Source organism: Oreochromis aureus, linkage group 3, assembly GCF_013358895.1.
Source record: "Oreochromis aureus strain Israel breed Guangdong linkage group 3, ZZ_aureus, whole genome shotgun sequence".
NCBI classification, from domain to species: Eukaryota; Metazoa; Chordata; class Actinopteri; order Cichliformes; family Cichlidae; genus Oreochromis; species Oreochromis aureus.
In genome coordinates, this window is record NC_052944.1 from 105294252 (window position 1) to 105438430 (window position 144179).

Below are 144179 nucleotides of genomic sequence, written 5' to 3' on the forward strand. Positions count from 1 at the left end.
CCAGCAGCAGCTGACAGATGGAGAGAATAGACAGACTGTTCCCTGTTTGTGAAGGACTGCTAGGAAAGTTTAAAATAACTAATTGTCTGTCCTGAATCAGTCTTATTAGGTAATGTTCAAATAATGTGATCATTCCAGTGTTTTCAGTGTGGGAAAAAGTACTCAGGGCCTTCTGTCAGGACTCAGTGTGTGGGCAGGCGGAGATGAGGATCCAAATGCAGGACTCAAACTCAGGATTGTAACGCAAAACCTCAGCTTTATTGCTGGAGGAAACAAACATAAACTGAGCCAAGAATACTGGTAACAGAACAGAAACACACTGGCATAATCCAATGGTACGACGTGACTGGGTTGAGGAAAACACAGGGCTTAAATACACAGGGTAGTAATGAGGGAATGGGCAACAGAAGGGAGACACAGCTGGGAGAGATCAGGACTAACGAGACAGGGGAGCGAAGCTAGACACACTAACATAAGACAAAGACTTTCACAATAAAACAGGAAACATGAATCACTACTCAGAGACACGGACTCAACACAGAGAGACAGACAGAAAATGACACATGGAACTGAACTACAGGGTGGGCCATTTATATGGATACAGCGTAATAAAATGGGAATGGTTGGTGATATTAAAGTCCTGTTTGTGGCACATTAGTATATGTGAGGGGGCAAACTCCTCAAGATGGGTGGTGACCATGGTGGCCATTTAGAAGTCGGCCATCTTGGATACAACTTTTGTTTTTTCAATAGGAAGAGGGCCATGTGACACATCAAACTTATTGGTAATGTCACAAGAAAAACAATGGTGTGCTTGGTTTCAACGTAACTTTATTCTTTCATGAGTTATTTACAAGTTTCTGACCACTTATAAAATGTGTTCAATGTGCTGCCCATTGTGTTGGATTGTCAATGCAACCCTCTTCTCCCACTCTTCACACACTGATAGCAACACCGCAGGAGAAATGCCAGCACAGGCATCCAGTATCTGTAGTTTCAGGTGCTGCACATCTCGTATCTTCACACCATAGACAATTGCCTTCAGATGACCCCAAAGATAAAAGTCTAAGGGGGTCAGTTTGGGAGACCTTGGGGGCCATTCAACTGGCCCACGACGACCAATCCACTTTCCAGGAAACTGTTCATCTAGGAATGCTCGGACCTGGCACCCATAATGTGGTGGTGCACCATCTTGCTGGAAAAACTCAGGGAACGTGCCAGCTTCAGTGCATAAAGAGGAAACACATCATCATGTAGCAATTTCAAATATCCAGTGACCTTGAGGTTTCCATTGATGAAGAATGGACCCACTATCGTTGTACCCCATATACCACACCAAACCGTCTTGGAGGGATCCATCCAATGTGGGTTAGTGTCAGACCAATAGCGGTGGTTTTGTTTGTTAACTTCACCATTCACATAAAAGTTTGCCTCATCACTGAACAAAATCTTCTGCGTGAACTGAGGGTCCTGTTCCAATTTTTGTTTTGCCCATTCTGCAAATTCTGTGCGCCGATCTGGGTCATCCTCGTTGAGATGCTGCAGTAGCTGGAGTTTGTAAGGGTGCCATTTGTGAGTAGCTAATATCCGCCGAAGGGATGTGCGACTAATGCCACTCTCCAGTGACATGCGGCGAGTGCTACGCTGTGGGCTCTTGCTGAATGAAGCTAGGACAGCCACTGATGTTTCTTCATTAGTGACAGTTTTCTTGCATCCACATTTTGGAAAATCCAACACTGAACCAGTTTCACGAAACTTAGCAAGCAGTTGAAATCTGCTGCAATGACCCGGTTACTGCGTTCACCAGATATCAACACAATTTCGATCCGCTCCTCACGTGTTAACCTCTTCGACATGTCAATGGCTGTGAACAAAGAGAAACTTGTAAATAACTCATGAAAGAATAAAGTTACGTTGAAACCAAGCACACCATTGTTTTTCTTGTGACATTACCAATAAGTTTGATGTGTCACATGGCCTCTTCCTATTGAAAAAACAAAAGTTGTATCCAAGATGGCCGACTTCTAAATGGCCACCATGGTCACCACCATCTTGAGGAGTTTGCCCCTCACATATACTAATGTGCCACAAACAGGACTTTAATATCACCAACCATTCCCGTTTTATTACAGTGTATCCATATAAATGGCCCACCCTGTATAAGTGAAACCACAATTCCTAAAACATGGATAACAGAAACATGAAACTCTAATAATAATCATCATCATCACCACAAGAGAATGAGAAAACAATCCAAAACACCCTGATAACTGAAACACAAAGTACCAGAGAAACACAGAATAATCCATGATGCAAAAGTAAACCAAAACATAATAAACTCAAAATACTGGGTCCAACGGACCCAGAACCGTGACACTTTCAAGTTACACACTATGAAAGGCAGAAACAAGTTTAATGTTCAGAAACCTAAAGTATGTATCAGCAGCAGAATGGAGCTAAAAATAAATGTTTGTTTCAGTTCTATGAAGCTTTGAGTATTTTGGATTAGTAGTACTGCTGTGTTTGTTGCATCATATTGCTGTAATTGTTTTAATGCTTTATATATTCTGAGCTAAGTTGATCTATAGTGTTACATCATATTCTATAAGGATGTTATGTGTTTGTAGACTTTCTGCCCAGTTTGACCCATTTAGCAGAAGTCGGCCTGTTTAAGGCTCTGATATCTATTCTGTGTGACTTAAAGCAGTTATGACATGGTCTGATTTTCTCACTCAATAAGGGAATATGTCACGGCGAATGAGATGAGCTGTGTGGAGATAATAAAGGAGGATCCAATTGCAGGCACTAGTAAAGGTGTGAAGGTGGTTTATTGAATAAACGGCAAAGGGGAAATGGCAAACGAAGACAAACTAAACTATACTGGACAACAACTAAACTACAGCGCAGGAACCAGAACACGAACATGAAAGAGGGCGAGCAGAGGCAGACAATGGTAGACAGCAGGGGAACACACAGATGAAGCAGGGTGGATACACAGACGGACCAGCAAGTGCAAAGACAGAAGATGCGACTTAAATACACTCAGAGAAACAGAGGGAGATTACACACAGGTGGGGAACACAGCTGGGAGTAATCAACAAGACGAGACAGAGGTAAAACTGAACACACCCACATGAGACGCAGACCTTCACAATAAAACAGGAAGCGAGAACCCAACACAAAGACGCAGACCTGACACTGAGAGACAGACAGAAAATGACACATGGAACTAAACCCACACAAAACATGAGAACACAAATCCTAACCACAAATAAACAGAAACATGGAACTCAAATAATAATCCATCATAATCATCACCACCACCAGTATACAGGAAGAATCCATCTTTCAAAACCAAAACATAACAACTCCAAAAAGCTGGGTCGAACCGACACAGAACCATGACAGAATATTTCATATATCAGTCTACTCTTCATTCTATCAGAAACAGTTTTCACAGCTCGTACATTTGGTTTTTATACATATATGTAAGCATTGAGCCAAATTTAGTAATGCCAACATATTAACAGAACAATATTTGTCTCTTATATATATAATACATTAACTAATTGTTATTTACTAGCAAATCTTAAATGACTGTTCAGTACAGAAATGAAGCCCAACAATCATGTTTTACAGTCCTGTGGTCTCAGCCTCAGATACTTATTAAATCACACAAAGCTCATGTGGAAACAAACAAACAAATGAACAAAATATGTTCTCCTTCTTTTCTGTCAATCAAAGCTGAATGAAACGTTTCCAGCTGTTAGTATCATGGTTGCTAGGCAACCTGGGCAGCACGACGATGGCTAGACCGTCCCATTTCACAAGCCTCGCACTTCCGCACTTCTCGTACTAATAGTACGCACCGTAATCTGGCGTAGTGCGCTGTATTTCAAGCATGCAGACCCTGAATTGGGACACAGCCTCAGTATGGCTGAGTTTGTTTCCTGTAGTTGGTCAGTCTGTGTCGTATTGTGGGTTTCTTGTGTTTCTTGTTTTACTCGGAAAGGCAATTGTATTGTGTGTCTTGTTCAGGTTTGCTACCCCCTGTCTCATCTCAGCTGTGTTTCCTCTTTGATCGATTCTCTCTTGTATATCTTGTCTCGTCTCTCTGTCCAGTGTCATGATCTCCTCTTGCTGTGTGTCCTGTGCCTGTAGTACTTCTCTGTTTGAACCTGTCTGTTAGTGTTTGTCAGTTAGCCTGTGAGTGTTGCTGGTGAAACCAGCATTAAACTTGTTTCTGAGCACCGTCCGGCTACACTTGACCTGTTGTTGGAGCTGGATATGTGACGAATTCTCAAAGTGTCTGAAATGTAACCTTCCAGCCTCCCCTTCAGTTTGATTATTGGGTGACTTAGATTGGTGGTTCTTGGTGTTTGGGGCTGGGTGCTCAGGTGTGTACTGGCTCACTCCAGGTTGCTTGACGGTGACTTTAAATCAAAGAAAATAAAGGAGCTCATCCTCAAAGGCATGTGCAGGGTTAAAGTTTAGATGATAATCAAATGTTTGAAGTTCAGACCTGATAACATTATTTCTTCACAGACTTTAATAAGATGAGCTAACAGTGGTTGATTGTCTCAGTGTCCTGTGATAATGTATGTTAGCAGACCGCAGTGCTCTGAACTACATCTCTCAGTCTGTCAGTGTCCGTGACAGTCTGACGGTGTCACAGCTGTGGTTCATGTTTCCACTACACAGTCAGAGATCTGAGTCTCTGTCTCTGCGGTCTCTTCTGCTGAGGCTGAAGCATCATTAACATGCACATTTAAACACACGTTATGAAAGCAGGTACACGCCTCAGTGGGCTGAGCTGTTGTCACACAGTTCATGACAGTTGTGTTCAGATCAGTTCAGCTCTGCATTGCTGTCTTTGTTCTTCTCTGTTTGCTCTTTAGATCATCTGCTACTGTCTTTGTCTTTAGTGAAACGCCCACGTTAAGCTGAACTGAACCATCGATCACATCCTGCAAACACATCATTACACGGCCTGATGAGAGAGGATCATCTCTGCATCTGTGTGTGGAGCTTCTTCGTTAGTTTGTAGTTTGGACAGTTTCACCTGTCTTTGTGACCTTCAAAGAAAAACTATTAAACTTCTGACACTGGTGCTTCAGAGAAATAGTATTTCATAAAGGTTAAAAAATGGTTCTGGGCCCATAAAAGAGGTCAAATGTGGGCTCTGGGGGTATCATATGAAGTGACTAGAGGTGAGTGAGAAGACATAAGATTAGAATTGAAAGATCATCTAAACCATGTGTTCAGGTGTAAAATGTAGAAAACTTTTGGAAAGAGCAGATAATGAGTTTAAAAAAAAAAAATTATTGTATTAAAGTGAAGTAAAGAGAGAGTTTGAAAGCAACATTATCGATCTGTCAGTCTGTGTCTCCACCTCCACCTGTGGTCATGAGCCAATGAGAGATGCTAAATAGCTGCACTCCAACTACAGCACCAGCGTTCAGCTGAACCAGGTCTATCTTAGAAATGAGACACTGAGTCTCAGCAGGACTACCTGTGGAAATAAAGGTTAAATAATAAAAGCCAATGGCTCTCCTTCGGTCTGCAAAGGTTCATGGGAGTTCTACCTCTGCTTCTTCTCTATAGCGCAGCTACATGCTAACCACACAGCTTGCTGAGAGATGACCTGTTTCCTGCACTGTAACTTGAGGTGAACCTCGTTGGGTTGTTGCAGTCTTTGAATATTGTGATCGGTCTGTTCCATACAGTCGACTCATTTTTCAAATGGATCAGTGAGAGAACTTCAAAGATGAAGAGTAATAATCAGAGTTTCAATATAAAGACTCACAGATGTGAGAAATCCTGGAGGCAGATTGATGAAAGTGTTGGAATGAATGCAACTGTACAGAGAAGTAGAAGAACCAGAGGGACGAGTATGTTTCAGGCTCTACAGAGACACAGAGTCCATCAGACACTGAAGTCTTTCTGAAGTATCGTCTCCAGGATCAGAGTGATCGCTATCATCAGCACCCTCATCACGAAAGCAAATAATGAACTTCCTGTGGTCAATGATACAACTACTCCTTCATCAGAGAATCCATCCTCACCTCCATCCTCACCACCTGCAGACTGAAAGCTGATCACCTGCAGTCTGCTCTTCCTCCACGTGGGCTTCAAGGACCCTGATACAGGTAGGACATATTACTGCTGACCTCCCCAAACTCCCTCAAAGAGAAACCTCCTGAGTTGCTCCCCTCAGGCAGGAGGCTGCAGTCCATCAGGGTCAGAACCTCTCAGCACCAGAGCAGTTTCTGTCCATGTGAAGTTGAACTACTGAACACGAGCTTTATTCCTCCAGCCCGTCCGCTGGTCACTTTACAGTTAATGAATTACAATAACACACTCTTACTATGAACACATAGTAAGAGCCGCCTCCTCCTTCTTTGGCTCTCGGAGGAGGCGGACGACTTTTTCTCTCTCCCTTATCTTCCCTGCTTATGTCCTTGTCTAGTCTCGTGTGTTTTTTCTTTGTATTTTCCTGGAACATTCTCTCACAGTCTGTTCTCTAAAACCTAAAAGAGGAATTATGGATTGGATCAACTGGTCCCTAAATGCAATTGACACCTCAACGAGAAGTTTGGGCTTGGGTGAGCCTGAGTGGTGAAGATATCTACCTATTCGGAACCATGATAACAGGGTTCTGGCTGATCGGAGCTGGCTTGGCCCTGACTTATCGAAGAATTAAGAAAGCGGAACCGGCTGTTCAAACCCCCACAAGGCTGCCCGCTGGGATTGGAGCGATGGGAGAGGCGTGAGTTTCTCAAAATGGGCTCATTGAGTCAGCATGGATAAGATCTTGAGAGGCTACGGCTGCTGTGAATACTCAGAATAAGATCTCTGACTGCAGACTGGATACATCTTGGAAGGGCTAGCCCGAATAACATCTCTGGGCGCAAAATTGGATGACATCTCGGGGAGGCACACTGCCGTGAGTTCTCAGACATTGGCTCCTTGAGCACAAGAAGTGACAACATCACAGAACGCAAGTATGGCGAAACTCGCGGCTCTCCAACGGGAGATTGAGAGACCAGTGGACTGTAGAACTGCTTTGAAATTCATATGAGCTGTTCGCACTAAAGTAAAAAAATAACATCACTTATGCGGATACCCCTTTGGCGCCAGCTGCAAGGCTGGAGCTGAACAAAACACCCTGATAACGACTGTGTTTAGTCTGTTCCTTCCCATTCCATGCAAGGCCACCTGGGTTGGCTGGAAGACTGTTTACTTAGCCTGGCAGGGCGAAGGACACTGTCTCAGCTGAACTCTGGACACACACACACACACACATACATATACTGATACTGATAAGCACTCACCGACGCATTACCCTCCCTACCCCGGATCCAACGCCACCTCCAACGCTTACCTCCCCTCTGATGTGGACATCGGGTCAGTTGGAGGCGCAGTCGAAGATTGCAGCGGTCCCAGATCAGATGTACACACTGGAACTCTTTCCCATGTTGCTTGTCTGTGTTTATTGTGCTATGGTGTGTTGATATCTGTGCATTCCTGTATTATCCTTTTGTGTTACACATTTCGATGTTTTTTTTCCTCGCTACCTAGCCTGACCTGTCTCCCCAATGTGATGTTTGTGTATTGTATGTATGGTCGGCATACATACATTGTATGTATTAGACAAATACAACCTGAGTAAATACACAATACAGTTTTAAATGAGGATTTCATTTATTAAGTAAAAATGTTGTTGGAACTTACCGGACACTGTGTGGGCGTGCTTCTCATCAGTGGAGCGTTTGCTCAGACAGGGAAAGTGTTAACAGGGAAGTGGTGAAGCTGAAGACGTCTACGCTGCTCAGACTTAAAGCATTCAGTCGCCATTCAGACACCATGAAGACCCGTCTGCCTCTCTGCTCCTCGGTGAGTCAAACGTTCATCTACTCATTTATCCATGATATCATCTGCCCAGTGTTGGGGAGTAACGGAATACATGTACCGGTGTTACGTATTTAAAATACAAAATATGGGTAACTGCAGTCCTTTACAGTTACAGTTGGTAATCAGAAGTTACTTTGTTGAAATAAATAGAACACACGGTGGTCATTTCCAGTTTCATATGTTAGTGTATCCCCTCTCTATACCTTCTCCAATTTTGGTACTTAATAACAGCCTGGGCAGGATTAGCTCTGTTGATGGTGTAGATACTGTATATATCGCATTGCTGAGAGCAGCTGGCCTGGGTTTGAGTAGTATTAATCAGTGAAATCTGGTGTTTTTAATCTCATGACCACAGGTGTATAAAATGCAGCAGCTGCCATGCAGACTGCTTTTAGAAACATTAGTCAAAGAATGGATCTTTCTAACGAGCTCAGTGAACGCGAGTCTAGAACTGTAACAGGATCATAACACGTCGGTTTGGAAAAATCTTTTTTATTCTATTTTATTCTAAATGTTGCCTCTTTCAAACCATCTGTCCTCTCTGTTCAAAATGTGAACATTGGCATCCTCAAAGAGTGACCTTTGACCTTTAGATGCAGAAGTGTTTTGGAGTTTTGTCTTTCGGGTGAAACAGTTTCTGTCTGAGTGTGTTGCTGGATGTCAATAAACTGGATGACTGAGAACCTTCACAGACAGATTATAAATTTTCCATAATCGGCTCTAAGTGAAATAATTTCACAGTGGAAACATTTAGTAACCACAGCCGCTCATCCCGGAAGTATAAGACCATATACGGTCACAGAGTACAGTCATCGAGTCTCGAGACAATTGGTGTGTAAAAGTCACGTAAAATGCGGAGCTCCAAACGTCCTCTCAAGATCAGCACAGACACTGTTCACCGCAAAATTCATCAGCATAAGGTTTTTTTTTTTTATGAAGAGACAAACTGCTGCAGTTTGAAAGCTAAATTATTCTCTTTCTAGCTTAATATAAAAAATACAAACTACACAATAAGATGACAGCCAACACTTCTGAGCTTGGAAGAAGAATGGCTCATGCAAATACTAAATTCCCTCTGATGACCCTTCCAGGGGTAACTTGTCCCTAGTAACTAATGACCTCTGACCTTTACTGACCTCTGTTCTCCTGTTGCAGGTGTGTGTGTGCTGCTTCTGTCTGCACCGACTGTTTCTGCAGGTGAGTTGATGGAAGTGAAAACAATCAGTGAGACTCCAACAAGAACACAAACACACTTACTCTGTGTGTGTGTGTGTGTGTCCTCCAGTGTCTCTGTCTGTCAGTCCAAACCTTCAGCAGTTCTTCAGAGGATCTTCTTCAGTGTCTCTGAGCTGTGATGATGATGGACAGACAGTTGATGGATGGACAGTGAAGAGGACCAGAGGAGGACTCACTGAGGACTGTGGAGCAGCTGCAGGCTTTGGGAGGGTTCATGGTTCCTCCTGTGTTCTGGATCGCTCCGTCTCCTCTGATGGAAGTTACTTCTGTGAGAACTCATCTGGACAGCAGAGCGATGAAGTGTCCATCATTGTTTCAGGTAGAGACAGGGAGATGTTCCAGTGTCTCTGTGCAGATGTTTCCAGATGTTGGCTACATGTCTGTAAGTGAGATAGTAAATGGTAAATGGACTGGTTCTTATATAGCGCTTTTCTACTCTTCTGAGCACTCAAAGCGCTGTACACAACTTGTGCATTCACCCATTCACACCCATTCGCACAAGCACATTTTTTCTAGTTGCTTTCTAAGCAACATTCACACTCATACTCCGATGGAGGCATCGGAGAGCAATTTAGGGTTAGTATCTTGCCCAAGGATATTTGGCATGCAGACTAGGGGAAGCCAAGAATCGAACTACCAACCTTTCGATCAGTAGATGACCTGCTCTACCACCTGAGCTACAGCCACCCCAGTCCCAATATTTTGGCAGTATATGTTCAGACTGATGGATGTTTTGAGGTGTGACCTGCTCAGATCGTCTCAGTGACAGGAAGTCAGCGAGGTGCTCGTTCAGACAGGAAGCAGCACATCTGAGAGGAGCTCTTGACTCTGCTCTGTTTGTGTTTCTGTTGTCAGATAAAGGTGCGATTCTAGAGATTCCTGCACTTCCTGTGATGACAGGAAGTGATCTCACTCTGCGTTGCAGAGAGAGGAGCGGTGACACAGCTGCTGCTTATTTCTCCTTTAATGGACGTCCTGTTGGATCTGGAACAGCAGCAGAGCTCGTCATCAGAAGGGTTAAACAGTCTGATGAAGGTCTCTACTCGTGTGCTACTGAAGCATTTGGATCGTCTCCTCAGAGCTTTCTGAGGGTCAGAGGTCAGAACAGTGACATCACTTCCTGTTTACAGACATGACTTGCTGATAAAATGACTGAACCGTCTTCATCATCTCTCCTGCAGGTCCTCCTCAGCACAGGAGCTCAGACTCCACTCCTCCTGTGAACTCTTCTGTTGACGGTGCTTCATCACCTCCTCAAGGTCTCACCTCCTTTCTCACTGCACTCATAGCAGGCCTGGTTCCTGTGGTTCTTCTGGTTCTGCTCTTGGTTCTAGTTCGACTTCTTTTCCACTGCAAAAAGCAAAATGAAGCAAATGGTACGACCTCTGTCACATTCACCTGAGATCTTTTATTTTTCATCACAACAAGGAGCCCAGCTGCTGCAGTCTGAGGCCAGATGTTTCCATTTTGGTTGATCTCAGCTGCTCCTTTAAGAGAACTTTTGGTTTTATGAAGCTTCAGATGTTTCAGTGAGTGAAACAGGTGGACTACAGGCAGGCTAGCTTAGCAACCAGACTTATTTCTGAAGTGTGATCACACTGAGGTTTGGAAACATCTGACTGAAATGATGAGATGAGGCTTGAGGTTTTGGGTTTCTGTTGTTTCCTCTGAGGGCTGTCTGCTTTGACCTCGGGGTCAGTTACCTTTGTCTGGAAATGGTTTCAAAAACCTTCCCACAATGTCAACAAACTTACCTGTAAAATCACTGTTGTCTTTATTGTTGGTGTTGTGTTAACACACAGCTGAATGCTCCAGACCACCAAACTGCCAAACGTCTGCTTCATTACAGGTGAATCAGTATCAGTCAGTGTGACTTAGTATGAGTCAGTATGTTTGAGGTTCTGTGCTGACTGCAGCTGATTACAGATTTTAAACATCATCTGTTTGTGTTTCCTCTGTTTGTAGTTGTAACATGACCTGAGTGTGTTTGTATTTTCCAGATACACATCAAGCTGATACACATGTTGTCTACTCTGACGTGAGGATTCTCACTGCAGATACAAACGAATAAAATGAATTTTGTTAATTTTATTAGATCAGGTTTTTTTTTTCATAACAATAAATGTGCAGCACACCGCAGAGAAAAACAGCAGATTAAGGAAGAAGGTAGGAAAAATAAAATGTAGTCAGATTAATGGGGGCTGAATACAGATTCACACCACACTTTACAGGATGAAGGGGTATAAATACTTTATTGATACACTGTACATAGAACACAAACATCTGGATGGGAGTCCAGCAACTGAGTCAAGACCTGAAGGGGGGTCGGTATGAGAAAGTGGACTGTTGGCAAGAGACGAGTCTCAGTTTAACAGGTTTAATATCACAGAATGAGCACCGATGAGAGACTAAAGGATTACGATGACTGGGAGAAAGAAACTGTTCTGATGGAGCTCGTGTCAGGGTGGTGTCACAAACACTTCACATCTGGGGTGGGAGGGGTTCCAGAGTCTGAGAGGCTGAAGTGGAAGGTGATTTCTGCTCTGGTGTCAGGGTTGCTGTGGGGTAAGACCACAGAGCTCTGAGTCAATCACTTCCTAAGTAACTGATGTGGAAGAACAGAAAGGAGGGTTGATCTGTTTGTGATCATTTACTGGAGGAAACTTCACAGACATGTGGGACAGGTGGCTGCTCAGAGCAGGTGGAGCAGATGTAAGGACTCCTCTTTGAATTTATATGCAGTGAGTGAGAAGTTAAAGCTTCATGTATGTGAGCTGCCTCTGGCAGTTGGCAGGTGAAGGCGTTTCCTGACTGTGACCCTGCAGCTGCGCCCATGTTTCTCTGCCTGTGTTTAGTTTTTAACCTACACATGACTGCAGGACACGTATGATGCTTCATACTCTTATGTTGTTTTCTGTGTGTGTTACAGAGCAGTCAGCTGATCCAGGTGTTGTTATTCATCACTGAGAGCAGGTAACATTTACACACAAATGTAAAGTTTTCAATTCAATTCAATTTTATTTATACAGCGCCAAAACACAACAATCACCTCAAGGTGCTTCATGCTGTAAGGTAGACCCTAGAGTAATACATACAGAGGAAACCCAACAATCACCAACGCAGAGAGGTTTGCTGCTGCTGTAGCAGGAGAGTGTTACGGGTCCGAAATTGAGGACGAGAGTAAAACAATGATGGTCCAGAAGAGGTCAATCAAACAATTGATTTTAATGAATACACGCAGCGTGGGGAGACGTACACTGGAAACCATCAGTTGTAAATCCCCGCCCAAAAATACACTTCAGATTGCTTTTATAACATCAGGGTATTATGACGCCCCCTCTTGCGTTTACAAGCACATAGTTTGCATCTTAGGAACATTCTTTGCCCCTTGTACAGACACTGATCTATTCTAAGAAATAAATGCAGACACAGAAGTTCCCCTTTCTGGCATCCTCTTTCAAATATGGTGATGATCTCAGGCCTTTGAGGTCACCATGGACTGGACCTCTCCTTCTGTCACCTGTAACTAGGCAAACTCAAATGCAACAAGAAGCTGAATACATTCAGGCCTTTGCTCAGCTACTATTTTACTGTAACAATATACTCAGCATATGAGTTTTGATATATATATTCAACTCAATCATTTTAAAGTGGTTATAACTGCACCTGTCATAAACATGTTAATATTTGATTATGATAACCCCTGTAATACAAATTATAACATAATGGCAACAGCTTCAATAAATGCTTTGATGAAATGATAATTAATGCAATGATAAGATGATGGTTATGTAAAATAATCCCTGTAATTCCACAAGAGATTCAGGAGCAGACTGATGAACACTGACTTCTTTTCTTTGTTTGCGTAACAACGATTGAGGTCCATTCTCTACACTGACACACCTGTGTTTGATAACCTACCTGCTGCTCATTAACCTGACTCCTCCAGACACTACTTAGAGCATCGGCTCAGTGTTTCTGTTTGTTGGATCATTGCTACTTGTGTCAGTCGGCTCTTTTCTACTCTCGTATTCTCTTGGCCTTTGTTGTTACTGATTCTAATCGCCTGTTTCTTTGTATGCAGATTTCCTTGGACCTGTCCCTGATTCTGCCCTGAATCCCTGAGTGTGAGTTTGCAGTGTGGCGTGTACCAAAGAGGAGTGTGGAGAATGTGCCCCTTTCCTTGGATTGTTGTAACGGTCTTTTTACTTGTTCCCACCAGTCAGCCTTGGATTGCCTTCAGATTATACAGAATGCTGATGCATTCTGGTCAAACATTACTCCAGTTTTGGCTTCTATTCAATTCAATTCAATTCAATTCAATTTTATTTATATAGCGCCAAATCACAACAAAAGTCGCCTCAAGGCGCTTTATATTGTACAGTAGATAGCACAATAATAAATACAGAGAAAAACCCAACAATCATATTTCTTCATTGGTTGCCAGTAAATTTTAGAGCTCTTCATGGTGAAGCTCCCCAGGACATCTCTGACCTGTTTAAACCTCACGCTTCATCCTGAGCACTTAGGCCTTCAGGTCAGAGGTTACTGTTGGTCCCACGTACTCGGTTCAAAACACGAGTGGATTGTGATTTTCAGGCAGCGGCACCAAGGTCATCTCCTCCACCGTGTTTACACTGAATCCACTGAGTGTCTTTAAAAAGCAGCTGAAGGCATTTCTGTACAAACAAGCTTATAATTAATTAATCGTTTCATATTATTATTTTATTTAAACTTCTGGTTTTATTGTGAAGCAGTTTGTGATTTTTATCTGTGAGTGTGTGATCTACTGTAAACACATTTTACTTATTGTACTATAAGGTCATTAAGATCAGATGGGCTGACTGTGGGGAGCTGACATCATGTTTGTCTCTGAACAGGAGGCTGAGGACACCCTGGGCCTGATGGACCTTCATCCTTCCCTCTGCTCCTCTTCTTCATGCTGTCTGTGCTTTAGTCTGTTTTAAATACAGCTGTTAGCTCTCACCTGTGCACACAGTAACATCTGCTCAGGAAGCAGGTTCAGTAACTCTGAGTTTCCTGTTGTCATCTGTGCAGGTTTCAGACTTGCTCACAGACGCTGTGCTGCACTCTAACACACTCTCACACTGATGGAGGCTGCAGACTGTTTAGCACAGAGGTCCTCTGACTGCCAATCCACAGTCTCTGATTGGTGGGGACCCGCTGTACCCCTGAACCACAGACAGAAGCAGTGGTGAGACCTGAGGACACAGGTGTGAATGAGGGTCTGTGACCTCCTCAGAGAGCTGAGTCTGTGTGACAGAGCGTGGATGTGAGCCTGAGTCGGCAGGTTTCTGTAGTCACACAGCAGGAAACACTCACTGTGAGCTCAGCAGCATTAACATGCACTGAGAGCGACACACACAACTACTGTCTGTCCCCTCTGATGTCCACACAGACACACTTAGGCTGCAGCAGGTGCAGCAGGTGCAGCAGGTGAGGTCAAACACAGAAGCACTGAGATGAGCCGACAGCGCCCTCTGCTGGTCCCAGTTTGAGCTGCTGCTGTTAGTCCACAGACCATATTTGTTCATTCCTTTTTCCTCCTACATGCTCTCCTTCACACTCTTACATGTTTGTACTAAAGATCAGGAGTTATGGCTTTCTAGATGCGTGTCATCTGTTGCCATGGTAACTGACCCTGTTCAAGTTATCCTTCTTACTGGGACCAAAAGCTGGAGTTTCCTTCATCTGAGGATTAACAAACTCAAACCATCAAACCTGCTTCCTGGAACAGAACCTGTGTGTGTGTGTGTGTGTGTAATCTGTTTTGCTTTTGTTTTTCAATGAAATTCTTTTTAATGTTTTCTAAACGTTTGATCGGATAAAACGAATAAAACTCTTTGTTTGTTTTGGGGAACTTTTGTGTCATCATTATCAGATCTGTCCTGTGTCAGTGGAAGAATCAGCATCCCTGTCTGTCTTTTCCCTCTGAGCTCTTTATTGTAAGACATTTACAGATCTGAGCTCCATCAGTGTACATGTGGGTCCGACCTGCTGGTGTGCTGAGCTGCCACAGCCCTGCTGAGGGAACAAGTCCTGGTGCTGAGCCAAAGTCCAGTCTGAGGTCTGAGAGACTCTGTGTTCTCTGAACTGTTCAAATATCTCTGTGTGTAGTCACACTGAGAATCTTTACAAATTATCATCAGACTGAATAAAATAATAATAAGACTGCAATAAAAACATTTCAGTCTCTAAAATCACACAATAATCATGATCAATACTGAAATACGTCCTGATTTAAATTCTGATTATAATAATCATGATGATCATTTTGGCAGTGCTGATGCATGCTGGACTCCTGCCTCACACAACCTCAGTGAGGAGTTAATAATAAACTTTAACTCCTGCAGGAAGAGAACGTGAGGATCATGGGTCAATCAGATGATCATGAAGGAGTCCACAGTTTTATTATTTAGCTGATGTCAGCACCGACAGCAGAACACAACATCATCATGAAGTGGATTCAAAGACTGTTTGAATTTACAGATACAGCTTTAAAATACTATCAATATCATATAACCATCAAACAAGCAAAACTGCAGAGTTCATCACGACTGAACATCAAAGCTCTGAAGCTTCTAAACACATTTACACATCAGTGTGTTCAGCTCCAACTACACACTGTTTTTCTTTGTTTTGAAGCTTCGGATTTATGGAAAAACATGTGTTGGGATCAGCATGTTAGCCTGCATGCAGTCAGCTCCCTGTTTGTTGGAGAAACACACAGTTTACACAGGCAGAGGGTCAAAGGTCACGGGACAAACTAAGATCAACAGCGAGTAGACACAAGACTTCAGCGAAGCAAAAAAAAAAAAAAAAAACCCTTTAATCCAGCGCGTAGACACAGCCCAGAAACAACAACATAACATTCAGTGCGTAGACACAGCCCAGAAACACCTCTAACAAGCTCCAAACCAGACCTACTCAATCAACAACACCGAGATCCAAAGTCCAGAAGAAGAAACCCAAAGATGGACACTAACAGAGCTCTGTGACCAAACCAAAGAAAAGAAGGAAGAGCGAATACTTATAAGTTTACACTTCCCAAACTGTTCATCAAATCTGATAATCTTTTGTTCTTTTAAGACATGAAACACATTTTATCCATTGACATGAAAGTAGGGCTGCTCGATTATGGCAAAAATGATAATCACGATTATTTGACGATATTTATTTAACAATAACAATGTATTGAATAATGGCTTTAAAGATGTCAAAAAATAATATAAAATAGTGTGCAAATACTGATAACAGTGCAAATGTTTGCAATATAAACAATAAATGAAAAATGTAAACATCTACGTTTAGTGAACTTCAAAATACTGCATAATACTGGTTGTTCACTGTGTTAATTGAGCAGTGGTCTTTGGCGAGGAAAACGTTACCGCGTTTGTTATCTCCTTGTGTCTCTGGGAGCTGGTGGGATATTTAGTCGCGTTGTACAGGGTAGCGTGAATGGAGGTCTGTGAGGATGAAGCAGGTGTTGTCAAGAGATTTTCTCTATGTTCCTTCATTGTTTGATCGTATGTCACTTTGTGAGCGGTCTTCAAATGATTGAATAAATTTGTAGTGTTGCTCTGTGGTGCAGCTACGACACCGTAGCAAAGTTTCCACACTATGTCTACTTGATCCACGTCTGACTCCGCGAACCCGTAATGTTTCCACACCACTGAAGTCGTTTTATCTCTCTTTTCAACCAACGGCATTCTTTCTTCAGCAGCCATTATCCTCTCCTCACCAAACAACTTCTGCTTAGCTTTCCGAGCTTTCCGAGCTTCCCTCGGGTCCTCTTAATTGTTGTGACGCGTGTTCGAAACGCAGAGAGGTGCGCTCGATTTGCCACACGGAGCAGGGCGAGAGGAGGAGCTAATAATCGGCTCAGTCATTTTTAATGATCGTTGAAAGCCCAGATCGTAATCACGATTAAAATTCGATCAATTGAGCATCCCTACATGAAAGTGACGATACTATAAACTGTACATGACATCATTTTCCAGGTAAAAGATGATATTTTTGTATGAGCTGAGCTGGAATAACCCTGCTCGACCTGCCATTGTAATATTTTATGTGAAATATTATCACCTGAAGCAACTGTAATTTTAGCATTTTTTAGGCAAGTGTTTTTGTGATTTTGGGATTTTTAAATAAAATAGAATTAAATCAAATAGACTGAGAAAACAGAAATTTGCAATCTATGAATAAACCTCATCTAAACCATGTGCACAAGTGTAAAAGGTCATTCAGCCAATGAACTGTTTTAACTGTCATATTTGGATTCAGCTCATAATGAACAAAGAGCACATTTAGAATAGAATAGAATAGAATAGAATTCAACTTTATTGTCATTGCACATGTCACAGGTACAGGGCAACGAAATGCAGTTTGCATCCATCCAGAAAGTGCTTTAGCCGTGATATAGATATATTACAATATATATTAGCAATAATATAGATGTGTAAGTATATTACAGAAATGGGTCTATTATGGTATGTTATCATGTACACGGTGTGAAGTATGTTATGAATATTCTATAACTATAAGTATGTACAGGCTATGAACAGGATATAAATATGAAATAAAAATTATACAGAAATCTGAGATATACAGTTATACAGAAATGTGAACTATGTAAGTTATAAACAGTTGTAGGATTAAAAATTATCGTATGTACAGAATGATATTTACACAGAACTATACAGTAGTGCAGTTAAGATAAGTGAGATATGTGGATAATTGTGATAGTGATAAAGTGCTAGTGGTTGTGGGTGTGTGTATGTTCAGTCCATGAGTTTAACGTGGGTCAGATGTCAGGAGGCAGAGTTCAGGAGTCTGACAGCTGTGGGGAAGAAGCTGTTCTGGTACCTGGTGGTCTTAGTCCGGAGGCTCCTGTAGCGCCTCCCAGAGGGCAGGAGGGTGAAGAGTCTATGTGATGGGTGACTGGGGTCTCTGATGATTTTCCCAGCCCTTTTCAGACACCGCTTCCTGTAGATGTCTTTTATGGCAGGAAGTGGTGCTCCGGCGATGCGCTGGGCAGTTTTCACGACCCTCTGCAACGCCTTCCGGTCCGAGGCAGAGCAGTTCCCGTACCAGACTGTTATACAGTTGGTCAGGATGCTCTCGATGGTGCAGCAATAGAAGTTCACCAGCGATATTTGATGCCAGAACAGACGGGATTAACCCGACACAGGCTCAATCCTGAAGAAACAAACTACTGTACGACAGAGAACATGCTGCTTATCAGGAACAATCTCAAAGAAAACTGATTAATATGAAGTCACTGCTAATGAGACCAGCTGAGGACCTGGTGGAAACAAACACAGACCAGTGACCAGTTAGGGAATGAGAGAACTGACAGCTGTTATTTTAATCAGCCTGTCTCAGTTGTTTTAACTCTTAAGTATCACAAAGTAATGTGGTAACATCTGGTCAGCATTTTAATCGCTAGTTTAAAGGCTGTAGGTTGCAGCCATTGCTCTAACACTGTATAAATGTAACAGGCCTCAGTGCTGGTTCTAACAGTCTGAGCTGCTTCCAGCTTTATTTGTGAAGAGCACAGCAGCTTACAAACACGTAGCGAGCTCGTACAGCTGCGACGTAAAACTTTCAGAAGCTAAGATGACCTTAAAATAACGGGGCTACGTGCGGTGATGCTAGCATTAGCCACGTTAGCACGTTACCTTCAACAGGTGGTCAGAGGTTGCACTCTCCGTTTCGCAGCAGGGTCCCTTCATTCTTCACATATCCGTGTCTAGCCGAGTGTAAATCCCGAGACTGAACGGCCTTTGTACAAGCACACACGCTTCTTAGCAGAGCGACAGTGTTGCCAACTCCTCAGTAAGGAAAATCGCTATTGGTTGTCCTAAAAGTCGCTAGAAGTCGCTAAATAACGTCATCGACTAATTTGCATAATTGGTCATGCCAATGTAATTGTAACCTATGCTGTTGGAGAGAGAAATAACATCGTGGAAGAGACATAAAGTGAGTAAAAAACGTCCTAAATGCATTTAGAATTTATTTAGAACTACAAATTAAATTTCTTTTAGCAATTATTGTTTTCTTAATGTCACAATTCCAACCCTGCTCCTTTATCCGGGCTTGGACCAGCAAAAGTGACCCGAAATAGGCACTCTGGTGGAGTTACTTTGTGTGTGTGTTTATAAGTAGTTTTAAACCTTGTGATCCACAAAACAGCATAAGAGTAAAAGAAGAACTGACTGCGTTACATTCAGTGCGGAGCAGCGGCTTCGCTCATGTGCGATTCATTTGCAGTTTGCACGCATAGGTGTGAACATCTCCTGCCCTGATAGCAGCGGGGGGAGGACTATCCTCCGCCTGTGAGCGCTTTGGAACAGGCGAGGTTCACCGTGCCAAAGCACCGCTGCTTGTTGAGAGTAAAAGCGATACGCGCTTTCACGTCAAAAAGTCGTCATAAATAAGTCTCCAATAACACCAGAAAAAGTCGCCAGATTTGTCGCTAATCGCTTTTTAGAAAAAAAGTCGCTAAGGGGTCTGAAAACTCGCTAAATATAGCGACAAAGTCGTTAAGTTGGCAACACTGCAGGGCGAAGCTATGAGCTAGAAAAATCCGGGCTGGCAGACAGCCTGACCAACCAATCAGAGAGCTCCTTACATCCCACGGTGTGGATAATTTGAATAGCAGCAGGATTTTTAAAATGAAGTTGTTAATCCAACTGCTAATCCACATGTTAACCCCTGAGCGAACAGGAAAGGGAAATGGATTTTGAAATGCAGTTTATTAAACTGGGTTTTGAAAATGTTTTTGAAATGAAGACTTAAAAAGCATTTGAAAAATCAGTTTATTAAATTGGAATTCAAAAATGAATTTACAAACGCAGATTTTATTCTACAATTCATTAATTAAGCAAAGAATTTTTTATTTTGATGCGCGTGGCTCTTGTGGTCCTCCATACAAAACACCAACAAATAGAAAAAAGACTAAAGGGAGGTGTGGACTTGATGAGACCGTGACGAGATGTGTGGACTTCACGGGACCACTAAGACCTTGTTGTACAGAGTCGTTTTGATGGGTTGCATATGGTAACAGGGATGTTAGCGTGACTCTGAGGGCATCTCTGCTGATCAGAAGTCTGCATCTGTATCTCTGCTCCTCGGTGAGTCAGCTGTTCATTCATTCCAGCTCCAATCACTCAAAGAGGAAAACTAAGACATAAAGACTGTGGCAAACTAAAATGTACGTTTAAATACAAACAGATGGATGGGACTGGACCTGGCCATCATAGGTGGAGTATACTCTGTCAGATCTACGGCCTGTTTAGAAGTGCTAATAAACATAAAGGAAAGAGGAAAACAGCTGTAATGAAAATTCTCTCAGCTGCAGACTTGCTGCGGTAATAAATATTAAATATAAAAAGTGAATTCAAACTTAATCTGTGTACAGATCTGATCTGAGGTCAGCTGGTACTGTTGGGTCTGTCTAGCACAGGCCCACCGCTGGAACGAGACAATTTAACTACACAGCAAAAGCATTGAACACCAAGTAGGCAAAGTTCCTTGTGCTACTCATGCATGAGGGAAACCTGCCTGGAGCCAAGTGTCCTTCCACCCACTTGACCTCCGTCAGACTCTCAGCCAGGTTCCCCATAGCACTCCTTTTATTGTGGTTACATGAATATGCATAGGTTCATTAACATATAACGTCTTACATAGGTATACATGTGAACAAAGAATACCTTGTCTGTGTGTGTGTGGGGGGGGGGGGGGGGGGGGTGTCAGAGTGTGACCCCATAAAGACTTCCCTAAACCTGCTGGTCTGGAAGTCCAGCAGTTCATCTAAACAAAAGGCACTTAGCCTAAAACAGACATAGATACGTTTATCCTACCACAAAACAATAAGAGAAGGTACGACCTCTCCCATGCTCCCAGGATGTGTGTGTGAATGCCAGAACACTCTGGAATGCACACAAAGCCTTTGCAGACTATTAAGGATCACACATCCTATCACTGCACAATCGATTATACACCTCTAAGCATATATGGTTAAATATTTCTAAGCATAAATGACAATCAACAATACAAATCTGACAGGTACACTGCTGGTGTTTCAGGGTCAGATGGTAATGTTTGCAGAACAATAAAGTTTTTCCAAAATTCTTCACAGCCTACAAGACCGAGACCGAGACAAGACCGAGACAAAAACTCTTTAAACTGCAGCCAGATGCTGCTTTGTTTACGGGTCTCAGGCATATTTATGTGTTTTTGCTTTCGCACAGCCCTCCTCACCGCTGTCTACTGTCTCACTCACTTACTGAGAGGACAGACGCACACTCCACTTGACTGTCACGTCTCTCACCCTCTCTGTTTTTCACATAATGATATTATCCTATATCCTCGCATGTGATTGGCTACAATATGGAGGAGCATAGCTGAGCCACTGTGTGAGAGCTGAGCAGCGAAAGGAAATTAAGAGAGGAGCCGGTGTTCTGACAAAATGTCCTACTTTGGCAAAACGTCCTACCGTAAGTAGTTTATGCACATTTCTGCTGTCACAGAGTAATTCCAGCACAAATGTAAGTAGGTATGACGGTTTGCCACGTAACTTTGCCCATCAGAGTATGTTTGTAGGTCACATTCACAAAGCCAGGATGGGTTGCCACTTCATTTTACCCATTAAAGTATGTTTGTAGGTCACATTCACAAAGGTAGCATGGTTTGGCACTTCATTTTACCCGTCAGAGTATGTTTCTAGCTCTTATTAACAAAGGTAAGATGATTTGCTACTGAATTCTCGCTGTAAAATAATGCTTCTAGCTCATATTAACAAAGGTAGGACAATTTGCCACTTAATTATAGCTGTTAAAGTATGCTTGTACATCACATTTACAAAGGTAGGACGGTTTGGCACTGAATTTCGTGTTGTGCGCATGCGTAGAAACAACGGGTAGGATGGTTTGTCAGGTAGGATGGATTCCCAGAACACCGGTTCTGATCTCAATGCAGACAAAACAAAGCTGTTGTTTTCCAAATCAAAGAAATGGGACCAAACGATTGAGTCAGTAATCACTCTTGAAGCTAATAAAATAGAGTTGGTTCACACGTTTAAATATCTGTTTATCTGATGGCTTGCTCACCTTCAAACCACATTTAGAGGATCTCATGAAAAAACTAAAGTTTACACTGAGTTTTATTTTCAAAATAAGTCGTGTTTTTCTTTGAATACAAAGAAGCAGCTTGTTGCTGACACAGTTTTACCTGAAAATATTCTATATATGAATGATTCTGTTTGCTGTCTTTGAACAGTTGATACCATGCTTCTCTGGGGTCCTGGGACTCGGTCCACTCTGGCCCGCGGGCTCATCGCTACAGTCCCCTGTGCTTTCAGTGGCTTCCATGGCTGCTGGGTGACCCCCTGTCATGGCTCCTGACACCCACTATCAGATAGTTACATGGAGAAACCTTTGAATACAAATGCGCTCACGCACACAGGTGTGGATACAGGTGTACACACAGGTGTGGATACAGGTGTACACACAGGTGTGGATACAGGTGTACACACAGGTTGCTGTGGTCTCTCTAATGTGAAAAAAGAACAAAGAAAAAAGAAGAAACCTGTGACTGTTTCCAGCTGTGTGAAGATAAAAGCTGCACAGCTGTTTGTGCAGCCTCACACATCAACACACAAGTGGTTCAGCTCCAAGTCAGAAAAACACTGAAAACAGGAGTGAAGAGCTGCTGGTTACACAGCAATTCAATTCAATTCAATTTTATTTATATAGCGCCAAATCACAACAAAAGTCGCCTCAAGGCGCTTCATAGGTACAGAGAAAAACCCAACAATCATATGACCCCCTATGAGCAAGCACTTTGGCGACAGTGGGAAGGAAAAACTCCCTTTAACAGGAAGAAACCTCCGGCAGAACCAGGCTCAGGGAGGGCGGGGCCATCTGCTGCGACCGGTTGGGGTGAGAGAAGGAAAACAGGATAAAGACATGCTGTGGAAGAGAGACAGAGATTAATAACAGATATGATTCAATGCAGAGAGGTCTATTAGCACATAGTGAGTGAGAAAGGTGACTGGAAAGGAAAAACTTAATGCATCATTGGAATCCCCGGCAGCCTACGTCTATTGCAGCATAACTAAGGGAGGATTCAGGGTCACCTGGTCCAGCCCTAACTATATGCTTTAGCAAAAAGGAAAGTTTTAAGCCTAATCTTGAAAGTAGAGATAGTGTCTGTCTCCCGAATCCAAACTGGAAGCTGGTTCCACAGAAGAGGGGCCTGAAAACTGAAGGCTCTGCCTCCCATTCTACTTTTAAATACTCTAGGAACAACAAGTAGGCCTGCAGAGCGAGAGCGAAGTGCTCTAATAGGGTGATATGGTACTACAAGGTCATTAAGATAAGATGGGGCCTGATTATTTAAGACCTTGTATGTGAGGAGCAGGATTTAATTAATTAATTAATCAGTGTGAGACTGTTTCACTGATTCAAGCAGAGATTTATATAAATGAGCTTTTATGAGTTATTATATTATCTGATCAGGCCGTTTGCTCCTGTTAAAGATAAATTTGCATCAATCTAACGTTGTGGATATTCATGAGTCTAACAGTTTAAGCCTGTATGTGACTTTGTGTCCTTGAACGGCCCTGACAGACTGCTGTAGTCCATAATATTCATTTTTCCTGCTGACTAAAATAAGCAGCTGAGCTCTGTGAGGGGAGAGCTGCTGCTAACAGGTGAGTCTGTTACCTGGACTGGACTGAGTGAGCTGCTGTGTCACAGCTTTATCAGTGACACACTCAGTGTGTGTGTGTGATATGTCATAGTGCTTGAAACACACATGAAAATATATTAAAGGTTGATTCTTTTTTTCTTTTGGTTTGTGGAACAAAAATCAGCAACAAAGAAACGCTAGTACGTGCTGCCTTTAGGTGCACCTGGTAAATTCAGGAATCTCTGCTCCAAACCACAGCAGGTTGTTTTCAAGGCTTTTCTGGGTTAATGTTTGTTTGTTGGCATAAACATGTCTGTGATCACTGTGTTGTTCTTTTTGATGCAGTATTTCATGTAACTAAAATCATAACAATAAAGTAAGTTTAACAGTTTAGTGCTCATGCAGCATTTTAGATTAACTGAAGGCTTTTCAGGGAGTTTTAGGACGTCCTGATAATAATGAATTACAGTAGTCCAGCCTGGAAGTAATACATGCATGAACTAGCTCTTCTGGACAGAGATCTCTGGTGCGCTGCAAAAACCCTGAATTCTAGTCAAAATATCTTATTACACTTAAAATAAGACACAATCAGCTACAGAGCAACATTTTGTAAGATATATGAACTTTTTTCAAGACAGTGAATCTTGAAACCAGAGAAAAACTAGAGAATTTTAACTTGTTTCATTGACAGATTTGTTATTATTATTATTTCAAGCTAAAATATTTATTAGAATTCAAATTTAGACAGAAATAAAGTGAATAATATTATTTTATTATTACATTGATGCAGCACATGGTTCAGTTAGCTTTGTATAAACATGTGTTAGAAATGTTCTTCAATCAGCTCTTTTTACTCTCTTACATTTCACAGCCAGTACTTTTTTACTTTTACTTGAGTAAAGAAGTTGAATTAGTACTTGGAGTATTTTTAACAGTAGTACTTCTACTTCAGTACAGACTGTGTGTACTTTTACCACCTGTGTCTGAGACCTCCTTCAGGGTCTACCTGAAGCTCTCAGTCTGCTGTGGAAAAAGGAAATCCAGGTGAGTTTCTCCTGATCACCTGAGGCCGTCATTACTGTGTGAACCCACACACCACTCCTCACTCCTCCCACCCGCTGCACACAGTCACTGAGTACAGACCGGCCGATTCCTGTAAAGGGAGAGGCAGGAAGAGGCGGAGCAAAGACAAGAAGTTCAACGTCATTTTGCAGAAGTGAAAGTGTGAGAGAGCAGCAGCAGAGCTGCAGTTGAGTCCTGTTTGTCTCTAAAAGAAGATTCACTGGAGTCCATCAGGTTTCTCTCAGCAACAGTGGTGAGTGCAGCTGATCACACTTCCTGTTTCTACACAAATCTTCACTCTGTTCACTTCATCAGGGCTCTAGAGCGCCACCTCATTTCTCCATGGTGCAACTTTGGCTACGTCCACACTCGCCCGGATAGATTTGAAAACAGCGCTCCGTGTCCACAGTAGCGTTTTCAGTTGTTCTCACAGAGTTGCGCGTCCACATTAAAACGGCCGGAAACGCTTACGTTCCAGTCCTGCGCATGCGTGAAACGCAAGACGATTCGACCGGTCTCATTTCTGTCGGCCATTTATTTACTTTCCGGCTGTTTGAAACGTCGCGGCAAAAGGTGGAGGAAAAGGACTGAGTTTTTTAAATGGACTAACAATGAGGTAGAGTTGTTGTTGCGAGTAACACAAAAGTACAAAGTTGCAAAAGTGAGCGAGAATTAAAGAATTTGAAGAAAAGCTATGTGGAGCATGTACAGACTGATATTAATCTTTAATAGGGCTGTCAACACTGAGAGCAAACAAAACAACTGCTGTATAATGCTCTCCACTATCTTTGTTTAATTGGTCACATGACTGCATCACATGACTAACATGCATCATCGTTTTAGAAAGTCTCTGTTTTCACTGTTCACACTGTGACGCAAACGCACCGTCGCCAAATGTATTAGTTTTCAAAATGTTTTCCTTGGGGAAAACTATGGGCTCAAATTGTGGTCATAAATATTTTGTACTTGTAAATCAGTTTTGTACTTGTAAATCCGGATTTGTATGTGTACAAATAATTTGTATGTGTACAAATAATTTGTGTGTGTGTGTGTGTGTGTGTGTGTGTAAAAAGGATTTGTGTGTGTGTGTAAAAAGGATTTGTGTGTGTGTGTGTGTGTGTGTGTGTGTAAAAAGGATTTGTGTGTGTGTGTGTGTGTGTGTGTAAAAAGGATTTGTGTGTGGACTTAGCCAAAAAATACGTGTAAAACTCAGCAAGTTACAAGTACGAATTTTGACCCTATTTTTCTCCCTTTGATCTGATTGACCAATGTCATGTCAATCACAAATGTAATTATCCAATCAGAGAACAGATGGGTTTGGCTATTGGAGGGGTGACTTATGGAGCTTCAGGTCCTTGAAGGGAATAAATGCCCTTTTACATGCCAGCCCAGCGTTTTCCTTCATCACCACGAAGGAAAACAGTCTGTGGTCGTCCGAGTTTGGTGATTTTTGTGTCACAGGTCTACGTGCTTAATACAGGGACTTCCAGAGCCTTTTCAACAGCGCTGCAGACCGCGGGGGGCAGTGTTGTGGAAATGACAGTATTCACTAGTGGGGATAGTTACAGAGCTTTCTTCGTTATGAATTAGCATACATGTTTTTATTGAACATTTGAAGAACTAGCAAAAAAAACAGAAACTAGAGCTGCTGTAAAAACCCACAGAGCTCAGCAGCCAGCGCAACAAATTCTGGATCCTTTGCTTTTAATTAGCATTAGCAGCACATCCTGCGTCCGATGTGAAAGGACTTTTATGCTGCGCACAGTGACTCACAGCACTGGTCCCGGGTCAGCCCTGACTTTGTGTTAAACTAATCCTAAAGTAATAATGGTATTTCTAACCACTGACATACCACAACTTTATCCTTTCAACAGCTGCTGAAAGTTAGCGGACCTAGCTGCTATCGGATATTTATATAGAGATCCTCCAGCTTCAAACTGTATTACCCTTCAAGGACCTGCATTTCAAAAAAGCGCCCCTCCGACAGCCAAACCCATCTGTTCTCTGATTGGATAGTTAAATTTGTGATTGACATGACATTGACCAATCAGGTGAAAGGAAGAAAAATAGGGTCAAAATTCGTACTTGTAACTTGCAGAGTTTCACAGGTATTTTTTTTGGCTAAGCCCACATACAAATCTTTTTTACGCACACACAAATTCTTTTTACACATACAAATCCGGATTAACAAGTACAAAACTGATTTACAAGTACAAAGTTTTTATGACCACAATTTGAGCCCATAGAAAACGCCGTCTCAGTGTGGACGGGAGGCCAAAACGGAGAGAAAACAGTGCTTTTTCAAACGAAACCGCATTAGTGTGGACGTAACCTAAACAAATGCTAGGTCACACCGGTATGACCAGCCATTCGAGCAAAAACAAAAGGAAAAACCCTGCAAGTCTCCGTGTGGTCAACAACACATTATGCCCATATTGTTGGCTAAACCAATCAGAGAGGGCAGGACCTCTCTGATTGGCCGTGGTCCAGATGTTCCTGCAGGCCTACGTGTGTACGTTTGAAAGTGCAGGAGGTGAGCAGCCTGATAGGAGTGGATGTAGCTGTGTGTAATGAGAAAAGATGAAACAAACGATTGATAAGTTTTTCGTTAAGGCCAGTGTTCTGACACGGAGCCATCAACCTCTCAGTGTCTTAACAGTCGAAGAAGCTATTGAAGAATCTTGTTCTGTGTGTGATGCTGCTGTCCGCTCTGTTGTGTCTGAGATTGTATGTGCAGGTCCATGGAGGCAAGTTTTGTTCCTATAATCCTCTCCACAGACTTTCTGACTCTTTGTAGAGCCTTCCTCTCTGTCTGTGTGGTGTTTCCATACCAGACAGTGATGCCTGCGGTGAGGATGCTCTCTATCAGTCCTCTGTAGGCCTGGGTGAGAGGGTGGTGGTTCATGCCGGCTTTCCTGAGCAGCCTAATGAAATAAAGCCTTTGCTGGGCTTTTTTCACAGTTGCTGTGGTGTTGAGAGTCCAGCTCAGGTCTGATGCAACCTGCAGTCCCAGGAATCTGTGGCTGTTTGCTCCAAAAGTCCAGTATTAATTCCTTGGTCTTGTCTGTGTTGAGGATGAAGTGAAGAAGCTTCTCTGATGAAAAGAAACTTAAAGCAGTCCATACGCATTTCTTTCCAAGCTGCTCAGACTACTGACGCTTGTTTGTCTCTTTTTAAAAATGAAATTTAAAGTGAATTTTGAATCAAATGTGTTTCTTTTCTTTCTCCCTCAGAGTGCAGACATGTCTGCTGCCAGCAATCTGCGATCTGAAGATCAGTTTCTGTGCTCCATCTGTCTGGATGTGTTCACTGATCCAGTCACTACATCATGTGGACACAACTTCTGCAAAACCTGCATCAGTCAGCACTGGGACATGAATCAGAGCTGTCAGTGTCCCATGTGTAAAGAGACTTTCTACACTAGACCTCAGCTGAAGGACAACACCTTCATCTCTGAGATGGTTGCTCAGTTCAGACGTGAAGCTCAGCAGAAAGCCAGCAGCAGCAGCTCAGAGCAACAAGCTGCCAAACCAGGAGAAGTTCCCTGTGACGTCTGCACTGGAACCAGACTGAAGGCCCTGAAGTCCTGCCTGGTGTGTCAGACCTCCTACTGTCAGACTCACCTGGAGCCTCATCTGACAGTGAAAGGCCTGAAAAGACATCAGCTGATTGATGCTGTGGAGAACCTGGAAGGCAGGATGTGCACGAAGCACAATAACCTTCTGCAGCTGTTCTGTAAGACCGACCAGACATGTGTCTGCATGCTCTGCTCTGTTTTAGACCACAAGAACCACGAGTTTGTTCCTCTGAGAGAAGAATATGAAGGAAAGAAGGCAGAGCTGGAGAAGACAGAGGCTGAGATTCAGCAGATGATCCAGAAGAGACGACTGAAGATTCAGGAGATCACAGAGTCGGTGAAGATGAGTAAAGATGCTGCAGACAGACTGAAAGCAGAAGGTGTTCAGGTCTTCACTGCTCTGATGGAGTCTGTTGAGAGACGCCTGAAGGAGCTCATGAAGGAGATCGAAGACAAACAGGAAACTACAGAGAAACAGGCTGAAGGTCTCATCAAAGATCTGGAACACGAAATCTCTGAGCTGATGGAGAGAAGCTCTGAGGTGGAGCAGCTCTCAGGCTCTGAAGACCACCTCCTCCAAGGCTTCTCCTCCCTGAAAGCTGCTCCACCCAGCAAGGACTGGACAGAGGTCAGAGTTCATCCACCATCATATGAGGAGACCGTGGGGAGAGCTGTGGCTCAGCTGGAGGAGACAGTCTGGAAACCCATGAAGAAGAAGCTGTTAGAGGCTGAGCTGCAGAGGGTGCAGCAGTATGAGGTGGATGTGACTCTGGATCCTGATACAGCAAATCCATGGCTCATCCTGTCTGATGATGGAAAACAAGTGTATCATAGTGATGTGAAGAAGAATCTTCCAGACAACCCAGAGAGATTTTCTCTGTGTGCTAATGTTTTAGGAGAGCAGAGTTTCTCTTCAGGCAGATTTTACTTTGAGGTTCAGGTTAAAGGAAAGACTAAATGGACTTTAGGAGTGGCCACAGAGTCGATCAACAGGAAGGGACAAATCATACTGAGACCTCAGGATGGTTTCTGGACTGTAGGGCTGAGAAATGGAAATGAGTACAAAGCTCTTGCTGACCCTCCAGTCCGTCTCTGTCTTCATCCTGGTCCTGAGAAGGTGGGGGTGTTTGTGGATCATGAGGAGGGTCTGGTCTCCTTTTATGATGTAGGTGCTGCAGCTCTGATCTACTCCTTTACTGGCTGCTCCTTCACTCACAAACTCCACCCATTCTTCAGTCCCTGTCTGAATGATGGTGGTAAAAACTCTGCACCTCTGATCATCTGTCCTGTCAATCAAACTGAGTCGATCAACGACTGATTTTATTTGATGAACTGATTGATTTTTATTAAAGGAAATATAACCCAGCTGGAGAAACGGTTAAAAATAAGATAAGCTTTATAAGGTATTTGTTTAGTTTCAGAATCATTCTTTTATTTGTTTTATTTCATTGTCACAAGAAGTGATAATGTAAAAAATGTTTTATTTTCACGCTTCCTGCTGCTGGGCCTAGGAGGAGCTTTTATTTTGAAGATTAACAGGAGGTTGTGTGTTTTACGTGGCGTAGTGTTAGTGTTACCATCCGAGGAAAAAGAAAAATCTGACGCTATCTTGATTAGCAGCAGAAACTGTCTCGGTTAAGGAAGCAAAGCTTCATAAAAGTTGTTAAAAAGTTAATAGTGTTCCACGTGTCTCTGTAAGCTAACTGATTTACCTTCTGTGTTTAATGATCATAATGATGATGCTAATCATAGTAGTTGATGCATATTTGTCTACTGTATGTGTCATGTCAATGATGAGCGTTTGTGTTATGAGGGAACAAATGCAATTTGATAGCTTTTGTGAATTTAGTGTAACGTATGTTCTGAAGAAATTTAAGCTTTAACATTTGTATTTTATTTGTCTAATAAATGTGTTACGTGTGTGTCTATTGCAACTATGTTGGTTGACAGAAGTTCTAACACGAGTTACAATTTAATCTGTTAACTGAAGAGTACTACACTTTTCCAGGATGTAAGTAATTGCAAATTGCAGTTATTGTTGTTGAATTTATGATTAATTTGAATGCTGAAATAAGTGATAGATCAGAGACTATAAACCTGTTTTTAAATACAGGTCAGGTCTTTTAGTGAGCTTTGAGCTCCACGAGAAAAGGCCAGTGATTCCAATTGATGGCGAGCCACCCAGTGTGATTTCCAGGATCCAGATCTGCACACAACCAGTCAGACAGCCAATGGTTTATCTGATTTCTGGTAGGATTCCACCAGTCACCCCAACTGGCAACAGTGAACAGACAAAAAGAGTGCACTCTAGACCAGGGGTAGGCAACCTTTCTTATGGCGAGTGCCATTTAAAATTTCCTGTGAGGTCAGTGTGCCATATGATTGCATTAGCAATAAATTTAATAACGCTCTATATTAACAGTTACACACTATATAGAACAACTTTATAGAATTATATTTGTTCGCAGATGTTGGCAGCTATCAGCAAATGGTTACCAGCTATTTCAAAACAAAAAAAAGACACTTTTTATCAATAACAAGAACTCCATGACAGCAAATGAACTGTACAACAGAAAATACAAATGCTATTTATGGTCTCCTCACAACATCCATCCATCCATCCGCTTCCGCTTATCCTTTTCAGGGTCGCGGGGGGCGCTGGAGCCTATCCCAGCTGTCATAGGGCGAGAGGTGGAGTACACCCTGGACAGGTCGCCAGTCTGTTGCAGGGCCAACACACAGGGACAGACAACCATTCACACTCACATTCACTCGCACATTCACACCTAGTGACAATTTCGATTATCCAGTTAACCTATCCCACAACTGGCAACTCTACTAACTAACCTTATGAATAAAATAAAGTTCGCTACAACAATGCTGATGAAAACTCCGTCATGCTAGTACGCAGTACGAGTTATTGTAACTGACTGTAAACAGTCAGCACAACAAAAATAAACTCCACCTAAACTTGGTTTATATCTGACCCAGATAGACTGCAGGTCATAACTTCTTACCTGAAGTTCAGTTCACCTGACACTCGGACCGGTACTGCCTCGGGTCTCTGCTCCTCCTGCCACCCCTTTCCCTCATCCACCTGCTGGCCTCCACCACTTGCTAATGTTACTGAATCAGTGGAAGCACCGCCATAGCCACCACCAAACAACGGAGTTATTTTTACACACCGGCCAGCATCTGGCCAATCCACCACCTTTCATTGTTTATACCGCTACAAAAAAAAAAAAAAAAAATCATCGGCCCACCGAGCGTGCCATCAGTTAACCCTTCGCATGCCAGCTGTGGCACGCGTGCCCAGGGTTGCCGACCCCTGCTCTAGACTATAAAAACACTAAGTGTGAAACTTCACTGGACCTTTTTTTGCTGACTGACAGATCATTGCATATCATTCCCTCATTCGATCTGTGTTTTGACTTGACTGAGCCTCTACAGGGAGTGCAGAATTATTAGGCAAGTTGTATTTTTGAGGAATAATTTTATTATTGAACAACAACCATGTTCTCAATGAACCCAAAAAACTCATTAATATCAAAGCTGAATGTTTTTGGAAGTAGTTTTTAGTTTGTTTTCAGTTTGAGAGCTATTTTAGGGGATATCTGTGTGTGCAGGTGACTATTACTGTGCATAATTATTAGGCAACTTAACAAAAACAAATATATACCCATTTCAATTATTTATTTTTACCAGTGAAACCAATATAACATCTCCACATTCACAAATATACATTTCTGACATTCAAAACAAAACAAAAACAAATCAGCGACCAATATAGCCACCTTTCTTTGCAAGGACACTCAAAAGCCTGCCATCCATGGATTCTGTCAGTGTTTTGATCTGTTCACCATCAACATTGCGTGCAGCAGCAAGCACAGCCTCCCAGACACTGTTCAGAGAGGTGTACTGTTTTCCCTCCTTGTAAATCTCACATTTGATGATGGACCACAGGTTCTCAATGGGGTTCAGATCAGGTGAACAAGGAGGCCATGTCATTAGTTTTTCTTCTTTTATAGCCTTTCTTGCCAGCCACGCTGTGGAGTACTTGGACGCGTGTGATGGAGCATTGTCCTGCATGAAAATCATGTTTTTCTTGAAGGATGCAGACTTCTTCCTGTACCACTGCTTGAAGAAGGTGTCTTCCAGAAACTGGCAGTAGGACTGGGAGTTGAGCTTGACTCCATCCTCAACCCGAAAAAGGCCCCACAAGCTCATCTTTGATGATACCAGCCCAAACCAGTACTCCACCTCCACCTTGCTGGCGTCTGAGTCGGACTGGAGCTCTCTGCCCTTACCAATCCAGCCACGGGCCCATCCATCTGGCCCATCAAGACTCACTCTCATTTCATCAGTCCATAAAACCTTAGAAAAATCAGTCTTGAGATATTTCTTGGCCCAGTCTTGACGTTTCAGCTTGTGTGTCTTGTTCAGTGGTGGTCGTCTTTCAGCCTTTCTTACCTTGGCCATGTCTCTGAGTATTGCACACCTTGTGCTTTTGGGCACTCCAGTGATGTTGCAGCTCTGAAATATGGCCAAACTGGTGGCAAGTGGCATCTTGGCAGCTGCACGCTTGACTTTTCTCAGTTCATGGGCAGTTATTTTGCGTCTTGGTTTTTCCACACGCTTCTTGCGACCCTGTTGACTATTTTGAATGAAATGCTTGATTGTTCGATGATCACGCTTCAGAAGCTTTGCAATTTTAAGACTGCTGCATCCCTCTGCAAGATATCTCACTATTTTGGACTTTTCTGAGCCTGTCAAGTCCTTTTTTTGACCCATTTTGCCAAAGGAAAGGAAGTTGCCTAATAATTATGCACACCTGATATAGGGTGTTGATGTCATTAGACCACACCCCTTCTCATTACAGAGATGCACATCACCTAATGTGCTTAATTGGTAGTAGGCTTTCGAGCCTATACAGCTTGGAGTAAGACAACATGCATGAAGATGATGATGTGGACAAAATACTCGTTTGCCTAATAATTCTGCACTCCCTGTATGTATCACTTTTATATAAGTAGATTTAAAGGATAACTATTGCCAAAATGCAACCTGGGCTGTTTTTTGTTTGTTTTTACTGTATCGATTTTGATGTGCTCAAATTTATGCCCCGGCCCCCTAGTATTCCCATTCACTGGCTATTGACCACAAAACAAAATCACGGTCAATCTCAAAAACGGCTCGTTTGTCGTAATTATGCTTTTAGATATATGTTTGTCTCATTTATAGTTAAAAAAAAAAACAGCCCAGGTTGCATTTTGACAATAGCTATCCTTTAAGAACTGTATATTTTACACTTAAGAAATCATTTATCATTAGATCTGTTTTTGGCAGCACGTTTTGTTCATTTCTGTGCATTTTGCTCAAGCACTGATCAAACTTTGTCCATTTTTTGCTGCAGAGGGGATCCTGCCAGTCCAAAGTGAACTCCTGATGGACATTGAAGTACTCCTGCAGAGCTTGTATCTTCGACACCATGCGCATTAGAAACTCCACTGAGTCCTTTCCTTCACCAAGGCAGGACCCAGTGACTCATTACTGTTGATAGGTCAGGGGCAGGTAATATTTTGTTTTGTTTATTCATTCCTCCATGGATTACCAGCCATATATATGGACACATGCTGTATTCTCAAGATCTATGCTGTTTTGTAGGAATAGAGAAAATGATATGTTTAGTCTGTTTTCAAATGGTATGTCAAATTTTCTCATTGTTTATCAGTAATATTCACTACCTTGGTTATATATGAGCATCTTTAGATTTTTCTATATTTAGCGGTTGCAAATGTAAAATGTACGGTAAACCATTTATGTTCCTCATATTGTACTGTATTTTTAGCAGTAAAATACCGGCAGCTGTGGTTGCCAGGAATTTACCGTAAAATGTATCTGGTCAAAATAAAATGCTGTAATTTGTTATACAATTTCACTGTGTTTTTTACTGTCAAAGGTTTTAATAAGGTTTAACATATTTCTGTTATTTTACAGTTATTTACAATAATAGGGTCTATCCTATTACTGTTAAATTAACAACAAATTACTGTAAATATTATTATATTATAACTTTTTTTTACTGCAAATATCCGTAAAAAGCTATGGAAAGTTGCATTTTTACATTAAATTGCTGTATAATTGACAAATATATTTGTTTTTTTCTATCATGATTTTGGTAAAATAACACGTTGTCTACCTTAAAATTTAGGGTTACAAAACCAGTATACCGTATTGTCTTTTACAGATTCCACATTTTTTTCACGGTATATTCCTGGCAACCACAGCTGCTGGTATTTTACCGTAAATTTGACAGTTTTTTTTTTTACAGTGTGATGTCTGTTTGTCTGTAAACCTTTGTTCTCCTCTTAGTTCCCGAGGTGGTGGAAGTAGTTAAAGGGATGCAGTCTGTCATTCTGCCATTTACAACTGAAGTCCTGAAGCTTCAGGATGTCACCGTGGAGTGGAAACACGAAGACAAGAAAGTCCACGTGCGTCAGAATGGCCGTAACCAGTCTCACGATCAGGAGGTGAATCAAGAGCCACTGACAAATGGAAACCTGCAACACACTGATGATGGTACCTACACCTGCACTGTCTACAGTGAGGGTGAAGAAATCCTGCTACAGAAAGTCGTGTCGATCACAGTGAGAGGTGAGAATAAATGTGTCAGAGTCCAGAAAGTAGCAAAAAGTAAAGCAGCTGTTTGTGCAGCCTCACGGATCAGACTCAGAATACTAATATTCCTGAGGAAATTACCGTATTTTGCAGATCATAAGGTGCATTAAGCAATACAAAACAGTCACTGTCAAACTTAATTCAACTCATTCAAAGTATCTCTCAACATTGTTTACATTGCATAAAATACTGAACAATACACTAACTTTTTCAGTTCATTCCGCTTCCACAAATCCTTCAAATTCTTCATCTTCAGTGTCGGAGTTTAACAGTTGGGCGATTTTGGCATCAAGCATGCCCAGATCACACTCATCTTTATTGGTCGGTCGGTGCTAAGCCCTGTGACAGACTGGCGACCTGTCCAGGGTGTACCCCACCTCTCACCCTATGACAGCTGGGATAGGCTCCAGCACCCCCTGCGACCCTGAAAAGGATAAGCAGAAGTGGATGGATAGATGGTCTCATTGCTGTTACTTAGCTGTTTAGTGATGATTACATCCTTTGTAAAAGCTCGGACGACACTTGAGACTGATGCCTTAGCCCAAGCATCCGTGATCCATTGGTGTAACTCACCCGTCCATCCAGCCCTTTGGGTTAGTCTTGAAGAATGTGGGGAACTTTTCTTTTGGCGAAGACTTCCTCTTGAAAATGACCATGGGTGGTAATTTTGGCCATTAGAATGGCAACCGCGGACTACAGTGAAGGATGACTTCTCCTTCCCTGTGGTGAGCATAGACACCATACTGGTCCCTGTTTTCAGTAGCGGTTTTAGATACGGGCGACACGGGCGGTTGCCCGGGGAGGCAATGTGGTGGGGGCGGCATCACGGGCATCGGCAAAAAAAAAAAAAAATGCTCGTACTCATGCTGCCCCGACATCATGCCAGCGCATATTGGGAATGGCATAGGCACCGATCGGTTTTCTATCGCCCATTTGCTGGGAGTAAGGGCGCCCTCCGTTTGCGAAGTGTGCCTGCTGCTTGCCACACAGGGAGGAGAGGGCGGGGCGGCGGGGGATTCTCTGGCTGGCTAGAGCAGCGTCTAATAACCAACTCGCAAAACAAAACAAAATAAAAACAAACCAACAAACACGAAAACACCAGACATCATGATACAGACTTATAATTTGCACCGATGTTTTTTCAAACTTCTATATGCGAAAACTGAGCGCGAGAGCCCTCGGTGCGCCTGCTCGCTGCTGAAGTCAAAGTAAACTTTATTGTCATCTCCGCTACATACAGTCCAGTATATAGAGACACGAGACGACGAGGCTCCAGTTACAGCAGTGCAAGTAAACAAACAATATATATAAGAAGAGTAAGAAAATACATAAACACTTAAGGAATACGGGTAAAGGGATCAATAACAATTTAAAATGTATATTTTATATTTTGTTGATTTAAAGTCTCACACACAACCCGTTTTTAAAGTTTAAAAAACAGAGAAAGAGGAGGAGTGTAGCGACTTCCACAGTAGCTAGAGGCCGGGGATTGAGCCTGCCTATTTGCCTGATGCGCTGTCAACTTTACGCAATAATGCGAGCGGTGGAGTTGCTTGCTTGTGTTATGATTTAATGTTGTCAGTGTTTTGTTTTATGTTATGTTTAAGGATTTGTTCTCATTTCCTGTTTTATTGTGAAGGTCTGCGTCTCATGTGAGTGTGTTCAGTTTTACCTCTGTCTCGTCTTGTTGATTGTTCCCAGCTGTGTTCCCCACCTGTGTGTAATCTCCCTGTGTTTCTCTGTGGGTATTTAAGTCCGAGGGACCGCTTCAGCATTCCGTCGTCGCTGGAGGGTCCGAGGGACCGCTTCAGCATTCGTCTCCGCTGGAGGGTCCAAGGGGCCTGTCCAGCCTTCATTCGTCTCCGCTGGAGGGTCCGAGGGACCGCTTCAGCCTTCATTCGTTTCAGCTGGAGGGTCCGGAGGACCGCTTCAGGCATTCCGTCTTCGCTGGAGGGTCCGAGGGACCGCTTCAGCCATTCATCTCCGCTGGAGGGTCCAAGGGGCCTGTCCAGCCTTCATTCGTTTCAGCTGGAGGGTCCGGAGGACCGCTTCAGGCATTCCGTCTCCGCTGGAGGGTCCGAGGGACCGCTTCAGCCTTCCGTCTTCACTGGAGGGTCCGAGGGACCGCTTCAGCCTTCCGTCTTCACTGGAGGGTCCAAGGGGCCTGTCCAGCCTTCATTCGTCTCCGCTGGAGGGTCCGAGGGACCGCTTCAGCATTCCGTCTGCCTGCAGAATAGCGGCCAGTGCCTTGTGCGCTGGTCCTCCAGGACTACAGCATTCATGGCTCTCTAGGTCATGAATCAAACATTTTCATTTGGGGTTAAATGTTTGATTTTTTGAGTGGGGGGAAATGTTATGATTTAATGTTGTCAGTGTTTTGTTTTATGTTATGTTTAAGGATTTGTTCTCATTTCCTGTTTTATTGTGAAGGTCTGCGTCTCATGTGAGTGTGTTCAGTTTTACCTCTGTCTGTCTTGTTGATTATTCCCAGCTGTGTTCCCCACCTGTGTGTAATCTCCCTGTGTTTCCCTGTGTGTATTTAAGTCGCGTCCTCTGTCTTTGTAGTTTGGCTGGTCCGTCTGTGTATCCACCGTGTCTCATCCGTGTGTTTCCCTGCTGCCCAACCGTCATCTGTTTTCTGCTGGCTGTTATTCGTGTTCAGGTTTGTGTTTCTGTTCAGGGTCAGTAGTTTAGTTTTTCCCAGTATAGTTTAGTTCTCCGTTCACCATTTTGTCCATCTCTTTTGTTGTGTTTGCCTTAGTGGCACCAGCCATTTTTTAGCCAACCTGGTTGTCCAGTTTAAGATAAAGCCTCTTCTCATCCCACAATCCGGTATCCATCTTCTTTTATGTTGCGGCTATGAGCCGGGTCGTAACACTTGTTTATTAAAGTGCTTGAAAAGTTTACAGAGCAATGTGATCGGCTCGCGATTCAAACTCTTAAAACATCACAGGCTCTAATGCAACAAGGGGAAACTCGTTGTGCTGCGGTCAACAAAAACTACGGCTACCCAGCCCTCCTCTCTGTCAAAATCAAACCAGTGAAAGACAGACTGACAACGCCCTCTTAATGTCACCGCTAGCACCCACGTGACTCCAGTTACACATCACCATAGCAACCAAATAAACGAAAACCCAGTGATCATTAAAATTCAGTACATTTAATTATGGCTCCTACAAGGAGAAATGAGCAAAGATACAGGTAAGCAGATGTGTCATTGGATAATGGCTGGTCATGTATCCTGAAACATTAAGAATCAGAATACTTTCTTAATCCCTGTGGGTTACAGTTCCTCCAAGAAGAAATGGCAAAAAAGTAACAGTAACAGACTAAACTCCAAACAATATATACAATAATATAATATTAATTAGTCAGTTTGTTGATTGTTGATTTGTCCTGTTCCCATTGTATGACGAATTATGATGTCTGTTTAGTAGCTGCATACTCTCTGCATAGTAGAGTATGCAGGGGGCGCCAGAGGGGTGTTCGCCCAGGGCGCCAAACAGGCTAGGACCGCCACTGCCTGTTTTCTTGACATTATGGTAAATGGGGATTTCAAAGGTGAGGCGACCTCATCCATGCTGGTGATGTGTTCTGGCCAGATCTTCTTTTTAGTGATCTTATTCTTGCAGTAGGTGCGAAAAATGGCCAGCTTTTCTTTGTAATCCCTAAGCAATTGTTTTGAGATGGTAGTTCTTGTGCAGATTGAGAGATTTTGCCTTTTCATAAAACAGAAGCACCAAGAAGGTCTTCCTTGAAAGACGTTGATCTATGTCACGCACTACTGTTGTTGCCTTGAGTCGAATAGAGACCATAGAGATGCTTCTACCTGCTGTTCTTTGTTCAATAACCCACTGTTCAATTATGTCCTCTATCTGTGGATGTCGCACCTTCTTCCCTCTAAAATGTTATTTGGTCTTCTTTATTGGAGCACGCCATCTTCTTGCTTCCCCCACTTCCATACCATTGATTCATTGATACTGAATTCTCTCACAGCTGCTCTATTCCCATGTTCTAGAGCGTAACTTATTGTCTTGATGTTGAAATCTGCTTTGTAAGCATATCTCTTAGCAGGTGCCATTTTGGGCTCCTTATACACACACAATATGGTAATAATATGTTGAAGTACAGTTAATATTAGTCTGCGAGGCTCCTGACTAAGGAAGCCGCATTTCTACAAGAATCCATCAAGTGGTGAGTTTTTGTAGCTTATCTGTGGGAACACCAAGGCGTTCCCAGGCCAGCCAAGAGATATGATCTCTCCCGCATGTCTTGGGTCTGCCTAGGGGCCTCCTCCTGCTGGGATATGCTCAGACACCTCACCCAGGAGGCATCCTCCTCAGATGTCCAAACCACATCAACTGGTTCCTTTCGATATTCAATTCAATTCAATTCAATTTTATTTATATAGCGCCAAATCACAACAAAAGTCACCTCAAGGATATTGAAGAGTCCCTCTCAAATGACCGCGCTCCTCCTCCTAATTCTAAAGGAGAACCCAAAGACCCTTCAAAGAAAACAAATTTCTGCCACTTGTATCCGTGACCTCATTCTTTTGGTCACCACCCAGAGGAGGGTAGGAATAACGATTAACCAGTAAATCCACAGCTTCGAGTTTACGGTCAGCTTGCTCTTTACCACATGTCTGTTTCACTCCAGACTTCACCCCAATCTAGCTAACAAGCTTGCCCCCCACCTTCCTCTCACTCGTGATAAAGATTCTGACATATTTGAATTGCTCCACTTGGGATAGTAACTCTTCTCTGACTCAGAGTAGGCACTCAACCCTTTTTCAGCTGAGAGCCATGGTTTTGGACTTGGAAGTGTTAAATGTCATTGTTTGCCAGAATCACTAATCCTGCCAGTTTCTGTCAGCTGCATCTGAATTCTCACAAGCTAACCAAGCCCAATAAGTTTCCTTCTTAAGCCATCAGGTGATCCGGCTAACCACCAGGTGATGATCAGCTTACTCAGCACCTCTCTTTAACCAAGTGTCTAAGACGTACAGCCACAGATCTGTTGATAAAATTACAAAATCAATCCTTGACGTGTGATCTAGAGTGACCTGATGCCATGTCTACTTATGAACACACTTATGCTTGAATACGGACAAGCTGTGGTTAGCAAGTCCAATAACAGAACTTCACTCGCATTCAGATCTGTTAGGCCGTTTGTCTCAATCACACACCTCCAGGTCACACTGTCAATGCCCATGTGGGTGTTGAGGTGCCCCAGCAGCACAACAATGGAGTCCCTGGATGAGACACTTTCCAGCACCCCACTACACCCCAAGTCTGGGTAATCTGAACCGTCATTTGGGACATAGGCACAAATGACAGTCATGACCCATTTCCCAACCTAAAGGCACAGTGAGGCAATCCTCTCATTTGCCTGGGTAAACCCTCCAAAAAAGGCAGTTAACTGGGTGGGTACGATTATACCCACTCCTGCCCATCGCCGTCAGTCAGCTTCTTTCATCTCATGGTCTGGGGTTGTCCAACTCTTTTTATTTGAGACTCTTTCATTGATGCCTGCCATTGTAGACATTTAAAAACAATTCAGACTGCAGTACTTACAGTGAGCTCGCAGGATGTGTGCTTGCCCAGCCTGACAGTTAATAAACTATGACAGTAAGAACTATGAATGGCTTTCATTGATGTCGCATTGTATTTCTCTGTGCACCTCATGTTCTACTCTGTTCTGATCTCAGTGTACCCGGTGGAAATGGTGAATGCGACACAAGGAGAGAAGTCTATCCTGCTGCCTTTTAAAGTCACAGATCACCTTCCTCAGGATGTCAAAGTTGAGTGGAGACTCATTAACCCTGAAGACCGGATGGTCTACGTGTATGAAAGGAGTAAAAATGAGTCTCCTTCACGGGACCATGTATACAGAGGTCGTGCAGAGATGACTGAAGATCCACTGACAACTAAAGACCTCAGTCTGACCCTGAAAGACCTCCGCCTCACTGACAGTGGAGTCTACACCTGCACCGTCTACAACAAGGATGGACACATGCTGCTACAGAAAGTAGTGACTCTCAGTGTCAGAGGTGAGAGTAACAGCTGTTTGCCCACATTAACTAAAAACAGGAGTAAAGGGTTAGGGTTAGAGATGATGGAGGATCACACTCACTCACTGATGTCTGCACATCTAATTTTGACCTCTGTTTTCATCTCAGACTATCCACTGGAGATGGTGGAAGTGACACAGGGAGAGGCGTCTGTCCTGCTGCCCTTTAAAATCACAGAAGACCTCCTTCAGGACATCAAAGTAGAGTGGAAACATCAAAATATCATCGTCCATGTGTATCAGAACAGCCAAAACCAGTCTCTCTTAATGGATGAGGATTATAAAGGCCGCACAGAGATGAATGAAGAGCCTCTGAAAAATAAAGACCTCAGTTTGACCCTGAAAGGCCTCCAACTTAGTGACCGTGGTGGCTACACCTGCACCGTCTACAACAAGGATGGCAGCATCCTGCTACAGAAAGTAGTGACACTCAGTGTCAGAGGTGAGTGTAACAGCTGTTTGTCTACAATAACTTAAAACGGGAGTAAATAGCTGCTGGTTACACAGCAGAGGAGATGATGGATGATGATGGTCTGTCTGTCTGTTCTCCTCTCAGGATACCAGACAGAGATGGTGGAGGTGATGGAGGGAGAGGGGTCTGTCCTAATCCCTTTTAAAATCACAGGTGACCTTCCATATGACATCAAAGCAGAGTGGAGACTCACTCACCCTGAAGAAAAGATGGTCCATGTGTATGAGAGTGGAAACAACCTCTCAGATGAAGACGACCAGGAGCAGGTTTACAGTAGCCGCACAGAGATGAATGAAGATCCTGTGACTACTAAAGACCTCAGTCTGATCCTGAAAGACCTCCACCTCACTGACAGTGGAGTCTACACCTGCACCGTCTACAACAAGTATGGATACAAGCTGCTACAGAAATCAGTGACTCTCAGTGTCAGAGGTGAGAGTAACATCTGTTTGTCCAAAATAAGTGAGAATGAAATCACTGTTATCTGTCTTTCAGTGTGATCCTGATGTGCTCTGTTCTCTCCTCAGATAGAAAGTCTGACATTAAGGTTGAAGATGGGGGACACATCTGATACAGGTCAGTAAACACATCATAAACCCACTCAGAGTCCTGTGCAGTTTGCAGGAGTTGGGCTCCTATGACTTCCATATGTAAAAAGATCAGCAGCCCCGTGTCTGGTTATTGGCCACGCCCTGACCCCACAAATACATCATGTCTGACCAACTTATTTAGACGATAGCCTGCCAGGACAGTGGACCTTCATTCTCCACCATTAGATTTTATATGATGTTACTGTGAACCAGCAAAGCCAGTAGCAATGCTGTTTCATAAGTGTCAAAGCTGCATCACACAGATTCTTCTCCTGGTTCTGCCAAACAAAGCTCTGATAAACTGACTCCTGTTGTTAATCCAATGATCTGCTTTGCAAACACAACTGGATCAAATTCTGATTCCTAATGTTTTCATATCTTTCTTTAAAAACTGTTTCCTGTTGTTTGTGCTTGGAAAATGCAGTTTGACATTACATGACATCAGTGACTTGAAATGTGCAATTCACTTGTATTCTTATTCCTATTTATTCTATTTATCCCTTTTGTATATTTTATTTATATATGTCTCTGTATTTATATTCTCCCTCTCTCTCTCTCTCTCTCTATATATATATATATACATATATACAGTGTTGGGAAGGTTACTTTTAAAATTTATTCCATTACAGAATACTGAATACATGCCCCAAAATGTATTCTGTAACGTATTCCGTTACGTTACTCAATGAGAGTAACGTATTCTGAATACTTTGGATTACTTAATATATTATCATGCTGTTTAAAACTACATGAATGTCCTATTGCTGTGATTTATTACTGTTACTGAAGGTCCGCGGCTCCGAACCGTAGTAAAGGGACCTCTGGCTAATACGTCCGGTTCGTGTCGGGCTGGTAGCCGAAAACTAGCTTTACTTTGTTGTCTGGGTCAACTTTGCTTGGGGAGACAGAGAGAGGCGTTGAAAGGCTGCTCCAACGGAACTTATTTTTTCCGGAGGAAAACACGAACACAGTGTACAGTTGAGTCTTAATAGCTTACTTACAAATGGGCTCCTCAGGCACTCTTCTTGGCTGCAGTGGTTATTATTATATTTACATGCTTCCAGCTCCCGTTTTTGCTCCGTGACAGCTCGGACTTTTCCTTTTTCTCCCTCCCTCGCTCACAGACACATAACGTGTATGGCAGTCCATTCTCCCTGCAGCACGGACTACACTGCCCATCGGACTACACTGCCCATCAGGCTACATGCTTTAGAGCTATGCCTGTAGCATTCTGCCTTTTAGCTTAGCACAACAACAACAACAAAAAAGCGCTCTCTCACCCAGGAAACACGCAGAGAGAGAGCGTCACCCTGTAACCATGGCAACCGTAACGCTGCCGCCTGGAACAACAGAACGTAGCTGTCAAACAAACCCAAACAGTCCTGACCCGCGACAATATGAAACAGGAAAGTACCGCCGTGTATTCCATTTATTTCAACAAAGTAACTGTATTCTGAATACCACCTTTAAAGCGGTAACTGTAACGGAATACAGTTACTCATATTTTGTATTCTGAATACGTAACGGCGGTACATGTATTCCGTTACTCCCCAACACTGCATATATATATATATATATATATATATTTACAGTGGCTTGCAAAAGTATTCGGCCCCCTTGAACTTTTCCACATTTTGTCACATTACAGCCACAAACATGAATCAATTTTATTGGAATTCCAGGTGAAAGACCAATACAAAGTGGTGTACACGTGAGAAGTGGAACGGAAATCATACATGATTCCAAACATTTTTACAAATAAAAACTGAAAAGTGGGTGTGCGTAATTATTCAGCCCCCTGAGTCAATACTTTGTAGAACCACCTTTTGCTGCAATTACAGCTGCCAGTCTTTAGGGTATGTCTCTACCAGCTTTGCACATCTACAGACTGAAATCCTTGCCCATTCTTCTTTGCAAAACAGCTCCAGCTCAGTCAGATTAGATGGACAGCGTTTGTGAACAGCAGTTTTCAGATCTTGCCACAGATTCTCGATTGGATTTAGATCTGGACTGTGACTGGGCCATTCTAACACATGGATATGTTTTGTTTTAAACCATTCCATTGTTGCCCTTGCTTTATGTTTAGGGTTGTTCTCCTGCTGGAAGGTGAACCTCCGCCCCAGTCTCAAGTCTTTTGCAGACTCCAAGAGGTTTTCTTCCAAGATTGCCCTGTATTTGGCTCCATCCATCTTCCCATCAACTCTGACCAGCTTCCCTGTCCCTGCTGAAGAGAAGCACCCCAGAGCATGATGCTGCCACCACCATATTTGACAGTGGGGATGGTGTGTTCAGAGTGATGTGCAGTGTTAGTTTTCCGCCACACATAGCGTTTTTGCATTTTGGCCAAAAGTTCCATTTTGGTCTCATCTGACCAGAGCACCTTCTTCCACATGTTTGCTGTGTCCCCCACATGACTTGTGACAAACTGCAAACGGGACTTCTTATGGTTTTCTGTTAACAATGGCTTTCTTCTTGCCACTCTTCCATAAAGGCCAACTTTGTGCAGTGCACGACTAATAGTTGTCCTATGGACAGATTCCCCCACCTGAGCTGTAGATCTCTGCAGCTCGTCCAGAGTCACCATGGGCCTCTTGGCTGCATTTCTGATCAGCGCTCTCCTTGTTCAGCCTGTGAGTTTAGGTGGACGGCCTTGTCTTGGTAGGTTTACAGTTGTGCCATACTCCTTCCATTTCTGAATGATCGCTTGAACAGTGCTCCGTGGGATGTTCAAGGCTTGGGAAATCTTTTTGTAGCCTAAGCCTGCTTTAAATTTCTCAATAACTTTATCTCTGACCTGTCTGGTGTGTTCTTTGGACTTCATGGTGTTGTTGCTCCCAATATTCTCTAAGACAACCTCTGAGGCAGTTGTGGAGCTGTTTTACAAAGAAGAATGGGCAAGGATTTCAGTCTCTAGATGTGCAAAGCTGGTAGAGACATACCCTAAAAGACTGGCAGCTGTAATTGCAGCAAAAGGTGCTTCTACAAAGTATTGACTCAGGGGGCTGAATAATTACGCACACCCCACTTTTCAGTTATTTATTTATAAAAAATGTTTGGAATCATGTATGATTTCCATTCCACTTCTCACGTGTACACCACTTTGTATTGGTCTTTCACCTGGAATTCCAATAACATTGATTCATGTTTGTGGCTGTAATGTGACAAAATGTAGAAAAGTTCAAGGGGGCCGAATACTTTTGCAAGCCACTGTATATATAAAAACACCCATCTCGCTCCTGCGGGCGGTTTATCCTTCAAGCTCGGGTCCTCTACCAGAGGCCGGGGAGCTTGAGGGTCCTGCGGAGTATCTTAGCTGTTCCCAGGACTGCGCTCTTCTGGACAGAGATCTCCGATGTTGTTCCCGGGATCTGCTGGAGCCACTTGCCTAGCTTGGGAGTCACCGCACCTAGTGCTCCGATTACCACGGGGACCACCGTTACCTTCACCCTCCACATCCTCTCGAGCTCTTCTCTGAGCCCTTGGTATTTCTCCAGCTTCTCGTGTTCCTTCTTCCTGATATTACTGTCATTCGGAACCGCTACATCGATCACTACGGCCGTCTTCTTCTGTTTGTCTACCACCACTATGTCCGGTTGGTTAGCCACCACCATTTTGTCCGTCTGTATCTGGAAGTCCCACAGGATCTTAGCCCGGTCATTCTCCATCACCCTTGGGGGCATCTCCCATTTTGACCTCGGGACTTTCAGGTTATATTCGGCACAGATGTTCCTGTACACTATGCCGGCCACTTGGTTATGGCGTTCCATGTATGCCCTGCCTGCTAGCATCTTGCACCCTGCTGTTATGTGCTGGATTGTCTCTGGGGCATCTTTACACAGCCTGCACCTGGGGTCTTGCCTGGTGTGATAGACCCCAGCCTCTATGGATCTTGTACTCAGAGCTTGTTCCCGTGCTGCCATGATTAGTGCCTCTGTGCTGTCTTTCAGTCCAGCTTTGTCCAGCCACTGGTAGGATTTCTGGATATCAGCCACCTCCTCTATCTCCTGGTGGTACATACCGTGCAGGGGCCTGTCCTTCCATGATGGTTCCTCGCCTTCCTCCTCTTTCTTGGGTTTCTGCTGCCTGAGGTATTCACTGAGCACTCGGTCAGTTGGGGCCATCTTCCCAATGTATTCTTGGATGTTCGTTGTCTCATCCTGGACTGTGGTGCTGACACTCACCATTGTAACCAAGGGGTTACATGAATAGGATGAGGGACCTATGGATATGTATATATATATGTGTGTGTGTGTGTGTGTGTGTGTGTGTGTGTGTGTATATATATATATATATATATATCACTGTATTACTTCCAGGCTGGACTACTGTAATTCTTTATTATCAGGATGTCCTAAAAACTCTCTGAAAAGCCTTCAGCTAATCCAAAATGCTGCGGCAAGAGTCCTGACAGGGACTAGAAAGAGAGAGCATATTTCTCCTGTTTTGGCTTCCCTTCATTGGCTTCCTGTTAAATCCAGAATTGAATTCAAAATCCTGCTCCTCACATACAAGGTCTTAAATAATCAGGCCCCATCTTATCTTAATGACCTTGTAGTACCATATCACCCTATTAGAGCACTTCGCTCTCGCTCTGCAGGCCTACTTCTTGTTCCTAGAGTATTTAAAAGTAGAATGGGAGGGAGAGCCTTCAGTTTTCAGGCCCCTCTTCTGTGGAACCAGCTTCCAGTTTGGATTCGGGAGACAGACACTATCTCTACTTTCAAGATTAAGCTTAAAACTTTCCTTTTTGCTAAAGCATGTAGTTAGGACTGGACCAGGTGACCAGGAGAGAGATAAGTTGGGGCCGAAGGCGCAAAATACGCACTTCCTGTGTGCTGTGATGAAGAAACAGCTGATGATGTTCCTCCTTCACCACTAAACAGCTCAACTGTGTCTCTGTGACACTTACAGAGACACAAACAGAGCAGAGTCCAGATGTGATGTCTTTGGAAAAACAGGAATTTTACATCCAACCTCTGGAAACATCTGCACAGAGACACAGCTGGAACATCTCTCTGTCTGTACCTAAAACAATGATGGACACTTCATCGCTCTGCTGTCCAGATGAGTTCTCACAGAAGTAACTTCCATCAGAGGAGACGGAGCGATCCAGAACACAGGAGGAACCAAGAAGCCTCCCAAAGCCTGCAGCTGCTCCACAGTCCTCAGTGAGTCCTCCTCTGCTCCTCTTCACTGTCCATCCATCAGCTGTCTGTCCATCATCAACACAACTCAGATACACTGAAGAAGATCCTCTGAAGACCTGCTGAAGGTTTACACACAGACAGAGTAAATGTATTTGTGTTCTTGTTGGAGTCTCACTGATTGTTTCACTTCATCAACTCACCTGCAGAAACAGTCAGTGCAGACAGCAGCAGCACACACACACCTGCAACAGGAGGTCAGAGGTCACTGAGGGTCAGAGGTCACTGTAAGTGTGATCCAAAGTTCTAGTTGTTTGGACAGGTTACCTCTGGCAGGGTCTTCCAAGAGAAATTGGTATTTGCATGAGCCATTCTTCTTTCAGGCTCAGCCAGGTTGTATGATAAGTGTTGGTTGTCAGCTTATTATGCAGTTTGTATGTTTTTATATCAAGCTAGAAACTGAATAATTTGGTCTTTAAACTGCAGCAGTTTGTCCCCCCTGATGATGAAGCTCCCGGTGAACAGTGTCTGTCAGTGTCAGGATGTTTGGAGCTTCGCCTTTTTCACACCATGTGCCTCGGGACTTAACGACTGTCTTCTGTAACCATATGTGGTCTGATATATCCTGACTGAGCCGCTGTGGTTACTAAATGTTTCCACTGTAAAATAATTTCGATTAGAGTCGATCGTTGAACATTTAGAATCAAAGAAACTTCACAAACCAACGTGTTTCAGCGGTACGACCCTGTTACAGTACTAGCCTCACATTTACTGAGCTCTTTAGAAAGATGCATTCTTTCAGTGATGTTTCTAAATGCAGTCTGCATGGCAGCTGCTGGATTTTATACACCTGTGCTTATAAGACTAGAAACACATGATTTCAGTGATTAATGGTTGTGGCCCACAGTTTCGACATTTTGGGTATTTTCTAATAAACACAGCCTTTGAATGATGCAGGTGACTCTGAAGATGGTCTGTTGTCCTTTCCAGGGCGAATTCCTAAATGTGGGTTTTCCTCTGTGAGTGTGTGTTGGAGCTCAGATGATATCATGAATCAATGAGTAGACGAACGTTTGACTCACCGAGGAGCAGAGAGGCAGACGGGGTCTGAATGCTTTAAGTCTGAGCAGCAGAGACGTCTTCAGCTTCACCACTTCCCTGTTAACACTTTCACTGTCTGAGCAAACGCTCCACTGATGAGAAGCACACTCACACAGCGCCCGGTAGGTTTTGATACATTTTTGTGTCCATAAATGTGATCATCATTTAAAAGCTGCATTGTGTATATAATCAGGTTTTATTTGTCTAATATTGCGTTTGTTTAATGATTGGAATCAATAAGTGTGACAAACATGCACAGAGGGAGGGAGTCTACTGTGCAGAGTTGGTCATAGTATTAGTTGTGCGGTAATTTACAACAGCCCCATAATGTGCGTCGGCCCACTGGGCCCCGTACCCCAGATGTCCTGCCCGCCATGAACCAAAGAAAGCTGCTGACAGGAGAAGAAGAGCTGCAAACAGAGAATCCTCAGACAGGACTGGCTCACAGACGCCCTCTGCTGGTTGTTGCATAAATTTATGTATGTACAGTGGCTTGCAAAAGTATTCGGCCCCCTTGAACTTTTCCACATTTTGTCACATTACAGCCACAAACATGAATCAATTTTATTGGAATTCCACGTGAAAGACCAATACAAAGTGGTGTACACGTGAGAAGTGGAACGGAAATCATACATGATTCCAAACATTTTTTACAAATAAATGACTGAAAAGTGGGGTGTGCGTAATTATTCAGCCCCCTGAGTCAATACTTTGTAGAACCACCTTTTGCTGCAGTTACAGCTGCCAGTCTTTTAGGGTATGTCTCTACCAGCTTTGCACATCTACAGACTGAAATCTTTGCCCATTCTTCTTTGCAAAACAGCTCCAGCTCAGTCAGATTAGATGGACAGCGTTTGTGAACAGCAGTTTTCAGATCTTGCCACAGATTCTCGATTGGATTTAGATCTGGACTTTGACTGGGCCATTCTAACACATGGATATGTTTTGTTTTAAACCATTCCATTTTTGCCCTGGTTTTATGTTTAGGGTCGTTGTCCTGCTGGAAGATGAACCTCCGCCCCAGTCTCAAGTCTTTTGCAGACTCCAAGAGGTTTTCTTCCAAGATTGCCCTGTATTTGGCTCCATCCATCTTCCCATCAACTCTGACCAGCTTCCCTGTCCCTGCTGAAGAGAAGCACCCCCAGAGCATGATGCTGCCACCACCATATTTGACAGTGGGGATGGTGTGTTCAGAGTGATATGCAGTGTTAGTTTTCCGCCACACATAGCGTTTTGCATTTTGGCCAAAAAGTTCCATTTTGGTCTCCTCTGACCAGAGCACCTTCTTCCACATGTTTGCTGTGTCCCCCACATGGCTTGTGGCAAACTGCAAACGGGACTTCTTGTGGCTTTCTTCTTGCCACTCTTCCATAAAGGCCAACTTTGTGCAGTGCACGACTAATAGTTGTCCTATGGACAGATTCCCCCACCTGAGCTGTAGATCTCTGCAGCTCGTCCAGAGTCACCATGGGCCTCTTGGCTGCATTTCTGATCAGCGCTCTCCTTGTTCAGCCTGTGAGTTTAGGTGGACGGCCTTGTCTTGGTAGGTTTACAGTTGTGCCATACTCCTTCCATTTCTGAATGATCGCTTGAACAGTGCTCCGTGGGATGTTCAAGGCTTGGGAAATCTTTTTGTAGCCCAAGCCTGCTTTAAATTTCTCAGTAACTTTATCCCTGACCTGTCTGGTGTCTAAATCCAATCGAGAATCTGTGGAAAGATCTGAAAACTGCTGTTTACAAATGCTGTCCATCTAATCTGACTGAGCTGGAGCTGTTTTGCAAAGAAGAATGGGCAAGAATTTCAGTCTGTAGATGTGCAAAGCTGGTAGAGACATACCCTAAAAGACTGGCAGCTGTAATTGCAGCAAAAGGTGGTTCTACAAAGTATTGACTCAGGGGGCTGAATAATTATGCACACCCCACTTTTCAGTTATTTATTTGTAAAAAATGTTTGGAATCATGTATGATTTTCGTTCCACTTCTCACGTGTACACCACTTTGTATTGGTCTTTCATGTGGAATTCCAATAAAATTGATTCATGTTTGTGGCTGTAATGTGACAAAATGTGGAAAAGTTCAAGGGGGCCGAATACTTTTGCAAGCCACTGTATGTCTCAGTGTTTCATAAACACTCAAACACATGATGGACTTCACGTAACATGTTCTGTTTACCGTGATTATGTGGCTTTTGTCAAAGGTCTTTGGCTCTGAATGTGGTTTCTGTTTCTGTCTGTTCAGCTTTTACTTTAAATGATTATGTCCTGTTATATCTCAGCTGTGAGGCTCACCAGCTGCTGAATATAAGCATCTGAATGCAGCACTCTTAAAAACAGGAAGGTTTCAGGTGAGTTTTATTCATAAGGTCATAAAAAGCTTCAAGTTTCTACAAGTAACAATTTAAAATCAGATAAAGGCCCATACAGAGAAGACTTTACAGGAAACATTCGATTAGCAAGCAGAGTGGGTTAATATAGCATAACAAAGTAATCACGTGACATGACGGTTTAATCATGTGACACCAACAGAGCTGAACTTTGACCTCTGCTCCAGTGCAGATATGTCAGTGTTACTGATGTCACAGCTCCACCACTGAGACGTCCCACAGGTTTGATGTTGACGCTCTGTCAGCTCAACAATCACATTTAACATTTAAACGCTGATCACAGCTTCATCTATGAGAAACATCAGAGCGCCTGTTTAACAGCCATGAGTCATCACGTTCATCACTGTACTGGGTTCAAATGGAGGGAAACCAGTAAACATGAAGACATTTACTAGTTGCCATGGTGAATCCTGGTATCAGAGCTCCACTGACGTCTTTCTTTAATGAACTCAGAGCCGACTCTGATCAAGATTACTGGAACATCGAACATGAAGACAGAGGAGCAGAGTGAAGGATGAAGGTCGTCCATCAGGCTGAGCTCACCTGCTGGTTTCACCTCTGACCTCTGCTGGCACTCATAGTGATGAATACACAACACCTGGATCAGCTGACTGCTCTGTAACACACAGACCACATGGTCATCTGTCTTTAACAGTGTCACATGCATGTCTCTGGCGCCCTCTACAGACGGCAGTAGAAACTGCTGCTGTGCTGTTTCTACAGTTTCAGTAGGATGTCACACGATGTTGAAGTGTGTGTCAGTGACTCAGTGAGCAGCTGTTACTGACCCACAGTTACTGTGAATACTTTACAGAGCTCCCACAGATCTAAGTGCTGACTCACCTGTTCAACATGCCAGAGGAAGCTCTTCTATCTGAAGGAGGCTTTTTTAATCACACATGCTGATATCAGCTTTAAATTTTACCCAGAATTCACTTTGTGAAGGTATCTTCAGAAGATCAGGATTCCAATGCTCATATATGTTTCTCTACATCACAGATATGAAAGGTTTTCCCACTAGATCACAGATCTATGTCTGATGGTATTGGTGCAGTTTCTAACAGAGCTTAAACATGTTTTTCAGGTCACAATTTAATAAAATGCTGGAACACAGTTAAAGCACCACATATAAATCCACCTGTGTGCACTTCAAGGGCCTGACACTCTTTTCTACAGAGGCCACATCAGAGCGATAATATACTGGTTTACAGGGTCAGAGCGAGAGGAAGGATATTAATACAACTCTGAGCCTGTAGATGAAAACATCCATCACTGTGCATGTGTGTGGTTGTTGTGTTACCTGTCCTCCTGCCAGCCTTCCTCTGAGGTTTGATGGCCACCTGACAATAAGTGACCTCAGGAGGACCTGAAGACATGAAGACATGAATGAAGTGATGCTGCTGGATCAGACACAGGAAACGTCTCAGTCCTGAGAGACCTGAATCAGCTGAACGTGTCTCTGAAACACGTCTGAAACGCTCCGTGAGACCCATGAAACTGTTTTTGATAGAAACCCCACAAAGAACAGATCCAGACTGGGGACAAAATGGTTTCAGGACATTTCTCAAATAAAAATGATTTTATCTTCATCTGCTGTTCTTAATAAAGCCAAAATAAAGTCTGTCCCATCATGAAAGTTAATCCATAGAAACACTGATGAAGGACTGCAGAGACCATTGCAATACCCTGTTCCTCTGCTCTTTGACTGTGAAGGTTCTCAGTCATGTAGGTCATCATGGTCTATAGAGCTTGGAAAGAAAAGTATCTGGACTTCTTTAGGTTTCTTTTAGAGATGTTGCTTCTCATCCGAGAAGCTTCTTTAATTCTAAGAGCAATTGTTGGAGAGTCCCAGATTTTTCTTTGTTTTCTGCTTTTCTTTCCAAGTTCCTTAGACTTCCTGTGGTCTGGGGGCGGAGCTCTTGGGCTCTCGACCATGCAGGTCATGGTTAAATATCCTCCACCTCTCAGACATGATTATCCTCTTATATCACAGCAAGTGATTAACAGACACTCTGGTCCACAGTGTGGATTCCACACTTTGCCTCTCCTTAGTGTGAAATGGACACACGTACTTTAGCTGAAGTACCAGCAGGGGGCGATGATTTATTCACAGCCAACCAGTTGCTACTGACCGAGGAAGGTACGAAGTACAATCCAGGCACCTTCTCTGCCAGATGAGATCGAGCCGGGTGTCTGATATGTACTTACATGTGCTGGGATTGTTTTCATGCTGGCTGGAAACAGAATGTCTCCCTCTGCTGGTACTGCAACTTGTGCATGTTTGTCATTTCACACTCTGCTGTGATACAGAGTTGGTAACGTAACTACACCCTCATAAAACTCATCTCTGATCTGTGGATCAGCTGGATGTTTATCTGGAACACACACACACACACATGCACACACACAGAGGCCACGTGTTAATGATTCACATCATAGTAAATTTAAGCTCTGTTAACATCCTTAAAGAGGACACACTGTGTGTGCTGCTGATGTAATGTCTGGCATCAGAGCTCACACACACACATTCTTACAGCCTACCTCTCCTATTGGTTGTCTTTCTGATGGTTACCTCAGCATAGGGAACATCTTCTGGAGGAGAGGAGTGACTCCTTCCTGCAAAGATGAGAAGGAAACAGAAAAACCACAGAGAGTGTCTAAGCTGCCTGTAACAAGCTGCAGTCCAGGCAGACATTGAAACTCAGAGAACAAACTGGGACATGGACAGTATGAACAACCAGCAGCAGTTCCACATGTTCTTATGTTTAGCTGTCCCCAGTTTAGGTTTTTGCGAGTTCTTTCTCTGTTTCCTTCACTAGTTGTTTTGTAGTGTTTTTGTACAGCAGATGCCGGCCACTGCCGGTGCCTGTCCCAGCTCCCAGGATGCAGGTGGCTGTGAACCAGCTCACTCCTGCACCCATACCTACTCCTCGGGTGGGAGTGACTGGTGTCCAGCCTGCCCCAGTGTCCATGCTAGTCCCTGAGGAGAGGTCGGCCAGGACACAGCCAACCTCTGCACCTGTACCTACTCTTCAGGTGGGAGTGGCTAGTGTCCAGCAGGTACCTGCAGGCGTTCCTGTCTCCAGTGGAAGCTCAGGAGAACCCATCCAGCCATTTTCCTCATTCAGTGGGCTCTGGAGAATCAACTCGACATTCAGTTACTAGCTCAGTCATCAGCTCACACATAAACCCAGTCACCTGCTCAGCCACCCACGGTTTCAACTCTGCCACCTGTTCCTGTTGGAGGCTCAGGAGAGCCAGTTCTGCTGCCTGCAGCTCCCACGCCGCCATCTGTCTCCACTGGGGGATCTAGTGAGCTGCTCCAGCTGTCTGTCTCTGCTGGTCGCTCTGGTGAGCAGTTTCAGCACTCCATCGTGTCCGCTGGGGGCTCGCCCCCAGCGGGGGGCTCTCCAGGGGGCTCGTCAGGGTATTATTTACTTTCTCTCTCTCTCTCTCTCTCTCTATATCTATCTATATATATATATATACTTACTGTACTGTATATGCTTACTCCCGACTTACTGTGCATGCTTCAGTCACCCCTTGCATGGGAACAGGTAAAAGTGATGGAGTGTTATGTCAAACTACACACAAAAAACCCACAATGTCAATAAATGTCACAGTACAAAAGCCGGGTGTGACGAGGGGTGCAGGACCACCACCTGTCTTTATTTGCTCTGCCCTTTTCTTGGTTGCTGTTATAAACAAACAAACAGATTATTTCAGGGTCTCTTGTCATAGACTAAAAGCAATATAAGTGATAAATATTACCATTCTGTGGAATATTCTTATATTTCACTTTTACTTTTTCCCATGTTCTAGTGGGTCCTGTTGTGGCTCTAATGTGAAAGAGGATATGATGTAATATAATATACTGTGGTATAATATAATATCACATGATATAATGTAATATCATGGATCACTTACGAGTTTAATTTGTCAGCAACTTTCTGCCAGCCCTCTCTCCTTGCTTTTGCAGCCTTTGCAGTGTTCCCCTGCGTTTTAATTAAACTCTGAAACTCCTGATATCCCTCAATCAAGAGTTCTTGGTCTGCTGCCGTGAAATACTGAGCGCGCTCCTTCGACATCTTCGCCGACCAATCACAGGGTTGCCGATCAATGTTTCTACTATCGATGCGTAGCCCCTTTTAAGCCACCCAGTGATCTCAGATTACTTCATCCAGCTATACTAATCGTCAACAACAGGTGTGTTCGGAGAACCGGATTAGCGAGCTCAAAGTTAGCGCGATGATTTGATCTTGGATGTGTCATTTGATCTTGGATGTAGTAAGCGAGGTACGAAGAACGGACCCCAGGTCAACAGGCTAGTTTATGTCTGTAAACAGGAAGTGATGTCACTCCTCTGACCTCTGACCCTCAGAAAGCTCTGAGTAGATGTTCCAGATTTATCAGTAGCACACGAGTAGAAACCTTCATGAAACTGCTGGATGTTTGTGATGATGAGCTCTGATTTAAAATCAGATCCAACATGACGTCCATTAAAAGAGAAAAAAGCAGCAGCTGTGTCACCGCTCCTCTCTCTGCAATGCAGGGTGACATCACTTCCTGTCCTCACAGGAAGTGCAGGAATCTCCAGGATTGCACCTTTATCTGTCCAACAGAGACACAAACAGATCAGAGTCATTACACAATGTCCTTGGAAAAATAGGAATGTTAAATCCAACATCTGGAAACATCTGCACAGAGACAGAGAAACAGCTGGAACATCTGTCTGTACCTGAAACAATGATGGACACTTCATCGCTCTGCTGTCCAGATGAGTTCACACAGGAGAAGTTTCCCCCAGAGGAGACGGAGCGATCCAGAACACAGGAGGAACCAAGAAGCCTCCCAAAGCCTGCAGCTGCTCCACAGTCCTCAGTGAGTCCTCCTCTGGTCCTCTTCACTGTCCATCCATCAGCTGTCTGTTTATCGTCAACACAACTCAGAGACACTGAAGAAGATCCTCTGAAGACCTGCTGAAGGTTTGGACTGACAGACAGAGACACTGGAGGATACAGACAGACACACACACACACACAGACACACACACACAGAGTAAATGTATTTGTGTTCTTGTTGGAGTCTCACTGATTGTTTTCACTTCCATCAACTCACCTGCAGAAACAGTCGGTGCAGACAGCAGCAGCACACACACACCTGCAACAGGAGGTCAGAGGTGACTGAGGGTCAGAGGTCAGTAAGGTTGGCGGTCACCAAAACAATGTGGGACTCTGTAGTTTTCTCTGGTCCCCTCCCCAATCAGACCAGGAGTGACATGTTTAGCCGCATGTTCTCCTTAAATTGCTGGCTGTCTGAGTGGTGTCCCAGAAACGATGTGGGCTTCATAGATAATTGGCAAACCTTCTGGAGGAAACCTGGTCTTGTTAGGAGAGACGGCATCCATCCCACGTTGGATGGAGCAGCTCTCATTTCTAGAAATATGGACCAATTTATTAATCCCCCCAAAATATGACTATCCAGAGTTGGGACCAGGAAGCAGAGTTGCAGTCTTACACGCCTCTCTGCAGCTTCTATCCTCCTGCTACCCCCCAAAAACCCATCTCCATTGAGACTGTGTCAGCTCCCAAACAGAAAAAAAACAAACTAAAAACCAGCAATAAACAATTTAAACATAAAAAAATCAAAAAGAAAGAACAATACAGTATCCACATCTGAACCAAAGAGTAAAATAGTGAAATGTGGATTATTAAACATTAGGCCTCTCTCTTCATTACCTTCCAGTAACACTGTGAGGAACCTTGACGTTATTCTGACCAGCACATGTCCTTCAATTAATAATTTAAATTTTATTTTCAAATAAAACTTGAGGTGGGCGATAGATAATATTTAATTCTTCCAGGCTGGACTACTGTAATTCATTATTATCAGGATGTCCTAAAAACTCCCTGAAAAGCCTTCAGTTAATCTAAAATGCTGCAGCAAGAGTCCTGACAGGGACTAGAAAGAGAGAGCAGATTTCTCCTGTATTGGCTTGAAACATCACCTCTGTTACATCAAAGCAGCTGTAGCCAGTGCATGAGGTGATGGTGGTGTACGGCATGGGTAGTAGAACCAGTTTTCTGGAGAGTACTGCCACCAAGTAGTCACACAAACTTTTTTTCTCTTTTCTTTCTGATGCTACAGATTTTAAATGTAAATAATGAATATAGTTCCAGTTTTTGCCACTAGGGGCATTATCACACCAACGTGATGACCTCATGTGCTATGAGGAGGAAGCATGCTATCATATTATGACTTCCGTCATTTGCAAGTTAAGTAATAAAATTATATGATTGAAATACCAAGTTAAGATGATTTTGATTAAAATTAAATAAAAAAATGTTGTGTGTGGAAAGTATTTTAGTATATATACACACAGCAGGTTAAATACGTATTAAACGTCATCGTGCTGTTGACATGAAATTCTTACCAGATGTTGGTAACAAACCATCTAATCCACACATGAAAAGAAATTAAAGCACAGATGTCCATAACTTAAGTGTAATATTAGGAAAAAGTATTGAAGATGCTCAATAAAATATTTATTCAATTCTTCTCACAAAAGCGTTTGTTGGTGATGACAGCTGGTCATCCCGTCCATTTAGTGATCTGAATATCAGTGCAAGAATTTTAAAGCAAGTCTTTAAATTGACTGTGACCCAAAGTAAAGAGTATAAAATGAGTTCTGAGCTGTTTGTAGTCTGGTTGTTGTATTTTATGCAGCTCAGAGGGATGAAAGAGATGATTAGTCCAAGCTGCCAAACAGAACATTACAATAATCTAAATACAGCGCGCTGGATTTCACTGAGAAGCCAGAAGTTAACATTCAACCAAAAAACAACAACTAATGTTTCTGTACATGCAAGCCCAAAATTCAATTTGTCGTATTAATTTTTAAAAAGCTAATAATGTGGCTTTAATATTTTTGTTTGATTGTTTTTGTAGGTATCAAATAATTCAAAATGGATAACAACAGTACTTTTATTTTAGCCTTTAAATGATCATTAACATCATAAAGTTCTTTCACTTGTACTGTTGCAGATGTAATTAGCAGAACAGTTCATTTAGGCCAGCTGTGACATTAACCTTACATGTGTGATGGTCTAATAAATGTGATCAGCACTGATGATGTCAGTGACATCTGATAATCTGAAGTTGGAGCCCAAATGAAAGAACGAATGTTTGACTCACCGAAGAGCAGAGAGACAGATGCAGTTTTCATGGTGTCTGGATGGAGACTGAACATCAGTCTGAGCAGCACAGACGCCTTTAGCTTCAACACTTTCCTGTTTTTTTCCACTTTCATGTTGTCACTGCATACGGTACATGTTACCACCCATTAACTCATTAACATTAGCTATGAATACCTTTGGACTTTTAAAAGCAGCTCTTAAAATGTATTTAACAGTATTTGTGCAGGCAGAGTAAGTGTGACAGCGTGACACACACACAAGCACACACTGGCCTGTGTCAGCTGTTTGTCCCTTTCCTGTTACCTACTTTCATACTCCTGTGGCAGCATCTATCTGTGAGAGCTATTGTTTCTTTCACCTTGCTCTGGTTCACAGTCTTCCATTAAGAGCGCACAAACAACTCTACAGTCATGTGAATCTATCTATGTAGTGCAGCTAACTATTACAGTGATCTAAAATTAATTACAGTCCCCATTTACCAATACAGGTTTTGTAAACCCAACTTTTCTAGTCCTCACACAGGTCATCTACAAACCTGAAAACAAAATCACATCGATTATCAGCAACTCTTTGTAGCCCTTTTTCTATTAGTGGGTAATTGGATCGACTTGGCACGGTTTGCCACTGTTTTCAGGGTGTTTGATTAGGTCATAGTACCTGGCACAAGGTAGTACAATAGCATCTGCTCAGCCAAGGTTTCAATCGATCCAAGCAGATCCTAAAATGTGATGTTGTAAGACTATATGCTGCCAGTTGGCTGAAAACGAAAATCAAAACAGCCATTTTTCAAACCCAGCAATGAGGAAAATGGCTACAAAAACAATGGCATGATCTTCCTGTGTTGTAGCGTTCGTGTTGCATATTAATTACATCACAGGATGCTTGGCTGCGTTGCTTTGACAACGATCACGCACGTTAGGAGGTACTAAATTGTAATGGAAAACCAGTCGGTCCAAGTCATGGCGAGTCGATCTGAGTAGGTACTAAATGGAAAAGATGCTTAAATCCATGCAGCGAGTTACAGTAACCTGTAAAAACCTTTGAGTAATGTTATAATAACACAGAAGACTTTACCTTTACTATTTCACACAGAGATAAAAGGGAATGTCCACACTTTAGACTTTTTGAACACAGGATATTTCATTACAACAGTTTAGCAGATGCTAACCAAATAATAATCACATAATCAAACCACTTGAATTATACTTATTAAATGAATCTACTCTGGATAATGCTGATCGTGAGTGGAGTGAGAGACAAAGGAGAGAACGAGCTCGCCACAGCCAACAACACACTCATCTCCAATCCATGCTGATATGATCCAATAAGAAGGGAGTCAAATCGTTGGAAGTAATAATCCAAAAGAGCAAAAATGAGCAGAAAAAAATCTAAAAATTATAAGTCCAGTTTTTGGCATTGACAGTAAAGGAAGTAAAACATTTCATCTCTGGTTTTTATACATGTTCCTCCTCCTTGATAGCCACGTTGCACACTCACACTATTTTAAGTCAAACCCTTTTTCTTCTCTCTCTGTAACATTTGACATGATTTGAAGCAAAATTCAGTCGTTCATGTAACAACTCAAAATGACAGCGTGTATGGACTTATTCAGCAGCACTGCAGTAGCCCATCTGAGATTGTGGCCATGTCCACACTAATAAAACTCCTAAAGTTAAACTCCTAAAGTTTGCAGATGACACCACCGTCATTGGCGTCCTTCAGGATGGTGATGAGTCTGCATACCGGCAGGAAGTTGAGCGGCTGGTACTCTGGTGCAGTCAGCACAATCTGGAGCTGAACACTCTTAAAACTGTAGAGATGACAGTGGACTTCAGGAGACATCCCTCAACACTGCTCCCCCTCACCATATCAGACAGCCCTGTATCCACTGTGAAGATCTTCAAGTTCCTGGGTACCACCATCTCCCTGGACCTGAAGTGGGAGACCAACATCAACTCCATCCTCAAAAAGACCCAGCAGAGGATGTACTTCCTGAGACAACTGGGGAAGTACAGTCTTCCACAGGAGCTGCTGATCCAGTTCTACACTGCGGTCATTGAGTCTGTCCTGTGCTCCTCCATCACAGTAAGGTATGGTGCTGTCACTAACAGGACAGGAGGAGACTGCAGCGGACTGTACGGGCAGCAGAAAGGATCATCGGCGCCCCCCTGCCCTCCATCCAGGATCTGTACCTCTCAAGAACCAGGAAACGGGCAGGGAAAATCATCACAGACCCCTCACACCCTGGACACAAACTTTTTGACCTGCTGCCCTCTGGCAGACGGTACAGAAGCCTGCAGACCAGGACCACCCGACACAGGAACAGTTTCTTTCCACTCGCCATCTCCCTCCTAAACAGTTGACCTGTCTCACTGCTCCCACTGCCAGACTGCAACTGCACCTTATGTACATTCTGTAGTATTCATTCCACCTCATTTCATTTCTGTCAAACCTCAGCACTCAAATACTAACAACTGTTACTTCCCAAAACCAAGATATTAAGTGTCCTGCCAGAGGGGACAGGACACTGGACCATGTGTACAGTAACATCAAACAGGTCTATGGAGTGACACACCTTCCCTATCTGGGACAATCTGCCCACCTCTCTCTGCTCCTCATCCCTGCCCACACCTCCTCAGAAAACAAACGCCTCCAACTACCCAGGTCATTAAAACAAGGCCAGATGATGCTCTCTTCCCGCTATAGGACTGTTTTGATCTGACAGACTGGTCCATGTTTGAACAGCAGGACCTGGAGACCTTCATTCAGTCTGTCCTTTTCTACATGAAGTGTAGTGTAGAGAATGTAACAGTGACCAAAACCATTCAGAGCTTTTTCTAACCAAAAACCCTGGATGACAAGTGAAGTCCAGGCTCTGATCACAACACGTAACTCAGCTTTTAGGCTGAGGGACACTTCTCTGTAAAGCACTACCAGAGCCAACCTGAGGAGGGGCATGAAACCGTAGAGTATGTCTACAGGAGGAAGATAGACCTACTCTACTCAATGGTCATGATTTGCATAATTATACTGAAGGAACTGACCTCACAGCCCATTGTTCCTTCAGTGGTTGACGAAAGATTTTTCCCACTGAAAATGCTATGCCCAGATGATCAGAATCAACCTTTGGACATAGTTCTTTGGAGGTTTCTAGCAGCTGTTTTTGTGTGAAGCTAACTGAACCTTGTGCTATAGTAATGCAATACAATAATAATACATAGGAATAAACATTTTATTTTATTTTACATTTGATTATAACAAATGTACTCAATTTAAATCTGTCATGTAGAACATAAAAACAAGGAGAATTTTAAAAATTGCTGTATTTTGTTTGCTTTAAAGTGGATTCAGCAGGGGGACATTAAAATCAGTCATAGTGACTCAGTTTAGGACAAAAACAAAATCATAGCTCATGATAATTTCAGTTGAGAGCTCTAGTAGTCTTTCTGAGTGATGAGGAGATGTTTCCCGATATGCATTACAGTTGGTCTTAAGTTGGTCTCACACATGACCATTTTAGCTGTTTTATTGTTTTTATGTGTTTGTCTGAAACAGATCTCTTGTAAATGAGACATTGACTCTCAGTGGGGCTGGCTGTGCCCCTGTATTATTTAACCTGTAGGGTTAAATATTTCACCACAGTGATAAAGTCTACTCTCCACTGCTGTGTAATCCATTATTGTAAATGTAAATGTTATCAGGAAATGATCAGACAGCAGAGGGTTTTCAGGAAACACTGTTAAATGTTCAGTTTCTATGCCATATGTTAAAACAAGATCTAGAGTGTGATTAATGTCAGAGTGATATTTTAGGATTGTCATTTGTACTTAGAAACACATAATCATTTATGCTTAGCGATATATAATTGGTTGTATATTGATAGAATGTCTCATCCTTAGTAGGGCTGCTAAGACTCCATAAAAGAGGAGTACATTCACTCCCTAGTGTGTTCTGACATACCTCATACACATCTTAGCTACATGGACAGGTCCATCTTGTCTTGTGATATATGGTGTGGCAAAACACATCTGTAACTTTTCAAGTATAAGGGCCTTTGTTTAGGTGACCTGCTGGACTCCCTGCCGCAAGCTATCTGGGGAGTCGTTCACAGGGTCACATTTTGACCCCCCCCCCCCCCACACACACACACACACACACACACACACACACACACACACACACACACACACACACATGCGCATACACACAGACAGGTGTTCTCTGTTCACGCACATGCCTGTTTAAGATGTCACATGTTAATGAAACTATGCATATTCATGTAACCACAATAAAAGGGAGCGCTACGGGAAGTCGACTGAGAGTCTGACGGAGGTCAAGTGGGCGGAACAATGCTTGACCTCAGTCAGGCCTCCCTCGCGCGTGAGCTCACACAAAGAGCTCGGTCTTGTCTTGAGGCTGCAGTGGGGTGTCTAAATTGTTCCAGCGGGGTTTATTTAGATAAACCCAACAATTAAAGTGGTGGGTGGGTTCTTTTACATTTTGAGAGATGCCAATTGAGTCTAATAACAGATTAAATGCCATGGACGATAGATGATAACAAATAAGAATCCAGAGACACAAAAACAGGATGTTTCTCATGAGGCTGTGCAATGCTGAGAGCTGTTTGAAGAGTTTGTTCCATGGTTCAGTTCAGGTAACTGTGGGCATTTCATCAAACACAAAACAACACATGATCTAAAGGGCAAACTGTCACGAACTGTGTGACCACAATTCTGCTAAGGTGTGTAACTGCTTCATGGCCTCAGCAGCTCTGAGAAGTGACCGCAGAGACACACGGATCTCTGACTTTGTTTACTGGAAACATGAACCACAGCTGTGAGTCTGACAGACCCTCACACTCACTGACAAACTCACAAAATGTTAGCCATGTACGTTGTCGTCTGCTGATATACATCATCATACCACACGGAGATGGAAAGCATTATGTTGCCAGCATTTTTTTATATTTTATTATGTTTCAGAATTAAGTCATTTGTGCATACTTACATTGTTTCTTTTTTTCTGTCTTCATGTAGGTCAGTATTTCCTGATTTTTAAAGTGTTGATGATGTCATGTCTGACATCAACAGGTTAAACCAAGAGGAGTGTGTCTTTCCCCATAGGAATGGTTCCTTTTCTTTGTTTCAGGATACAGAGGGATTTGTTGAATATTTTTCTTATGTAGAGCCATTTAGTTGTGTAAATGTGTTAATCTGAAGAGTGGGGAGCTTTAAGTAATTCTCAGTCACTAACTGAAGGTAAAATGATAGCCCTATATGTAATGAGTCTCTGCAAGACTCAGAGGAGGGAGGAGAGGTGAGCTGTGTTACCAAATTCATCTGCTTTTTTAAAATTTCACATGTAATGGAGGTCGCTGTAAATAAATTGCTCATCTCTGGGAACAAAATGTCAGCTTACTTACCACCTTGCTTGGTGCTCGAGTCACAGCTGCAAGTCAGAGTGAGGTATCACAGGCAGTATGGTATAATGTTGTTGTTGTTTTTTTGTTTAGCTCCATCAGCATTTCACAGCTGAGGGACATAAATTGCTCTTTCCAAATATATCGTTTTAACATTTTAAATGTTTCACCTGTGAACATTGTTTTAATCAGTTTAAGATTGTGTTTTTCTCCTTATGGTCACTTCAGACCTCCACACAAAAAAAGAGATTCTGGTTTCGATCTCAAAACTAATTTAGTGTTTCATGACATCTGACCAACAGTTTAAGTCATTTGAGTTTAAATTAGTTTGACCACAGAGTGTCATTTGATGCTTTTTAAGGCCCACCACTGTTCTTTGACTTTTTATCTAAAATTATTTTAACACAAATTGTGATTAGAAAACGTTTCAGGTTAGTTTGTGTATTCATCCAAAGAACTGCTGTGTGAACTTTAATAGCTGTTTGAAAGTCAAACACAACAACAGGTGGTGATGACATTACAACTATAACATAAGTCCAAAGACACAGAAGTTACAAGGATACACAAACAGAAATAGTGTAATAGTCAGAGAGCCGATCGCTTAATGTGGGCGTTTCATTAAAGACAAAGAAAACAGCAGATGATCTGAAGGACAAAAACAGCAGAGCTGATCTTATCACAACTCCCACGTGCAGCTCAGTCCTACCAAGGTGTGAAAATGCTTTCACGTTTTCTGTTTGACTGCGCACGAAAAGTTATTTTTAATCCTGCTTCAGCCTCAGCCGCTCTGAGAGGTGACCGCAGAGACAAACAGTGCTTGTTTCCACAAATATCCCACAGCTGTGAGATCACAAGACTGTCAACACTTACTGACACACTAAGATGGTTCAGCTGAGGCTTTGTGGTCTGCTGATGTCCTTTATCAAACCACACTGAGATGATCAACTTTATTATCAGGCCTTCTTATTAAGCTCCAAAGTTAAGTTCATATAGAAGTGCCTTGATGCATGCTCAGTCATCCAGATAAGTAAATCGGCTCTCGCGAGGTGCTGGAAGGTCCGAATCAGCTGTCGGAGTGACGGCTCTCACAAGGAGGTGCTTCCAGGTCAGAGGTCACTCAGACTTCCGTAAACAAACCCCAATCTTATTAACAGTACCTTTGCACAATGACTGAAACTCACACCACTGAAGGAACAATGAGCTGTGAGGTCAGTTTATGATCATTAATATGCAAACTGTCTTGACCAATGATTAAAGACCAGCTAAGACTGAAGAAGTCACCTGGATGAGTGATGAAACGTTTCTCCCACTGTGTCCACATGAACAGAATCAATCTTTTGGATACATATAGAAGGCAATTACATCTCCCAAAAACCTAAGCCTGGGTAGTCAAAGAGTTTGCAAAGAAAAGCGTCTGGACTTCTTTAAGTTGCTTGAAGACGTTTCACCTCTCATCCGAGAAGCTTCTTCAGTTCTAAGGTCAAATGGCCGAGAGTCCCAGATTTAAACCCAGTGGGAGTTTCCCCCCCAAAGAGGGACAAAGGACCCCCTGATGATCCTCTACCCTATCACATGAGCCAAGGTGTGAAAGCGGGTGTGGGACCTAATCAGCCAGGGTTTTGGGTGAGCTCATTGTGAAACCTGGCCCCACCCTATCATGTGATTTCCTGAGGTCAGATGGCCCAGGATGTGAGTGGGCGTTAAGGCGTCTGGGAAGGATCTCAAAACTGGATTATAGATGGCAGACAGTTGGTGTCGTAAACCACCGCCTCTGTTCAAAGATGGTCGCTCACAGTGGACATAGATGGCCTCTTTCACTCCTCTTTCAAACCATCTGTCCTCTCTGTCCAAAATGTGAACATTGGCATCCTCGAAAGAGTGACCTTTGACCTTTAGAGGCAGATGAACTGCTGAGTCTTGTCCTGTGGAGGTGGCTCTTCTATGTTGTGCCATGCGCTTGTGAAGTGGCTGTTTGGTCTCTCCGATGTAGAGGTCTGGGCATTCCTCGCTGCACTGTACAGCATACACCACGTTGTTCAGTCTGTGTTTTGGAGTTTTGTCTTTCGGGTGAACCAGTTTCTGTCTGAGTGTGTTGCTGGGTCTGAAGTACACTGGGATGTCGTGCTTGGAGAAAACTCTCCTGAGTTTCTCTGATACTCCGGCTACATAGGGGATGACAATGTTGTTGCGTCTGTCTTTCTTATCCTCCCTCGCTGGTGTCTGATCTTCTTTTCTGTGCATCTTTGCTGACTTTATAAACGCCCAATTAGGATAACCACGTGTTTTCAGTGCTTCCTTTACATGTGTGTGTTCCTTCTTTTTCCCTTCAGGCTTAGAGGGAACATGTTCTGCTCGGTGGTGTAGGGTCCTGATTACCCCAAGTTTGTGTTCCAGAGGGTGATGGGAGTCAAAGAGGAGGTATAAGATGGGAGTCGGGTGAAGGGACTCCTTTTTAATGCTGCTGATATATTTGAGGCTTTGCTCCAGAATGACGTCAGAGTCTGTTTCAGTGAGCCACCATAAACCAGTCAGGCATAAGATTATGACTACTGACACCTAACACTGATTATCTCTACATCTTGGAACCTGTTAGTGTCATGGTCGGGCGGCCCCCGACAGGAGCCTGTCCCCCTGTTACTTCCTGTCCTTCAGCTCCACAGTCTGGGATGATCAACTCACCTGTGGGTAACTACATGATCAGCTGCTCTGACTGTAAACAGGAAACAGTTGGTGGAAAAGCCTTTTCTCCATCTGTGTTTTGTGTGGATTCATTATCTTTCCTTTACATTAATAAGATGACTTTAGCTTTAGCTTTGTTCGCTTTAGTCTTGACTTTAGTTCTTTCCAGTGTCTCTTGAGTTTATCTGTGTTTCTAGTACTTGGTGTCTTGTTTGATGTTAGGTCTCTCTGTGTCTCTCTCATGTCTGTGACACTTTTATTTAACTGTGTTTATTGTTGACTGAACTTTTTTATGCTGCTGTAACACAAACATTTCCCCTGTGTTATCAATAAAGCATCTGTCTCTGATAACCTTTCAAATTAAGGAGATCAAGTATAAAAATATGACCTACCCACCTGTCAGGTACCTGCCACATGTTAATCAGCCATGATGGTTCTGTTTAAACAGGTGTAGGTGCTGACTGGGTAACGTGTCACACACTGAGCCAGCTCACAGGAACAAAGGAGGCTGTGATGGTGCTTTTAAGTTCATCTGTCTCTTTATAATTCTGTGATGCAGACACGATCTCACTCAGGTCCCTGAGATCTGATGGTGTCTTCATGAGTCAGTCACAGCTCCACCTGTCACTGCACCATCACCTCCATCACTGATGTCTGTGCTCACACTCTGCTGCCACCTAGTGTCTGTGTGTGGGTGTTACAGCACACGCTGTGCAACAGGTGGGTGTGTTGGTGGGTGGATGTTAAACCTTCAGCCTCATCGTGGTGTTATTTCTGTACATCAGCTGATTCTGGTCATTTTTAAAAGGCTTCAAAAAACTGTTTCCAGCTTTGTTACATCTGAAACACACTGAAGCAGGTCAGTCCACTCTGACCTCACTTAGTCAGCTGACGTCTGCAGAATGAAGAAGATGATGTTTAAATGAGGTTTTCCCTGAATATGTCCTGATTGCATTGATGTGACTCACCTCTCATCACCTCTCTGCAGCTGACCAAGGCCTGAAGTTCAAGCTGTTTTACATTTTTCACATTCATACTGATCATAAACAGGCGTGTTCATCACAGCAGTTGGTAAACAGCAGAATAATCTCTGTGATTCTGGATTAACATCAGGGATTATTTGTCTTTGGTCCCTTTGTTTATCAGGCCTCTCGACATTAACATGGTCATTACTTACACCTTCATTCTTGCTGCACTGGTACCATCCAATGGAGGCTCTGCTCTTTATTCACCCGTTGCCATGGTGACCCCTAGGTGAGTCTCCATGTGTGTCACAGTATCAGACCCTCACTGTGAAACTCTTTATAATACACCTCACAGCTGTAATTAAGCCTCGAGAGGGTAAATACTGAAAGAAGTGAGTTCCAGTGCTGAGGACCAGAGTGACTGAAAGCTCTGTTCCCCATAATGAGAAGATGAGCAAGAGTTATGACTCGAGCTGCAGAATTCTGAAGACGTTTTTGGTGGGACTTTTTGGGGAGACCAAATAAGATGGTGTTGCAATAAACAATCCCCGAAGTAATAGGACTATAGACAAGTATGGCAGCAGCATGGGAGTAAGAAAGAGACAAGGTTGGTTAATGTTATGTAAGTGGAAAGTATGCAGACTGGGTTATGTAATTAATGTGAGACTGAAATCGGAAACACCCAAACTCTTCACCTGCGGGGAAGGAAGGATGTGGGAATTTTCAATATTAATGGAGAAACTGTGAGATCTGGTTAAGATGGAGGCTGTGAAAGCGAGTAAAACTTCTGTTTTATTACTGTTAAGTTTGGAGGAGAACCATGATCTAATCTCCATAAGACAGTTTGAGAGTGGAAGTGATGAACTAGGTTTGGAGGAAATGTAGAGCTGGATGTCATCATCATAACAATGAAAACTGATATTATATTTTCGGAATATATGGCCAAGAGGGAGCATGTAGATAATGAATAAAAGAGGCCCTAATACTGAACCCTGGGGCACACCAGCAGAAACAGTAAAGAAACTTGAAGAGCAGAATTTAAATTGGATAAACTAAGTGTGGTCTGAGAGATAGGAGGTGAACCAGGCAAGGGGGGTATGACTAATGCAAATGGATGCTAATCTGTTCAGGAGGATATTATGAGAAATGCAATCAAATGCCGCACTAAGATCAAGAAGGATTAGAATGGTTAAAAGACCAGAATCAGCTGCCATCAGAAGGTCATTAGTCATTAGTAATCCTTAACAAAGCAGTTTCTGTGCTATGATTGGGGTGGAAACCAGACTGAAATTGTTCGTAGAGATTATGGTCACTGAGGTATGAGTGAAGCTGGGAGGCAACAACTTTCTCAAGGATTTTTGAAATAAAGGGGAAGTTTGATATTGGGCGAAGATTATAAAAGTTATTGGGATCTGCCCCAGGCTTTGAGAGAATTGGAATGACAAAAGGAGTTTTCAAAGATGAAGGAACAATTCCAGTGTGAGTGGGTAATATTAGTTATGTTACAAAACTGTGAGGCAGGCAACCAAGGTGAGAGACAGGAGGGAAACACAGCTGGGGCAAATCAGGGCTGACGAGACAAAGGAAGCAAAACCAGACGCATTAACATGAGACACAGACTTTCAAAGTAAAACAGGAAACATAACAGAGACGCGAACTTAACAAGGGGATACAGCTGACAGGGGAGACAGAGACATAAACCATAAGACAGAAATCTAAGAAAGAAACTAAAGACTAGAAATGATAAATGATATCAAAATCAATTTCAATAATATAATAAACTCAAAACCCTGGGTCAACGACCCAGGCACCCTAACAAGTTATGAGAGGAGCCAATGAGGGAAGACAGGCTTTAACTAACACAGTGGGAAGAAGGTCGAGCTGACCAGTGGATAAATTAGATTTTTGAATAAGATTTGATACATCAGGTAGGAGTAAATTTGAAAATGAATGACAGGAAGACAGTGAGGGAAACAGAAAGTCTACTTCAAGGTTAGAAGCTCCTACAGAGGTAAGTTGTTGGTGGATGTCAGAGATTATAAGAGTGAAAAAAGATGTAAGAGAGTTGCAAAAGTCAGCAGAGTCCATATGAGAGGAGAATGAGTCCAGAGGTTTTGTGATTTTACTAAACAAAGAAAAGAGAGACCTGGAGTTACCTTCACTAGAACTGACTAAGCCAGAATAGTATGCGGACTTGGCTGACGCAATGCAGTCCTTATACAACAAGATATGATCCTTATACATTTCTTTGTGTATGGTGACTCCAGTTTACTCGAATAGACGTTCCAGTTGGCATCCTTTAGCTTTGATATGGCGCATGTTACGTGTAAACCACAGTGCTGAATGGGAAAATGAGACAGTTCAGTGTTTAAGTGGAGCAAATATGTTAAGAAGGTTATGAACGTTGACATTATAATAAGAAACTAGAAAGCGAAAATTTCAGAAGAAATTTTAAGTGTGCCTATGCCGCTGCTAATCACCGTAGTTTGCCATTCATACGGCTACAGAGAGCAAAACTCAGAAGAGCAGCCATTCTCCACCATGAACTATGGTAAAACAAACACCGCTCACGCTCACAGATGACAGCTTACAGTTTTGTGTAAAGATGAAGTTACTTCGCACAGCGCCGATTTTCAGACGCTGTGCACACAGGTTCATGAGCAGAAGTCCCATTGTACCACGGCAGACCCGACAATGTTTGCATGAACACGCTTTGAAGCATTACATTATGGACCACTTTTCACACATGCATTCACTTTTTGTTTTTTGTTATTTTTACACAGTGTTCTGAATTATGAACAATGGTCTACAGCCAATCTTGTGTATTATTATACAAACTTTGGTTGTGAGATTCAGATAACTATTTAATAAAAGCTAAATATTTTATATGAGAGTAAGAAAGAAAAGTATATCTTTGTGTCCACCTTTCTCTGTTAATGCCCTAGCTGCCCCCCCTAAAAGCTTTGCTAGATCCGCCCCTGCACAGTTACCAGCTGTCAGCTACACAAAAAGGAGCTTGGTCTTTGTCTCTCAGAAACAACTCATAACTTCCTTCAACTCATTCATGTCACCTAAAGTGTAAACCTGTTTCTCCATCACCAGTTCAGCTCTGATGATTCAGTAAGGACATCTCCTGATTTCATCTTCATGCTCCAGCAAACATCAGCTGATACTAGAAATTAAAATCAAAAGAATTCTAACAACAGCTGATCAAGCTTAAACTGCTGCTGTTGTTTAGCGCGATAAATAAGAGCGAACAGCCGATCATTGATCAGTTTCATGATTGACGTTTCAACACGCGAGAGAATGACAGGGGAGGCTTCGTAACGACAGAATAAATCATAATGTTTTCTCTGAATGTGGGACGATTCCGTTTGTACGGCACGGCAACTCTATGAACTAACCCTAATGAATAAAATAAAGTCCAACGTCAGTAACTTAGTGCGCACACAGCTGTATATAAACTCCCATGGCAGTACGATTGTAAAAGGTCAACGAAAATAAATTACACGTAAACTCGGTTTATATCTGACCCAAATAGAGTGCAGTTCATAACTTCTTACCTGAAATTCAGTTCACCTCACCTCCTGCCTTCGGTTTCCAGCATCATCGGCCCATATAAACGAAAAATAAGTCCAGCTAAAACACATACTGTCGGCGAGCGACCGGGTGCTGACACGAGTTTCACCTGCCTCAATATAAGCCAAGCCTGGGTGCTTTTTCACCTAGCGGCGCTAGCTAACTATGCTAGCGGCGCTAGCTAGCTAGCTAGCCGGCTATCAGCAACACGTAAGAGAACTGTTGCTAAATAAACTACACCTAAACTCGGTTTATATCTGACCCAAATAGAGTGCAGGTCATAACTTCTTACCTGAAATTCAGTTCACCTCACGCTCCTGCCTTCGCTTTCCCTGATCCACGATTGACCTCCGCGTTAGCAAACACCGGTCGATCGGCGGTCGCCTGCTCCGCCTCGTATGTCTCGTTCGCGGCATGTCCTTTCTGTCATACACCGGTGGATAGCTGCCCTCTGTTGTAGCTCCACCACCAAACAACTCAGTTATTTTTTCCACATCGACCAGCATCATCGGCCCATATAAACGAAAAATAAGTCCAGCTAAGACACAGACCCTTGCCGAGCGATCGGGTGATGGTCAGCAGTCTCACTGAAGGCAAGCCCGGGTGCTTGAAGGGTCGCTAGCGGCGCTAGCTAGTTAGCCGTCTAGCAGCAACATCGTCAGAACACTGTTGCTATTAACGAGCAGATATGTGAAGTTTACACACCTACATTCTCGCCTGAAAATATCTTAAAAGTTTATTTTGTGACCTAGAAACACTAATAAAAGACATTTAAAACGAAGAGGTGTCCGCCATTGTTTAACTCGGCAGAGGCGTGCTATGGATTATGGGATATTGAGTTTAAAAACAAGCATACAGATTTTCAGCCGTACTACTCCCGGTATACCACTAGAGAGAGCCAACCCACCACAAATAAAGTCTGTTTCTATGGAAATTGGCCTAAATTTGCACTAAAATCTAAATATTTCAAAAACTATAAAAGTTATAAACACCAAAAGTGTATACCATAATAGTCCAGCTCCAGCCGCACAAAATGATCTAACATATGTAACCCTATTGTCAAAACTGTTAGGCAGAGGAGCGCGGGAAAATTTTCACAAAAATATTAATATTCAAAAAACTATAATAGTCATAAACACCAAAAGTCATAGCACACCATTCCTGATCCAGCCGCACAAAATGAGGTAACATATATGAAGCTTGTCTCAAAAATTTCAGGCGGAAACTGAAGAATAATAATAATAATAATAAATCTGACGAATAGTAATATGTGTGCCTCTTGGCATAGGCACACATAACAAGTTCATCAGGGGATGAGGAGCTGTGAATAAATGGAAGGTCATAAATGGGAGATGAAAGATCAGGAAGATTAATATTACTAATTTTTCTAAATGTGATGTCACAGGTTTTGGAAGCTGTTGCATTACATTAAAAGAAATAAACATATGATCGGATTGGGGAAACAATGAGTGGGGGTAACACCAGAACAGCAGACCAAATCCAAGATATGACTTATAAATAAACGTAGATTATTGTAACAAGGACCCAACACACAATGGTTGTGTTTTAGTCTCTTTCTTTCTATCTTTGCTCAGTCAAAAATCACCAGTCCACTGTCCACTCTCTGTTCTAGTGCCACTAAAAAAAACTTACAGCAAGAGAGAAAGCAACAGCTTGTCTGAGGCCAAATGACCAAACATTCTCCAACTTCTGTCTCCTGAGTGGCACCAGGCAGGGATGCTCACTCTCTCCTTCACTGTTTGCAGTTTTTATCAAACCAGCATTTAGACAGGCTGTAGTAATTAAGAATGTAGAGCATAAACTCAGTCTGTATGCAGATGATGTGTTGCTTTTTCTGATGTGAAGCAGCTCAGGAGGGTGACCGTGGGGAAGGGAGTGGCGGCGAAGCAGTTCAGAGGGCCGACTATGATGGGGGAGATGTCCAGCTGACGGCCTGGAAAGTGGCCGATGGCAGACGCAGGTGTGCAGGGCGCACTGCGTGGCGGTGGCATGGCAGCCGCAGGAGACAAGGCTGGACCAGACAAGGCTGGTCCAGCTGGCTGGAGCAGGATGCTGGGCGAGCTCGCCTGAGCCCCCAGCTGGCACAAGTAACTGCCACACCACCCGACCTGTAACCCCACAGCAAAATGTCCAAAAACAAACAGTCTCTGGGCACCTGGAAATGGGTGACAGGGGAGCCAGCTTGTTTGATCCAGAAGTGATGCAAACAGTCTCAACTGGCTCTAAAGCAGTGAGTTCAGTCTCCTCAAACCCAGAAGAATTGAACATAGGCTCGACATTCCCATTCATTGATAGTTCTTTAAAGTCCAGAGAGGCTGGACAACAAACAAGATCTACAGCATTGCCCAAAAAAACATGACTTAGACCTTCATGGCTGGGTTCCAGGGCAAACCTTAAATATTCAGGTAAGCATCTAGTTGATGGCAACTTAATAGCATGACAGTTGTGTGTAGGATTGCCATATTTGCTTGAGACCACACTTGAAGCGAACTGTAACTTAGGAGTGTTAACTGGGTTGTGCGGAGAGACAGGTACAGATAACACAGTGCTAGAATCTCTAGCTGATACAGGTGACATTTGAGGCTGTGTGTTGGTGGTAACATTATCATCCCAACTCAAAACCTTGTCTAGTAATGAGTTCACAGACTCAGAGGAGAAATATGTCAGCGTAACTCTGAGAGGAGATAACATTTATTCACTAACAGTAGAATCGGATCCCCTGAGCTCAGCCTCAATCTCCTGATTGGAGGTGACAGTGCTAAACATTTCAAAAACACCATGCTTGATATTCTGAGGTAAACAGAATTCTAGTTAAGAAGTTTCACAGTTTGGGTGACCATGACCTGAATCCATATTGTCATTTTTTAGTTTTAAGGTGGGTTCATGATCAGCATTTTCAGTTTTTTGAACATAGGAACAGCAAGCAAAACATGATCACTTGCCAGTTCACACACAGTGTTTTCATACATTATTTAATGTCTTGCCTCCTCTGGCATATCCTTACTTGCTATATAAGCAGAGGGGCCTGGAGGAGAGAAAACACACTCCTTGATGATGGGCTCCAATGCACACACTTCTGTCAGACCATCAAAGGAGGGTCTGGCTTTGGAACCGAGGAAACTTCAGGCAGTTCTTCCCTCTTGTTGAAAAAGTTTACATGTTGGTGGAATTTGGTGAGGACTGTCTTTAGGTTTACATGGTTAATGTTGCCAGCTATGACAAGGAAAGCTTCCGGATGCGCAGTCTGGAGCTTGTTGATAGCCTGAGATAGCTCTCCTAGTGCTATGTTAGCATTAGCTTTTGTACGGAGATACACTGCTATAACAAGTATCGAGGAAAACTCTCGGTAGAACGGGTAACACTTTACTATTAAAAATCCCTCCTGTGGTGAGCAGTGGCGACTCACTTCAGCCAAATTTGTGCACCACAGTTTGTTGACGTTGACACACAAACCACCGCCTAGGCTCTTACCAGATAAGGAGGCTTCTCTGTCAGCTCGGTAGCATGCTAATCCGGTTAGCTGTATAGCTGAGTCTGCAATGTCCGCGTTCAAGCTAAATCCAGATATTACTTGTCTGTGACCACTGAGAACCGAAATAATCCACAGACGTTCAGAAGTGGTAAATGATATCACTGTTGCACTTGATAAGTTCAACTCCAGAGAAACACTGAAAACAGGAGTGAAGAGCTGCTTGTTACACAGCAGAGGACATGATGGAGGATCAACCTCACTGATGTCTGCCTGTCTGTACTCTGATATTCTGCTTTTAGATGTTGGGATGCAGATGGTGGTTACACAAGGGCTAAAGTTTGTAATGCTGCCCTTCAAAATACCACGTGACCTTCCTCAGGGCACCACAGTGGAGTGGAGACACAACAGTGTGAAAGTCTACAAGTGCAAGTTGATAGTTATAAGTTGTTGCACAGAGCACCAGCCTCGCAGAGATCGTGCAGAGATGGATGGATATCCACTGACAACTGGAGACTTCAGTCTGACCCTTAGAGACCCCCACCTCACTGACAGTGGAGTCTACACCTGCATCGTCAACAACACATACAGAGACATCCTGCTACAGAAAGTGGTGACTCTCAGTGTCAGAGGTGAGTGTAGCAGCTGTTTATGTGAATCGAACATGAATCAGTGTAATCAAAGATCTGCTGATGGATCTGTGATAACCTGATATCACAGAAACAAAGTGAATTAAAAAAGTCATACTCTGCTGACATGTTACATTTTTCCATCCATGTAAAACTGTTCAGAAGAAGAAATGTCACAGTGTTCAGGACATTGTTCAGCTGTGAGTCCAGCTGTTTCCAGCTGTTTGAGAATGAATGTGTAAGAGTAAAGAAAGCAACAGAAAGCTGTGCAGCCTCACACATAAACACAAAAGCAGTTCAGCTCCAAGTCAGAGAAACACTGAAAACAGGATGAAGAGCTGCTGGTTACACAGCAGAGGACATGATGGAGGATCAACCTCACTGATGTCTGTCTGTCTGTACTTGACATGTTCTGCTCTGGTCTCTTTTCAGATAACGAAGTGGGCGTGTTGGAGGTGACACAAGGGGAGAGGTCTGTGCTGCTGCCCTTTCAAACCACAGCTGACCTTCGTCAGGGCGTCACAGTGGAGTGGACACGCTCAGACTCCAAACACACCAAAGTCTGCGTGTTTCAGAAAAGCCAAAGTCAGGCAGACAAACAGCACCAGGGTTACAGAGGTCGCGCAGAGATGGATGAAGATCCACTGAGAACTGGAGACTTCAGTCTGACCCTGAAAGACCTCCGCCTCACTGACAGTGGAGTCTACACCTGCACCATCTATAACAAGGATGGACACATGCTGCTACAGAGAGTAGTGACTCTCAGTGTCAGAGGTGAGTGAACAAGTCACAGGTCTCAGTGAGTATTTGCTAAACAATGCAATCAGACTAATAAATTCAATTCAATTCAATTCAATTTTATTTATATAGCGCCAAATCACAACAAAAGTCGCCTCAAGGCGCTTTATATTGTACAGTAGATAGCACAATAATAAATACAGAGAAAAACCCAACAATCATATGACCCCCTATGAGCAAGCACTTTGGCGACAGTGGGAAGGAAAAACTCCCTTTTAACAGGAAGAAACCTCCGGCAGAACCAGGCTCAGGGAGGCGGCCATCTGCTGCGACCGGTTGGGGTGAAAGAAGGAAAACAGGATGAAAGACATGCTGTGGAAGAGAGACAGAGATTAATAACAGATATGATTCGATGCAGAGAGGTCTATTAGCACATAGTGAGTGAGAAAGGTGACTGGAAGGAAAAACTCAATGCATCATGGGAATCCCCGGCAGCCTACGTCTATTGCAGCATAACTAAGGGAGGATTCAGGGTCACCTGGTCCAGCCCTAACTATATGCTTTAGCAAAAGGAAAGTTTTAAGCCTAATCTTGAAAGTAGAGATAGTGTCTGTCTCCGAATCCAAACTGGAAGTTGGTTCCACAGAAGAGGGCCTGAAAACTGAAGGCTCTGCCTCCCATTCTACTTTTAAATACTCTAGGAACAACAAGTAGGCCTGCAGTGCAAGAGCGAAGTGCTCTAATAGGGTGATATGGTACTACAAGGTCATTAAGATAAGATGGGGCCTGATTATTTAAGACCTTGTATGTGAGGAGCAGGATTTTGAAATCAATTCTGGATTTAACAGGAAGCCAATGAAGGAAGCCAAAACAGGAGAAATATGTCTCTCTTTCTAGTCCCTGTCAGGACTCTTGCTGCAGCATTTTGGATTAGCTGAAGGCTTCTCAGCGAGTTTTTAGGACTTCCTGATAATAGTGAATTACAGTAGTCCAGCCTGGAAGTAATAAATGCATGAACTAGTTTTTCAGCATCACTCTGAGACAGGATATTTCTAATTTTAGAGATGTTGCGCAAATGGAAGAAAGCAGTCTTACATATGTTGTTTAATATGTGCATTGAAGGACATGTCCTGGTCAAAAATGACTCAAGGTTTCTCACAGTGTTACTGGAGGCCAAGGTAATGCCATCCAGAGTAAGAATCTGCTTAGATACCATATTTCTAAGATTTTCAGGGCCGAGTACAATAACCTCAGTTTTATCTGAATTAAGAAGCAGAAAGTTAGCGGCCATCCAGGTCTTTATGTCTTTAAGACATTCCTGCAGTTTAACTAATTGGTGTGTGTTACCTGGCTTCATGGATAGATAGAGCTGCGTGTCATCTGCATAGCAGTGAAAATTTATGCTATGTCTTCTAATGATGTTGCCTAGGGAAGCATGTATAATGTAAATAGAATTGGTCCTAGCACTGAACCCTGTGGAACACCATAATTGACCTTAGTGTCTGAAGAGGACTCTCCATTTACATGTACAAACTGGAGTCTATTAGATAGATATGATACAAACCACTGCAGTGCAGTACCTGTAATACCTACAGCATGTTCTAATCGCTCTAATAGGATATTATGGTCAACAGTATCGAACGCAGCACTGAGGTCTAGCAGGACAAGCACAGAGATGAGTCCACTGTCAGAGGCCATAAAAGATCATTTGTAACCTTCACTAAAGCTGTTTCTGTGCTGTGATGAGCTCTGAAACCTGACTGAAACGCTTCAAATAAGCCATTCCTCTGCAGATGATCTGTTAGCTGTTTGACAACTACTCTTTCAAGGATTTTTGATATGAAAGGAAGGTTGGAGATTGGCCTATAATTAGCTAAGACAGCTGGGTCTAGAGATGGCTTTTAAGTAAAGGTTTAACTACAGCCAGCTTGAAGGCCTGTGGTACATAGCCGATTATTAGAGATAGGTTGATCATATTTAAGATCGAAGAATTAATTAATGGCAGGACTTCTTTGAGCAGTTTTGTAGGAATGGGGTCTAAAAGACACGTTGATGGTTTGGAGGAAGTAATTATTGAAGTTAACTCAGAAAGATCAATTGGAGAAAAGAGTCTAACTTAACATCGATGGTACTAAGAGTAGCTGTAGATAATATTACATCTGTGGGATGATTATTGGTAATTTTTTCTCTAATGATAAAAATTTTATTTGTGAAGAAGTTCATGAAGTCATTACTAGTTAACGTTAAAGGGATGGTTGGCTCAGTAGAGCTCTGACTTTTTGTCAGCCTGGCTACAGTGCTGAAGAGAAACCTGGGGTTGTTCTTATTTTCTTCAATCAGTGACGAATAGTAAGATGTTCTGGCTTTGCGGAGGGCTTTCTTATAAAGCAGCAAACTATTTCTCCAGGCTAAATGATGATCCTCTAAATTTGTGACATGCCATTTCCTCTCCAGCTTACGAGTTATCTGCTTTAGGCTACGTGTTTGAGAATTATACCACGGAGTCAGGGACTTTGGATTTGAGGCCTTAGTTTTCACAGGAGCTACAGTATCCAGAGTAAATGCGTAGTGAGGAGGTAAAATTATTAACAAGATAATCGACCTCTGTTGGAGTAGCGTTCAGATAGCTGCTCTGCTCTATGTTGGTACAGGGCATTGAAGATGATAACAGTGGGTGGATTATATTCTTAAACTTAGTTACAGCACTTTCAGAAAGACATCTACTTTGATAAAGTCTACTCTCCACTGCTGTGTAATCAATTATTGTAAATGTAAATGTTATCAGGAAATGATCAGACAGCAGAGGGTTTTCAGGAAACACTGTTAAATGTTCAGTTTCTATGCCATATGTTAAAACAAGATCTAGAGTGTGATTAAAGTGGTGGGTGGGTTCTTTTACATTTTGAGAGAAGCCAATTGAGTCTAGTAACAGATTAAATGCGATGTTGAGGCTGTCATTTTTAGCATCTACATGGATGTTAAAATCACCCACAATAATTATTTTATCTGAGCTGAGCACTAAATCAGATAAAAGTCTGAGAAATCAGAGAGAAACTCTGTGTAAGGCCCAGGTGGACGATAGATGATAACAAGTAAGACTGGTTTCTGAGTTTTACAGCTGGGGTGGACGAGGCTAAGCATCAGGCTTTCAAATGAATTAAAAGTCTGTCTTGGTCTTTCGTTAATTAATAGGCTGGTGTGAAAAATTGCTGCCACACCGCCCCTCGGCCTGTGCTTCGGGATTTCTGGTAGTTAGAATGACTCGGGGTGTTGATTCATTTAAACTAACATACTCATCCTGCTGCAACCAGGTTTCTGTAAGGCAGAGTAAATCGATTTGTTGATCAATTATTAAGTCATGTACTAACAGAGACTTGGAGGAGAGAGACCTAATATTTAATAATCCACATTTCACTGTTTTACTCTTTGGTTCAGATGTGGATACTGTATTGTTCTTTCTTTGTGATTTTTATGTTTAAGTTGTTTATTGCTGGTTTTAGTTTGTTTTTGTCTGTTTGGGAGCTGACACAGTCTCAATGGAGATGGGTTTTGGGGGTAGCAGGAGGAGAGAAGCTGCAGAGAGGCGTGTAAGACTGCAACTCTGCTTCCTGGTCCCAACTCTGGATAGTCATATTTTGGGGGTTTAATGAATTTGTCCATATTTCTAGAAATGAGAGCTGCTCCATCCAAAGTGGGATGGATGCCGTCTCTCCTAACAAGACCAGGTTTCCTCCAGAAGGTTTGCCAATTATCTATGAAGCCCACATCGTTTCTGGGACACCACTCAGACAGCCAGCAATTTAAGGAGAACATGCGGCTAAACATGTCACTCCTGGTCTGATTGGGGAGGGACCAGAGAAAACTACAGAGTCCGACATTGTTTTTGCAAAGTTACACACCGATTCAATATTGATTTTAGTGACCTCCGATTGGCGTAACGGGTGTCATTACTGCCGGCGTGAATTATGATCTTACTGTATTTACGTTTACCCTTAGCCAGCAGTTTTAAATTTCCTTCAATGTCGCCTGCTCTGGGCCCCTGGAAGACAATTGACTATGGTTGCCGGTGTCTCTAGCTTCACATGTCTGAGAACAGAATCACCAATTACCAGAGTTTGACCCCGGCGGGTGTGTCGCCGAGTGGGGAAAAACAGTTAGACACATGAACAGGTTGGTGGTGTACCTGGGGCTTCAGTTTAAGACTATGCTTCCTCCTCACCGTCACCCAGCCGCCCTCTTTCCCCAGCTGCTTGGGGTCTGCCGGGGAACAGCTAGCGGGGCCCACGCTATCTTCGGCTGCACCAGCTACAGGGGCCTGGCTAGCTACGGGTGAATGAAGGGTGCGGCCGAGTCTCCAATTCAGTAATCCTGGCCTCCAGAGCTGCAAATATGCTACATTTATTACAGGTATCATTACTGCTAAAGGAGGCCGAGGAGTAACTAAACATCTGACACAATGAGCAGGAAAGTGCAGGAGGGACAGGTGAAGTAGCCATGGTGCTAACGAGTCGGCTACGAGCTAAGCTAAGCTAGCGAAACAGTAAAGAGACAGTGAGTGAATACTTTGGCTATAAATTAGGTAGTGAGTACACAGAAAGGGTGATTCAGATGAAGCACGTTAAGATTATACTATGAAAAAGGGATGTATCAAAAGATTTAAATTAAATTGCTAAGCAGAAAAGCTACTCAGAAACACCACTGTGTTTGAGCAGGAACAGGAAGTGATACTATACCACAGAGCGAGCGAACACCAAGTGACAGCGCCACCAAGAGTCAGGAGTGTGAGGAGAAGAGCGAGTCATGGTCGTGTTCAAATTCATGGGCTGCATCCTCCTGAGGACGCATTTGTAGGCCGATTACATCACAGCGACGTGATGAAGGCTGTCCAAATTCGTAGACTCCTCCGAATGCAGCCGACAAATGCGTCCTCCTTTTCCCCGAATTTGAAAGATGGGTCGGGTGTGTCCTTCGTGGCCCACCATATCCCAGAATTCATAGCGCGGCCCAGCCAATTCCAGTTTTCAACAATGGCGGCCGCTACTAAGGTTTTAATATTACTCTTATTAATCTTTCTGGGTCACAAAATAAACTTTAAACATATTTTCAGGCAAGAATGTAGCTGTGTAAACTTCAAATATCTGCTCGGTTTATCAAGATATCACATATTTGCAAAAGTGTTCCAACGTTTTCGGAGACGTCTGTTACCCACCAGCTCGACAGCTCGCCGAGAGCTTGAGGGTTACTAGAGCCGAGAATGGCACAACTCCCGGCACATCATTTTCAGATCATTTCGCTACTCAGGTTAAACTTAATATGTAAGTCACTTAGACAACCTAAAAATGTTATTGTTTGGCTTTTTTCAGTGTTTTATTTGTCCATGACTAAATCGGTTTGGCTGAGATTAAAGTTATTAGATTAGATTAGATAAAATAAAACTTTATTAATCCCCTGGGTGGGTTCCTCCTTGGTTTTCACACAGCTGAATAAACATCAAACAGAAAACTGATTAAACAGAAGTGTGAGATGTTCGAGAACTTACGTCAGTGTCCTGTTATATTTTATATAGCAAGGAGCAGACGGCCGAGTTTATTAAACTCCACTGAGAGAGCGGTGACGCAAATCTGAAGGCTAGACCGTCCAATTTCACAGCCGTTTACTTCCAGCTTACCGGACCTTCTGAGGACCCGGCCCACGTAGACCGCGAAGGCCGGGTCCACAGGAGGATGCAGCCCATGAATTTGGACACGGCTCATGTCATGTATAAAGAGATATGATGAGAGTCCATCCTTCTGCTCCTTTACCAGAGAAACTCTGAAATATCTCAGGCACCTACATAACCCAGAATCATCTTCAATAAACACACAATCATTAATAAACCGAGAGTGAAACAAAAACCTGACATTGTCCACCAGAGGCCTCAGAGCTTGAGGGTCCTGCACAGTATCTTTGCTGTTCCTAGGACTGCACTCTTCTGTTCAGTTCAATTCAATTTTATTTATACAGCACGAAATCACAACAGCAGGCGCCTCAATGCGCTTTATATTGTACAGCAGATCGCACAATAATAGATACAGAGAAAAACCAACAAACATATGACCCCCTATGAGCAAGCACTTTGGCGACAGTGGGAAGGAAAAACTCCCTTTTAACAGGAAGAAACCTCTGGCAGAACCAGGCTCAGGGAGGGGCGGGGCCATCTGCTGCGACCGGTTGGGGTGAGAGAAGGAAAACAGGATAAAGACATGCTGTGGAAGAGAGACAGAGATTAATAACAGATATGATTCAATGCAGAGAGATCTATTAACACATAGTGAGTGAGAAAGGTGACTGGAAAGGAAAGGCCCCTCCCTCAGCCTGGTTCTGCTGGAGGTTTCTTCCTGTTAAAAGTTTTTCCTTGCCACTGTCGCCAAAGTGCTGCTCATAGGGGGTCATATGATTGTTGGGTTTTTCTCTCTATCTATTATTGTACGATCTACTGTACAATATAAAGGGTCTTGCCTGGTGTGATAGACCCCAGCCTCTATGGATCTTGTGCTCAGAGCTTGTTCCTGTGCTGCCATGATTAGTGCCTCTGTGCTGTCTTTCAGTCCAGCTTTGTCCAGCCACTGGTAGGATTTCTGGATGTCAGCCGCCTCCTCTATCTGCCGGTGGTACATACCGTGCAGGGGCACAAATAAGAGGCTGTGAACCCAGATTTCCATCCACATATTCAATCACAGAAATCAGATTCACTCAATCTTGCTCATTAAGATTGAGTTGTGCAGTTTTATAACTCTAACAGCCTGAATTTGGAGACCTGACCAGAGTCATTGTTCAGCTCTGCCGGGTTCATGCAGGCTTGGACGCTCACTCATGTTCCACTAGTGATTTTAGTATTTCCACTATTCAAATTCAAACTAAACCACAGCTGAGAGGAAAGAGTCTTGCACATGGTCACCTGGTTTGTGTGTGTGATGTAGAAATAAGTTGATGAGCTCTGAGACTCCCTCCTGTTTTCTCCTCTGCAGCAACCTTAAAGGGAGCCATGGCAGACATGCTGGCACGTCTCAGGAGGAGGAGGGCAGCAAAATCTGAGATTAAAGTGGAAAAGAGGTATGTTTGCAGGGTCACAGTGGTGTCTGTGTTTACCTGTGAGGTCACCATGGTAACTGCAGCTGGTTCAGTTTAAATGAGCTCAGTGAGTGAGGATGTGTAGGGTCACATGATCAGAGGAACTCACCTGCCCGTGCAGGTATGAATGTATGAACCTGGTTTAATTCTGGGCTCTGATCCTCATCCTAGTCCCAGCTGATCGATCACAGATCAGAGAACCGATCAGTCTGTTTGTAGGATATTGATCAGCTGTCACAGCTGGGATAGACCCCAGCATCAAACCCACCGACCCATGTGAGTGTCTGACTGTCCTCTGTGTCCTCAGGAACACGAACCAAGAACAGGAACGTCTGACTGCTGAAGAAACAGTCTAAGGAGGAGGAGGAGCTGGTGATGAAGAGCACCCTGTGTGTATATACAGTATCTCTTGTGTATTCAGCCCTGAGGAAGATGAAGACGCAGCTTTGCTTTGGCCTTCCTCTGCTAACAGCTAACTAACCTCAGCCAGATGTTCTGCAGCTGTTTGTCTAACATTAGAAGTTTATAATGATGATGACCCCGAGCGTGTTTCTGCTGTTCTGATGGAGTGAAAATGCTTCATTTGAGTCAAAGGTCAAAGCTGCTGACCGTCAGGAAGCATCAGAGCTTCAGAGAAGATCAGACAAACATCATGACACACCCCCTCTGACCCACGGGTCCTTCCTGCTCCAATCTGAGCAGGAAGGACCCGTTAGATAAACATGGACTAACTCTGAGTGCAGAGCTGGTTTGGAGCTGTGGAGACTTACTAAGGAGTAAAGTGGACATGAGTCACAGAGGGAGGAGGAGGTGAACAGTGATGTTTGTTAGACATGATCAGACTGAAGAGTGAACATAAGAAGAGTTTAATGCTGGATTTGAACAGAACAGGAAGATAAGCTCCGCCCAGCAGCTGAGTCCTCTCTGCTCACACTGGTGTTGGACTGCAGACCTCAGCTGCAGAGATTTACATAAATGAGCTTTTATGAGTTATTATATTATCTGATCAGGCCGTTTGCTCCTGTTAAAGATAAATGTGCATCGAACTTTGTGGATATTCATGAGTCTAACAGTTTAAGCCTGTGTGTGACTTTGAATAGAATAGAATAGAATAGAATTCAACTTTATTGTCATTGCACATGTCACAGGTACAGGGCAACGAAATGCAGTTTGCATCCATCCAGAAGTGCTTTAGCCGTGATATAGATATATTACAATATATATTAGCAATAATATAGATATGTAAGTATATTACAGAAATGGGTCTATTATGGTATGTTATCATGTACACGGTGTGAAGTATGTTATGAATATTCTATAACTATAAGTATGTACAGGCTGTAGTGAGTACAAGCTATGTACAGGCTATGAACAGGATATAAATATGAAATAAAAACTATACAGAAATCTGAGATATACAGTTATACAGAAATGTGAACTATGCAAGTTATAAACAGTTGTAGGATTAAAATTATCATATGTACAGAATGATATTCACACAGAACTATACAGTAGTGCAGTTAGGATAATTGTGATAGTGATAAAGTGCTAGTGGTTGTGGGTGTGTGTATGTTCAGTCCATGAGTTTAACGTGGGTCAGATGTCAGGAGGCAGAGTTCAGGAGTCTGACAGCTGTGGGGAAGAAGCTGTTCCGGTACCTGGTGGTCTTAGTCCGGAGGCTCCTGTAGCGCCTCCCAGAGGGCAGGAGGGTGAAGAGTCTATGTGATGGGTGACTGGGGTCTCTGATGATTTTCCCAGCCCTTTTCAGACACCGCTTCCTGTAGATGTCCTTTATGGCAGGAAGTGGTGCTCCGGCGATGCGCTGGGCAGTTTTCACGACCCTCTGCAACGCCTTCCGGTCCGAGGCAGAGCAGTTCCGTACCAGACTGTTATACAGTTGGTCAGGATGCTCTCGATGGTGCAGCGATAGAAGTTCACCAGGATGTCTGAGGACAGGTGGTTCTTCCTCAGAGTCCTCAAGAAGAAGAGGCGCTGGTGAGCCTTCTTGACCAGCTTGGAGCAGTTGGTCGTCCAGGTGAGATCCTCGGCGATGTGGACTCCCAGGAACTTGAAGCTGCTCACACGCTCCACAGCCGTCCCCTTAATGTGGATGGGTGGATGTGGGTCAGCATTCCTCCTGTAGTCCACGATGAGCTCCTTGGTCTTCTCGGTGTTAAGCAGCAGGTTGTTTGTGTCGCACCACTCAGCCAGACGATCCACCTCCTCCCTGTAGGCGGCCTCATCGTGTCCTTGTGTCCATTTGTGTCCTTGAACGGCCCTGACAGACTGCTGTAGTCCATAATATTCATTTTTCCTGCTGACTAAAATAAGCAGCTGAGCTCTGTGAGGGGAGAGCTACTCCTAACAGGTGAGTCTGTTACCTGGACTGGACTGAGTGAGCTGCTGTGTCACAGCTTTATCAGTGACACACTCAGCATGTGTGTGTGTGATATGTCATAGTGCTTGAAACACACATGAAAATATATTAAAGGTTGATTCTTTTTTTCTTTTGGTTTGTGGAACAAAAATCAGCAAAGAAGAAACGCTGGCGTAAAACTTAGTGTAGAAGTGCAACAAACATAAGCCGGCTCATCTGATGGTGTGACGCTTGAAAAGGATTTGCGCGCCTACATCATTATTTACGGTTTAAATTGTGCTGCCTTTAGGTGCACCTGGTAAATTCAGGAATCTCTACTCCAAACCACAGCAGGTTGTTTTAAAGGCTTTTCTGGGTTAATGTTTGTTTGTTGGCATAAACATGTCTGTGATCGCTGTGTTGTTCTTTTTGATGCAGTATTTCATGTAACTCGGTGCTAAAATCATAACAATTAAGTTTAACAGTTCTAGTGCTCATGCGTCAGCTAGCATGCAGCCTGTTTCAGTTGCTCCTGTTTTTACTCTTTACTCTAACTTTTTCTTACTTATTTCTTTGTCCTTTACTGAGTGTGTTCATCTGTTTAAAAGCTTTCTTTTCAAACATGTGGATCTGCTGTTACTTTCACTGAGGAATGGGACCGCAGCACAGCAGCTACACACCAGAGATCAGCTGAGCCGCCTGATGCTCAGATTAACTGGAGACGGTCAAACAGATGTGTGACAGACTTTAAGGAGCCGCTGCCAACAAACCAGCAAATAAACACTGAATATTTCATGTGTGACATTTGTGAGCTTAAACACAGTCCGTCAGTCTTTTTGCTCTTGAACAATAAAATGTTAAAAACTGTGTCGAGTGTATTTGGTGATGTTCTCATGCACGAGGCGAAAACAGCAAACAAACGTCACAGTAAATCTTTCCAGCTGATGTTGGGCATCCTCCACCTGCTGAATCCACTTCAGCCTCTTCCTGCTCATGTTCCTGTTTAGAGGCACAGTCAGTCTGTACAATGGAGAAAACTGAACACAGGAATATTTGGATTTTCCTCTTTTTCTCTGCTCATGTTCAACTTGTCTGATTCAAGCTGGGAATATTTATTGGAATTCAAATTTAGAAATAAAGTGAATAATATTATTTTATTATTACGTTGATGCAGCACATGGTTCAGTTAGCTTTGTATAAACACATGTGTTAGAAATGTTCTTCAATCAGCTCTTTTTACTCTCATTTCACAGCCAGTACTTTTTTACTTTTACTTGAGTAAAGAAGTTGAATTAGTACTTGGAGTATTTTTAACAGTAGTACTTCTACTTCAGTACAGACTGTGTGTACTTTTACCACCTGTGTCTGAGACCTCCTTCAGGGTCCACCTGAAGCTCTCAGTCTGCTGTGGAAAAAGGAAATCCAAGTGAGTTTCTCCTGATCACCTGAGGCCGTCATTACTGTGTGAACCCACACACCACTCCTCACTCCTCCCACCCACTGCACACAGTCACTGAGTACAGACCGGCTGATAAAGGGAGAGGCAGGAAGAGGCGGAGCAAAGACGAGAAGTTTAACGTCATTTTGCAGAAGTGAAACTGTGAGAGAGCAGCAGCAGAGCTGCAGTCGAGTCCTGTTTGTCTCTAAAAGAAGATTCACTGGAGTCCATCAGGTTTCTCTCAGCAACAGTGGTGAGTGCAGCTGATCACACTTCCTGTTTCTACACAAATCTTCACTCTGTTCACTTCATGCTGACTCATCACAGTCACACTGGATCCATAGAAATCTGCTCATGTAACCACAGATCCACTGTAGGAACATGGAGCTGCTGCTTCAGTCTCACTGTGGCTCTGCTCAGGACTGTGGACTCAGTCTGTGCTCTGGACTTCAGACTGACTCCACACTTCCTGGTTATTCATCACTTCCTGTTCCTATTAGACTGATTCTGGATCTGATTGATCATAAGGATTACAGACGTGAAAACACCTGTTTATTCTTTATTGATATAAAGCCTTTGATACTGTAAACCAGCAGATTTTGGTCAGTACTTCAAAAAGTCATTCAGACATTTTACAAAGAGAGATTATCTGACTTAGTGTATCCTGTAAGAGTCACAGATGTTCCTGAATCATTCAGAAAACAGTCGATGCTGCACTTTATAACTTTGTGTGGAAACATAAATCTCATTATTTAAACAGATGTGTTTGAATCATCCTGATAATCGAGGCTTTAAATATGTCAGAGTTCACACATCAGCTGTGATATTCAAGCTGAACTGGATCAAACATCAGACACAAACATAGATGATGGTGTTTAATCCCAAAGCTTATTTAAACAAACTGGAGGACAGAATTCCTCCTTAAATGTGATTTTGATCAACAAAATTCACTGATCTCATTTTCACACACAGGCTTTATCATGGTGGCTTCTTCTCTACTAACATAAATCTTTGATTTGGACAAACAAATATATGAAATACAAAAATAAATCAATGTTTTCTGAGGATCCAGAATAATTGAATGATGTATCCCAGCGAGTGACTGGAAAAGTTCATCTTCTTCCATATCCTGAGTTTGTGAGGAGCTGTGATGTTCCAGTATCTGTGAGAGAAAACAGTTTTTAATGACGCACAAATGGACCAAATATACAGACACCACTGAATAAACATGTTCTCATAAATGCCATTAATATACTGGATCAAACAGTTAATAACACATTTCTGAGGTTTATGATTCATTGTCCTCCTCACTGTCACTTCTATTGGAACAGTCACTGTTTAATATTAATGGCTCGTTGATCTGGACTTACAATAAGAAGTATTTAGTCACCAACAAGGTCGAAGTTTACTTCACAGTGATTGATGGAATATATCCAACAAACTGATTTATTCAAGTATAAAATGATTTGGATGAATCTTGGAGCTTCTGTAAAACAGTCAGAGAAACAATTTCACATCTTTCTAACGACTGTATTTATCTTCATCCCCAAAGTTATTCTGTTCATCTGGACGCTGCACTGTACAGCAGACACTACGATGTTAAGTTTGTGTTTGGGATGAACCAGTTTGTGTCTGAGTGTGTTGCTGGGTCTCCACCAGTTACTCTGAGAACTGAAGAAGCTTCTCTGATGAAACGTCTTCAAGAAACTCAAAGAAGTCCAGACGCTTTTCTTTCCAAGCTCCTCAGACTACTGACGCTTGTTTCTCTCTTTTTAAAAATGAAATTCAAAGTGAATTTTGAATCAAATGTTTCTTTTCTTTCTCCCTCAGAGTGCAGACATGTCTGCTGCCAGCAATCTGCGATCTGAAGATCAGTTTCTGTGCTCCATCTGTCTGGATGTGTTCACTGATCCAGTCTCTACACCATGTGGACACAACTTCTGCAAAACCTGCATCAGTCAGCACTGGGACATGAATCAGAGCTGTCAGTGTCCCATGTGTGAAGAGACTTTCTACACTAGACCTCAGCTGAGGGTCAACACCTTCATCTCTGAGATGGTTGCTCAGTTCAGACGTGAAGCTCAGCAGAAAGCCAGCAGCAGCAGCTCAGAGCAACAAGCTGCCAAACCAGGAGAAGTTCCCTGTGACGTCTGCACTGGAACCAGACTGAAGGCCCTGAAGTCCTGCCTGGTGTGTCAGACCTCCTACTGTCAGACTCACCTGGAGCCTCATCTGACAGTGAAACGTCTGAAAAGACATCAGCTGATTGATGCTGTGGAGAACCTGGAAGGCTGGATGTGCACGAAGCACGATAAACTTCTGGAGCTGTTCTGTAAGACCGACCAGACATGTGTCTGCATGCTCTGCTCTGTTTTAGACCACAAGAACCACGAGTTTGTTCCTCTGAGAGAAGAATATGAAGGAAAGAAGGCAGAGCTGGAGAAGACAGAGGCTGAGATTCAGCAGATGATCCAGAAGAGACGACTGAAGATTCAGGAGATCACAGAGTCGGTGAAGATGAGTAAAGATGCTGCAGACAGACAGGAAGGGAAACATCACACTGAGACCTCAGGATGGTTTCTGGACTGTAGGGCTGAGAAATGGAAATGAGTACAAAGCTCTTGCTGACCCTCCAGTCCGTCTCTGTCTTCATCCTGGTCCTGAGAAGGTGGGGGTGTTTGTGGATTATGAGGAGGGTCTGGTCTCCTTTTATGATGTAGGTGCTGCAGCTCTGATCTACTCCTTTACTGGCTGCTCCTTCACTCACAAACTCCACCCATACTTCGAACCCTGTAACAATGATGGTGGTAAAAACTCTGCACCTCTGATCATCTGTCCTGTCCATCAAACTGAGTCGATCAACGACTGATTTTATTGGATGAACTGATTGATTTTTCTTGAAGGGACCAAATGAACATATTGAGTGTAAATCCTCTACAGTCTCCATGTTTCTATAGAATCTGATCATCAGGACTCTGATTCACACTTTGATTCTCATGGAGTTTGATTTGAACAGAAGAAAAGTTGAATCAGGAAATGTTCCCACTGATGGAGACTCGAGCTGAAGAGCAAATATCAGAGAATAAATGTCCAAAAGCTTCATTTACAATAAAGTTTGTTCAATGCTTTGAGTGAATCCAGACTCATGTGTGGCTGTTATACGGAGCATCAGAGTCCAGCTGAGTTATGTTGGATACAAACTGCTTATTTTGGCTCTGTGAGGATTTTTGTTCACTGAAAACTGATAAGACGGATAATATTCAAAGAACTCTGTAGAGATTCATGCATCCATGTTCTCCACCTGCAGGTGTGGAGGAGAAAGGTGGAGCACAGACTGCTGCATCCTTCCAGTCACATCATTTTGATGATTATATTTCCATGTTGTGATGATTTGGGTTAAAGAGAAACAGAGTTGAACGGCTGCAGTCACAGCATGAATAAGATGCTGAAGCTGAGCTGTCAGTGAACATGTTTCACTCTGATTTGATTTGAAGAATATAAAGTGTGTGTGGCTGCTGACAGCTGCAGTCTCTGTTAGTCTGCATGTTCAACACACACACACAACTTTCCCCCTGAGGCAACGATCCAGCAACAACACAAAGAACAGCTGCAGACACACACACACACACACACACACACACACACACACACTGTTAAAGAACACTTTACTGTTTTTCATTAGTTAGTTAGTGTCATAGTCGGGCGTGAGATCGCCAGACCGTCAACACTTACTGACACACTGAGATGGTTCAGCTGAGGCTTTGTGGTCCGCTGAAATCGGCTCTCGCGAGGAGGTGCTTCCAGGTCAGAGGTCACTCAGACTTCCGTAAACAAACCCCAACCTTATTAACAGTACATTTGCAAAATGACTGAAACCAGCACCATTAAAGGAACAATGAGCTGTGAGGTCAGTTTATGATCATTAATATGCAAACTGTCTTGACCAATGATTAAAGACCAGATAAGACGGAAGAAGTCACTTGGATGAGTGATGAAACATTTGTTCCACTGTGTCCACATGAACAGAATCAGCCTTTTTGGATACATATAAAAAGGCAAATACATCTCCCAAAAACCTAAGCCTCAGCAGCATTAAATCTCCTTTTTAATGCTGCTGATATATTTGAGGCTTTACTCCAGAATGACGTCAGAGTCTGTTTCAGTGAGTCACCATAAACCAGTCAGGCATAAGATTATTACTACTGACACCTAACACTGATTATCTCTACATCTTGGAACCTGTTAGTGTCATGGTCAGGCGGCCCCTGCCAGCAGTGTGTTCCCCTGTTACTTCCTGTCCTTCAGCTCCACAGTCTGGGGCTGTGTCCCAATTCAGGGTCTGCACGCTTGAAGTACGCACACTACGCGTACTACGTACGGTGCGTACTATAAGTACGGGAAGTGCGGAAGTGAGAGGCTTGTGAAATGAGACGGTCTAGCCTTCGTCGCGCTGTTCAGGTTGCCTAGCAACCATGATACTAACCGCGAGAAATGTTTCATACAGCTTTGTGTGACAGAAATGAAGGAGAAAAATGTTTTGTTGGTCATTCATTTTTGTCATGACATCACTTTGATTAGTTGAGACCACAGGACTGTAAAACATGATAGTTGGGCTTCATTCCTGTACTGAACAGTCATTTCAAGATTAGTTAGTAAATAATAATTAGCTAATGTTATTCATGAGACTAAAATTATATATATCTATATATACTGTATATATAGATATATACACACACACACACACACACATATATATATATATATTACAGCAGTGAGCTTGAACTCTGGGTCAAAGATTCAAGTTGCAGTTATTTATATTTCCTATCGCCTTAAATCTTCACTCAAAGACAAGTATCTCTGACAGTGTATATACAGATGTATTATATATAAGAGACAAACATTGTTCGTTTAATATGTTGGCACTATTACATTTGGCTCAATGCTTACATATATGTGTAAAAAGGAAAATGTACGAGCTGTGAAAACTGTTGGTGATAGAATGAAGATCAGACTGATATATGAAATATTCCTTTATTGGGTGAGAAAATCAGACCATGTCATAACTGCTTTAAGTCATACAGAATAGATATCAGAGCCTTAAACAGGCTGACTTCTGCTAAATGGGTCAAACTGGGCAGAAAGTAAACAAACACATAACATCCTTATAGAATATGATGTAACACTATAGATCAACTTACCTCAGAATATATAAAGCATATAAACAATTACAGCAATATGATGCAACAAACACAGCAGTGCTACTAATCCAAAATACTCAAAGCTTCATAGAACTGAAACAAACATTTATTTTTAGCTCCATTCTGCTGCTGATACATACTTTAGGTTTCTGAACATTAAACTTGTTGCTGCCTTTCATAGTGTGTAACCTGAAAGCTCTGAGTACTTTCTCCCACACTGAAAACACTGGGATGATAACATTATTTCAACATTACCTAATAAGACTGATTCAGGACAGACAATTAGTTATGTTAAACTTTCCTAGCAGTCCTTCACAAACAGGGAACAGTCTGTCTATTCTCTCCATCTGTCAGCTGCTGCTGGCTCTTCCTCCTCCTCTTCCTCACACACTGCTGAGTTTGTCCTGGTGGATCATCAGGGGTGCAAAGCCTCACAGATGATGTGCAGCAGTGGGTCCCTCAGTCTGTCCTCACTCTGGACACTTGCAGTCGTCACACATGGAAATCAAATGTGTGATAAGCTGCAGGATTCAAACACAAGTGTAACTTATAAATACATGTTCATACTTTTATTCCACAATCAGAGAGAAAGAAAACAGAGAGAGTGCAGGACAGACAGACAGGTGACAGTCTCAGGTGTACACACTGCTACAAAACAGCACAAGAGAAGGAGGATTTAGTGTTTGTGTTATTACGAGTGCTAAACAAGAAGAGTTCCCAGATGGTCCAGTGGACACATGTGTGACTCCTGTGATTAAAGCATCTTTCTTTCAGCTTAACGAGTGAACCGTCAGCTCGTTCAAACACACGTTAAAGTCCGTTTGGCTCGACACCACCGAACAGAGGCAGCAATATAACATAGCTAACATTAACAGTGCAGTGGATCCTGCTTGTGCCGTCATATTCAGGACTGCAAACCGAGCAGCATCACTGACTTTCAGCTTGTTGTGTTTGTGGATATATGACTGACTTTAATTATCCATAAAATTATCACATTCTCTGTAAGATTAAGGTCAACTATATATATATTTAGACGTAGAGGCTTTAAAACCAAGTTACCGCTGAAAGTACAAACATCACTAATGTCACATAACTTTGCCGACATGTGGCCAAGAGTAATGTTTTAATGTTCTTAAACATTCGCACATAAATAAGTGACATCATATTCAGTACTTACTTTTGACAGTTCACTCTTCAGCCGCTCCCTTCTGCCGTATTTTGAGGCAAAATTATCCACACCCACCGCGCTATGGATTGTGGGATATATGGGACCACTGAAGCGTGCACGGACCACGCTTGATATTTGGGGAAATCGACGGCGCATTTGGAGTATGCATTTGAAGTACACTTTGAATTGGGACAGCCGTCGTCGCGTGGCGGTGACGTAATCGCACTTGAAATGCGTACTTCAAGCGTGCATACCCTGAACTGGGACACAGGGCGTTTATCAATATGCGTACTTGTGCGTACTTGCGTTCTCGTGTACTCGTGATACGTCATCAGTCGGAGACCAAGTACTGTTCCAATTGGCACGCATCACGCCGAGAACGCGAAAAAGTCCCGGATGTGTTCTCGATCCGCCCGTTTTATCGAGCATGCATCGGTGTAGACTTGGGACAGCTATATATCCCAGAATGCATTTCGTCCAAAACTCAACAGCGGACTCCCGGCACATCGCCCCCCCTCGCTCGCGGTCTTCTCACTACTCAGGTTAAAGAAACTCCAGCAGCTGTCTATAGTATTGAGTGTCCACTAGAATAGAAATAAAAGCGTTCTAACATCTCACCTGCTTGTTTTTATTAAGGTATGTACACGTATGTACATGTACACTATTTGTATTAATAGAGGTTTCACTACTGAGGTTAAAAATGATATATAAGTCACTTAGATCACTTCTAAATGTTAATGTTTGGTTTATTTCAGTGTTTTATTTGTTCCTGAGTAAACCGGTTTGGCTGTGATTAAAGGTAAGCTTCATAACATGTTACTCACAGTTACATTAAGAGGGGACGGCAGTAAAAACTCCGGACCTGTGACATCATCACGTACGCTGGTGTTCCGACTGTACAAATCACGAGTCCGTGCTCGCGTTCTTGAGAATTGAGAAACGGCCAACGAGTCCGTGCTCGCGTTCTCGGCGGGTACGTACTCCCGTGCGTTCTCGGCGGGTACGTACTCACCGAGCACGCGAGTACGTACTCGCGTACTTGGGCATTGATAAACGGCCACAGCCTGGGATGATCAACTCACCTGTGGGTAACTACATGATCAGCTGCTCTCTACTTAAGTTGGAGGAAGACACTAATTGGAGGCCTGACTGTAAACAGGAAACAGTTGGTGGAAAAGCCTTTTCTCGATCTCTTCTGTGTTTTGTGTGGATTCATTATCTTTCCTTTACATTAATAAGATGACTTTAGCTTTAGCTTTGTTCAGTTTAGTCTTGACTTTAGTTCTTTCCAGTGTCTCTTGAGTTTATCTGTGTTTCTAGTACTTGGTGTCTTGTTTGATGTTGGGTCTCTCTGTGTCTCTCTCATGTCTGTGACACTTTTATTTAACTGTGTTTATTGTAGACTGAACTTTTTTATGCTGCTGTAACACAAACATTTCCCCTGTGTTATCAATAAAGCATCTGTCTCTGATAACCTTTCAAATTAAGGAGATCAAGTATAAAAATATGACCTACCCACCTGTCAGGTACCTGCCACATGTTAATCAGCCATGATGGTTCTGTTTAAACAGGTGTAGGTGCTGACTGGGTAACGTGTCACACACTGAGCCAGCTCACAGGAACAAAGGAGGCTGTGATGGTGCTTTTAAGTTCATCTGTCTCTTTATAATTCTGTGATGCAGACACGATCTCACTCAGGTCCCTGAGATCTGATGGTGTCTTCATGAGTCAGTCACAGCTCCACCTGTCACTGCACCATCACCTCCATCACTGATGTCTGTGCTCACACTCTGCTGCCACCTAGTGTCTGTGTGTGGGTGCTACAGCACACGCTGTGCAACAGGTGGGTGTGTTGGTGGGTGGATGTTAAACCTTCAGCCTCATCGTGGTGTTATTTCTGTACATCAGCTGATTCTGGTCATTTTTAAAAGGCTTCAACAAACTGTTTCCAGCTTTGTTACATCTGAAACAGACTGAAGCAGGTCAGTCCACTCTGACCTCACTTAGTCAGCTGACGTCTGCAGAATGAAGAAGCTGATGTTTAAATGAGGTTTTCCCTGAATATGTCCTGATTGCATTGATGTGACTCACCTCTCATCACCTCTCTGCAGCTGACCAAGGCCTGAAGTTCAAGCTGTTTTACATTTTTCACATTCATACTGATCATAAACAGGCGTGTTCATCACAGCAGTTGGTAAACAGCAGAATAATCTCTGTGAATCTGGATTAACATCAGGGATTATTTGTCTTTGGTCACTTTGTTTATCAGGCCTCTCGACATTAACATGGTCATTACTTACACCTTCATTCTTGCTGCACTGGTACCATCCAATGGAGGCTCTGCTCTTTATTCACCCGTTGCCATGGTGACCCCTAGGCGAGTCTCCATGTGTGTCACAGTATCAGACCCTCGCTGTGAAACTCTTTATAATACACCTCACAGCTGTAATTAACAGGATTATGTGATATTTACCTGCAGACACTTACAGGTAGCACAGCTGTAGAGTCAGTCAGGTGTTACAGGTAACAGAGAAATACTCATATTGTCAATAGTGTGTGTTTCTATGGTAACTGTAGAACAGAGTAAACGTCTCCGTGTTACATGTAAGTATGCTGTACTTGTCAGGGCTGTAAACAGGGTCTCCTTTCCTGCAACACACTTCCTGTTTGATCAGGAAATATTCATTATTATTATAATATATTATATATCATATTCAATACTCTATAATATAATATCCAAATTTGAGTGAGTTATGTTTGTCAATATTGTGTTAGTATCACATTAATGTCGGTCCACCATCAGCATTAATATGATTCAGTAAAACTGATTTGGCTGCAGTTTTTAATAAATCTGGTTTTCAGCCCTGAAAAATGATAAAGATGGAAAATCATTTTAGAAAGTGACAATCAGGCCCACCTCTGTGACCTGAAGCTGTAAACATTCATGTTGGAGGTCACACTGTTATTACAGTATTAGTTATTTATGTATTTTAATATTATTGCAGTGTTACTTATTGTTGTCTGTCCCTGTGTGTTGGCCCTGCGACAGACTGGCGACCTGTCCAGGGTGTACCCCGCCTCTCGCCCTATGACAGCTGGGATAGGCTCCAGCGCCCCCCGCGACCCTGAAAAGGATAAGCGGAAGTGAATGAATGGATGGAGTATTACAGCTTTAATCTACTGTATTTTGATATTATTGCAGTATTAGTTATTTAATAGGTTTGAATAGTTTTACAGTTTTAATCTACTGTATTTTGATATTATTGCAGTATTAGTGATTTCATATCTGAGTCTCTGTGCTTCAATAATGAGCATCAGCAACAAAAATACAGGATCACTGGACTCATTTTTTTCTGTTGGCTGTGAAGAATTTTGTAAAAACTTTATTGCTCTGCAAACATTACCATCTGACCCTGAAACACCAGCAGTGTACCAGCTGACCTCAGATCAGATCTGTACACAGATTATGTTTGAATTCACTTTTTATATTTAATATTTATTACAGCAGCAAGTCTGCAGCCGAGAGAATAAAAGCCTTTAAACATGTAATGAGTGATCTGATTATAACCCCTCAAACTATTCTAATCATGGATCAGTCTGACCTCTGTGCTTCAAACACATGAAACTTTATTAACACAGCAGCTCTTTTCATTTGCAGCTGTTTTCCTCTCGCACTCACTCTGCTGCTTTATCTGCACTACCTCACTCTGCACTCTGTAATACTGCTGCTATATGAGTTTATATGTTGTAGTGCGTTGATGCTCTCCTTTTGTGTTGTAATTTAATTCTTTTTGTTTTATATTTATTTGTATTATTTGATTTACATTTTATTTTGTTGCTGTTTCCAGCATGTCAGGTTGCTGTTTTTAAATAAAGTTTTATAAATAATAAAGCTTTATAAATAAAGTTTGCTGTGACTTTTGCCTGACAGTACTATATTAGTAATAATGTAGGTGTGATTAGATGATGCTCACCAGCTGTGATGACCAGCCTCCTCTGACACCACACCCTTTAGCCGCTGCTCCACCCCTCCCCTTCCGCTGAGCCACAAACCACACCCCACCACAAAAAGATGACCATAAAGCAGGGGTGGGCAAGTGACTTCTTCAGTCTCTGAAGAAGTCACTTGGATGAGTGACGAAACGTTTCTCCCACAAAACGCTACGTCCAGATGAACAGATTCAACTTTTGGAGATTTATAGTATCATCACTTTCATGTCAGTGGATAAAATGTGTTTCATGTCTTAAAAGAACAAAAGATTGTCAGATTTGATGAACAGTTTGGGAAGTGTAAACTTATAAGTATTTGCTTTTCCTTCTTTTCTTTGGTTTGGTCACAGAGCTCTGTTAGTGTCCATCTTTGGGTTTCTTCTTCTGGACTTTGGATCTCGGTGTTGGTGATTGAGTAGGTCTGGTTTTGAGCTTGTTAGAGGTGTTTCTGGGCTGTGTCTACGCACTGAATGTTATGTTGTTGTTTCTGGGCTGTGTCTACGCACTGAATGTTATTTTGTTGTTTCTGGGCTGTGTCTACGCACTGAATGTTATGTTGTTGTTTCTGGGCTGTGTCTATGCGCTGGATTAAAGGTTTTTTTTGTTGCTTCGCTGCAGTCTTGTGTCTACTTGTTGCTACTCTGCTACAGTCTACGTCCACCGTTTTCAACATATAATGTTCAATTTTTCTGTCATGGTACATACCAATAACAGGTCAAAGGTCAAAGGTCATAGCAAATGTAAAAACTAGTAGAAACTTTGTATATTTATGGATCATCTTCAAACTTCACAACAATACACCAGGGCTTTGTCAAATGCGAGCTTGGCCAAGCGTTTGACCTTGTAAAATGTGTTAATAAACCATATTATATCATGAAGGCCATGGACAGAACTGAATCACAGATTTAGGGGAATCACAGTCCATGAGCTCCAGACTGAGTCACTGACTGCATGTGATTTTCATTAGCATTAAAAATAATCCTCATATTTTAAATGATCTTAGTTTGTCCCGTGACCTTTGACCCTCTGCCTGTGTAAACCAAGTGTTTCTCCAACAAACAGGAAGCTGAGTGCACGCAGGCTAACGTGCTGATCCCAACAGACGTTTTTCCATAAATCTGAAGCTTCAAATCAAAGAAAAACAGTGTGTAGTTGGAGCTGAACACACTGATGTGTAAATGTGTTTAGAGGCTTCAGAGCTTCAATGTTCAGTCGTGATGAACTCTGATGGATTTACATGATCAGCATCTGCAGTTTTGCTCGTTTGATGATTATCTGATATTTATAGTATTTTAAAGCTGTATCTGTAAATTCAAACAGTCTTTGAATCCACTTCATGAGGACATCATCAGCTAAATAATAAAACTGTGGACTCCTTCATGACCCATGATCCTCACGTTCTCCTCCTGCAGGAGTTAACTTGGATTATTAACTCCTCACTGAGGTTGTGTGAGGCAGGAGTCCAGCATGCATCAGCACTGTCAAAATGATCATCATGATTATTATAATCAGGACTGATTTCAGTATTGATCATGATTATTGTGTGATTTTGGAGACTGGAATGTTTTTATTGCAGTCTAATTATTATTTTATTCAGTCTGATGATAATTTGTAAAAACTCTCAGTGTGACTACACACAGAGATATTTGAACAGTTCAGAGAACACAGAGTCTCTCAGACCTCAGACTGGACTTTGGCTCAGCACCAGGACTTGTTCCCTCTGCAGGGCTGTGGCAGCTCAGCACACCAGCAGGTCGGACCCACATGTACAGTGATGGAGCTCAGATCTGTAAATGTTTTACAATAAAGAGCTCAGAGGGAAAAAGGTATAGACAGGTATGCTGATTCTTCCACTGACACAGGACAGATCTGATAACGATGACACAAAAGTTCCCCAAAACAAAGAGTTTTATTCATTTTATCCGATCAAACGTTTAGAAAACATTAAAAAGAATTTCATTGAAAAGCAAATGGAAAAAGATTATATATATACACACACACACACACACACACACACACACACAGGTTCTGTTCCAGGAAGCAGGTTTGATGGTTTGAGTTTGTTAATCCTCAGATGAAGGAAACTCCAGCCTTTTGGTTCCAGTAAGAAGGATAACTTGAACAGGGTCAGTTACCATGGCAACAGATGACACGCATCCAGAAAGCCATAACTCCTGATCTTTAGTACAAACATGTAAAGAGTGTGAAGGAGAGCATGTAGGAGGAAAATGGAATGAATAAATATGGTCTGTGGACGATCAGCAGCAGCTCAAACTGAGACCAGCAGAGGGCGCTGTCGGCTCATCTCAGTGCTTCTGTGTTTGACCTCACCTGCTGCACCTGCTGCTGCCTAAGTGTGTCTGTGTGGACATCAGAGGGGACAGACAGTAGTTGTGTGTGTCGCTCTCAGTGCATGTTAATGCTGCTGAGCTCACAGTGAGTGTCTTCCTGCTGTGTGACTACAGAAACCTGCTGACTCAGGCTCACATCCACGCTGTGTCACACAGACTCAGCTCTCTGAGGAGGTCACAGACCCTCATTCACACCTGTGTCCTCAGCTCTCACTACTGCTTCTGTCTGTGACTCAGGGGTACAGCGGGTCCCCACCAATCAGAGACTGTGGATTGGCAGTCAGAGGACCTCTGTGCTAAACAGTCTGCAGCCTCCATCAGTGTGAGAGTGTGTTAGAGTGCAGCACAGCGTCTGTGTGCAAGTCTGAAACCTGCACAGTTGACAACAGGAAACTCAGAGTTACTGAACCTGCTTCCTGAGCAGATGTTACTGTGTGCACAGGTGAGAGCTAACAGCTGTATTTAAAACAGACTAAAGCACAGACAGCATGAAGAAGAGGAGCAGAGGGATTGTTGGGTTTTCCTCTGTATGTATTATTCTAGGGTCCACCTTACAGCATGAAGCACCTTGAGGTGATTGTTGTTGTGTTTTGGCGCTGTATAAATAAAATTGAATTGAATTGAAAACTTTACATTTGTGTGTAAATGTTACCTGCTCTCGGTGATGAATAACAACACCTGGATCAGCTGACTGCTCTGTAACACACACAGAAACACAACAAAGGAGTGTGAAGCATCATACGTGTCCTGCAGTCATGTGTAGGTTCAAACTGCCAGAGGCAGCTCACATACATGAAGCTCCAACTTCTCACTCACTGCATATAAATTCAAAGAGGAGTCCTTTCATCTCCTCCACCTGCTCTGAGCAGCCACCTGTCCCACATGTCTGTGAAGTTTCCTCCAGTAAATGATCACAAACAGATCAACCCTCCTTTCTGTTCTTCCACATCAGTTACTTAGGAAGTGATTGACTCAGAGCTCTGTGGTCTTACCCCACAGCAACCCTGACACCAGAGCAGAAATCACCTTCCACTTCAGCCTCTCAGACTCTGGAACCCCTCCCACCCCAGATGTGAACTGTTTGTGACACCACCCTGACACGAGCTCCATCAGAACAGTTTCTTTCTCCCAGTCATCGTAATCCTTTAGTCTCTCATCGGTGCTCATTCTGTGATATTAAACCTGTTAAACTGAGACTCGTCTCTTGCCAACAGTCCACTTTCTCATACCGACCCCCCTTCAGGTCTTGACTCAGCTGCTGGACTCCCATCCAGATGTTTGTGTTCTATGTACAGTGTCTTGACAAAGTATTTATATTCATCCTGTAAAGTGTGGTGTGAATCTGTATTCAGCCCCCATTAATCTGACTACATTTTATTTTTCCTACCTTCTTCCTTAATCTGCTCTGTTTTTCTCTGCGGTGTGCTGCACATTTATTGTTATGAAACAAAACCTGATCTAATAAAATTAACAAAATTCATTTTATTCGTTTGTACCTGCAGTGAGAATCCTCACGTCAGAGTAGACAACATGTGTATCAGCTTGATGTGTATCTGGAAAATACAAACACACACACTCAGGTCATGTTGAAGCTACAAACAGAGGAAACACAAACAGATGATGTTTCAAATCTGTAATCAGCTGCAGTCAGCACAGAACCTCAAACATACTGACTCATACTAAGTCACACTGACTGATTCTGATTCACCTGTAATGAAGCAGACGTTTGGCAGTTTGTTGGTCTGGAGCATTCAGCTGTGTGTTAACACAACACCAACAATAAAGACAACAGTGATTTTAGAGATACATTTGTTGACATTGTGGGAAGGTTTTGAATCCATTTCCAGACAAAGGTCACTGACCCCGCGGTCAAAGCAGACAGCCCTCAGAGGAAACAACAGAAACCCAAAACCTCAAGCCTCATCTCATCATTTCAGTCAGATGTTTCCAAACCTCAGTGTGATCACACTTCAGAAATAAGTCTGGTTGCTAAGCTAGCCTGCCTGTAGTCCACCTGTTTCACCCACTGAAACATCTGAAGCTTTATAAAACCAAAAGTACTCATAAAGGAGCAGCTGAGATCAACCAAAATGGAAACATCTGGCCTCAGACTGCAGCAGCTGGGCTCCTTGTTGTGATCTCAGGTGAATGTGACAGAGGTCGTACCATTTGCTTCATTTTGCTTTTTGCAGTGGAAAAGAAGTCGAACTAGAACCAAGAGCAGAACATCAAACTGATCACTTGACCCATATTGCGTTACTTGCTCTTCGAGTGAATCAACAAATGGTGAAATAAAAAGCCGAACAAAAACAACGCTGTTTCTTTAGAGAGTCTTAGCTTACATGTGTGTTTATTTCATATTTTCAGTTGTTTCCCTCCACGGCTAAATAAATCGGTTTCAGTAATGTACTGATATACAACAATGGACATAAGGAGCTTCTTTCAAAGAAAAAACTCTGGTAGATGTTATTTTATATATTATGCTTTGTATTTTGTTCAGTATATTTCTATGCAAAACAAGAGGAACATCAATACACAGCAGTATATTCACAGCTGAAGCCAGATATTTAAATACACTTTAGGGAGAAAACAAACTTTTTTTTTTGTACTGTTCATCAATTTAGAGTAAACTTGTTTTGTTTTAGATAAATAAATGTTGAAATTTCTGAATTAGTTAAATGTCAGAACAAAAAGAGGGAGCTGTCTATTTTAATCACTTTCATCAAATGTAGGAGTACATATACACTAAGTTTATTGTTAATTATTAAGAAAACTGCAGACGATTCCATTCTGAGCTGAAGAAGCTTCTGATAGGTTAGTAGAGTCCATGTGAGTAAATTGGTGGCACACCTGTGGATGCATATAAGGCAAAACACAGAGCCTGTTTCTTTGACATGGAAAATCAAGAGATGTCAACAAAGCCAGAGCAAAAGTTCAAAAACAACAAAATCCCCAAAAACCCGGAGCTCACGAAATAGTGCAAAACAAAAGTCTATGAAAAGCACTGAAGCTCAGGAAACAGTCCAAAAGCACCACTCAGGAGGACGACCCAGAGGGTGACGGCACAACAGTCCATGGCTTATTAGTTCAGGAGGACGACCGCACAAGAGATTATACAGTTCAGGAGGACGACCGCGGAGCCAGCGGTGGCGATGAAGGAGTCCAGTCAGCGGCCTGGAAGGTGGCTGCTGACGCCAAACCAGACGTGGACCAGGCTGGACCAGGCTTGGCAGCCGGCGTGGGCCAGGCGGTGGCAGAGGCCGCCTGGCGGTGGCAGAGGCTGGACGTGGGCCAGGCGGTGGCAGAGGCTGGACCAGGCGACGGCGTGGCAGCCGGACGTGGGCCAGGCGGTGGCAGAGGCCGCCTGGCGGTGGCAGAGGCTGGACGTGGGCCAGGCGGTGGCAGAGGCTGGACCAGGCGACGGCGTGGCAGCCCGGACGTGGACCAGGCGACGGCGTGGCAGCCCGGACGTGGACCAGGCGACGGCGTGGCAGCCCGGACGTGGACCAGGCGACGGCGTGGCAGCCCGGACGTGGACCAGGCGACGGCGTGGCAGCCGCAGGTGGTGAAGCCGCAGGTGGTGGCTGGACGGGCTCCTCGGGCCCTCCAGCTGGCGTGGCATGAGGCTGGACGGGCTCTCCTGGGCCTCCAGCAGGAACAGGCGGCGGCGTGGGAGCCGCGGAGTGCTGAGCAGACTGTTGAGCGGTTGGTTGTGCAGATGATTGGGCTAATGAAAGGGGTATGGGTGACAAAACTGAAGCCTGACCTGGAGACAAAACTGATGATGAACACATGACTGAGCAACAGACTGAACTATGGAAAAAATGAGAGGTTGTAGTGATTGTGGTAGTGGTTGCTGACCTAACTCTGAGCCTACAGAACACAAGGACAGGGGCTGGATAGGCTCGCCTGAGCCTTCAGCGGACACAGGAATGGGTGCAGGCACCCGCCGGACATGAGCCGCTCCCACCCGAGGAGTAGGTACGGGTGCGGAGGTAGGCTGTGTCCTGGCTGGCCTCACCCTGGGAGCCGGGACAGGTGGTGGAGAGCGGAGCTCAGGAGTGGTCACAGGAGTAGGTAGGTTTGCAAAGGCAGTTTCAGAATAAGCTGACTGGTGAGCAGCAAAGTCCAGGGGTGAAGCCACACCCAAAACAGTCACTTGAGGTGCAGGTTGAACTTGGTCTGACTCTAAAACATGGTGAGTGTGTTTGAACATGGCTGGCTATGGAACACAAAATTCAAGTTGATTCATTAGCTCAGTGGCATCAAGTCCAAGTCTTTTAGGCAGTTTAACTATGGTAGGAGGCACTCTGTTACTATTTACACCTCCCAGCTGAGGCACAGAAAAAAATAACTGACTGAGATACTGGCAGAGCATCACGTAGAGTCTCAGATAGAGGATCAGAATCATGAAGGTTCGGAGGAGCTGTTTGAAAAACCAAAGTGTTCATAGGAGCAGCATGACTAACCGTGGATGAAATGGCAGAAGGTTTTGAATCAGAATGTGGCAAACAGTCACTTTTACTCATGAAAGTGGTCCGCTCAGCTGCTGTGGAGCGATGGCGGCGTGAATGCCGCTTTCTCCTGGAAGAGGGAGGAGACGAGTCGGCCTGCGAATCCTCCAGCGGACTCGGCTGAAAATCCTCCGGCTCTTCAGACAGGAGTGGCTTGTCAGGGCAGACATGCACAGTAGAAACAAGGAAGTCCTGGATTAAAGGGTGGAGCATGCCAAATAACCAGGGGAGTCCAGAGATCATCCGTTGTAAGCGGAGAGCTAGCTCCTCCTGGTATTCCTTAAATGGCAGCGCAAACCACTCCTGGCAGAGAAATTCTACCGTGTAGATCATGTCCTCCTGGAGCTCAGCGGAGGGACTGTGAGCTGCTGGGTCCATTGTCTGGTCGTAGTCTTCTGTCATGTTTCGGCTGTGTGCAGGCAGGAGAAGGACCCAAACGCAAAACTCACCACGCAGGAATTAAACTCACAAAGCTGCTTTATTGCAGAATGGCATGAAAACCATAACAAAACTAAACTGGGACATGGATCACTAACACACAGGAAAACACAGCCATGAGGGAGACTACGACACTGACAAAGAGAAAACACAGGGCTTAAATACACAGAGGGATAACGAGGGAATTAGACACAGAAGGAGAGCACAGCTGGGAGTAATCAGGCTGGACGAGACAAGGGAAGCAAAACTAGAATCACTCACATGAGACACGGACCTTCAAAGTAAAACAATTACTCAATTAACTGGTCAAAATCTACAGTCCTTCCGATTAATTGCTCCTTCCATAATTCCTCTTCTACTCCACTGCAATCGGGAAATATAAAATATTTAGGTATTAATGTATCTCCCAAGCTTGCAGATCTAACTAAATTAAACCATATCCCACTTTTAAAGAAAGTAGAAGGTGATCTGGCTAGGTGGAAATGTCTACCCATATCACTCATGGGAAGGGTTGCCGCTATAAAAATGATGGTATTACCAAAAATAAATTATTTATTCTCAATGATCCCAACTAAAACCGCCGCCAAGATTGGTTCAGATCTCTAGATTCATATATGTCCAAATTCCTTTGGAAAAATAAGCCCCCACGTATAAGCTTAAAAACACTACAAAAGACCAAGGATAAAGGAGGATTAGAACTACCTAACTTTCAGCACTACTTCTTAGCCAACAGGCTTCAGTTTATCTCAGGATGGCAAAACATACCCTCTTAGATGAACCTTGGCTAGATGTAGAACAAGCACTTTGCAATAATCTAGAGATTTCAAATCTACCATTTATCAGCTCAAACATCCAACGACATGAATGCTTCAAAAGCATCAACATCAGCTCTTCTCTGACAGCATGGTGGGAGTTTCTGAAGTTGACAGAGTCTTCATTAATCCCATGCAAACGTACACCTATCTGGAACAACCCTGACATATTACAAAACAATAATATGATAAACTTTTCAGATTGGAGTGGTAAAGGAATCAAATATTTAGAACATATACTAGAAGGAACAGAATTTATTTCATTTGACAGACTAGTTACACAATATGGGATCAGCAAGAAAAGATTTTTAGAATATCAGCAAATTAAATCCATAGTAAAAAGAGATTTAAACCAGGTCAAGATGAACTACAAACACCACCAAGTGTGGTTCAATTTCTGACTCTTAAAACCCCAAATTACTATCCAAAATATACAGAATGCTTTCTAAAACAGATGAATCAATATCACTTCCTATTGCAAAATGGGAAGCGGATTTATCAGTTAACTTAGACCAAAACCTCTGGTCTCAGATTTGCTCAAAAACCTTTCATCTAATTAGAAATCCCAGTCTTCAATTAATTCAATACAAAATACTACATAGAGTGCACTATACAGGTCATCGGATGTTCAAGATGGGCTTTACATCTACCAACAACTGCTCACACTGCCAAACCAATTGACCAGACAATTATATCCACGCTCTTTGGTTCTGTCCACCAGTTCAGAAGTTTTGGCGCGAGATATGTGAAGACTTATCAAAGTGTCTGAAATGTAACATTCCAACTTCCCCTTTAGTGTGTTTGTTGGGCAGCTTAGATAATGTCACTACGGAAAAGAATATAGCCCATATGGTTTTCACTGCACTATGCATAGCCAAGAAAACAGTCCTCATGAACTGGAAAATAAAAATAATCTTAATTCTAACCAATATAGAAATTATCTATTAGATCACATTAGTCTTGATACAGCCTCTGCCACCACATCAGATCAATTTCTCTGGGCTCCTTTGATCAGCTCCATCACCTAGTGGGGTGGGGGTCATAGTTTGGTCCCACCTTCACTGTTGTGATAGGTGTGGGGGTAGGGACAGGCTTAGGGCATCGGGGGTTCCCAGGAGCATCTTCCTTGGGGGCTCCACCGGGGTAGCGGTCATGGCCAATTAAGGGCTCTGTTGGCTCTTGGGTGACGGTTTCCTCGTGGCTGCGTGCAGCAGGGCTAGGGAGGGTCTGTGCTGACGGACGTGGGTTACTGACCTGGTAGCCTGGCTGCCCTGGGTGGGTCCGGGATGGGCGTGAGGTTCTGGGGCGTTCCGTCTCTGGGCTGGGGCCCTGGCCGGGCCTCAGGGGCTGGGTCCTGGTTGGTGTGTTGCCGGGGTTGTGGGCGGGTGGGTGTATGGGGCCCGGTCCTGGCGCAGGGTGCCGCGGTGCATCGAGCCACCTGGGGGCTCTTCAACTGGTGGGGAGGTTGTCACATCTTGCAGGAGCTTTCCTCTCTCGGGAACTCTCTCTGCAGGAGGGGAGATACAGGAGAGGTGGAGGAAGATCTCAGCCTGGGCGTCTATTGTCTTGTGTAGTCTGGAAGATGAGTGGATGATGGGGTGGGTGTAGTTTTCTCTGTGGTGGGGTCGGGTGGACTGTCCCGGGCTCTGTGGGGCGGGCGGCGCTGCTGCACTGGGCCCCGGTCCGGATGGGCCTGGGCCCCCTTTCCTGGCGGGTTGCAGAGTATGGGGGTGCCTACTGGGGTCAGCGGGGAGCTGGCCCCAGGAGGGTCACTGCCCCTCCTTCCTTCCCTCCCCATCTCCAGCTGCCTCCCTCTTCTCGCTCCACCACAGTCACCCACATGCAGGGCCTTGGGGTAGGGGTGTGTCACCAGGGTGCAGGAGAGGCATCCCCCCTCTGTCCCCTTCTGGCTGCCTCTGCCTCAATTTTATCCCACAACTTAGACATTCACATTACTCACACTCTCATTACACATACATATAGGATCTTGGGGTGGGCACGCCACACAGAATCCAAATTACCATCAGGGTATACACCTCACCCCTGGCGTCGTTGCCCACCTCTCAATTTTAAATACACGTAGACATTGAGGGCTAGCAGGAGGGGCTATGCGCTTACCTGCTGCTCTGGCAGGTAGCTCCATGCCCTCCTGGGTTTTAAATGCACCTTAGAACACACATACATCAACACTACATATGAGCGGGTGGAGGGAGGTTTGGAGTCTTCACACACCCCGTTCTCTGCGGTCTGCTGGAGCGGGGGGCTAGGAGGAGGAGTTGGCCGTCCGACTGGGGTCTGGAATGGGGCCTCCTGCTGCTGCGGAGTCGGGCGGTCTGCTTCTCCCCACCGCAGGGAAAAAAGGGTAACACCACCTGGGTCTGGGTGCAGATTCCCCCTCCAGGGGCAAGGGTACCCAGACCCGGTTCTTAGAGTACGCTTGGGGAGAGTGATTGTGTGTACAGCGTCACTTGATGTCTGTCTCCACGTTGGGTGAGTGTTGAGTAATTGTATATGAGAGCATGAGGGTGGGAATGGATGTTTGTATCTGTGTGTGCCTGTATGTCTGTGTCTATATGTCAGGTTGGGTATCAGACGCCACCTCTCTGGGGACATCTCAGGCCCTCCAAGGTTTGGAGGCCCATCTCCCCCCACCACTTCCCCTGCCGGTGGCGGACGCCCTCAGACATCAGTGCGTTGGTGGTTCTCTGTGTCCGGGGGTGGGCGCCCAGGTACACACCGGCTCACTCCTTGGCGGCTGCTTATCGGGGCCTGGAGCCTGGGGCTCGCTCGGGCCACTTCGGAGGCGGGGTGCCCTCGGCCTCTCGGCCCGGGGCTCGGTCACTCAGGCACAGCTGGCTGCCGGCGGAGCTCACGGGCATGTCACTGCAACCCCCGGCTTCTGCTCCATGGCTGCTGAGTGACCCCTCATCTGGGACTCTCCTCAGCTCTTTCTGGGATAGTGACGCAGCTGCCCCTCTGTTGGTCTTCCTTGGTCTCTTGTGTTCTGGGGCCTCTGGATGTCTAGAGTTTTGATCTCCTCCATACCTGCTTCATGCCCTGGAGGACGGGCAGTGGCCCCCACACCCTCTAGCAGATCATTACATGAAGGAACCTTTTAAAAACAAGCGCGTTCATGCTCACAGGTGTACACACAGGTGATCACACACAAACTACACCCTTTTTGGCTCCTACCTCAAAGCACACTGTGCGCTGTCGATCTTACGTGCTGCACAATAATGTCTAACATTTAGTATTTACTGTCATATTCCCATAGATCATTATGATGTTGTTTATTACTCTCGTTTTCTTCTGCTTGCTTTCTCTTTCTTTCTCAAGAGGTGATCCAGATGATCGATATATGTATTTTTTTTTGTCTGCTTATTCTGTTGGTTTTGGTTTTTGCCCTTTTCCCCGTCCCTCTTCCCGCTGTTTTTCTTTCCCTCTTTCTTTCTCCCTTTCTTTTCCCCAGTTAAGTCTGTCCCGTATTCAGCAAGTGAAAATAAAATAAACAATAAAGGTGAATCAAATGGACCATTACGGCAAGGCTGGGATGGTCAATTTAGTAAAAAGTAAATCCGTTGGGCATCTTTCTTCGCCTTTAGACAATAATTCTGATGGCAAAAGAACCAAACGGGACAGGTTAAAAAAAAAAAAAAAAAAAAATCAAAGTAAAACAGGAAACACTCTGACTGAACTCTAGACATGCAAACTTGACAGCAACCGAGGAGACAGAACATAGGGACCTGAAACATGGGACAGAAAGGCACAGTAGACACAACATGGACATAACAACACCACAGGGAAAGAGTGAAACAAAACAGAACCTCTTAGAAAATAAAATAGGAAACATAATGAAACGCAGACATGACTACATGAACTTGACAACAAAACAGACATGAAACACATGAAGGGCAAGGGAGAATAAACAGGGGTTGGAAGACACAAGGGGAATCTAATAACGAAGAACTATAACAACCTAGGCATGATGAAAAATGAACTGAAAACCTAGAGGGCTTAAACATAAACATAACCTAAAACTCCAAGACGCTGGGTCAAAAGACCCAGGACTGTGACACTCTTTACTCTTATATTCAACAAATATGTTTTTTATATTTATCAATCTAACAAAAATAAACATTTAGTCTGATTTGATGTTTGACAATTAAAAAAGTGTTTGTGTTTTTATCTGAAGAGTGTTTAAATATCTGGTTTCAACTGTATATTTGATGATGTTGTTGTTTGGCTTGATTGTCAGCACACTTGGCCACCATTGTGTCTGCAACTGGCCTTGTGCTGGCCCATGTGTGGGCCACCTCTGGCAAACCTGATCTGGGCCACCAAATTCGTTGTGGTATGTGGACCATGTGTAAACTGACCTCAGGAAATCACATGATAGGGTGAGGCTAGGTTTCAAAATGAGCTCGCCTGAAACCCTGGCTGATTGTGACCCACACCTATTTTCACACCTTGGCTCATGTGATTAGGTAGAGGATCAATAGGGGGTCCATGTCCCTCTTGGGGATACAGTCCCATAGGGCTTAAATCTGGCACTCTCCACCATTTGACCCAAGAACTGAAGAAGCTGCTTGGATGAAACACCTTAAAGGAACTTAAAGAAGTCCAGACGCTCTTTCCAAGCTCCTTAGACAACATTTAGAATTTTTAAAAAATTCACAAACCAACGTGTTGCAATGGTATGACCCTGTTACAGTACTAGCCTCGTGTTCACTGAGCTCTTTAGAAAGATCAATTCTTTCATTGATGTTTCTGAAAGCAGTCTGCATGGGAACTGCTGGATTTTATACACTTGCGGTCATAAGATTAAAAACACCTGATTTCAGTTTTTATTAGCTCTAGCCCACGATTTTTGGTATTTTATAATGAATACAATCTCTAATTGATGCAGTTAAGTCTGATGATAGTCTGGTGTCCTCTATTTCTAATGTAAATGTGTTTTTTCCTCTGTGAGTGTGTGTTGAAGCTCAGATCATGAATCAATGAGTAGATAAACATTTGACTCACCGAGGAGCAGAGAGGCAGACGAGGTCTTCATGGTGTCTGAATGGTGACTGAATGTTTGAAGTCGTAGATGCGTAGATGTCTTCAGCTTCACAACTTCCCTGTTAACACTTTACTGCCTGAGCAAACACTCCACTAATGAGGAGCACACCCACACAGCGCCTTTTTGCCTTAATAAATGAAATTCTTATTTTAAAAATTGCATTGGTTATTTACTCAGGTTGTATTTGTCTTATATGATATTTGTGCCTTGGTTATGAGGGTGCTGATGATAGCAGTTACTCTAATCCTGGAGACGATGCTTCAGAAAGACTTCACAGTGTCTGATGTGTCAGTGTCTGTGTCTCTGTAGAGCCTGAAACATACTCATTGCTCAGGTTCATTCCAGCACTTTCAGCAATCTCCCTCCAGGATTCTCTGCCATCTGTGAGTCTTTATACTGTGATTATTATTCCTCATCTTTGAAGTTATTCTCTCACTCATCCATTAAAACAGAGTCGGCTGTATGGAATAGACCAATCACAAAACTTGAAGATTGTGTCAACACAACGACGGAGGTTTACCTCAAGTCATAGCGCAGAAAACAGGACGTCTCTTAGAGAACTGTGTGGTTAGCATGTAGCTGTGCTATAGAGAAGAAGCAGAGCTAGAACTCGAATGAGTCTTTGCAGATCGAAGGAGAGCCATTAGTTTTTATTATTTAACTTTTGATGCCACAGGTAGTCCTGCTGAGACTCAGTGTCTCATTTTTAAAACAGACCTGGTTCAGCTGAACGCTGGTGCTGTAGTTTGAGTGCAGCTGTTTAGCATCTCTCATTGGCTCGTGACCACAGGTGGAGGTGGAGATACAGACTGACTGGCAGATTGATAACGTTGCTTTCACACTCTCTCATTACTTAAGTTTAATACGACAATTTTAAAAAAGCTCATTATCTGCTGTTTCCAAAAGTTTTCTACATTTTACACCTAAAAACATGGCTTAGAAGATCTTTAATCATAAATTCTAATCTTATGCCTTCTCACCCACTAGTCACTTCATACCCCCAAAGCCCACATTTGACCTTTTATGGGCCCAGAATAATTGTTTGACTTTTATGAAATATTTCTAGTAGGAATTGTGATTAATGGGATTCAGGTTGGTTGATGTATTCAACCGCAGCACCAGTGTCAGATGTTTAGTAGCTTTTCTTTGAAGGTCACAAAGACAGGTGAAACTGTCCAAACTACAAATTAATGAAGAAGTTCCAGATACAGATGCAGAGACGACCTTCTCTCATCAGGCCGTGTAACAACGCGTTTGCAGGCTGTGATCGATGGTTCAGTTCAGCTTAATGTGAGCATTTCATTAAAGATAAAAACAACAGAAGATGATCTAAAGGGCAAACAGAGAAGAACAAAGACAGCAATGCAGAGCTGAACTGATCTTATCACAACTGTCACGTACTGTGTGGCCCTGAGTACTTTCTCCCACACTGAAAACACTGGAATGATAACATTATTTGAACATTACCTAATAAGACTGATTCAGGACAGACAATTAGTTATGTTAAACTTTCCTAGCAGTCCTTCACAAACAGGGAACAGTCTGTCTATTCTCTCCATCTGTCAGCTGCTGCTGGCTCTTCCTCCTCCTCTTCCTCACACACTGCTGAGTTTGTCCTGGTGGATCATCAGGGGTGCAAAGCCTCACAGATGATGTGCAGCAGTGGGTCCCTCAGTCTGTCCTCACTCTGGACACTTGCAGTTGTCACACATGGAAATCAAATGTGTGATAAGCTGCAGGATTCAAACACAAGTGTAACTTATAAATACATGTTCATACTTTTATTCCACAATCAGAGAGAAAGAAACAGAGAGAGAGTGCAGGACAGACAGACAGGTGACAGTCTCAGGTGTACACACTGCTACAAAACAGCACAAGAGAAGGAGGATTTAGTGTTTAGTGTAAAGTCCGTTTGGCTCGACACCACCGAACAGAGGCAGCAATATAACATAGCTAACATTAACAGTGCAGTGAATCCTGCTTGTGCCGTCATATTCAGGACTGCAAACCGAGCAGCATCACTGACTCTCAGCTTGTTGTGTTTGTGGATATATGACTGACTTTAATTATCCATAAACTCATCATAAGATTCTCTGTAAGATTAAGGTCGACTATTGAACGGCATATATTTTAAAGTAAAGGCTTTAAAACAAAGTAAACGCTGAAAGTACAAACATCGCTAATGTCACATTACTTTGCCGACATGTGGCCAACAGTAATGTTTTAATGTTCTTCATTATTAAACATTTGCACATAAATAAGTGACATAATATTCAGTACTTACTTTTCCAAGTTTACTCTTTGGCCGCCCCGCTTCTGCCGTTTGTTTTTTTTTGGCAAAATTATCCACACCCACCGCCGTGCTATGCATTCTGGGATATGTTGGGCCATGAAGTCTACACTGCCACATCCTTAAAATTCAGGGAAATTAAGGCCGCATTTGAGGGCCGCATTTCGAGCAGCCTTTGAATTGGGACAGTTGCGGTGACGTATTTGGCCTTAAAATGCGGCCTTTAAGGCTGCAGACCCTGAATTGGGATACAGCCCATGATGCCACTGGGAAAAGTAAAACTCAGCACACTGAACATGGAAAAACCAGATTCTTCAAAATAAAATAAAACAAAATAAAACAGGAAACATGGAAAGACGTTGACGTAATAACACAATCTTGACAATAGGATGTGGAACACAGACATGAAGCACATGACAGGCTGAGGACATGAAAGCACAGGCGTAACCAAAAGTAAAACAGAGGACAAGACAGACTTACACAGAAGACAGGAAAGACTAATAAACCAGGAGACATAGAAGAAACCAGACTAAAACAACTTTGTCATTGTCCGGGTAATTCTGGGGTTTTTCCACTCTGCTGGGCTCCACCTTCGGATGGAGACTCCAATCAGCCTTCACACTTGACTGCAATCAAGTCACCGGCATTTAAGACCAGCACTGACGACAACCATCTGTCAGACAATCCACACCAGTTGGTGGTGGTAATGCACCATGTTGGTGTTTGCCAATAAAACAATATGAAGAAGAAGAAGCCTTCTGTCAGATCATCAGCTAACTGTGCCAGGCTGCTGGTTTTCTGCTAGCAGGTTATACTCTCTTCATCGTGGCACTTAGTGATGGGTAGATGAGGCCTCGTGAAGCGTTTCAGCACATTCCCCAAACTGTATCAATACTGTGTCGACACAGTGTTGCTGTTTTGCTCCATACTGACACCTGCTGGGTCTTAAATATCATTGCATGCAACTTACTTGAGACTCACAACAGACACTGATTCAATGACCTAGTCATACTTGTACACTGTAAGGTATTGTACTTTCCATGGAATCATTTTATATCTTTTACATTTCAAATATTTTAGACATCTTTAAAATATATTGTGAATTACATTAAGTGAAAATTAAAATGAAAGTTTGGAGGTAAACACAGACGACACGAGAGCTCTCGATTAACACTCCTCGTTTATTCCTCATCACCACACAACTGAACACTTTTCCCTCCAAAACATAGCAACAACACTTCCTGAGAACTGGGTGTGAGTGGAGCCCTCCAGTGGTCCACCACACATGCCCCCGAACACCCAGTAGGGTCATCCCTAGTCCAGAACCCTCGCTTTAATCAAAGCGTCCAGAACGGCTGAACCGGGAGGTGGAGAGCTGGCTGAGGGAAGCGAGCCTGAGAACCAGGCTGGCATGGGCGGCCAGGAGAAGCTGAAGATAGCTCGGGCCCCGCCAGGTGGGGGTGCTCCCAGAGGAAGAAGCAGGGTTGTCCAGTCCAGTGGAAGGCGGGCGGCCACGGCGGGGGCCTGAGCCGGCACCAACTGATCATCCTGCAGCACATGCCGGCTTAAGTCTGTCAATAGAAACAGTCTCCTGACGACCCCCAAAGTCCAAAAGAAATGCTTCCGGCCCGGTTGAATAACCCTAAAGGGGCCGTCATACAGTGGACGCAGCGGAGGCCTATGAGCGTCATGCCTGACGAAAACAAACTGCGAAGAGTCCAACGACCTCGGAACAAAGGTGCCGGGCAGACAATGGTGCACTGGGCCAGGAAGAGAAAAACGAGTCTCTCGGGGACGGAGAGACAGCACAGAGGGAGCGAAGCAGGGGTGGGCTCTCGGGCAAGAATTCCCGGGGACCCGGAGGGGCTGACCGAGGACAAGTTCAGCCAGGAAACCCCGAGGTCTTCTTTAACCGCGCAGCGCAACCCCAGTAAAACCCATGGAAGGCGGTCAACCCAGTTGCCATCTGTGAGAGAAGCACGGAACGCGGCCTTAAGCGACCGGTGGAAATGCTCGCACATCCCGTTGGCCTGCGGGTGGTACGCAGTGGTTCGGTGGACCTTGACGCCCAGGCCGTCAGCCATGGCAGACCAAAGCTCGAAAGCGAACTGGGGCCCCTGTCTGAGGTGATGTCGGCGGGGGACCAAACGCTTGACCCACGTTGACAAAATGCCCTGGCCACTGCTGCTGCTGTAGTGGACGCCAGAGGCACCGCCTCAGGCCAGCGGGTTGTCGCGGTCCACCACAGTCAAAAGGTGCGTGAAACCTTGTGACTGCGGCAGGGGACCAACCAGATCCACATGTACATGATCAAAACGCCTCCCTGAAGCGCGGAAGGATTCGAGGCGCCTGTGTGTGCCTATGGATCTTAGCTTGCGTTGGCATGGGATGCACGCTGCTGCCCAGTCTTTCACCGATTTACGAAGGCTCGGCCAAAGCGAACCGAGAGCTGACCAGCTTGACCGAGGCCCGGACGCCCGGATGAGAGAGGGCGTGTCGGAGTCGAAAACGCGACGACGCCACGAAAGTGGAACTACAGGGCGTGGTCGGCCGGTGGAAAGCGTCACAAAGCAGGCTAGGCCCGCCGTTCCACACACGGGTCTGTCCTCCAGTACAAGGCCCGTTTGCTCAGACCGAAGGGCAAGGGCGTCCGGGTCCGCCCGTTGGTCAGCGGCCATAGCGTCAAAGTCTATGCCAACATAAGCGGGAGAAACCAGCGCGGGATAGACAGTCAGCCACGCAGTTGGACTTACCAGCCACGTGCTGAATGTCAGTTGTGAACTCGGAAATGGCTGCCAGCTGGTGCTGCTGGCGCCCGCTCCACGGGTCAGAGACCTTGGACATCGCGAATGTCAAGGGTTTATGATCGACGACGCGGTGAAACTCCGACCCTCTAGAAAAAACGAAAATGCCGGGTCGCGAGGTGCAGGGCCAGCAACTCCCTGTCAAAACACCTATATTTGCGCTCACTGTCCCTAAGCGTGCGACTGAAAAAGGCAAACGGTTGCCAGTCACCGGAGACCGCTGCTCCAACACTGCGCCCACCGCCACGTCCGACGCGTCGGTGGTCAACGCAATCTCCGCCCGACGGAAAGCGGGTGGGCCAGCAGGCGGCGTTTGCCAGCGCGGCCTTGGCCTCAGAAAATGCCTGGATGTGTTCAGGAGCCAATCAATCGGGTCCTTAGCAGTTTTACCCTTCAAAGCAGCATAGAGGCTGCAGCAGGTGTGCAGCTCTGGGGAGAAAGCGGTTGTAGAAATTGACCATCCCAAGAACTCCTGCAGCGCTTTAACGGACGCAGGACGCGGAAAAGCGAAGCGGCCCGGACCTTGTCCGCAACGGTTTTCCACCGTCAGCGGAAATGCGGTGGCCCAAGAAATCCAGAACCGGCAAGCCGAACTGGCACTTGGAGGGTTGACGATCAGGCGTGTGCCGCCAAGCGCTAGAAAACCTGACGCAAATGTGACGCGTGCTGACTCTCAGAACAGCTGGCCACCAATATATCGTCAAGGTACACGAAGACGAAAGGCAGCCCGCGCAAGACAGAGTCCATCAATCGCTGAAAAGTCTGGGCGGCGCCTTTCAGGCCGAACGGCATGCGCAAAAATTCAAACAGGGCGAAAGGGGTAATAACGGCAGTTTTGAGACGTCTTCGGCGCCGACGGAACCTGGTGATACCCCGCACCAAGTCAATTTTAGAAAAATCGAGGTGCCGGCGAGGTGGGCGGAAAAATCCTGTATGTGGGGAATGGGGTAACGGTCGTTCTCCGTGACATTATTCAAACGGCGAAAATCCCCACACGGCCGCCACCGACCGTCGGACTTGGGCACCATGTGTAGCGGAGAGGCCCAGGCACTATTCGAGCGCCGCACAATGCCGAGGTGCTCCATAGCGGCAAACTTTTCCCGAGCGACGGAGAGTTTCGCGGGGTTGAAGCGGCGCGCGCGTGCGAACACCGGGGGACCGACCGTCGGAATATAATGTTCAACCCCGTGCATCGTTGCCGTGTTTGAGAAATTAGGAACAGTCAGTGAAGGGAACTCAGAGAGCAAACGCTGAAAAACATTCCCAGAAGTCACCAAATTAGCCCGATTCAGGGGCTCGATGGCGCGAGTGAAACAGGGCACTGAAGAAAAAGACTGGGCGTCGATTAAGCGTCTGTTAGCGACATCGACCAGCAGTCCGTGGGCACAAAGAAAATCAGCGCCCAAAATAGGTACAGAGCTAGCAGCAACAACAAAGGTCCATTGGAAATCCCGACCATGAAAACAAACAGTCACGAACCTTTCCCCGAACGTTGCGATGGGAGAGCCATTAGCCGCAATAAGCTGCGGTCCGCAGCCCGCTGCTAAACTGTCGGCGCCGGACGGGGGAAGGAGGCTCTTCTGGGAGCCGGAGTCGACCAGGAAACGTCTCCCGGAGCGCGAGTCTTCTATGAAGAGCAGTCTTTCTTTGTCGCCAGCGGTCGCGGCCGCTACAGTGCACTGTCGGGGCCCGTGTCCCAGGGTCGGAAAAGCACAAGGCAGCAAGCACAAGGCAGCAAGCAGCGGCGCGCTCCGGAGCCAAAACGCTGATGGTAGAAACAGAGGTCCCGTCCGCGGTGTCGCTGTGCTGCGACCATTGCCGCCAGCGAAGGAGCGGACACGTCGGGGCAGGTCAGCGGGGAAGTAGAAGGCGCCGCCGGCGAGGCTGGAGCTAGGTCGTGATCGTGGAAAGCGCGGGTAGCCAAGAGAATACGATCCGCGTCCTCAGCCAGGGAGCGATAATCCTTCGTGCCCAGAAGCGGAGAGTTGGCGAGGCCGGCTCTCACCGCCGCCGGCAGCTGTCGGAGGAAGATGTGGGCGAACAGGAATCCCCCGTCGTCCGGACCGAGAAAGGACAGCATGCGCTCCATCAGTTCGAGAGCCGTACCGCCACCCAGGCCTGAGAGGGAGAGGAGCTTCTCGGCTCGCTCTGCGTCGGAGAGGGCATAGCGCCGAAGAAGCAGCTCCTTAAGGGCGGCGTACTTCCCTCGGGCAGGTGGGTCCCGGAGGAGAGTCAACGCACGACGGGTGGCTAGCGGGTCGAGAGAGGCCACCACCTGGTGATATTTCGTGTCGTCAGCCGAGATGCCACGAAGGGCGAACTGAGCCTCCACGTGCACGAACCACGACAGGGGATCGTGAAGCCAAAAGTCCGGCAGCTCGAGCGGCACAGCAAACGCAGCTGCAGCCGGAGGCAGAGGGCTGGCGGCTGCTGATGCATCCAGAGTGGAGTCGGTGCCATCATCGGACTGCAGCATGTTCGAGTCAGGGGTCACCAATGTGGAGGTAAACACAGACGACACGAGAGCTCTCGATTAACACTCCTCGTTTATTCCTCATCACCACACAACTGAACACTTTTCCCTCCAAAACATAGCAACAACACTTCCTGAGAACTGGGTGTGAGTGGAGCCCTCCAGTGGTCCACCACAAAAGTATTGTGAATGTAATATTATTACACGCACGTTATACCTATTTCGTGTCCACAAAGTAGTATTTTGTGGCCACAATTTATTTATTTTTTGGACCATGTCATCAGAGGTGCTCCGAAGGCTTTCACCTGGTGTCTGTGAATAAACTGTTGACTTTATTCTAACGAGCTGGTCTGTGTTACTTTATTTGAGGTTATGAATGTTATCTGACTGGAGGGATAACTCAGACACGCGAGACGGCATTACTCCGCTGAGCGTCCTTTAGTATTTTTTCATCCCCTTCCTCACAACAACCCAGCACAAACGTTCCTACCTGTTAACATTTACCTGATACTACAGCCTGTACCGGAGTCCGTTCGGTCCTCGTGACAACCAGTTTATAATATATTTTAATAATAAGCCCCGCCCCCGATTGTACTGCCACCTTTATTAGCTGGGTGGTCCCATTAGTCACATACTTACTAGAGATGGACCGATCCGATATTACGTATCGGTATCAGTCTGATACTGACCTAAATTACTGGATCGGATATCGGAGAGAAATAAAAAATGTAATCCGATCCATTAAGTATCACGAAAACACCTCACAAAACTTGCGTAAAACACGGCGAAATTCAGCTCATAACCTTAGCACCTCGGAGCAGTGTGCGTCACACGATAGAGCGACTGTGGCGTGCCAGACCTGTCAGCGGTCTGGTTGAGCATTTGGAGCCTCGCTACCAAACCGGCATTTCATCTCAGAGGAAGTTATCCCAGAGAAGTTTATCTCTGAATGTTTGTAAAGCATTCCCACGTTAAGCTTAACAACCGATATATGGAGCGAGTGCCTCTCTCTCTCCCTCCTGCTGCTACTTCAATAATGAAACTGATCAATGATCAGCTGATCGGCTTTTCTGTCGTGACTCAGTCTGTCTTGTTTGTTTTTGGTCCACTTTGCACCAGAAAGAGGAAACCAGCGGCTGAACAACAGCAGCATGTTTAAGCTTGATAAGCTGTTGTTAGAATTTATTTAATATTACTTTCTACACCAGGATCCTTTTCACGTAGCTGGCTGGTAACTGTGCAGGGGCGGATCTAGCAAAGTTTAGCCAGGGGCCGATAGGGCATTAACAGGGAAAAGGGGCACAAAGACATACTTTTCTTTCTTATTCTCATTTAAATTGTCTAGCTTTTAATAAATAATTATCTGAATCTTACACCCAAAGTTTTAATGTGATGTAAAATGTATAGAAGTCCATTACTGTATATAGTAACTATTAAGTCTAATATATACCCTAGTAAGCTATAGTACTTTTTCCTTTGGGAAAGTACCATCTGTGCAGTCTGCAATTCTGTTGAAGAAAGATGTTGAATCTATTTAATTTTTGTGGAAAAATAATTGATATCTGTGCATTTTCTTTTACACGTGCATTAAATTAGAGTTGATTATGTCGATTAAGCATCACGAAGCAGAAGGTGGGGGGTGGTTCCCTTTTTTTTGCTGCGACTTGCCAATCCTATTAGTTAGGTTGCTTAATATTTCTGCTAAGTACTCTTTAAAATACCAGAATATGGAGGATGGTGCAGGTTTATGTTTATTAGATTGGTCAGTATTACTCAGTATTGCAGAACTATAAAATAGTTTTTGCATACAGGTATAACAGAATAGCTTTAGTGTTTCTTTGTTTTTTGAGTATGAACTTATACAAACTGCAGCAAGATATTAAAAAAACAGTTTTATTGATTAAAAAATACACTATATTGGATTCATATCGGTATCGGCAGATATCCAAATTTATGATATCGGTATCGGACATAAAAAAGTGGTATTATGCCATCTGTAATACTTACACATACTAATGTTACTGGAGAAATGAGAAACACATCATTACATTATGAACATGTATGAATTCAGTCATCTCCATTTTGTGAACACTTTTTAGAATACATTTAATGAAGCGGTTCATAAACAACCCCTAATTTTTATAAAGTGCCATGTATTTAAAGAACCAAGATTCATACGAACTTTTATTTGCAACGTTTTAAAAAACGAGCGTTACATTCAAACCAGGGCAGATTCAAAAACCAGAAAGCTGGGAAGAGTTGTTATTTCTCCCTCTGTTGTGGTCTCTCATTTGTTAATGTAGATGGATAAATGACATCATTGTTTATTGTGTTTGTTAATAAAGAGAATAAAACAGCAGCTTGGCGCTGGGAAACGCCCCCTGTCAGTGTTTCCTGTCCAACAGGGAGGAGACTTTCTGCTCCTCCTTCAGCAGAGTAACGGATCTGTGTGGGAGCTGTCGGTGGTTCGGTGAGGATCAGCTGTAACGGGATGGTTTAAAGATGATGTTGAGGTTTCTGCTCCTCGTTTTCGGTAAGAAGGCCTCTCTGATCCTCTGAGCGTCCACTATGGACCTGAATGTGACTGTGTGTATTTTTACAAAAACAGGAATATGGTGCAACATGTTGTTGGTTAGAAATGCCTCAGTAAGCCTGTGTATGAGCGTGTATGCTGTGAAACATCAGAACTGTCTGGTGGAATTTGAGGATTAAACCGAGTTCTGTTAGAAGCTACTTCATTGTTGTGATTTTAGTTCTGAGTTATATTAAACCTTCATCAAAATGATTTTCAAGCGTATCTGGCCAAAGTGTTTTTATTTTGGATAAATAAGTCTGTGACAAAGTGGGTGAGACCACTTGTCCATATTCTTAGTTAACATCCTTGTTTTGATTTATCCATATTTCATGTGTAATCTGCAATAGGCAAACATCTACTTTCCCGGGTTTGTTAATGTTTTGCACTTTTACAGATTATATAATATAACATCTTGGTTTAAATCAATTCCTACAAGTTTGTTAAGTTAACATGTTCTTTATTTCAGCTGTTAATTTGTATTGTTTAGAACTTACCTACCTGTCTTCCAGAAACAAAAGGAGGAAATGTAGTTTTACTTCCTGCTTTATAGCGTCTGGGTTTGGTTCATCTGAGGTCACAGGAAGAGACCAAGTGCAGAAGCGGAAGAATTCTTGTAATTTAACCCTAGAACACTATCGCTATAAATAGTAACACAATCACTAATGCCGGGTGATTTTTACCCGATATAATATAACCAATAAAAAGTAATCAAATATATCAAAATATGACAACACATGACAAATTAGAGTGGTCTTCTTTTACTTTCAACTGTGCCATGTCTAACAAAATGAAAAAAAAACCTCCTAAAACAAAATAATGACTCTGGAAAGCTGGTCTTTGGTCCACCCATTCCTGTGAAATTTGAGACTTCCCTGGTGAAGGCACAGGCTCCTCGACACGCAAACAGCTGCAGGAGAGAGAAATCATGTATCATGTAATCATGTATCATGTATTTTCCCGGGTGTAAATCACCCGGCGATAGTGTTCTAGGGTTAATAAAGTTGATTTTAGAGTGTTTATGGAGAAATAGATTTATTGCTGTACAATGTATTGATTACACCATAGAGTTTATGTTGCTAGTAAAGAGTAGCACTAGAGGTTTGAGTATGATGATGTTCATCTTACCTACTGAATGGAATAGTGCAGAGGAGAAATTGTTTGGTAAGTGGACTATTTAAGCAGAAGAACTCAGGTGTTTGAGGAGAAAGGTTCAGGTCAGTGTAGCTGTGAAATGGCCTGTATTTATATAGCGTTTTCTAGTCCCTAAGGACCCCAAAGCGCTTTACATATCCAGTCATCCACCCATTCACACACTGGTGATGGCAAGCTACGTTGTAGCCACAGCCACCCTGGGGCGCACTGACAGAGGCGAGGCTGCCGGACACTGGCGCCACCGGGCCCTCTGACCACCACCAGTAGGCAACGGGTGAAGTGTCTTGCCCAAGGACACAACAACCGAGACTGTCGAAGCCGGGGCTCGAACTGGCAACCTTCCGATTACAAGGCGAGCTCCCAACTCTTGAGCCACGATCGCCCCTGTGTGCAGTTTGACCTTAATTTCTGTTGATTTGAGTTCAGTTATGTTTATTTGAACTGAGTTAATTTGGAGTTGAGTTTCTTATTTATTTTTTGTAAATATTGTTTGGGTCACAAAATGGTGAATAAATCACTTGCTACACTGGACAGCATCAGTCTCCTGCACTTCTTTGACCGCTTAAGTCAAGTCCTACCACAAAGTCTTTATTGAAAGTACAGAAGTAACTTTTAACCTGTAATTTTACGTGAATAAAAACTGTAAAATGACTTTTCCGAACACAAAAGTAAGAAACATGATTTTTCAAACTTACACAATTAACGAATGATTTAAAAATCAAACATACTCCTGATATCAGTTTTTCTCTCAGATACATCAGACATACAGTTTTCTGTGACATTTGTTATGTGCAGTTATTTCATTAATCATCCATCATACATGTTGAAATATCAGCCAGTACATCAGTCACACACCTTTAATGTTGTAGCAGCAGCCTCTCTCTCTCTCAGCAGGTAAAACAATGTGACAGCACAGGCATGAGTCACGGTTTAAACAGAAAATAACAAAGAAATGCATTTTAAAGCAGAAGTATTCACATGTTTGTCAGCAGGTAGCAGTTCATCCTATACATCTGTTTCACTCTCACCTGTTAATCTCAGACAGCATTTCCAGATGAAACACATCTGTTTGTGTTTTATATACAACTTGTGTCTCCCAGGAGCTGCTGTGCATGTTCATGTATAGTAAACTAAACTGATCACAGTCAGAGTTTAAACATGTGGAGTCACACAGACATGATATAAACTCATATAGTCACATGATCAGAGGAACTCACCTGCCCGTGCAGGTATGAATGTATGAACCTGGTTTTATTCTTGGCTCTGATCCTCATCCTAGTTCCAGCTGATCGATCACAGATCAGAGAACCGATCAGTCTGTTTGTAGGATATTGATCAGCTGGCACAGCTGGGATAGACTCCAGCATCAAACCCACGGATCCATGTGAGTGTCTGACTGTCCTCAGGGACACAGGAACGTCTGACTGCTGAAGAAACAGTCTAAGGAGGCGGAGGAGCTGGTGATGAAGAGCAGCCTGTGTGTATATACAGTATCTGTTGTTTATTCACCCCTGAGGAAGATCAAGATGCAGCCTTGCTTTAGCCTTCCTCTGCTAACAGCTAACAGCTAAACTAACCTCAGCCAGATGTTCTGCAGCTGTTTGTCTAACATTAGAAGTTTATAATGATGATGACCCTGAACGTGTTTCTGCTGTTCTTATGGAGTGAAAATGCTTCATTTGAGTCAAAGTTCAAAGCTGCTGACTGTCAGGAAGCATCAGAGCTTCAGAGAAGATCAGACAAACATCATGAAACACCCTTCTGACCTCAGAGCTCCAATCAGAGCAGGAAGGACCTGTGATGAACTAACTTAGATAAACGTGGACTAACTCTGAGTGCAGAGCTGGTTTGGAGCTGTGGAGACTTACTAAGGAGTAAAGTGGACATGAATGAGTCACAGAGGGAGGAGGAGGTGAACAGTGACGTCTGTTAGACATGATCAGACTGAAGAGTGAACATAAGAAGAGTTTAATGCTGGATTTGAAACAGAAGATAAGCTCCGCCCAGCAGCTGAGTCCTCTCTGCTCACACTGGTGTTGGACTGCAGACCTCAGGGAGTCTGCTTCCACATCTGGTTTCCACAGCTGGAGGAAGGAGGACTGTCCCACGAGCACGCCTATGCCCCTCTGTCATTACTTTAGTCAGTGATGGTGTTTAATCAGTGTGAGGCTGTTTCACTGGTTCAAGCAGAGATTTACATAAATGAGCTTTTATGAGTTCTTATATTATCTGATCAGGCCGTTTGCTCCTGTTAAAGATAAATGTGCATCGAACTTTGTGGATATTCATGAGTCTAACAGTTTAAGCCTGTATGTGACTTTGTGTCCTTGAACGGCCCTGACAGACTGCTGTAGTCCATAATATTCATTTTTCCTGCTGACTAAAATAAGCAGCTGAGCTCTGTGAGGGGAGAGCTGCTGCTAACAGGTGAGTCTGTTACCTGGACTGGACTGAGTGAGCTGCTGGGTCACAGCTTTATCAGTGACACACTCAGCATGTGTGTGTGTGATATGTCATAGTGCTTGAAACACACATGAAAATATATTAAAGGTTGATTCTTTTTTTCTTGTTTTTGAACAAAAATCAGCAACAACGAAATGCACGTGCTGCCTTTAGGTGCACCTGGTAAATTCAGGAATCTCTACTCCAAACCACAGCAGGTTGTTTTAAAGGCTTTTCTGGGTTAATGTTTGTTTGTTGGCATAAACATGTCTGTGATCGCTGTGTTGTTCTTTTTGATGCAGTATTTCATGTAACTCGGTGCTAAAATCATAACAATTAAGTTTAACAGTTCTAGTGCTCATGCGTCAGCTAGCATGCAGCCTGTTTCAGTTGCTCCTGTTTTTACTCTTTACTCTAATTTTTTCTTACTTATTTCTTTGTCCTTTACTGAGTGTGTTCGTCTGTTTAAAAGCTTTCTTTTCAAACATGTGGATCTGCTGTTACTTTCACTGAGGAATGGGACCGCAGCACAGCAGCTACACAGCAGAGATCAGCTGAGCCGCCTGATGCTCAGATTAACTGGAGACGGTCAAACAGATGTGTGACAGACTTTAAGGAGCCGCTGCCAACAAACCAGCAAATAAACACTGAATATTTCATGTGTGACATTTGTGAGGTTGTCTTAAACACAGTCCGTCAGTCTTTTTGCTCTTGAACAATAAAACATTAAAAACTGTCTCGAGTTTATTTGGTGATGTTCTCATGCACGAGGCGAAAACAGCAAACAAACGTCACAGTAAATCTTTCCAGCTGATGTTGGGCATCCTCCACCTGCTGAATCCACTTCAGCCTCTTCCTGCTCATGTTCCTGTTTAGAGGCACAGTCAGTCTGTACAATGGAGGAAACTGAACACAGGAATATTTGGATTTTCCTTCTTTTTCTCTGCTCATGTTCAACTTGTCTGATTCAAGCTGGGAATATTTATTATGTGTTAGAAATGTTCTTCAATCAGCTCTTTTTACTTTCTTACATTTCACCGCCAGTACTTTTTAACTTTTACTTGAGTAAAATGTTGAATTAGTACTTCAATTTTTTTATTTTTAACAGTAGTATTTTTACTTAAGTACAGAATGAAGTTCTCAGTCTGCTGTGCATCTTTAGTCACTGAGTAAATGGTAAATGGCCTGTATATTCACACACTTCACACTCTTTTAAGTAAAAGAACAAACTATTTAAGTTGGGTATCACTTGGTTTTGGAATATAAAACAAAACTGCTTGTACATACATGTGGTGGATGAAACAGCGAACAAATATCCAGTTGTCCGTCAGCAGACGTTGATGCTGATGGAACAGACCTGAAAGCTATACAGTGGGGTTTAGCAAAAGTGGAAGTTAAAGAAAGTGTGACTCCAGTACCTTAGAGTTTCCAGTTTACAACAAAATATTTCTAGGGCAGTGGAAAACAGCTCCACTCCTGCAACTAGATTGGATAGCGACTGGTCTCAATCAACATCAGTCTGCAATTTAAAATGAGGTCATTAAAGGTCATTAAAAATTAATTAAAATAAATACTTTAGTAGATATTGGTTATAATTATCCATCACAACATTTAGAATTTAAATTTAAACCATTTTTAGGGTATAACTGGCTGTTTTTGACTACTTTTGATTTTACCTCTACATTTCACCTTTAAAACTGTTTATCTCGCCTTGTTTGGTCTCATTCTTCTCAGCACAGCCTCACATGTTTGAATTTACTGTTTTTTTTTTCCATTTTAACATACTGTATTAACACAAGTGATCTAAATTCAGACAAAAACATAAAATCAGAGTAGCAAAAAAGTTATTTTTGTCACTGTAAAAACGAATCAGTTTTATAGCTTGAAATGCAAATATAAATTGTAAATATATTGTAAAATTTTAAAAACCTATGCACAAGTTGTGCAAAGAACAAAGTTACATGCAGATATTTACTTAAAAATGCAGCAAATGTGTTTTTTTATAACCATTTCAAACTATTTACAGAACAATACAGGTGTTCTTCATTAAATAAGAAGGCACACAATTGATTTGTACCACTGCAAAAATAGTTTGTGTCCACTATACGACAGAGGAGAACAGCACAAGGATAAACCTGCAGGTCTGACAGCAGGAGGTGTATCACTCCTCCCGTTTCCCAGCTGGAGACAGCGTTTACACTGTAATCTACATTTGTGACATTTATTAGTGCCCTCATTGACACACAACATACAACAACGAATACACCACACACTAATTACACAACACAACACAACACGCTAATTATACACTCCAAGTTAAACATCATAAATCTCGCACATCTCAAAACTCTCTCTGTCTCTCTCTTGCTCACTCTGTCTCACTGCCGTCACTCCCAAAACATTCCCCTCGCCCTAAACAAACAAATTGCATGTGTTGCCATTTTTTTTTAAAAATGGTCGACATGTCTTGATGCATTCTCAATCATCCAGGAAAGTAAATCTCCAAAAGTTGATTCTGTTCATCTGGACGTAGCGTTTTGTGGGAGAAACGTTTCGTCACTCATCCGAGTGACTTCTTCAGTCTCAGCTGACTGCAGGTTTCCCCAATCTTATAAACAGTACATTTGCATAATGACTGAAACCAGCCCACTGAAGGAACAATGTGAGGTACATCCTCATCATTGAAAGAGTGTCCACTGGCCTGTAGGTGTAAATAGACTGAAGAGTCCTGGCCTGATGAGGTTGCTCTTCTGTGTTGTGCCATCCGCTTCGCCAGAGGTTGTTTGGTTTCCCAGATGTATAAATCCTGGCAATCCTCCTGGAACTTAACAGCGTACACTATGTTACTCTGTTTGTGTCGGGGGACCCGATCCTTGGGGTGGACCAATTTTTCGCGCAGTGTGTTTTGGGGTTTAAAAGCCAGAGACCCAGTGTTTAGAAAAGGTGTGTCTCAACTGCTCTGATACTCCTGACACATATGGGATCACTACAGGTTCTTGCTTAGTCAGAAGTTGTACTTCTCTCCTGGATCAGCTGGAGCTTTTTTTAGGCGTCTTTCCAGCTTTGACATTTGAATTTGATGTGTTGGTCCACCGAGTTAATGTGATCCGTGAAATGTGGAACATCCTGAGATTTGATTTTCACCCAGGTGTCATCCACATACCTGAACCAATGACTTGGTGTTGTTCATGAACATAGCTGGACTAGCCATCGGGCATACCGGGCATTTGCCCGGTGGGCCGATGGTGATTTTCCGTTTTTATGGGCCAATGGGGGTTTTTTTTCGTTTTTTTCCCCGTAACGGTATAAACACTGAAAGGTGGTGGATTGGCCAGATGTGTAAAAATAACTCAGTTGTTTGGTGGTGGCTACTGCGGAGCTTCCACAGATTCAGTAACATTAGCAAGTGGTGGAGGCCAGCAGATGCAACACGCTGGCAGGTGGATGACGGAAAGGCAGGAGGAGGAGAGACCCGAGGCAGCCGCCAGTCCGAGTGTCAGGTGAACTGAACTTCAGGTAAGAAGTTATGACCTGCAGTCTATCTGGGTCAGATATAAACCAAGTTTAGGTGGAGTTCATTTTCGTTGTGCTGACTTTTTACAATCAGTTACAATAACTCGTACTGCGTACTAGCTAGCATGACGGAGTTTCTATACAGCTGGGTGGGTGCTATGATGTTACTGATAGTGAACTTTATTTTATTCATAAGGTTAGTTAGTAGAGTTGCCAACCGTCCCCTAAAAAACAGAATTGTCTCGTATTCAGAGAAAATATTACGTGTTTCGTACTGAGGTGAAAAGGAACACAGTTTGTCCCGGACTTCAGCTACAATGAAAAAGACACACAGCTGGAGTTACTCTCTGTTTGCTGCACAGCTGCCTCTTCTTCTCTCCCCCTCTCTCTCCTGTTTCTACTTCAATCATGAAACTGATCAGTGATCAGCTGATCGGCTTTTCTCTCGTTTGTTTATCTCCCACTTTGCGCCAGAAAGAGGAAACCAGCGGAGGTCGCGCTAAACAACAGCAGCACGTTTAAGCTGTTGATCAGCTGTTGTTAGAATTTATTTAATATTAATTTCTAGTATCAGCTGATGTTTGCTGGAGCTACAGCTGTAAAGCTGCTGGTCATGATATTGGTTTGGATATGTGGTGAGAGGGAAACATGCAGATGAAACCAGGAGATGTCCTTACTGAATCATCAGAGCTGAACAGGTGATGGAGAAACAGGTTTTTTATGAACTGTTTCTGAGAGGCAAATAACACCAGGATCCCTTTTTACGCTGACAGCTGGTAACTGTGCAGGGGCGGGTCTATCAAAGTTTTGCCAGGGGGCCAGGTAGGGCATTAACAGGGAAAGGGGGGGACAAGGAAATACTTTTCTTATTCTCATTTAAAATGTCTCGCTTTTAATAAATAATTATCTGAATCATACAACCAAAGTTTTTATCTGATGTAAAATGTATAGAAATCCATTATTGTACATAGTAATTTTTTTAGGGTCCCATCATAATTTCTTCAGAAGTAGCTAAGTACTGTATATGATGCCAGTATTTTCCCACATTTTCTAGATACTGTACCAGTACTGTGTGTAAAATGCCATTAAAAAGTCAATTAAGTTTTTTTCTTTCTCACCTGTCTTTTTGTCTCCTTTCACTTTTTAAAGGTTGCCATGGTAGGAAAAATATTTTGCCCTGTTGATGTGGCAAATGAATGGTTTATGAAAATATATCTAAATCTGTCATCAGTAATCAGTATTGATCATGTCTCACCTCTAGTCTTCTCTGTCTTACTTTCAGGTTTTCACCATGTGTTGTAGATAGTTCAGGAGGTTAACTCGACCAAGCAGTCTACTTTCGGGTTTCACTGTTTAGAATACCAGAATAGGGAGGATGGTGTAGGTTTAAGTTTATTAGACTGATACATATATACCAACAAGAAAGTGTACATCACTGTGACAACAGAGTTTGTTTTCATTCAAAGGCTTTATGGTTTTTCCTATAATACCTGGTGGGCCGGTCTCTAGTCAAAATGCCCGGGCCGATTTCTTGTCCCAGTCCAGCCCTGTTCATGAATGAGCACAATGAACACACACATGAACACAACAGCTTGTTTTTAACCAGAGCTGAATTTATCTTTCCTGAATAAATTCATTTCTACATAAACGGACGAGTTAGAAAGAGTCCTCAGTCCCAGCAGTGTCTGATCAAACTGAGCGTTGTCTCCTCTGTTGAGGAGACAACGCTGTTTCTCCATCGTGGTCACATCTGGAGGTCAAAGGTCAAAGCAGCGCTGCTGAAGGTCAAAGGTTAACTGAACCCTGAGTCTCCTGATCAGATCATGTTCTGTAGATGATGAGATGTTCACAGTGAGGAACATGACTCTACAGCTGCTGAACCTCTGTCTGCTTCTCTAACATGCTATTTCTATGCCAGCCAATTAAAAAGGAGCTCATTTTATTAATGTGGTTCATTTTCTCAGTTTTAACAGTCCACGTTTTCTCTCTTCTATTATGAGTTAAATATGTTCAGTTGTTATTTACATATTTCAGAGTCCAGTGTTTTTGTACAGTTGGGTGGATTCAGTCCTGTTGGTCTCTCTGGCTCAGGTCCTGGAGCCGTCGTTGTCTCTGGCTTCTGTAGTTCTTTGGACATCATCATCATCATCATCATCATCATCATTCATCTGACCTGTGAACTGTGACCCTCATATGAAGAAGCAGGAAGCACAAATGTAGTTAACCTGAATCAAATCTGAATTTACTGCTCCAGAGATCCCACTGAGAGCTCCACAGCAGCTGGATCCACAGCAGCTGGATCCACAGCAGCTGGATCCACAGGTTTGATCTGGTAGCTTTTCTGACCCGGCCCACCCAGGAGCTGCGACTCCTCCCAGTCTCGGCAGTCAGGTGGATGCTGTGTAAACAGCACTGCACACTGACATGAACAGGGGAAATGTTTGTATCTGTATCTGCTGAATACACTCAGTGATGGAGCCTCAGAGGTCACACAGGTCAGATCTACAGTCAACCTTTAGGGATCTCCTTACCTGGATCACTGAGCGTGCATCAAGACATTTTTACATGGAAACATGTATGATTTTGGTTCAACACACAGCTGTGTTTATTTAGCAGTGACCATGCTATTGGGTAAGAGAATATCCTGAAGTATCAGTGGGAGAGTTTACAGGTTTATGTTCATCGTCCAGACCTCAGTAACAAATTTAAAGATGATGAAGTAAGTTTTTCACCTCGTACGCTGAGGTAAACTTACTGTCTAATAAAAACACATCAGAGTTCCACAGTGTCGCGATCTGCAACGACAGATTGCAGAGAGGAGGAGGAGCCAAATGTAGACAACTTAGGCGAGAGTGAGGTTGAACAGAAAGACAGTCATTTATTGGAATGTTGACATACATAAAATGTGAAACTGAGACTAGACTCACTGACACACACAACACAGGACTCAGAAGCTACCCTGCAGCTTCACAAGTACTCTGTTTAATCTGCACTGGTCACTTCACTTTATTGTTATTGATATTTATATTTAAAAAGTGCAATACTGTAATTTTCTGCTGCTCATTCCTGTGCAATATCCCATCTGCCCTCCCGTCATATTTCTTTTCAAGATTTTCTTATTTAATCACTAGTGTACATATATTTATATTTATAGATACATATATATTTAGTCATCTTTTCTCTTTTACCATGTCTCTCTAATATTTTGTTCTTTACTATTTTTCTATTTGTTATTTTATTTTATTATATTATATTTTATTATATTTTTTCCTACTGTATCATGCTGCTGAGAGACCGCTGCTCGTCAAACACATTTCATTGCGATGTTGACCCTGTGCTAACTTGCATATGACAAATAAAACTGAAAACTGAAAACTGAAACTGAAACTGAAACTGACTAAACTGGGGAAATAAAGCAAAAAACAAGGAAAACTGGACCATGAGACCGGGATGAACTACCATGATGTGAGAGACACAGAGGAAAACAGACACAACATAAGCACACAAGGGTAATTAGGGAGAGTGGAGCTGACGACACACAGGAAGCAAAACTACACACACTGAACACACGACGTGACACTGTCAAAGTAAAACAGGAAACACTAATTCACACAACATGACACAGGAGACTGGAGGGAAGAACTAGATGGACTTGGAAGACAACGGGAAGAGACGCACATGATGGACTGGAGAGAATGTACAGGAGGCACAATACAGACAGAGGAGACATGCACAGAGGACAGACTTACACAGGAAACAGGGATGAAGCGATAAACTCAAACCTAACTAATCCACACTGACAGTAAACACTAGAACTTTTCTCCAATACAGCAAAAGAGGAACTAAGATACAGAAATACTGCAGATGCTGGTACCCTGACACACAGTCTGCAGCTCAGAAGGCATGCTCAGTGGTGACATCAGCAGTGACATCATCACCATCTTCAGCCAGTCCCTGACCTCCTACATCACGCTTTGTCATCTCCATGGAGATGGCCAGTTTGTTCGGCGTCCTGCTGCTGCAGCAGATGTACAGCAGCAGACCAGTGGAGATGCAATACGGACAGAGAACCACTAGATGGCAGATGAGTCTGAGCACAGACTCACATGGAGTAGGAGGACCTGAAAGAGGAGGACACAGAGGAGGAGTCAGAAGGTCAGAAGGACTCAAATTACTCCATGCAGTACTTTGAATCCTGCATACTGTAGACATAGAGCTGCCTGTTATAACCTCACAGAGCCTTGGGCATCTTGCTGTAAGTAAATTTGCACTAAAGGCCAGCCTTGTATCTACAGCTCTGACCTTTGACCCTCAGGTGTACATGTTTGTGGGTCAGATCTGACCCAAACCTGTGGGTGTTGCAGGCCAAGGTTACATTGTTAGAACTGTGGATTTATGGTCTTTTGTAGTTCCTCATGTGGAAGCCAGGTTTTTTTCTTAGTGTTGGAGGACCTTTGAGTGAGTGTGGACACACCAAGAGACTGAATTCCCCTCAGAGTTTCATAAACTTTGAAAAATTTGTTACAATAAAAACTAATTAAAAGTTTCTACAGTCAGAAAGAAATGTTAAAAAGCTGATAGAAAAGAATGATAAAACAGCAGCTCTTAAGGCAGGAAAAACTAAGCTGAAGAAGAAGACGACGACGATGATGAAATAATGATGGAGCAGCGAGCACAGAGCACCTACATCACCTCAGAGTTCCTGTTACCGTCAACTCACCTGCAGAAACGGTCAGAGCAGACAGCAGCAGCACACACACACCTGCAACAGGACAGAGGTCACTAAAGGTCACCAAAGGTCAGAGGTCATGATGAGGACAGACAGGTGTAGGAACATCAGCTCACCTGCAGCAGTCAGCAGAAACACGCCTGAAACTGAAGAACACACTGATCAAAGATCAAATGGTCACATGACCAAAGAGAAGCATTTAGACTGCAGTGATTGGTTACTGTTCCCACACATCAATAACCCACAGCGCCCTCCAGTGGTGGAAACTGTTGGGATTTAGAGATTCTTTTATTGCTGCCATATACTCTGCCTTATGATAAATGCATTAATAACATGTTCTACAGTATTATTTTATCAGTAATATTGTTTACAGGGTTCATATTGCATTGAATATGTTTGTCATCACATTCATTCTATTCACAGGTTGAGTTCATTCTATACACAATGCATAACTGTGCATGTTTAGAGTTGATGTTCTATCCAAGAGGGTTTTAAGCTTCACTGGTGAGAGTGTCCAGGTGATACATGTTGAGGGAAGATGAGAACATAGCAGGTTAATTGCATGCATGCTTACAATACACATAAATCTAGTAGCAGGCCTGAGCGAAGGCCCAAGTGTCTTCTGCTTCTTATTTGAGACCTGCGCCAATTTAGTCTACTTAGTGATTGAGGACGAGGGTCCATTATTAGCCCTTAGAGGCCCTGAAGCTTGAAGTTATTACCTTAAAAGGAAGGTGTTATCAAAAAGAGAAGTTATATGTCTGTTTATAGTTATTAGAGATGTACAAGATGTACCCTTGTCTGTAAACAATGACTGGACATAATGTATTTTTGACCTGTATTGACGTGTATGTGGGGTGTGATCCTCTATGCTATAAAACCAGAACTCAGTGTATTTTGTCAGAGCAAATAAGCCATATGCTGACGGTTGTTCTCCGTTGTCAATAAACTCATCGTTTGATTGTACTTTTCTGGGCCTCCGTCGTTTGTTGTCTGGTCTACAGTTGATCGATCTCGCTTCATTTGGTGGAGGATGCAGGGCAACTAAAGATCAGCAGAAAGAATTACAGGTGTTTGTTGTCGAGGCGGAGGTCGGCCAGATCAGGTGATCGAACGGCAGCGCCACGGTGATCGCTTGACTATTGGGCCCGCAAAAGGTAAGGCACAAACCTCTTAAACTGAAATTGTGCTGTAGTGGATTATAATTCTAGAATATGTAGTCAAGTGGTCATCCGTTGATCTCTGTTTTGAGTTTTGTTTGAAACGAAAACCTTTGTTGCAACGAAAGTGAAACTTAAGAGTGTGTTGTGTTCACGGTCGCTCGGAAAAAGCAGTACTGAGCTAAAAGTAATTTGTGTTGTGTTCACGGTCGCTCGGAAAAAGCAGTACTGAGCTAAAAGTAACTAGAGATGTTGTTTTAAGGAAATAGAGAGGAATAAAGAGATTATAAGTGTTTAAAAGTCACGGAGCTGAAGAACTCCACCCCTGGGAAAGACGTTTCCTGGGTATTAAACTGGGGGAAGGGCCCCACTGAGATTTTGTGGCCTCAGATATAGCCCTGGTGATCGCAGAGGATCATTGTTAGGGAGACACTTAATTGTGAGAAAAAGAGTAAAATACCGGACGCAAGAGTCCGAGGAAGTTGATATATGATTTAAGAGAAACTCAGGTCAGCCGTAAGCTTGAGGTTTTGCAGTAAAGCCAGCCGAGCAGTAAAGTGAAACTAAGGTCTGTTGTGTTGAAGTAACTCTGAGAATAAATACTGTGAGCTATGAGAGACGATTAAAAAGTATTACCTATGCATTTGTGGACCCGCCGTGGTCAGTGAAAATTTTGTGGACCGCCGTGGGCGAGAAAAGCTGTGTTTTGTTGATATTCCTGGAGAATTTGCAGACCTGTTGGCGTCTCTTAAAGACGAGCAGCGGTGTGTATATCCGGGTTGTAGGGACCCACTCATACAGCTGGAAACCGTGACGTAAGAAACTCTCTGCAATGATTTAAGTGCCAGCCGGCTGCAGGCTGTGTGTGAGAGGGGCTGTAAAAGTCTCTTTTCCGTTCTTTTTGCTGGGGAAAAGTGCGCAGTTAAAATTTGGGTGCGGTCACTTCCCTTTTAATTTTAACAAAGAATAGATACATTGATTAAATGAGGGTAGATAAAAGGCATGCTCATTGTGCCGTTGTTTCATTATAGGTGCTTGAAATAGACAGTGAGAGGCCCACGGGGATCCCATTAAGGCTGCTGAAGCATTTTCCTGTTTTGTGAGCGTGCCTTTGGTGATTTTGAAATACAGTATCACTGGACAGGGTGATTCTAATATAAGAGTTATTTTAATCCAACCAGAAACAGAGTAATAAATAAAGCTGTGAGCCTCCTCCTGAGTGGAGAGAATTTGCAGAATTTTTGAGTATCTCTTGTTAAAGAAAAGGAAAAGAGATTCTGTGTATGGCAGACCGTGAAGTTTCTAGATTAAATCAGAGAGAACTAATGTGGCCGAAGGTTGGATCTGATATGAGGCGAACAGAGGACCGGTCTAAAAAGATTAAAGAAGTGCGCACAAACCTGTTCAATAAGCAAATTTGTGCAAATTGACTGAATTCTAAATTATCTGTTCGCTGAGTAGATGATCTTAACTACTAAATTGGTGCAGTAGGGTAAAACTGAATTCTCGAGAATAAAGTAAAACGTCAGAAGTAATGAATGAGTAACTTGGAAGTAATGAGAAGCTTTGAAGCAAGGATAATGAAACTTTGAGAAACAGACAGTACTGAGTTAAAAGGTTATATGGTATTTCATGGTAAAAGAAAAAGAGACCAATGCATGTTTAAGAATAGAAGAATATAAGAGTTATTGGTCAGCTTATGGTTTAATAAGTGTCAAACTCCTGTACCTCTTTGAGACTTCAAAGAGGAGCTCAGCGATGGGCATATGTCAGGTGGTGTTGCCGAGAGTTTTGGGCTCGGTGAATAGCTAATGATCAAGAGGATCATTTTGGGAGACGCTTATTTGTAAGTGAAAGGATTAAGTTCGGACGAGGAAGTCCGACAGAAAACACCTGGTGCTGTCAGGATGTTTAAGTGACACAGAAGTTCAGAAAATCGAGTCAGAAATGGTTTTGTGGCTCTTGGTAAACTGATTTTGAAGGAAAATCAGTGTTTATTGTGCTGAAGTAACAGATCCGGTGTGGTCTGAGGAAAAGAAATAAATTGGTTAATGGCTGATATATTTATATGAATTTTGGTGGATCTGCTGAGGTCCAGAAAATAATCAATGCTGACTGTGTTTGTTCGAACGTTGATAAATGATCCAGGAAGAATTGCCCTGGGTCTGTGTCTGGTGTGTGTTGTTCAGTGACAACATGCACAGTTTAAAATTGGGCCCTGTTCCTTCCTCTTTTTAGTTTCAAAACACAAAGGCTGTTGGATGAAGAATTACTGTGTGAGGAACGGCTTCACTTTTGATTAGGGAAATAATATGCTTACTTTTGGGTTTATGAAGATCTCGTAACAATCTGGGGAGATGCCGGGGTAAAAGAGTGAGCTCGGACGAAGGGGTCCGAGAAAAGAACACCGTGAGTTGAGCAAGGTGTTTTAACTGACTCAGGATTTCAGAGAATCGAGTCAGCTGTGATCTTGAGTTTTAAGGGTAAGTTGATTCAAAAGGAAAATCAATGTTTACCATGTTGAAGTAATTCTGATGATATTACTAGATGTGTTGTGATACAAGTAAAGAATAAGTTGTGTAAAGGTGAACACACAATTGTGTTGAGATGTATGGATCAGCTGCGGTCCACCTGATAAGTTAATACTGGGTAAACTGAGACAATAAACTGTTTTTAAATCTTCACTGGCTGCAGTGAGATACGTGTGCTGAAGATTACTGGACCCAGCGAGGTCCATATGATGAAGTTCTTGGGCAGATAAATGACAGAAACAGTTTCTGAGTTTTTAGAATTCTGAAGCACTGAGGTTGAATTTTCTCTGTGCTTGGTGCGCTGTGTGGACTTATATCAGAGTTATAAGTCCAAAGGTTATGACCTGGAGGTCATTCATGGTGTTTAAAGAAGAACAGGAATTAGAAAAGGATATTTCATGTCATATTTTGTGTAAATTGAGGAAAACTCACCACATGTGTTCACCTTTTTCATTTAAAGGGACACAGACATTAACACACACACAGTACTTGGGTGTGAGTTACTTCCTCTTTTAATTTTAAAACTGCAACACACGTGTTCATTGAACTAGAATTTCAGCAGTGGATGAGACAGGATTTAGGTTAGGGCTAGTTAAAGATAAAGATGACCTTTATTAGTCCCACAGCTGGGAAATTTGTTTTGTTAAAGCAAAAGTGCAAAGTTATGCAGCAGAAATTAGAAAACACTGGAATGCAATAAAATAAAGTAGAATAGAATAAAATAGAATACCAATACTATATACAGCTGAGTAAGAAAATACAAGATACAACTTTGTCAAAGAAAGAATTGCACATATAGCAGTCTTATTGGACGTATGAGGGTTCTGGTAAAGTACTAGTTCTGGTAAAAGTAAAAACTTAGGTTTAAAGTTTTATGCCCTGGAGGCCAAGAGTCGTGTGTAGAGAAGAACATGACTTGAAACGGACATTTAAGGTCACATTTTGTCTAAGATGGGAGAATTGTCCCATATGTGTTTATTTCTCTTTTTTAAGAGGACAGACGCACTGAGTGTTGTCTACTTGCTCTTTCTGATTCTAAGCAAGCATGTTTGATAAAATACTCTTAGGAAAGCGTATTTTGAGTGCTGCTAAGTGTGGGAATGTTGTGAGTACTTGATTTGAATGATTCTGTGTGATTTGTACAAAATAATAAATAAGTAATAATAACTCATAGGGGAGTGCGTGAATAGAGGAGGCCTGAGAGAGTGTGTGTGCGTCAAACAGGAAGTCTGATTATAGCTGGGGAGAGACGTTGCAGCATGAAAACAGAGCAATTAGAGACTGAATGTCTTAAGAAAAAGTAATAAAATATATTAATTACATGTTTTAGAAAAAGAAAGACTGAGAAAATAAATACATGAACTAACAATTACATTAATGAATAGAAAACACACGTACACAAATTGTTACAGGTGAAATGTTGGGAATAATCAAGAAGTGAGATAGCATAATATACTGATGAAATGAAGAAAGCAGCTTACACTCCTTTGATTTCCAGAGTCAGTGTGTCCCCTCCCTCATAGCACCCGTGCCCACTTGGCCCCGTGATCAGGCGAAGCATGGAAGGCTGGACAGCCCATGACGGGTAAGATCCCACCTCGAAACCCTGGGACAACCTAAGGCAAGGCGCAGTCACGATTGCTTGAACCTAGGTCCCTAAGTGAGCTTGGACTCACTGGAGGAGACGGGACTACAAGGGTAAAGCCGCTGGGGCAGAGGGGGAAACGTCATTAACAATGACGAGTGATGAGCCAAAGAGGGGAGACACTCACTGTCTTTCAGGGTGAATTGTTCCCTGAACCTGAAAATCAAGCTCTAACTTCTGGCTGAGGACAAGGAATGTTGTTATTTAAGGAGGGAGATCAAATTTGGGAAAGAGAAAAACTGACTGTTTAAGTGGAACCTTGTGAGGGAGTCTGAAAAACCACGAAAAGAAACATATACACAATATCACACACACAAATAGAAAATGCATTAGCCTTAGAATACAAAAGAGCTCATGAAGATCAGATAGCAGGTTTAGCATAGGAGTCTGTTTATCATGTTGTCCAACTCGCTTAGTGTGTAGTAAGTTTTCAGAAGAGAAAATTTAGAATTTAGTGTTGATGGTGTGCAAGTTGTGTGGTGTTTAACGAGATTTTCTGTGTTTTGAGCAGGTGAAATTATGTTAAGTTGATCTGAGAGTGTCAGGACCCTGAAGAACTTGTGGCAAAATGTTCTGTGTTTAAGATTGTTGAGGTTGTTGTTGTAGTGATGGGTTACTTTTATCGGTTAGATTTGTGTTGTTTTCTTATTTTAATAGAGGGAGTTTTATCAAACATGCACATGTCTAAGGGGGTCCATCATTTTTGTAACAGTGCACTTAGAAAAACCTGTCAGGTGATTTTGTTTTGTGTTTTGATGAGCTAATAATCAGCTCTCTTCTTCTCATTTTTGTTCTAAGCAGGCCTGCAAAAGAGTGGATAACAGCGCTGAAAATTCTCGGTGACCTTCTCCAGATTACAATAGGCAGAGGAGAAGGCTAAGTCTCTGTCTAAAAGGATTGCCGCGAGCCAATCCAGTCTAAAAGCAGAAAGAACTATTTTCTTAAAAACAAAGTAAAACAAATAAATGAGTTGATGTTGCTGAGAGTGAAGACTGAATATTTGCGAGATAGTCTCCACTGTCAGCAATACCTGATGTTAATGCATGTGAGTGAATGTGTGTAAATGGATGGTGACTGGACGGACGAGGCAGACCATAGGTTGGACCGACTGGACACTGAGATAAAGACTGGACTAAGGTTAGACACATGACTGATAACTTTTCTGTTTTAAGTTTTCTTTCTTATAACACAGATTGGATCATAAGTGGGGAAAAACTGAGGATGAAATGTGAAGTTCTGGTTAACATACAGGTTTTTGTTTCTAGGAAGTTCCAAGGATGCAGGCTGTGGATGGAGCCAAGAAAAGATTTGACATAATGATTAATTTGATTTCATTCCTTAAACACAGGTTTGAAGGGCCGGAGCATGAATATCTAATATGATATGACTAACCGTTTTCTTTTAATTTCCTAAGCTCAAGTGAAGGATTTTGAGTTTGTAACACATAAGATGTGTCACAAAAGGGGGGAGTTATAGGATTTAAGGTTTAATTTGAAATGGGTTTTAGGATCGTTTTATGACGTTTGGGGTTTTTGATAATTTAGATATAGAAATTGTTTTGTGGTTCTTTTTGATCTGTTTCTATGCTCAGATGGTGATGGTTTATATCTTACCCTGGGCGTGTTTAATAAAACTAAAAGTGTTGCTCACACACATGAAGGGCATGGAGATTAAGTAAAGTTAATATAAAGGACAGAGCCCAGAACATGATATGGTGAAACAACTTTGAATGATTAAAGGAACCTTAGATGAACACAGTAGATTAGTGAGGTGTAGCAGAGAGAGGCTGTTTGTTTTCTATCCTTTACAGGAGAAGATTTCAGGACCACAGCGACCACAGGGGTGGCGAGAATCCTGGAAGCCTGAGATCGAACGGAACCAACCAGAGAAAGGAGAAGAACAGAGCACAGAGACACCTAGTTGTTTATATTATAAAGAAGATCAAAAGCTTGTTAGACACAGGTTATAATGGAAGCATAAAAGGGATGAGAGGAACTTTACATAACATAGAAATCCTGCAACAATTAAGTAAATTGCCCAAACACAGTGTTCAGACCGGATATGCGCTACCCGTTAAAGGGGCGAAGAAATCAGGCCTAAGTTTGAAAAATGAAATGGGTTAACTCGATAGAGGATGTTTCCAAAGGTCGAGAAAATAATTTAGGACCTTTACCAGGAGAAAGCTAATTGTATCTTTTACACTTTATAGTGTGCACTGAGGGAAGTCAGGAATAGTTTAAATTAGGATTGAAAAAAATTAAACTAGGTGAAAGGGGTGTAGCAAGTAGATTTAGGGCAGCTCACAGCCTGGCGTAAATGCAAGGTGCCGTCACACAGCTTAAGTTATTTGTTTGATTTATTTTAAACATTGAAAACATACAACCCGTTGAGGAGACAGATAGGGTTGGGGAATTGAAAGGTTTTGTTTGTTTAGCATAATTTCTTTTGTTATATTTTAGCTTTAACAGGGAACATGCTCTCTGGAGCTTTCTCCTGATGCTACCCTGCCAAACACCCTTATCCATAGAGACTATGTCAGCTCCCAAACAGACAGCAACAAACCAAATCTAGCAATAAAACAACTTAAACATCAATAGTAACAAAGCAAGAACAATACAGAATCCACATCTGAACCGAAGAATAAAACAGTGAAATGTGGATTATTAAATATTAGGTCTCTCTCTTCAAAGCCTCTGTTGGCTCACGCCGACGGTCGCAGCAGATGGCTGCCTGTACCTGAGCGGGGTTCTGGCGGAGGTTTCTTCCTGTTAAAGGAGTTTTCCTTCCCACTGTTGCCAAAGTGCTTGCTCATAGGGGTCACAAGATTGTTGGGTTTTTCTCTGTATCTATGAAGCGCCTGGAGCCAATTTTTGTTGTGATTTAGCGCTATATAAATAAAATTCAATTGAATTGTATTGAAGTAAACTTAATGTGATAAATTAGGAATTAGTTCATTTCTCAAGTGAAAAATGAAAAAGGGGGACTGGTGTTAGGAATAAAAGAAATATTTTTAATGTGTATCTGCTCATTATCCTGTTTTATGTACTTTAATAATGAAGGCTTGTAGAGCAAGGCCACCTTTGACTCACAAACAAGTGCTCAGCCAGACTGAAAAACAGGAAGTTTTAGTGCACAAGGCATATTAATAGATATAGACACAAAAAAGAGGAACTCCCCATATAAACAACGTTCAAGCCTGTGTGACGTGTAAAGTACCGAAATAACACCATATAAGTCACAGTTGATGATTCTAATGTTAGAGAGCTCTTGCAACTGGCGTTTGAGCTGTGCAGAGGTGTCTCACCCCCAGAAGATGATTGAATAAAGAAAGACAGGTACTTATCTATGTCAGCATAAGGTTGAGTCCAACAGAAGCAAGGCACCCTATATGCGCACAGCATGCAGCAGGGGTTGCCAAAATAATATAGAAAACAGCACATGTAGTGAGAGAACACCCACTAAAAGTTCTGACTACACATAGTGTGGTGGCATATGTGAACTCGCAGGCGTTCAACTATGACATCATTAGCACAACAGAGACTGAGTAAAGTTTTAGATGCTCCAAATCTGACATTTACACATGAAGGAATCAATATGGCAGATTTAATGGGATCAGGAGAACCTCATGATTGTACTAAGAAAGCAGAAGTTGAAGGGAAAGTCAGGGAAGATTTAAAAGCAGAACCTATCCCTGGAGCTGAGGATTGGTTCATAGATGGCTGCTGTCATCGTGATGAAGAAGGATCGAAAGCAGGCTATGCTATAGTCTGCAAACAAGGAACTGAATTTGAGCCCACGAGGAGCTCCAGCAGTGGAAGGAGCCACGCTGGACTGGTCTTATGAGGTCGTTGCCAGAACAACTATAGCAGGTCAACTAAAGGGAAAGGCGATACCTGGTATCATTGGTCGCAGTGTGTACCAGCACATGAGAGCTTGCTAGAGGAAAACTCGTCTTTAACTAACACAGGTGTCAACGATAACGAGCAGAGGCAAAATAAATCCTCTCACCTGTGCAACGGGCCAACCAGTAGTCTACCTGGGAGGCCGAAGAGAGAAGAGGAGCAGCGCAGAAGGTCGCCACGCCAGCAGAAAGGAGCGGTGACAAGTTGAGGACTCCACAAAAGCAGGGGAGTTTCATTCCAGGATATAAAGTTTATATAACATGATGCAAACACACGAGTCAGAGACACGTAATGAGAAAACTGATTAGAATGTTCCTTACAACTACATGTTTATTGTATGCAATGATATTAACTATGGCTGTGTTGTTTATTGTCTATATTTTGCAGGGCACTCTGGACCACTTGTCTGAACACGGAGGCCAGTCCAGCCCAGCACTTCCTGAGACTGTAGTTGCTAAAACAGGATCGGTAAAAAAAAAAAAGACAAAAGCGCGAGGTGTCAGGTAAAGGTGATGAGTGTCTCAGCATGAATAATGGCATAGAGTTGAATTATGTTAAAGGGTCTACCCGCTCATTCACATTTGATTTGTGTGACGTTATTAAGTGTACAGGAGCTAGTAGTAGCTGGAGAGTGTATGAGGTATGGGTCTGCAATCACCCCATGATATGCTTAGGGTAAATTTAGTTGATGCAAAGTCTAAGCCGCTCGCAGAAAGCTTAATCACCATTCTGACTGATCAGATGGTAACTTTGGGAACAGTAGCTCAAAAGGAACAGGAACCAAAAGAGAGATTACTTCTGACGACAGATTACTCTAGACTGAAGCCTAAGGCTATTCCACAACACAACACACGTACCTTAGCCGCCAGAGGTAAGAGACATATTTTGGCCGAAAGAGGGACCCAGGGTACACATGCATATGACCCTAGGTTAAACTCTCCGACCTGGATAGACTCTATTGGAGTGCCCAGGGAGTTCAGGCAGTACAAGCTGGTAAATCTGGTAGCTGTAGGATTTGAAAGTATATTTCTTTGGGTGACACCTAACAAGAATGTTGATCGCATTAACTATGTTCATTGCAACCTGCTGAGACTCTCTAACCTAACCAGGGACGCCATGAAGGGGTTCGCAGAACAATTGGGTCTGAGTTTGCTGATGGGAAATCGAATGGCCCTTAACATGAGAAGGGAGGTGTGTGCGCCATATTCGGAGACATGTGCTGCACTTTTATCCCCAATAATACTGCCCCAGATGGCTCAGTAACCCGAGCTCTGGAGGGCTTGAAAACTTTGTCTAAAACTATGCATGAACACTCAGGTATCGAAAATCTGCTGGCGTACTGGATGACATCTGTGTCTGGACAATGGAAAGGTGTGGCTATGTCAGTGATGTTTTCTTTGACTGTACTTTTGGGAATACTGGTCATCGCTAGTTGTTGTATCATTCCTTGTGTCAGAGGATTGTTGGTAAAAGTAATGGCGAGGGTTCCTAACCCTGGCTGGGTTGAGGGCATCTACCAGATGAACTTAGAACCCCTAGAGTGGGGCAGGGAGTGATACAACATGAGGTATGGTGACATTCCTTGATGGAATGTCAAAAGAGGAATGTTGGGATTTAGAGATTCTTTTATTGCTGCCATATACTCTGCCTTATGATAAATGCATTAATAACATGTTCTACAGTATTATTTTATCAGTAATATTGTTTACAGGGTTCATATTGCATTGAATATGTTTGTCATCACATTCATTCTATTCACAGGTTGAGTTCATTCTATACACAATGCATAACTGTGCATGTTTAGAGTTGATGTTCTATCCAAGAGGGTTTTAAGCTTCACTGGTGAGAGTGTCCAGGTGATACATGTTGAGGGAAGATGAGAACATAGCAGGTTAATTGCATGCATGCTTACAATACACATAAATCTAGTAGCAGGCCTGAGCGAAGGCCCAAGTGTCTTCTGCTTCTTATTTGAGACCTGCGCCAATTTAGTCTACTTAGTGATTGAGGACGAGGGTCCATTATTAGCCCTTAGAGGCCCTGAAGCTTGAAGTTATTACCTTAAAAGGAAGGTGTTATCAAAAAGAGAAGTTATATGTCTGTTTATAGTTATTAGAGATGTACAAGATGTACCCTTGTCTGTAAACAATGACTGGACATAATGTATTTTTGACCTGTATTGACGTGTATGTGGGGGTGTGATCCTCTATGCTATAAAACCAGAACTCAGTGTATTTTTGTCAGAGCAAATAAGCCATATGCTGACGGTTGTTCTCCGTTGTCAATAAACTCATCGTTTGATTGTACTTTTCTGGGCCTCCGTCGTTTGTTGTCTGGTCTACAGTTGATCGATCTCGCTTCAAAACACAGATAAAATATGTGGAGAAACATGAAGGAGACTCACAGCAGAGGCAGACGCTCCGTCTCAGACAGCCGTCACCTCCACAGCTCCACAGGTCTGCTCCCCGACCTCCTACATCACACAGAGAAACATCAGCACAGGAGGAGTAATGGTGCACATCAAACTCATGTGATGGTTGGTGCTGACAGCGTGATGGTGTTTGTTAGACAGTAGGAAGTGCTGTGAACTTGTTGTTCCTGCAGACACATGAGTGGAAGGAAACCTGGGACCAGCTGAATGTGTGATGTGTAAACACAACTCCTCTGTTTTCAAACGCACAAACATTATTGTTCCAACTCATCCTGCAGCAGGTTTTAAAGGAGTTGATGGGAGCGCGGCTGCTCTCGTCAGCTTTAAGCGATAAAGGAACAAGACTTTTACTTCTGTGCAGGTTTATCACCTTTTAGTTTACTGCAGAGGAACAGAACTCCACCCAGAACCAGAACCAGGAGAACCACGGAGGCCAGACCTGCTACAACTGGGACC

The 144179-nt window shown here is 43.2% G+C and overlaps 4 protein-coding genes and 1 long non-coding RNA gene across 7 annotated transcripts in view; 4 read left to right on the top strand and 1 right to left on the bottom strand.

The window, feature by feature from the left end:
* The first annotated feature begins 12078 nt into the window (after window positions 1-12078).
* Window positions 12079-14922, top strand: LOC120438724. The gene is made up of 3 exons (XR_005612083.1): window positions 12079-12123; window positions 13235-13277; window positions 14031-14922. It is a non-coding gene; the product is annotated as an uncharacterized LOC120438724 (long non-coding RNA).
* A 10118-nt stretch (window positions 14923-25040) lies between these two features.
* On the top strand, window positions 25041-30438 carry LOC120438620 (E3 ubiquitin-protein ligase TRIM21-like). Of its 2 annotated transcripts, none has more exons than XM_039609029.1 (2): window positions 25041-25180; window positions 28161-30438. In XM_039609029.1, exon 2 carries the CDS (start codon window positions 28170-28172, stop codon window positions 29820-29822), a length of 1653 nt encoding a protein of 550 aa, XP_039464963.1. In that variant the 5' UTR covers window positions 25041-25180; window positions 28161-28169; the 3' UTR covers window positions 29823-30438. The 2 variants fall into 2 exon arrangements, with proteins under 2 accessions (XP_039464963.1, XP_039464964.1); XM_039609030.1 differs by lacking the exon at window positions 25041-25180 and adding an exon at window positions 25238-25543.
* A 4462-nt stretch (window positions 30439-34900) lies between these two features.
* Window positions 34901-83452, top strand: LOC116326938 (muscle M-line assembly protein unc-89-like). Its single transcript, XM_039609000.1, has 8 exons — window positions 34901-35158; window positions 40893-41234; window positions 41364-41696; window positions 41811-42158; window positions 74575-74904; window positions 75334-75675; window positions 82647-82731; window positions 83057-83452. Exons 1-8 carry the CDS (start codon window positions 34906-34908, stop codon window positions 83103-83105), a joined length of 2082 nt encoding a protein of 693 aa, XP_039464934.1. The 5' UTR covers window positions 34901-34905; the 3' UTR covers window positions 83106-83452.
* Window positions 83453-86657: 3205 nt separating this feature from the next.
* On the top strand, window positions 86658-89679 carry LOC120438656 (E3 ubiquitin-protein ligase TRIM47-like). The gene is made up of 2 exons (XM_039609119.1): window positions 86658-86796; window positions 88374-89679. The coding sequence occupies exon 2, from the start codon at window positions 88383-88385 to the stop codon at window positions 89151-89153; it is 771 nt and encodes a 256-aa protein (XP_039465053.1). The 5' UTR covers window positions 86658-86796; window positions 88374-88382; the 3' UTR covers window positions 89154-89679.
* Window positions 89680-130636: 40957 nt separating this feature from the next.
* The window catches only part of LOC120438633, a 21780-nt gene continuing 8237 nt past the window's right edge, over window positions 130637-144179 (bottom strand). For both annotated transcript variants that reach the window (XM_039609058.1, XM_039609057.1), the window contains exons 5-9: window positions 144094-144179; window positions 143697-143765; window positions 132171-132200; window positions 132046-132087; window positions 130637-131446 (exon numbers count right to left, since the gene is read on the bottom strand). The exon at window positions 144094-144179 is cut by the window's right edge and continues 148 nt beyond it. In XM_039609058.1, the coding sequence (XP_039464992.1) occupies window positions 131220-131446; window positions 132046-132087; window positions 132171-132200; window positions 143697-143765; window positions 144094-144179 (454 nt within the window). In that variant the 3' untranslated portion in view covers window positions 130637-131219. The remainder of the gene's footprint in view (window positions 131447-132045; window positions 132088-132170; window positions 132201-143696; window positions 143766-144093) is intronic.

Bases quoted from the DNA above. Each gene is read 5' to 3' on its own strand.
- LOC120438620 (XM_039609029.1), top strand. From the start codon at position 28,170: ATGTCTGCTGCCAGCAATCTGCGATCTGAAGATCAGTTTCTGTGCTCC.
- LOC116326938 (XM_039609000.1), top strand. From the start codon at position 34,906: ATGCAGTCTGTCATTCTGCCATTTACAACTGAAGTCCTGAAGCTTCAG. The intron at 41,697-41,810 runs GTGAGTGTAACA...TTCTCCTCTCAG, and splicing joins AGTGACACTCAGTGTCAGAG to GATACCAGACAGAGATGGTG. The intron at 75,676-82,646 runs GTGAGTGAACAA...TCTCCTCTGCAG, and splicing joins AGTGACTCTCAGTGTCAGAG to CAACCTTAAAGGGAGCCATG.
- LOC120438656 (XM_039609119.1), top strand. From the start codon at position 88,383: ATGTCTGCTGCCAGCAATCTGCGATCTGAAGATCAGTTTCTGTGCTCC.